The sequence below is a fragment of the Hyla sarda genome, chromosome 9 (assembly GCF_029499605.1).
Source record: "Hyla sarda isolate aHylSar1 chromosome 9, aHylSar1.hap1, whole genome shotgun sequence".
Lineage (NCBI taxonomy): Eukaryota > Metazoa > Chordata > Amphibia > Anura > Hylidae > Hyla > Hyla sarda.
The window spans coordinates 81,867,291-82,011,469 of NC_079197.1; the positions used below are offsets into that span (position 1 = coordinate 81,867,291).

A 144,179-nucleotide genomic window follows, 5' to 3' on the forward strand; every position below is an offset into this window, starting at 1 on the left:
ACCCCTTAAGGACAATGGACGTACTCCTATGCCCCCGTTTCCGAGTCCTTAAGGACCGAGGACGTAGGAGTACGTCCTGTCCATTCCCGGCCCCCCGCAGCCAGCTGGAGCAGAGCCGGTGCCCGATACCTGCTGATATCGATCAGCAGGCATTGCGGCCTATCGCTCAGGGGGGTCATGATGACCCCCCATGTCGGCGATGGCCGCAGATCGCTGAACAATTCAGCCCAGCGATCTGCGGCGGATTCCGGGTCAATCGGGTCTACAGTGACCCGGTGACCTGGAATTACTGGCTGATCTCTCCGTCTCTGGCCCCGATCAGCCATAGTCAGCAGGAGTGAGGTGGCCACCTCACGATCGCCCTGATTCGTCGGCCGGCTTACCGGCCGACCAATCAGGGCACCTGCTGCAGGTGTCACTCCCGCAACCCGCTTCGCCCCTCTTCCGGAGGACGTGATCGGGTGCGGGAAGAGGACCCCGGCAGCTGGGGACCCCGATCCCCGGCATCCCTGTTGGGATCCGGGCCCCAGGAGTGGTGGCGGCGGTGAGGAACTGACGTGCAGCGGCGGCGGCATGGATCAGCAGTTGGATGTGAGTGACAGCCTCCTGCTGTTGCTTAGCAACAGCTCCAAGCATGCAAAAAGGGCATGCTGGGAGCTGTAGTTATGCAACAGCAGGAGGCAGACCACCACAACTCCCAGCATTCCCTTATGGGCATGCTGGGACTTATAGTTTTGCAACAGCTGGAGGCACATTGGAAATGATAAATAATGATTTTGTGGACTGGCAACTAATTGGGCAACATCTGTAATTATGCCATTGGGAGAAGACAGTATAGGGCAGACATTTGGGCTAAGGGAAATACATAAGGGAGAAAAATTTAAATATTTAGAAGTATATCTTTCAAGCAAAATAGGGAATTACCACCAGATAAATATATTGGAATTGATTGCCGAGATGGAAAGGAAAGCGAATATATGGAATGACTTAAATTTATCCAAAGCAGAAAAAATTATATTAATTAAGACAGTGCTGTTACCAAAAATGTTGTATTTGTTTGGATCTTTGGTGTGAGACAAAATTGTTTAAAATAATTATCTCAATCTTTAATTCATTGATATGGGGCAGGAAAAGAACAACAATTAAATTGAAATACTTAAAGGGGTACTACCGTGGGAATTTTTTTTTTATAAATCAACTGGTGCCGGAAAGTTAAACAGATTTGCAAATTACTTCTATTTAAAAATCTTAATCCTCCCAGTACTTTTTAGGGGCTATATACCACAGAGGAAATGATTATCTTTTTTAGATTTCTCTGATGTCATGACCACAGTGCTCTCTACTGACCTCTGCTGTCCATTTTAAGAACTGTCCAGAACAGGAGAAAATCGTCATAGCAAACATATGCTGCTCCGGACAATATCTAAAATAGACAGCAGAGGTCAGCAGAGAGCACTGTGGTCATGACATCAGAGAAATCTAAAAAGATAAGCATTTCATCTGTAGTATATAGCCCCTAAAAAGTACTGGAAGGATTAAGATTTTAAATAGAAGTAATTTACAAATCTGTTTAACTTTCTGCCACCAGTTGATTTAAAAAAAAAAAAAAGTTTTCCACGGTAGTACCCCTTTAAGCCAAACGAAGGAGAATGGGGGACTGGATTTCCCAGACATATATAGGTATTTCTTGGTGGGACAAATGTATTTCCTGATAGAATTTGCTTTCTTCGATTTCCTGTTATCTAATAACGGAGGAAAGCCTATGGATATCTTTCAGTTGCTGGAATCAGGGAAGCTTGAGGAGGGGAATTGGAGGAACATTTTGATGGTCAAAAGTCTGATCAAAACATGGAAGTTGTTTAGGAAAGAACTGGAGATGAAAGGTATTATGGATGAGGCACTCCTGCTGGATAACTTAAACATACAAGGAATGAGTGAACTGGGAAGTTTGAGTTCATGTAGGGTTAAGGGAGGTGTGAGGATAAAGGATGTTTGGGAGAAGGGTAAATTTAAGACTTGGACAGTATTAAAAGAAGAATTTAAATTAAAGGAGGGTGGCTGGTTGGAATATAATAATATTAGGGGAGTTTTCCTTGAATTTATAAGCAGAGGAGGGGCCCTATAGTCAACATATTCTGAGATATTGGTTAAAATAATGAGAGGGAAAATTCAAAAAAGACACATTTCATATGTCTACAAAACTTTGGTTAGGTTAACCCCTTGAGGACGCAGCTCATTTTCACCTTAAGGACACTGCCCATTTTTGCAAATCTGACCACTGTCACTTTATGCATTTATAACTCTGGGATGCTTTTACCTTTCATTCTGATTCCAAGAATACATTTTCGCGAAATATTCTACTTTAACATAGTGGTAAATTTTCGTCATAATTTGCATTCTTTTAGGTGAAAAATCCAAAAATTTCATGAAAATTTTGAATATTTTGCATTTTTCTAACTTTGAAACTCTCTGCTTGTAAGGAAAATGGATATTCCAAATAAATTATATATTAGTTCACAAATACAATATGTCTACTTTATGTTGACATCATAAAGTTGACAGGTTTTTACTTTTTGAAGACATTAGAGGACTTCAAAGTGTAGCAGCAATTTTTAAAATTTTCCCGAAAATTTCAAAATCTGAATTTTTCAGGGACCAGTTAAGTTTGAATTGGATTTGAGGAGCCTTTCTGTGAGAAATACCCCATGAATACCCCAAGAATAGAAGCAAAGTGGAGGAGAAAAATAAAAATCAGCATTTTTTACACTAACATGTAGACCCATATTTTTTATTTTTACAAGGGGTAAAAGGAGAGAAAAAAAATGTGTAACCCAATTTCTCTCGAGTATGGAAATATCTCATATGTGGATGTAAAGTGTTTTGTGGGCGCACTAAAGGGCTCAGAAGAGAAGGAGCGACAATGGGATTTTGAAAAGCAAATTATGCTGAAATGGTTTTTGCGGGGCATGTCACATTTAGGAAGCCCCTATGGTGCCTGAAAAGCAAAAAACACCCCACATGGCATACTATTTAGGAAACTACACCCCTCAAGGAACTTAACAGGTGGTACAGTGAGCCTTAACACCCCACAGGTGTTTGACGAATTTTCAATAAAGTTGGACATGAAAATGAAAAAAAATAAAAAATTTCACTAAAATGCTGATTTTACCCCAAATTTTTCATTTTCACAAGGGGAAATAGGTGAAAATGTCCCCCAAAATTTGAAACCCCATTTCTCTCTAGTAAGGAAATACCTCATATGTGGATGTAAAGTGATCTGCGGGTGCACTAGAGGGCTCAGAAGTGAAGGAGCGACATTGGGCTTTTAGAAAGCAAATTTTGCTGAAATGTTTTTTGGGGGCATGTCTCATTTAGGAAGCCCCATGGTGCCAGAACAGAGAAAAACACCCAACATCGCCAACTATTTAGGAAACTACAACCCTCAAGGCACGTAACAAGGGGTGCAGTGAACATTTACACCCCACTGGTGTTTGACAGATCTTTGTAACAGTGGGCTGTCCAAATGAAAAATAAAATTTTTCATTTTCACGGACCACTGTTCCAAACATCTGTCAGACGCCTGTGGGGTGTAAACGCTCACTGTACCCCTTATTACATTCCGTGAGGGGGTAGTTTCCGAAATGGGGTCACATGTGGGTGTTTAATTGTTTGCGTTTATCTCAGAACCGCTGTAACCAGCAGCCACCCCTATGCAAATCACCAGTTTAGGCCTCAAATGTATATAGTGCGCTCTCACTCCTAAGCCTTGTTGTGTGCCCGTAGAGAAATTTACGGCCACATATGGGGTATTTACGTACCTGGGAGAAAGTGTGTTATATATTTTGGGGGTCTTTTTTTCAATTTACCTCTTATGAAAATGAAAAGTATGGGGCAACACCAGCATGTTAGTGTAAAAAATAAAAAAAACTTACACTAACATGCTGGTGTAGACCCCCAATTTTACCTTTTCATAAAGGGTAAAAGGAGAAAAAGCCACCAAAAATTTGTTAGGCAAGTAAGGAGATACCCCATGTGTGGTCCTAAACTGTTGCCTTGAAATACGACAGGGCTCCGAAGGGAAAGAGCGCAATGCACATTTGAGGCTTAAATTAGGGATTTTCACAGGGGTGAAAGAGGCATGGACTCAAGGGACAGGGACATAATACTCCCCCTTTATAAAGCATTGGTACGGCCTCACCTGGAATATGCTGTTCAGTTTTGGGCACCTGTCCATAAAAGGGACACTGCGGAGTTGGAAAGGGTGCAGAGACGCGCGACTAAACTAATATGGGGCATGGAACATCTTAGCTATGAGGAGCGATTAAAGGAGTTACAATTGTTTAGTCTTGAGAAGAGACGTTTAAGGGGGGATATGATAAACGTATATAAGTATATTAATGGCCCATACAAAAAATATGGAGAAAAACTGTTCCAGGTTAAACCCCCCCAAAGGACGAGGGGACACTCCCTCCGTCTGGAGAAGAAAAAGTTTAGTCTCAAGGGGCGACACGCCTTCTTTACCGTGAGGACTGTGAAGTTATGGAACGGTCTACCTCAGGAACTGGTCACAGTAGGAACAATTAACAGCTTTAAAACAGGATTAGATACATTTATGGAACAAAATAACATTAATGCTTATGAAGAAATATAAAATCCCATCCCTTCCCCAATATCGCGCCACACCCCTACCCCTTAATTCCCTGGTTGAACTTGATGGACATATGTCTTTTTTCGACCGTACTAACTATGTAACTATGTGTACCCAGATGCAAGCGTTACACTTGCCTCCTCCACCAAAAATACTGTACGTCAGTTTTCCTCAAACAGGGTGCCTCCAGCTGTTGCAAAACTCCCAACATGTCTGGACAGTCAATGGCTCTCCGCCAATACTGGGAGTTGTTATTTTGCAACAGCTGGAGGCTCTGTATTGGAAAAACTGACATACAAGACGTTTTTAATTATTATTGGGGGGGGGGGCACAAGGTAAGGGTGTAGTGTATATATAGTGTTTTATTCTTTATTATGTGTTAGTGTAGTGTACTGTAGTGCAGGGGCGTCCATGGTCGCGTCCATGGGCAGGGGCCAGTGTGACCATAATTACGGTTTACACCTGTTCCACTGTTCCTGCACCTCCCACACACCCCTGCCGCATCTTTGTTGCCCTAGTGCCTGAGAGAAAGCGTTATTTAGTCTTGCCTTGCAGTGTTTCTGACCTTTATTCTGTGACCTGACCTTCCTCCTGTGCAGCCTGCCTACTGACTTCCTTCTTCGATCCTGACTATGCACCTGTGCTGCCTGCCCTGACCTTCTGCTATCCTGGCCACAAATTGCCATATCCTTCCTGTGCCTCGAAACTCCTCAGCCGTCTGTGTGGTCGAGTCGTGCCAAGGGTAGCTACTTGGGTGCTGCCTGCCGCAGCAAGACCCTCTCACTTTGCAGCCGGACCTGGTCCGTATCTACGGGACCAAAATGTGCCTACCGGAGTCACCATTTGACTCCGGTCGGCTCATTGAAATGCACTAGATACAGGCCAGGTCCGGCTGGGATAGGGGAGCCCCCCGGTTTTCGCTCCCCCAAACGGGATCCAGCAGCCATACAGTGAAATCGTAGTGTGAACCCACCCTATCTATGAGACTCTTTTTTTAATTTAGGGAAAAGAGGGGTTAAGATCACGACAATTTGTGGCAGTTTTTTTCCCATAGCTCTTTTCCAAACTATTAGTTTGTTCTTGTATTTCCCACTAGGTGCTTTCTTTTCAGAACAGTCGAGCAGAAATGTTGATGTAAGCTTTGTTTATTGAGTCTTTGTGAGGCTTCCAACAGTTGCAATGGAACATATTTCTAAATGAATTTGTATTGTTCTCTTGGGTGATGGGATTAGTCAAAATGTGTTTTCTCATGTTTCCACCACATCAACACAAACATCTTTCAGTGTCCCTCAGGGCTCTTCGGCTGCATACTCAAGGTGGATTCCATTGGTGTGTAATGGCATAATATATTGCAAAGGTTCTCTGGTCCAAATAAGTCATATTTGGGAATTTAAGATTGTTTGATTGTGTTTTACCACAAGCCAAATGAGCTTGCAGTGGAGACTTTTTTTGGAAAAGAATCAGAAAACTGTGGACAGAAAAAACCCAATAAATGAGTGAGGATGTTAAGCCTCTTTAACTTGCCATAAGTGAGAACAATTAAGGGAGAATCCCATCTGTTCTCTGAGGCTACTCTTTAAAGAATTACATTTTTCCTTTGTAAGTCACATTGACCATAAATGAATGTCTTATAAATTTTGCCATGTAATAAGTCATGGATGCTTCTGAAATGCGTAAATCTGCCTTCTCATACTGTTTCCCAACATGGAAAATTGCCACGTCATATATCAACCATGTAATATTATGACTTGCAGATGAAGAAGAAGGTTAATGATTCAGTGAGGGGAAAAACACAGGACTCCAGAACAATAAATAATGACAGCACAAATATGCGGTAAACAGGGGATTGGCACTTCATTTCAGAGAAACTCCAGTATGAAATCACACCCCAAGCCCTAACATAACCCACTTTATGACAGTGTCCTTCTATTATACCCCAGCCATCTTCTAAACACTGGTAGCTACATATCCCTTGTCCAGATATCACAAAGGAATATAGGCAAGATCAACTTACAATAGTTTTTTCAAAGTTTTCAAAATCAGGTTTATTAAATATATGTCCCAAAAAACTAAAAAGTATAGTATATGTTAATACTCTCTGGTATCCTCATAACTGCAACACATAAGCAATTAAGGCAATAAAAGAAGCACTCTGGCTACCTTTCCTATAGTGCAGTATAGGCTATTAGTAAAGGGAATTGCTGGTGACATAATTGCATTGCAATCCTTACACTAAGAGTACAGTTACCTTTATCTAGCATCTCTAAATGGGTGCAATAATTGAAAACATTTTTAAATTGCCAGTTCAAGGAGTCAAAGGTGGACTGAGGTGCTAAGGTACCCCAGGATGCAATGCCTCTTCCTGCCCTATTCCTTTGTGATGAACAGCCCTGGCAGAATTCTGTGCATGCACCATGCATCCGCACATGTAGTAAGCTTACAAGCTCTGGTGACAGCTTCACAGACTCATTATGCATGTTCATTGTTCCATAGTTAATAAGATTGAAAAAAGACCAGATCCATCAACCTATAACTCTACTGTGTTGATCCAAAGGAAGTCAAAGAATCAATGACAGTAAGACCACAGGTGCTCAGTCTTTCCCTTGCTTTTCACTGTCATTGGCGGTGTACTCTCTGAGAGGGATATGATTGTTTCCAGGAAGCATAAGGTAAATGCTGATATAATAAGGTAGTTCACAAAAAGTCTTACACAGGAGAAACTGAACTTCTGTCTACTCAGGAGAGGATGCTTTGGACTGAAGCAATACAGGGGATGGCAAAACCAGTTGCCATTAAGAAAGGCTACAAAAGGTATGAATGCAACTGAGCTGGGATGAAACAAATTACATGGCCGGGGAGTTAGCTTAATAAGGGAATGAGTGATTTGAAGTTTGAAGCAACAGGGTTCTTCAGTATGGAAAAAATGAACAGGACATGATGATCTCATATATATATATATATATATATATATATATATATATATATATACACAAGAAAAAAGAGGGGAGAGAGCCGGCACTGTAAAAAAGACTTATAGTCATAAGTGGGTGCTCAGCTCCAACAGGTTTAAACTCCAAAACCTTCTTCCAGTACAATCCAAAAAAGGGAAGCAGCACTTCAAAATACAGAAAATTGGTGTCTTTATTCACCCATCAAGTATAATGCGACGTTTCAGCCTCACCACAAGGCCTTTTGCTTGAGAAATTGCTTGAGAAAGGCCTCATGGTGAGGCTGAAACGTTGCATTATACTTGATTAAAGACACCAATTTTCTGTATTTTGGAGTGCCGCTTCCCTCTTTTGGATTATATATATATATATATATATATATATATATATATATATTAGCTGAGTACCTGGCGTTGCCCCGTTTTCCCTTCCTAATCCTTGTTTGGGAGGAAAATCAACAAAGGAGGAAGCTTTTGACTTCATATCCCGTCCTCATATATTGTTGTCATATCCCAACCCTATATCCCATCCTCATATCTCAACCTCATATCCCGTCCTTATATCCCGTCATCATATTTCAACCTCATATCCTGACCTCCTATCTCATCCTCATATCTCAACCTCATATCCCGTCCTCATATCCCGACATCCTCTCTCGACCTCATATCCCGTCCACATATCCTGACCTCATATCTTGACCTCTTATCCCGATCTCATATACCGTCCTCATATCCTGACCTCCTATCTCGACCTCATTTCCTGTCCTCATATCCCGACCTCTTATCCCGACCTCATATCTCGACCTCCTATCCTGACCTCCTATCCCATCCTCATATTCTGTCCTCATATTCCGTCCTCATATCTCAACCTCATATACTGTCCTCATATCCCGTCCTCATATCCCGACCTCCTATATTGACCTCATTTCCTGTCCTCCTATCTCGACCTCATATCCGGTGCTCTTATTCCGACCTCATATCCCGACCTCATGTCCTGACTTCATATCCTGTCCTCATATCCCGTCCTTATGTCCCATCCTCATATCCTGTGCTCAGGTGGAACTGATTTGTGATGAAGATATTGTAAGCTGAAAATAGAAGGGGACATGGCTTGCAAGCAGGATTGACACATTTACCAGGAGATGCAGAGCGGAGCTTGTAGAGTAAGGTACTGAAAGTCCCATATACTTATATATACATATACCTGCATGGGACTTGAAACAAAAACCCATCTTTTATATAAGGGTGTAGGTAAAGGTTAATTTAACTATTATATCTTTTTATATGACATATAAGTAATTTGTGTACCAGGTATTATTGAAATATCTCCAGCCGTACGGAAGTTATGTGGGAACATACATTTCCCATTGATTTGCATGGGACTTTAAACAAAAGCCCCAACTCTCAGAAATGGGGGTAGTTAAGGGTTAAATTAACTATCCTATATTTTAACTGGACATATAAGTAACATGTGACCAAGTATTATCGAAATATCTCCAGCCGTTTGGAAGTTATGCAGTAACATATATACCCTATAGACTTGTATGGGGCTTTAAACATAAACCCCGCCCCTGGCAAATAGGGGTGAGTAAGGGTTAAATCACCTATCCTATGTTTGTTGTTGACATATAAGTAACATATGTGCCAGGTTTCATGTTAATATCTTTAGCCGTACTGGAACATACACACACACACACTCACATATTCGGGGACATGTATCATTATTTGTGTATGGTAGAAGCAGTTTACCCCTTTTGCCGAATTCTAAATTATGTGCAGATGTGCTAAATTTATCAATCAAGCGCAATGAGTTTCATAAATTGCGGGCAAATATAGTAATCTCCTCAATCCACTCTTTGAAAAATGGAAGCTAGGATTTAGAGCATCTTGCCACGTGCAGTCCAAGATGGCTTAAAAATATGGTCATTGCGCAAGATTTCTGCGGGTAAATAAAATGTACGCAGTTAATAAATAATAAATAATAGTTAATAATATGTCAATCCAAGGTACAATGAAACCTACACATCTGGAAGAAATGTGCCACCAGAATGTACGCAAAAAAAGATGCATAAAAACAGCTTGTGAAAAATTTTGCGCAAAAAATGTAAACACAAAATGGGTAAAATCTTTGATACATGTCCCCCATAGAGATTTATATATATATATATAGATATATTTGGACAGTTTAATATTTTTGGAACTAGGCCTCTAACTAGGGATGTCCCAATACCATTTTTTAAGACCAAGTACGAGTACAGATACTTTAATTCCAGTACTCGCCGATACCAAGTATGAGTACCGTATTTTTCGTCCTATAGGAAGCACCGGCGTATAAGACGCACCCTATTTTTAGGTGCAAAATCTAAAAAATTAAAGATTTTGAACCCAATAGTGGTCTTCAACCTGCGGACCTCCAGATGTTGCAAAACTATAACTCCCAGCATGCCCGGACAGCCATTGGCTGTCCGGGCATGCTGGGAGTTGTAGTTTTGCAACATCTGGAGGTCCACAGATTGAAGACCACTGCATAGGATTTAATACTCACGTGTCCCCGCCCCGCCGCTCCGGACCAGTCACCGCTGCCCTGGATGTTGCTCCATCGCTGTCGCCGTGTCCCCGTTGCTCCAGAACGTCTCTGCTGCCGGCCGGGTATCCTCGCTCTCCGTCGCCGCCATCACGTCGTTACGCACGCCGACGCACGTACGCGGAAGGAGAGCGCCGGCCATACAGGGGATCCCTGAACGGAGAAGACACCGAGGAGGCAGGTAAGGTCCCTCCAGGTGTCCTGTAAGCACTAACCCGGCTATTCAGTCGGGCTGTTCGGGACTGCCACGGTGAAATTGCGGCGGTCCCGAACAGCCCGACTGAACAGCCGGGTTAGTGTCACTTTCCCTTCAGACGCGGTGGTCAGCTTTGATCACCGCGTCTGAAGGGTTAATACAGGGCATCACCGCGATTGGTGATGTCCTGTATTAGCAGCGGGTCCCGGCCGTTGATGGCCGCAGGGACCACCGCGATAGGGGTGTATTCGCCGTATAAGATGCACCGACTTTTCCCCCCTGCGTCTTATACGGCGAAAAATACGGTACTTATATTTTAAAGGGAATCTGACCCCAGGGTGACGCGGTTTCTGGCGCTGTTTACCGTATGATATGTGGGTTCCTTGTTGTGTGCAATGGAGGCGGCTGCTGTAGTATGAGCCAAGATTTCTCTCTTCTCCATTGGGCAAAACAGGAAATTTGCATTGGCGGTGAGACCGATGTACACATGGTGAGCAGCGGTAGAAACCGGGTCACCTGCACTATCTACCGATAAATTGAAGTCAGTGCAGGTGACTGCTGTAAGATTGCCTTTAATAGTAGGTAGTATCCCCTTGCAGACATTAGCAGCAGCCCCCCTGCAGTCATTAGTAGCAGCCCCCCTGTAGACAGCAGCCCCCCCTTTAGACTGCAGCCCCCCCCCCCTTGTAGACATTAGTAGTAGCCCCCCTTTAGACAGCGGGCCCCCATTTAAACAGAAGCAGGCCTCACCTTTAGACAGCAGCAGGCTCCCCCCCCCCCAATGTTTAGACAGCAGCAGGGCCCCCATTTAGACAGCAGCAGGGCCCCCTGTTTAGACAGCAGCTGGGCCCCCCCTTTAGATAGCAGCAGCCCCCCCCTTTAGACAGCAGCAGGGCCACCCCCATTTAAACAGCAGCAGGGGCCCCCGTTTAGACAGCAGCAGGGCCCCCCCTTTAGACAGCAGCAGGGCCCCCCATTTAGACAGCAGCAGGGCCCCCCTTTAGAAAGCAGCAGGGCCCCCCCTGTTTAGAGAGCAGCTGGGCCCCCTTTAGACAGCAGCAGGGTCCCCCCCTTTAGACAGCAGCAGGGCCCCCCATTTAGACAGCAGCAGGGCCCCCCATTTACACAGCAGCAGGGCCCCTCTTTAGACAGCAGCAGGGCCCCCCGTTTAGACAGCAGCAGGGCCCCATGTTTAGACAGCAATGGGGCCACCCCAGTTTAGACAGCAGCAGCCCCCCCCCCCCCCAGTTTAGACAGCATCGGGCCCTCCCCTCCCCCGTTTAGACAGCAGCAGGACCCCCCCTGTTTAGACAGCAGCAGGGCCCCCCTTTAGACAGTAGCAGCCCCCCCCCCCCCTGTGAACAGAAGTTTACTCCAACACCCCCCCCCCCCCCCCTGTAGACAGCAGGTCCCCCTGTAGACATTAGTAGTAGCCCCCTCCTTGCAGACAGCTCACCTGGAGGAGCATGTGACATAAACTTCACTCTGCTTACTCTGTAGCGTTACGCTGGGTGCAGGGGAGGAGGTGGAGTGACGTGAGTGTCACATGCTCCTCCATGGAACACTATAATGCGGACGGGAGGATGGGAGAACGGGGCAGCAGAGCGGCAGCAGGTTTCAGACATGGTATCGGAGACATTAAACGAGTCCCCGATACCATGCAAATGGATAGTATAGGCCCCGATACCAATACTAGTATCAGTATCGGGACATCCCTACCTCTAACCATGACAGGGGGTCTCTTTTGTGTTTACAGGAAATAAAGTTTTACAATCATTGTACATCACAGACGGATTATAGGTAGGGCTTAGAGGACCAGCACCTTTTAACAATTATTCTCTATGTATGGATTCAAGATCAGGTCCAATATACATAGAACGTGATTCAAAAACGATAGTATAAAATTGTAGCTTTGGGATGCATAACCCCACATTTATTAACATGAAAATACACACTATCTATCCAAATTTTATCTATTCATTATAAATGCTCAAAGTGTTTTCCTTTGGTGACATGGTAGATGTCTACGTGGTAATCCAGGTCTGTCCAGACACCTGCCAGCATATCCTTGGCTATGGACTCCACTATTTCAGTGAGATGTTTTAGGCTTCTCAGATCCTGGGATCAACAGTTGCAGGGTGTTACATCTGGTGATCACAGAGGCCAGTGCAACATTGGTGAACTGGTGTTTTGGGCATTCCTGATCCAATGCCAGGTATCAGCGAACATTAAAATTGAAATGTGGACATACACCATCCTGCTGATAGACATATTTGTGGTCGTGGCTCGAAGAGCCGTGAATGAATAACCTAAAGGAGAAAACATGATTAGGAGGACTTACCGACCTAACCTTGAATTCCTATGGAACCTGGAACATAAGAAGACGTAAGGAAACAGTGGTTGAAGTGTGCCCAAAGTACCGCGACCGTGGGTACGCCTATAGAGGGCATACCCTAATATGATTTGCTTTCATGGGTTTATGATAGTGTATGTCTCGAAAGAAGGAAAAAGGGGAGGGTAGGGTGGGTGTTGCCAACGATACACACGCCCCTACCTGTGAGAGAGGTGTGGTTTTATACCCCACGCCACTCCCACAAATGCAGCCAATTAGGCTTTCAACTTGTGGTCGTGGCTCAAAGAGCCGTGAATGAATAACCTAAAGGAGAAAACATGATTAGGAGGACTTACCGACCTAACCTTGAATTCCTATGGAATCTGGAACATAAGAAGACGTAAGGAAACAGCGGTTGAAGTGTGCCCAAAGTACCGCGACCGTGTTTACGCCTATGGAGGGCAAAAAGTCAGAAATAGGGTGCAGCTTGTTTTTATTTAGTTTACAGAGCCAGTATCTTAAATACATTTGCCATTTCCATTGACGGGTCGGGCACATAACGGTCAAAGCAAGCAGAACTCCAACGACCCAGCTTCTTGATCCCGTGAGCTGGAACGTTTTGTCTAGAAGCAGCCGAGGCCGCGCCAATTCTGAATGAGTGCCCTGTGATGCCTGCAGAGTCTTTACCCAACATGGTGATGAGTGACCGGACGTGTTTGATGAACTGTGATGACGTTAAAGCCTGGCCATCAAGAGGTAGAAGAGGACCGTCCGCCGCTCGCCCCGACAACATGGCCAGTAAGGCCGATAGGGCAGCTACCGGGCACCAACGATGTGACGTGGGAAAGTAGCGGACGGACGCTCCCCACCTGCAGGTTTTGGTGGCCAGCAGAGAGAGGGTGAAACCTGAGCCACTAGGCGACAGCTGGCCCAGGGTCAGGCCCGGTGATCTGTGCCCGAGACGCGTGAACTCACCGGGCCTGAGAAAGCCATAGAAAGCGAGGTGAATGGCCGCTTTGATGATTAGGTGGTAACCGAACGGGTGAGTGTCTAGCAGGGTGCACATGGCCCTGAAGAGGTCCCCGGTGACCGGTGCGCGGGAAGGTGACCTGTGAAGTGAAGAAAGTGACACACCTCTGAGAGCAGCCTTGATGGGACGTGCGGAAAGCAGTGACGGTGCGTTAGGGTGGAACAAGGACCTGTGGTGCTGAAGACCCGTGAGGTGCAGTTTGATGGTATTGTGGGACAAGTGTAAAGAGGAGTGGCAAAAACCAATGAACGCTAGGGAAGAATGCACTGAGATTGTGGCAGGCAGACCTAAGTTGTGCATGAAGGTAGTGAAAGACGCCAGAGCAGAATCGTAAGCCCGAATCGTGCTGGGTGCTAAGGAACCTCGGATTAGAGTGATAGCCACTGCTGAGTAGGTGGCTAGGCCGTCAGTTGCTGGAGCGGGGGGACCGTGATTTGTTTGATCTGCTCCTGGTAGTACCTGAAAGAACAGCCTCAGGTTAGCTCGGGACAAGGCATCAGCTGCAACATTTAACCTGCCCTCAATATGTTCGACTGAGAAGTGGAAGTTGTGCTCGAGTGCTAGCAACACGAACTTCCTGAAGAAGCGCATGATGTGGGGGGACTTAGAGCGCCCTTTGTTTAGTATATCGACCGTGGCCGTGTTGTCGCATATGAAGCGAACAGTCGTGTTACTCCAAGACAGTCCCCACACTGCAGCGGCCGCTACAATGGGATATATCTCGAACAGTGCAGAGGTTTCTTTGAAACCGGGAATGTTGCCGATCTCTGGAGGCCAAGGACCTGCCAGCCACTGATTCTCGTGTATAGCTGCGAACCCGAGTGCAGAAGCATCGGACCGCACAGTGGGGTACAGTTCTGATGCTCCAGGAGTAAAGAAAGACACCCCATTCCATTTGTCTAAAAACTGGTCCCACATAAGTAGATCTGCCATGGCTTCATTGTCAATGTGAATAGTCTGCCTCTGGCCAGAGACTGAGGGAAGAAGGTCCAGGAGCCTGGAAATGAATGCTCTCCCCTGAGGGATAATCCTCATGGCGAAAGCCATCATTCCAAGGAGGCTTTGAAGCTCGACCCTGGAGACCATACGACACCTGGGAGAGGCTGTGTAGTTGCTCCCGGATTCTGGCCAGTTTGTCCTGTGGTAGTCTCGCTTGCATGTTCCCGGTATCCAGGATGATACCCTAGAAGACAAGCTGGGTGGAGGGACACTCTGTTTTGTGTGGAGCGACAGGGACGCCAATCTCTTTGAACAAAGCCAGCAGTTAGAAAAGGTTACTTGGAGTATGTTTGGGGTGTTCAAGCAGCAAGAAATCGTCCAAGTAATGTATGGTGTGTTGGCAGTTGGTGACGTTTTGGAGTGCCCAGTGAAGGGCTGTGGCCAACTGATTAAAAAGCCACGGGCAACTCTTTGCGCCAAAAGTGAGTTTGGTGGCGAAGAAATATTTGTTTAGCCATTTAACGCCATGCCACTGCCAGAGGTCTGGCCTAATAGGGAGTAATTTAAAAGCATCGGTTATGTCTGCTTTTGACAACCAGGCGTTCCTCCCTAACTGCAGGATGATTTGTATGGCCTGGTCAATGGATGAATACTTCATTGAGAATTCCTCTGACGGAATTAAAGCATTGATGCTGGGTATGACAGACGAATAAGGAGTGGAGAGATCGTATATTAACCTCTTTTTATTATTGAACTTCCCGGTAGCGAGCCCCAGCGGGCTGACTCTCCAAGTGCAGAAAGGAGGCGTGTCAAAAGGACCGATCATGAATCCTTTTTCCAGCTCTGACATGATCAGACTGGACACCGCCTCTGTGTCAGCGAGGGCTGACACCAAATTGGGGAGGGCGACCAAGCCTGTGTGGAATCTGTCACAGAACCCAGCCACCAACCAACTGACCCAGTTGGGATCAGGGTGACAGGCGAGGACCCCGGCCAGGACCTGCACCTGGACCACGCCTAGTCACGCCTGAGAGCCCTTCTGGGAGCAGATTGAGCTGGGGTGAGCTCTGTAACAGGTGAGACATATGTGTAGGAGTCTGCAGTTGCTGTATTGACAGGAGGAGAGATTGAAGTTGTTGCAGATCGGGGATTTGCCCAGGAACCTCACCGGCCTGCCCAGCCTGTCTAGAGCGCCTGAGTTCCTCTGAGGAGCAGAGGCGTGGGGGCTGGGGCCCCTGCTGGAGCTAGGCTCCCCTGGGTCGCTGCTCCTAGGACACCAGTTGGCTGAGTGGGAGGTGAGTCCGCACACAGCGCAGGACGGAGCTTTCATGCCTGCGAAGTGATCGCAATAGATTTCCGTATTAACGACCCCCCAGTTAGTTGTATAGTTGAATTCGGCATAAGCTGCCGCTGCTTTGGCCGAGAGAGATTTGTGGTAATCATAAAAAGTAGTGCACCCGTATTTATGAGCCATCTGGATAACTCTGTGCAGATACAGGTCTAACTCAACCCTGCGGCTAGGGCTGACTGAGCAGATGACGTCCCTAAAGAGGCCGAATGCAAGGACGAATTCAGTGACGTTCATGGACCTGTTGAGTCTGGCGTCCTTGCTTTTGAATGTCACCGCCAGCTCACCACAGGCGACCGTCTTGGTGTCCTTGATGTCTGTCGTAGCGATCAGGAGGGACGCAAGGTTGACATCCTTGCCCTCTAGGATCTTTTTTTTAATGGGCGCCGGGATGAGATGCGCCGGGGTGATATTGGGTGGGAGTTGTGGCGTACCTGTAGGCGTAGCCTGTGAGGTAGAAGCCGTGGGAGCTGCCGTAGTGGGAGCAGATTCGCTACTCTTGGAGGTGTCCATACGGTCCAGTCTGGCCTGGAAGCCAGCGACTAACGCTAGGACGTCTGCCATCATAGTATGAAGCTGGGACAGCGAGGCGCTTGACGCCTGAGCCTGGACAGCTTCCTGACTGCCCCTGGGGGCTTGGTCGGCAGTGAGCAGGTTGAATTTGCAACTAACTCAACTTCACCTAGCTACTAGACACGGGAACTGACCTGCTGCTGTCCTGAGCTGTAGGGACAACGCGAGAGCCTTGGTGGCACGACCTGATACAGCTGTGAATATTATATGAGACAATTAGCATGGTGTACTGAGTAACAACTAGAGGGTGTGGGTGGCGAAGAGAGTAATTACTGTAGTGACTATGTGTATGCCGTTTGCGCTGAAGAAGAGTCAGAAACGGCACACGCAGAGGACCCCGCTGAAGACGTGTCAGACAAAAGGTGATCCTCCGCCTAGTTTAATGACATGTTGCGCTGAATGAGTCAGGTACAACATGAGTGCCATGCCCCGACTGAAGCCGAGAGCCGAGTGGCAGGTGTGTGTGAGGACGCGCGTGGCTGTGACGGAATGTCAGTAGCAACGTCATGCATGACATCGGGGAGTATTCCCGTGGATGTCAGAAACGGGGTTCACGGGACGTGAGTTTGTGAGTTTGCACGTGTGTATGTGTATATAATATGTATTTCCCCCCCCCCCCCCCTCCTTTTTTTTTTTTTTTTTTTTTTTTTTGTACCTCGAGCTGCAAGCTGAGAGGAAAACGTTTAGAAGGGAACCTAATCACCGACCACCAACTAGACAAACCTGAGGGGGGGGGGGAGAGAAATCACAGAAATGACATTTTGGAAGCATAGTAGATAGTGCGGTCTCCAGTAGCGACTGTGAAAATTACAAGTGGTACAGTGTGAGTATGCAATTCTCTCCCTGCCTTGAGCTGAAGGGAGCCACTGGTGAGGTCTGGTAGCCATGGGAACTGAGCAACAACGTGGAAAATGCATGAGTTGTGGGCCCGTTGCTACGGAGACCATGGAGACTGGTGTTTTGAGTGGGCGTGAAGCCCTGCGCTCACTGAACTCACTGAGGCCCTGTGCAGGTGGCCCAGGCGAGAAGCGGCACCCTGGATTTTTTATGTGCTGCCCCAGGAGAGCGCATGCATGCCTTTTACCCTCTTGTTTTATAGTCTTTACAAGTCCTGTCTCCCAGGGGAGAACCTCATATGCAACAATACCCTAGAAAAAAAAAAAAAACTCCTCCCCTTTATGTACAATATACATATATATTTTTTTTCCCCGGGCCCGGCAACGAACACCTGCCACCGCCAGGCCTGGAGACCGGGCTGCTCCCTGACTTCCCCTCCCCCGTGTAGTGTGTAGCCGCGGGGGGGGGGGGGGGGTCAGGCAGGGAGGTTTAGGGGGAGAATCGGCCTGCAGTGGCGCCGGTGGCGCATGCCCCGCCCACCGTGACCCCGGAGCCCCGCCCCTCCCGTCTCCCATGTCTAGGAAACGCCGGGAGACCCGAGAGGGGAAGGAGCACGAGGCCCGGCGGGACGGATACACCGATCGGCGCCCGTGCCGGCCTCCCCTCGGTGAGTGACACGAGGCGGCACCGGGGGAGTGACGCCATCCGCCGGCGCCGCGAAACCCCGCCCCCCCAGCCACGCCGCTGACCGGGCCAGTGAGCGGCGTGAGGGAACGGAGCAGCGGGATCAGCACGAGGACGCCTCCCCGCCCCGGGCCGGAGGCGCCACCAGGCCGAAGGAGAACCAGGTAGGGGCGGAGCCCTGCTGTTGACCGGGGAAACCCAGACTCCCGGGAGCGGCAGCAAAGCCGGCGGGAGGGCCCGGGAACGCGGCCCTGGCGAGGAGAGCCGTGCCCTGCTCCAGGACAATGTAGACAGGGAGCAGTGGGGTTGAATAAAGAGGACACATAGAGGCCGGGAACCGGCGCTTACCTTGAAAAACCTCCTAGAGGACGGGGGATAGGACCGACACAGAAACCACCAACTAACTCTCCAGGAACGTGAGACCTAATACAGTAGCCTACAAGAGAACTACTGCCAATGATACACACGCCCCTACCTGTGGGAGAGGTGTGGTTTTATACCCCACGCCACTCCCACAAATGCAGCCAATTAGGCTTTCAACATGTTTCACAGATCTTAATTTGTCAGCCATTTCTTATTTTTGGCAACAAAAATACAGGACTGTAGACTTTTAAATTACTACAAAAGTAGAAACTGTCCATTTATTATTAATGTTATTTCAACTATAGGCCTCTATCCATTATCTTATTAAAGAGGTCATGAAATGGTTCATTTTATAATTTATCCTGTTGCCATCTCTTCCCATGTAAGGCGATTTACATGCACCTGGCCATCTTAAAGGGGTATTCCGGGATTTTTTTTTAATTGACTATGCTACAGGCTGTAAAGTTAGTGTAGTTCATAATATAGTGTCTGTACCTGTGTGTGATGGTTTTCTCACATTTCTTCTGTGATTTTCACCCCACTATTTATTTTTACCAGCATACAAAATGACTGCTGTCTCGGATTTTTCCCAGCTTGCAATGCGGTAGAGACCTGACTCAATAGACAGCTGATGACAGGGAGCGTGTCTGCTTCAATGGGTGGAGGGATCAATCTGCAACTAATGCAACAGCTGTAGGCACCCTGATTGAAGACCACAGGTCTGCAGCTCATTTATGTTTCAATTGGTGGGGTAGCTGATGTGTGGGAGGGAGGAAAATTGTATCATGGGATTTGTAGGCAAACAAGAAAACTGAAAACAGGAAATACAAGTTCACAGAAAGCTAGCCACAGTGTTATGGTAATCTCACAGCATAGCCATTTAGCCCAAGACAAGCGCAGATCCTTCCTAAGCATGTCCATTACTGTCTGCCAGGTACGTACTAAAATCACCTTATGGTGGATAACCTCTTTAATGAAGTGAAAGAAAACGTGATTGATTGGACTGGCCCACCTTCTAGCATTGCAGCATGGTCCAGTCTTACTTCCAACATTAGACAAGGGTCACTTGGGCAATCTGGTCTGCAGCAATACAGCCCTATAAACAGCAGACTGCAATTCACTGTGTGTTCTGGTGCCTTTCTATCTTATCAAATATTCACAATTTTAGCAAATCATGCCACAGTAGCGCTTTTGTGGGGTCAAACCAGATGGGCTAGCCTTTGTAATCACTGCATACTGCTAACAGCCCATAAGAATGGAGTCTTGGAGTGACCCAGTCATCTACCCCTCACATAATAACCCTTGCTAAAGTTACCAAGATAATTATTCTTGCCAACACATCAACTCCAAGAGCTGACTGTTCCCTTCTGCCCATGTATAATGTATATGTATCCCATAATAGAGCCTAAATAAACTATAAAAAAAAGAGGTCTCAAAGCATAAAATACAAGGTCTCACATAGCCTAAAGCTGTAAAAATCCTTCTGGTCCTCATACCAGAACTTGTTAGATCCTTATCCCTGAAGGGTTAAAAATCATATTCCTAAAATGGAAATTAGTTGTATACCAATTTTTCTCATTTGGATGGATTGCCATACCTAGGGCTTCTCCTTTCCTCTATGCAGCCATAAAAACTGTGAAAACGCCCATCTGGGCAAACCTACAGCTGAGATTTCTACACGGGAAAACACTGTCACTGCTTTAAACATGAGTGCCAGTGTTTGTTGGCATTGTTATCATACAAGAATGCAATCAATATGGTTGAGAGTCTCTGTGGCAAATTAAGGTTCCCAGCAATCAATCTCTGAGACCAATTATTCCTTCCAGACAGGGATGCCAGGCATTACTAGGACTTTTCCGGGCAACCATCATGATCAAAAAGGAAAATAAATTCATTAATTGTCTCCACTCTCTTCATAGCTCTTAACATCTCTACTATGAAACACATACGAGAGAATATGGGCAACACCTCATTAAGGGGTACTCCGGTGGAAATATAACATTTGAAAATCAACTGGTGCCAGAAAGTACTTATCAAAATAATCGAAAATACTTATCAGATGCTGTATGTTCCACAGGAAGTTGTATTTCTTTCTGGAGTTCTTTTCAGTCTGATCACAGTGCTCTCTGCTGACACCTCAGTCTGTATCAGGAACTGTCCAGAGTACAAGCAAATCTCCACAGAAAACCTCTCCTGCTTTGGACAGTTCCTGATACGGACAGAGGTGTCAGCAGACAGCACTGTGGTCAGACAGAAAAGAACAACTCAACTTCCTCTGGAGCATACAGCAGCTGATAAGTACTGGAAGGATTAAGATTTTTATATAGAAGTAATTTACAAATCTGTTTAAATTTCTGGCACCAGTTGATTTGAAAAAAAAACTTGTTTTCCACCAGAGAACCCCTTTAACCTTTAACCTCTTAACCGCATCATAGCTGGTCGGTCCCAGCACCTAGCAATGGCCTGGACCCATGGCTAATACAGGACATCACCGATCGTGGTGATACCCAGTATTAACCCTTTAGACGCAGCGATCAAAGTTGATCGCAGCATCTAAAATGAAAAGAAATGCTTCCCGGAAACTTAGTCGGGCTGATCGGGATCACCGCGGTTTTATCGATCAGCTGAGGACACGCAAGGAGGGTCCCTACCTTCCTCCTCGGCCTCCGATCGTCGCTCGATTGCTCCATGCCTGAGATCCAGACTGAAGCAATGGAGTGTTGATAACACTGATCAATGCTATGCTATGGCATAGCATTGATGAATATATGTAATCAGAAGATTGCATGTTTAAGCCTCCTATGGGGGCTATAAATGTGGGGAAAAAAATAGTGGAAAAAAAAAGTTCATGAATGTGATTTAACCCTTTCCCTAATAAAAGTTTAAATCACCCCATTTAATAAAAATAAGTAAACAAAAATAAATATAAACATATATGGTATTGCCGCGTGCATCAATGTCCAAACTATAAAAATATAATGTTAATTAAACTGCACTTTCAACCGTGTACACGTAAAAAATTCCAAAGTCCAAAATTGAGTATTTTTGGTCACTTTGTATACCATAAGAAATTCATAAAAAGCAATCAAAATGTCCCATCAAAACAAAAATGGTACCGATAAAAACTTCAGATCATGGTGCAAGACATTAGCTCTAAAACCACCCTGTATGCGGAAAAATGAAAAAGTTATAGGGGTCAGAATAGGACATTTTTAAACATTCAAATTTTTGTGCAAACAGTTATAATTTTCACCAGAAGTAAAACTAAATCAAACCTATATAAGTTGGGTATCATTATAATCATATGGACCTAGAGAATAAAGATTATGTGGCATTTTTACCGAAAAGTGCACTGCATAGAAACGGAAGCCCCCAACATTTACAAAATGGTGTTTTTTTTTTCAATTTTGTCTAAAAAAAAAAAAAAAAAAAAAAAAAAAAATATATATATATATATATATATATATATACACAATATACACATACATATATATTTTTTTTGTGGACCTTCTGCTGTGTGCAATGTGTGTGTGTGTGTGGAGGGGGGGTGATAGGTAAATTCTGTGGAATATTTTAGTAAAGTTCTGTGAAATATATTAGCTCTAATTTAACCCCTTCCAACCTATGAGGTCCATCTGGATGTTCTAAACAGCACCCATGTAATGCAATCAATCCCCGGGTGTAGCTCAGTGTCATTGTCATGGCAGCCCAAGACCTTCCACTCTGCGCAGAAATACGCTGTCTCAATAGAGGGTAAATCATTTCCGTGCGAAATTCGCAAAAACAATGTTCAGTGTTTCTGTGGATGCCGAAATCAGGATTTCCACCACAGATGTGCAAATTTCACAGTGTGCACCGTGCAGCAGAATCCCATTGAAATCATTGGGAATGATAAGCCCCATCACAAAGTCTGTCAGTTATGAACAATGGGGAGATTTATCAAAATCTGTGAAGAGGAAAAGTTGCCCATAGCAACCAATCAGATTGCTTCTTCTCAGAGTGTTTTAAAAAAAAAAATAAAAGAAGTGATCTGATTGGTTGCTATGAGCAAATGAGCTACTTTTTCTCAGCACAGGGTCTGATAAATCTCCTCCATTAATGTTTTTGACTGCATCCTAGAAGTATGTCTACACCCTGTTCCAAATTATTATGAAAATTCTATTTAAGTGTCACAAAGATTAAATAGTTTGTTTGTCAGTGTAACTCATGGATGGCATTGTGTCTCAGGGCTCTTTTGATCAGTGAAAACAATCTCAGACCCCTGTGATAATTAGATTGCCAGGTGAGCTTAATTTAAGGAAAAACTACTAAAGGTGGGTGTTCCACATTATTAAGCAGAGCACCATTTTACAGCAATATGGGGAAGAAATAGGATCTCTCTGCTGCGAAAAGAGTGAAATAGTTCAATGCCTTGGACAAGGTATGAAAACATTAGATATTTCACAAAAACTTAAGCATGATAATCGCACTATTAAGAGATTAGTGGCTGATTCAGAGCCCATACGGGTTTGTGCAGATAAAGGTACATTAAGGGTACGTTCACACGAGCGGATTTTCGCAGCAGATTTCGCGGCGCCGCTGAAGGACCCTCTGTATTCTGCCTTCACATGCGCCTACTCGTAGCTAGTCACAATACGCCGCTATGTGCAGACATCCCGGCCGCTCCCCCTGCTCTATGAGCTAGGCCGAGAGCTGCCGCGAAGTGCGAGTACATCGCGAGCACATCACACTGTCCGCTCGTAGCGGCGTATTGCCGCTCCGCATAGGCACATGTAAAGGCAGAATACAGAGGGTCCTTCAGCGGGGGATCTGCAGCCTAAAATCCGCTCGTGTGAACATACCCTAAGGAAGATTTCTGCCAGATCCATGCATCGGATCAAGAGAGCAGCTGCAAAAATATCATTACATAGCAGCAAACACATATTTGAAGCTGTTGATGTCTCTGGAGTCCCACGGAAATCAAGGTGTAGAGTTCTCCAGAATCTTGCAACTGTGCATAAACCTTCTATTCAGCCACCACTATCCAATGCTCACAAGCAGAAATGGCTGCATTGGGCAGAAAAATACATGAAGACTCATTTTCAAACAGTCCTGTTCACTGAGTGCCGTGCAACCCTGGATGGTCCAGATGGATGGAGTAGTGGATGGTTGCTGGATGGCCACCCTGTTCCAACAAGGCTATGACGTCAGCAAGACGGTGGTGGAGTCATGTTTTGGGCCAGAATCATGGGTAGAGAGCTGGTTGGCCCCTTTTAGGGTCCCCGAAGGTGCAAAGATGACCTCTGGAAAGTATGTGGAGTTTCTGACTGACCACTTTCGGTTAAAAGGAGAGAAAGTCATGGTGTGGCCTCCATCCTCCCCTGACCTCAATCCTACTGAGATCCTTTGGAGCATCCTCCAGCAAAAGATCTATGAGGGTGGGAGGCAGTTTACATCCAAACAGCAGCTTTGGGAGGCTATTCTGACATCTTGCAAAAAAATTCAAGCAGAAACTGTCCAAAAACTCAAGTTCAAGTTTAATGGATGCAAGACTTTTATCATAGGACCCCAAATAAGGGGTCCTATGATAAAATGTAACGTGACCTGTTAAAATGTTTAAAAAGTTTAAATGTTGTTAAATGGGGACTCTCATTAAAGGGGTACTCCCCTGGAAAACATTTCTTTTTTTTTTAATCAACTGGTGCTAGAATGTTAAACAGATTTGTAAATGACTTCTATTTAAAAATCTTAACCCTTCCAGTAATTATAAGCAACTGTATGTTCCAGAGGAAGTTCTAAATGTTTTATTTGTGTTTAAAAAAGCTGCCACTAGGTGTCTCCCTACTTGTCCAGAGCACATTTTCCCACATCTTTTGCACAGACTTTGGACTCCTGCTGGCCTGGCAGAAGTCTAAAAGCAGGAAATGCTGAGGGGAGTGTGTGCAGCGTTATCCAATCAGAGCTCACCTCACACACTGAACTGCTCTGGGCTGTGTGTAGCAGAGTGAGGGAAGTTCTCCCCTGTATAGCTTCAGATGTCACGCCTGCTGGGTTATGCCCCTTCCCAGTCTATGAACCTGACTGAGACTGACTCTATCAAGGTATAAAACTAAAAAATAATAAAAATAAAGGCAATGGTTGGTTTATCATGATGGGGGCAATGAACAGGGAGGATTATAAAATTTTACAAGATCATGAGATATACTCTTTAAAAGTTTGAAATAGCTTATGATTTCAGTAAATATGCTGCAAACACAACAAATGACAATTTTCAGTTCTTTACAACCTATAAAGTGTTTTGAAACTTACTTTGTGTAATAATTTGGAACAGTGCATTGTAAGTTTTTTATGTTTAAAAAAAAAATTATCATTAGGAGGTTTGTTCAATAAAATTTTAATTGTACTCTTAACCCGTCCCAGACACAGGGCTTACAGGTACACCCACAAAGTGACACACCACAAAGAGGCTACAATATGGCAGCCCGCAGTACACATTTTATTAATTAATAACATTAACACCTTAACGACCAAGGACGTATATTTATGTCCTTGGCCAGCTCCCGCGATATAACGCAGGGTCACGCGGTGACCCCGCGTCATATCGGGTTGGTCCCGGCATCAGATACATCTGATGTATCTTATGCCGGGACCCAGGGCTAATAGCGCGTGGCAGCGATCGCGGTGCCGCGCGCTATTAACCCTTTAGACGCGGCGTTCAAAGTTGAACACTGCGTCTAACGAAAGTGAAAGCTGCCCGGCTGCTTAGCGGGGCTGATCGGGACTACCGCAGAGAAAATGCGGTGTCCCGATCAGCTGGGACACGAGCGGAGGTCCTCTTACCTGCCTCCGGTCTGTCCCCTTGGCGATTGATTGCTCCAAGCCTGAGATTCAGGCTTGAGCAATCGACCGCCGATAACGCTGATCATTGCAAAGCTATGGCTTTGCAGTGAACAGTGCTGGCAATCAGTGTGTGCAGTGTTATAGGTCCCTATGGGAGCTATAACACTGCAAAAAAAGTGTAAAAAAAAAAAGTTTATAAATGTGATTTAACCCTTTCCTTAATAAAAGTTCAAATCACCCCCTTTTCCCATAAAAAAAAACACCATGTAAATAAAAATAAATATAAACATATGTGGTATCACCGCATGCGTAAATTTCCGAACTATAAAAATATATAATTAATTAAACTGCACGGTCAATGGCGTACGCGCAAAAAAATTCCAAATTCCAAAATAACGTATTTTTGGTCGCTTTTTATATCATGAAAAAATTAATGAAAAGCGACCAAAAAGTCCGATCAATACAAAAATGGTACCGATAAAAACTTCAGATCACAACGCAAAATATTTGCCCTCATACCGCCCCATATGCAGAAAAATAAAAAAGTTATATGGAAAAAATTTGCAACAGTTGCATATAAATGAGCCTGCAAGGGCCCAAAATTCCCGGTATAAATATATCAAAAATCAACTCGAAATACCTAATTCTCGATGCTGAGCGAGGGAAAAACCTTATAAAACATAACTTTTAATATAGTACTCTAAAATGCACCACACCTTGTGATAAAGAATAAGTGCCCAAATTACAAAGCAACACAGAAAGCAGTTACCACATGTTATGTGGATTTACAATCAAGGAGAAGCATAACTATTGCCAAATGTCACCCAACGCTTTTCTGCCACTACGTGGCTTCCTCAGGGGAAATGTATACAATATGCAATAGATAGTAATACTGCTATATAACAGAATATCAATAGAGTATAAAACAAACGGTATAGTTTGATTCATAGGGAAACACCCGATACATAGTGTATATCCCTTAATTATTTTAGCTCAACCAATAGGGAAACACCCGATACATAGTGTATATCCCTATTGCCATGGTGTGGCTATCATAACAGGAGGTAAAATCATCCTTCAGGGCAACCTGTAAGTAAAACATAAACATAGAAAAAGGTTTCAATGTGCCATCCGAATTCCATAGTTACTGGCCATTTATAGTATCAATATAAATACCTAGAGAAAAGACACATATTCACAGTTTCCAAGTGTTTGCCCGGATACCTATAATAAAGATACAGGGTCCCAATCAATATGGGAGATGCTAGTACCTGCAATACAAACAGTGCGCATCGCACCAGCTATCATACTCACACTCCTGTAGCCACACGTCCGGTTTATGGTTCTCAAATGAGCGCGCTAAACCCGCGTTGGCGGGGAGCCGTCTGTCTCTGACGGCTGCTTAGCGCTCACTGAGACCATGCCGGCGTCTGTCGTCATATCCTGTTTCCGGCCGGCGCCGCGTCATTACGCAACGCCCTCTCTGACGACTACAGAGGGCGTTGCTGAATCTGACAGCGGCGTCCGTAGTAACGGAAGCAGTGTGTATTTAAAGGGCAATTCGCTTGTTTATAAATGAAGAAATAGTTAAAAGGGCCTGGCTAAGTGTTAATATGCACTACAGGGGATAAAGATATGATAATATGAATAGAGCAATTAATTAGGTAATGATTATTTTGCATATGATAAGAAGGTTTATGAGGAGAGGGGGGGAAAAGTAATCCATAAAAACGGGGGTGCAGCATGAGATACCCATTGCTTAGTGAGACAGGTACTGGGTCCCTAAAGGTAAGTTACGCTAAACCCACTCGTTCTCATTAAGGATATATACTTTCCCCACACTCCACATATAAGCAACCATATATATATAATATAATATATATAGTGTGTAAAAGAAATGCTCAATTTGGAGGAGATCTAAAAATAAATGCTATCACAGGGTCAGGACCCAAGGAGGACGACCATTTTCACTATGTTAATCTGAAAGGACCAGGTTATATAAAGAAACTAGTGGTTTCCTTAAATAGAAAGCTCTCCCACCCCCTATTTTTTGTTGGGGGGGATGCCCTAATAAATGGTGTTGGGGTAGTTGATGTGGCCCTGAGGAACCTGATCTGGCCCTGTTCTAGCTGTAGCCCCTATCCCTAGGCAGAATTGTCGCCCTTAAAAGGACGGTCCCGCTCTCGTACCTCCTACTTGGCCTAGTCAATATCCCTAGATAATTCTATCTTGGTGATGCTAACTCAAGAGGCTCACTAAGGCCTCCTCTAACTACCTAGCCATAATCACCAATTGGGGGGGGGGGGGGAGAGCAGTATTCATAGGAAACATGCATAACTGAGTTGGTCGTCCAGGCCTTCTGGGGCCATAGTTCCCAGTTCATAAATCCATCTACACTCTTTACGTAGCAACATCTGATCAAAGTTTCCTCCTCTTAAAGGTGGTTTTACTTTTTCAAGTCCAAAAAATTGTATGTTATATTGACAATCCCTGTGGCATTGGTTCATGTGACGGGCCAGAGAAGTATCACGATCATGTCTAACATCCCCCATATGCTCAAGAATACGTTTCTTGAATTCTCGGAAGGTCTTGCCTATGTATTTTTTAGAACAGGGACACACTGCCATGTAAATAATGAGGAGGAAACTTTGATCAGATGTTGCTACGTAAAGAGTGTAGATGGATTTATGAACTGGGAACTATGGCCCCAGAAGGCCTGAACGACCAACTCAGTTATGCATGTTTCCTATGAATACTGCTCTCCCCCCCCCCCCCAATTGGTGATTATGGCTAGGTAGTTAGAGGAGGCCTTAGTGAGCCTCTTGAGTTAGCATCACCAAGATAGAATTATCTAGGGATATTGACTAGGCCAAGTAGGAGGTACGAGAGCGGGACCGTCCTTTTAAGGGCGACAATTCTGCCTAGGGATAGGGGCTACAGCTAGAACAGGGCCAGATCAGGTTCCTCAGGGCCACATCAACTACCCCAACACCATTTATTAGGGCATCCCCCCCAACAAAAAATAGGGGGTGGGAGAGCTTTCTATTTAAGGAAACCACTAGTTTCTTTATATAACCTGGTCCTTTCAGATTAACATAGTGAAAATGGTCGTCCTCCTTGGGTCCTGACCCTCTGATAGCATTTCTTTTTAGATCTCCTCCAAATTGAGCATTTCTTTTACACACTATATATATTATATTATATATATGGTTGCTTATATGTGGAGTGTGGGGAAAGTATATATCCTTAATGAGAACGAGTGGGTTTAGCGTAACTTACCTTTAGGGACCCAGTACCTGTCTCACTAAGCAATGGGTATCTCATGCTGCACCCCCGTTTTTATGGATTACTTTTCCCCCCCTCTCCTCATAAACCTTCTTATCATATGCAAAATAATCATTACCTAATTAATTGCTCTATTCATATTATCATATCTTTATCCCCTGTAGTGCATATTAACACTTAGCCAGGCCCTTTTAACTATATCTTCATTTATAAACAAGCGAATTGCCCTTTAAATACACACTGCTTCCGTTACTACGGACGCCGCTGTCAGATTCAGCAACGCCCTCTGTAGTCGTCAGAGAGGGCGTTGCGTAATGACGCGGCGCCGGCCGGAAACAGGATATGACGACAGACGCCGGCATGGTCTCAGTGAGCGCTAAGCAGCCGTCAGAGACAGACGGCTCCCCGCCAACGCGGGTTTAGCGCGCTCATCTGAGAACCATAAACCGGACGTGTGGCTACAGGAGTGTGAGTATGATAGCTGGTGCGATGCGCACTGTTTGTATTGCAGGTACTAGCATCTCCCATATTGATTGGGACCCTGTATCTTTATTATAGGTATCCGGGCAAACACTTGGAAACTGTGAATATGTGTCTTTTCTCTAGGTATTTATATTGATACTATAAATGGCCAGTAACTATGGAATTCGGATGGCACATTGAAACCTTTTTCTATGTTTATGTTTTACTTACAGGTTGCCCTGAAGGATGATTTTACCTCCTGTTATGATAGCCACACGATGGCAATAGGGATATACACTATGTATCGGGTGTTTCCCTATTGGTTGAGCTAAAATAATTAAGGGATATACACTATGTATCGGGTGTTTCCCTATGAATCAAACTATACCGTTTGTTTTATACTCTATTGATATTCTGTTATATAGCAGTATTACTATCTATTGCATATTGTATACATTTCCCCTGAGGAAGCCACGTAGTGGCAGAAACGCGTTGAGTGACATTTGGCAATAGTTATGCTTCTCCTTGATTGTAAATCCACATAACATGTGGTAACTGCTTTCTGTGTTGCTTTGTAATTTGGGCACTTATTCTTTATCACAAGGTGTGGTGCATTTTAGAGTACTATATTAAAAGTTATGTTTTATAAGGTTTTTCCCTCGCTCAGCATCGAGAATTAGGTATTTCGAGTTGATTTTTGATAAAAAAGTTATATGGGTCAGAAGATGACAATTTTAAACATATAAATTTTTCTGCATGTAGTTATGATTTTTTACAGAAGTACAACAAAATCAAACCTATATAAGTTGGGGTTCATTTTAATCGTATGGACCTGCAGAATAAAGATAAGGTTTAATTTTTACCAAAAAATGTACTGCGTAGAAACGGAAGCTCCCAAAATTTACAAAATGGTGCTTTTTCTTCAATTTCGTCGCACAATTATTTTTTTTCCGTTTCGCCATAGATTTTTGGGTAAAATGACTGATGTCTCTGCAAAGTAGAATTGGTGTCGCAAAAAAATAAGCCATCATATGGATTTTTAGGTGCAAAATTAAAAGGGTTATGATTATTAAAAGGTGAGGAGGAAAAAAATGAAAGTGTAAAAACGGAAAAACCCGTGGTCCTTAAGGGGTTAAAATGACATTGTCCTAAAACTAAACACATAAATGAAATTAGTTATCTTGATAGATCAATTTTATTTATAAAAAAAATTAAATGGTGACACATTCCCTCTGTACGCCCTGGACGTTTCCGTTCACTGCTGGTAACTGGCAGTGAACAGAACAGGATGCCTGTTGAAATCATTCAGCAGGCATCTCGAGCAAACCCCAGGGGTCCTGACAATTCAGATCGGCGATTAGCGGTGATTCCGGGTCAATCGGATCTCTGGTGACCCAGAAAAAAAGGGTGAAAGGTGCTGTCCGAGACAGCACCTATCACCTTTTACCAGCAGGAGTGAGGTGGCACGGGTGCCATCTCACGATCATGTGATCGGTTGGTCGGGACGACCAACCAATCACTATCCTGCTGGGCGGTGATCAGGGCGTGATCACAGGTGTTCGGGCGGCGATCGGGGCCTTCCTTACCTGTCCAGAGGCAGGCGGAGGCAGCAGGATACAGCAGGGTGGCGGAGGCAGCAGGATATAGCAGGAGGTGAGGCCTGTTCACCTCCTACTGTTGCTTAGCAACAACTCCCAGCATGCATAGCCAAAGGGAATCCTGGGAGTTGTGGTTATGCAACAGCTGGAGGCACAACTACAACTCCCAGCATGCCCTTTGGCTGTCTGTGCATGCTGGTAGTTATAGTTATGCAACAGCTGGAGGCACATTTTTTTTTTCAATGAAAAAGTGTGCCTCCAGCTGTTGCATAACTACAACTCCCAGCATGCACGGACAGCCAAAGGGCATGCTGGGAGTTGCAGTAGTGTGCCTCCAGCTGTTGCATAAATACAACTGCCAGCATCCCCTTTGGCTGTCAGTGCATGCTTATAGTTGTAGCTATGCAACAGCTGAAGGCACACTGGTTGCAAAACACTGAGAGTTTGTTACCTAACTCAGTGTTTCGCAACCAGCATGCCTCCAGCTGTTGCAAACTACAACTCTCAGCATTCAATGAAAGACCGAACATTCTGGTAGTTGTAGTTTTACAACAGCTAGAGGCACACTGGTTGCGAAACATTGAATTAGGTGACAAACTCTTAGTGTTTTGCAACCAGTGTGCCTTCAGCTGTTGCATAACTAAAACTCCCAGCATGCACAGAAAGCCAAAGGGCATGCTGGCAGTTGTAGTTTTGCAACAGCTGGAGGTTTGCCCCCCCCCCCCCTTCCCAATGTAAATGTACAGGGTACATTCACATGGGCGGGGGTTTACAGTGAGTTTCCCGCTACAAGTTTGAGATGTGGCAAATTGTCTGCTGCAGCTCAAACTCCCAGCGGGAAACTCGCTGTGAACCCCTGCCCATGTGAATGTACCCTAAAAACACTACATATACACACCCTTACACAGTTACACCCCCCACCCCACCCAATAAAAATGAAAAACTTCTCCTATGGCACTGTTTCCAAAATGGAAAGTTAAAGTTGGTCGTGAAAATGTAAAAAAATTATTTTCTCAAAAATGCTGGTTAGCCCAAATTTTTCATTTAATAAGGGGTAATAGGAAAAAAGCCCCCCAAAATTTGTAAGACCATTTCTTCTGAGTAAGGGTATACCCCATATGTGGATTTAAAGTGCTCTGCGGGCGCATTACAGGGTTCAGAAGAGAAGAAGCACCATTGGGCTTTTGGAGAGAGAATTTGGCTGGAATTGAAGACCATGTGTGTATACAAAGCCCCCATGGTGCCAGAACATGTGACCCCATTTTGGAAACTACACCCCTCACGAAATGTAACAAGTGGTGCAGTGAGCATTAACACCCCACAGATGTCTGACAGATTTTTTGAACAGTGGTCCATGAAAATGAAAAATGTAATTTTTAATTTGCAAAGCTCACTGTTCCAAAGGTCTTTCAAATGCCAGTGGGGTGTAAATGCTCACTGCACCCCTTATTACATTCTGTGATGGGTGTAGTTTCTGAAATAGGGTCACATGTAGCGGGGTCCACTGTCCTGGTAGCACAGGGGCTTTGTAAACGCACATGGCCCCCAACTTCCATTCCAACCAAATTCTTTCTACAAAAGCCCAATGGCGCTCCTTTTCTTCTGAGCCCTCCTCAGGGGAAATACCAGCATTTTAGTGAAAAAAAATAAAATTTTTCATTTTCACGTCTAACTTTATCAAAAATGTTATGTTCCTTGAGGGGTGTAGTTTCCAAACAGTGTGCCATGTGTTTTTTTTTTTTTGCTTCTCTGGCACCATAGGGGCTTCCTAAATGCGACATGCCCCTCAAAAACCGTTCTAGAAAAATTTGCTTTCAAAAAGCCAAATGTGTCTCCTTCTCTTCTGGGCATTGTAGTGCCCCGCAGAGCACTTTACGTCTACACATGGGGTATTTCCATGCTCAGAAGAAATGGGGTTACAAATTTTTGGAAGGCTTTTTCTCCTATTACCTCTTAAGGTAAAAAAAAAATTCATTTACACATCCGAATTTAACGAAAAGTCATCAAACACCTGTGGGGTGTTAAGGCTCACTGTATCCCCTGTTACGTGCCTTGAGGGGAGGGGTGTAGTTTCCAAAATAGTATGCCATTTTTTTTATTTTATTTTTGCTGTTCTGGCACCATAGGGGCTCTCCAAAATCCCATTGTTGCTCCTTCCATTCTGAGCCCTCTACTGCACCCGCAGAACACTTACTCGAGAGAAATTTGGTTACAAATATTGCGGGGCTTTTTCTCCTATTACCACTTGTAAAATTTCAAAAAAATGGGTCTACAAGAACATGCAAATGTAAAAAAATGAAGATTTTGAATTTTTTCCTTCACTTTGCTGCTATTCCTTGTCAGGATCCGGACTGGTATGCGGAGAGGACACGGGTGGTGGACTGTCAGGATCCGGGCTGGTATGCGGAGAGGACACGGGTGGTGGATCCTCTGTGTCAGTGAGGTGATGGCGTGGGCCGTACCAGGGGAACGGAATCTAAGGGGTTACTGGTTTTCACCAGAGCCCGCCTTAAAGTGGGATGGACTTGCAGCGGCAGGTAACCCCCAGGTCCTTCCACCCGATAGCGACTCAACCTCACTGATGGCTGAGACAGGCGCGGTACACAAGGATAAGTCAAGAGCAAGGTTGGACGTAGCAGAAGGTCTGGGCAGGCAGCAACGTTTCGTAGTAAGGGGCAACGGCAAGGGTCTGGGTACAAAGGCAATGGAACACACAGAAACGCTTTCTCAGGGCACAAGGCAACAAGATCCGGCAGGGACAGGAAGGGGAAGTGGATTTATAAAGTGTAGGGAGTGTAGGAACTAATTGGGCCAGGCACCAATTAATGGTGCACTGGCCCTTTAAATCTGAGAGACCCGGCGCGCGCACGCCCTAGAGAGCGGGGCCGCGCGCCGGAAATGAGCAGGAGGACGGGGCAGGTGAGAGACACGGGGCGCGATCCGAGAGCGGGCACGTCCCGCACCTCGGATCGCGTCCCCTCTGGGAACATGGAAGCTGCGCTCACGGAACATGGAGGAACATGGAGGCACGCCGCGAGCGCTCCGGGGAAGCAGCGGGACCCGGAGCGCTCGGCGTGACATTCCTGTGAAACACCAAAAGGGTTAACAAACTTTCTTAATGTCATTTTGAATACTTTGAGGGGTGCAGTTTTTATAATGGGGTCATTTATGGGGTATTTCTAATGAAGGCCCTCAAATCCACTTCAAACTGAACTGGTCCCTGAAAAATTCCGATTTTTAAAATTTTGGAAAAAATTGGAAAATTGCTGCTAAACTTTGAAGCCCTCTGATGTCTTCAAAAAGTAAAAACATGTAAACTTTATTGCCAACATAAATTAGACATATTGTATATGTGAATAAATATATCATTTATTTGGTATATCCATTTTCCTTACAATCCATTTTCATGAAATTTTTGCATTTTTCACCAAGAACTGATGAAAGCACTGAAGTATCAACAAAAATTTACCACTGTTTTAAAGTAGAATATGTCACGAAAAAAAGTCTCGGAATCAAATTCATAAGTAAAGGCATCCCAGAGTTATTAATGCTTAAAGTGACAGTGGTCAGATGTGCAAAAAATGCTCTGGTCCTTAAAGGGGTATTCCGGTGGTTAAGATTTTTGGCTATATTGCATCTTCTTTTAAAGTTCATGTTTTTTGCAATTGACATGTATTATATGTTTGTGTAGCATGTGTCTTTTTTTCTCACCTGTTTGTGGGCCAGGAAGTTCTGTAGTTGTGTTGGATCTCTTACTGTTGTCCAGAGGTTAGGGTTAGACTGTGGACAAGATGTCATGGCTTTTTTTCTCTCTGTTCTTTCAGAACTGCATGACAGAGATAGGCCACGCCCCTTCATCTCCCCTTCCTGGAGAATGCAGGTGTGCATGAGAGCAAGAAGCTCCTACACAGCTCCTCCTCTCCCCTCCCCCTGCTTTGTCTTCTGAGGACGCAGGTCTGCACTGAAAGAAGACAGAGAAGATAAGTGTTATCTGAAGTGGAGGATGACAAGGTGCACGGGCTGGTGATGTATAGACTGCTGGGGAATAAATCTTGGACTGGGGATGATTTCTATGTGTGAAGGGGGGGGGGGGGGAGACTCCTGAATGAAACATGCTGGGAGTTGTAGTCCCTGTTATGTGTGTGTGTGCTAGAGCTCTGTGTTCCAAAAAGAAAAGAATTTCCTCTGTAGTATTCAGCAGCTAATAAGTACTGGAAGGATTAAGATTTTTAAATAAAAGTAATTTACAAATCTGTTTAACTTTCTGGCACCAGTTTATTTAAAAAAGTAAAAAGAGTACCCCTTTAATTTGTGTTCACACGTTCAGGTTTTTAATTGCAATTATTACAAAGCCAAAAATTGATTTTGAAAAGAGGAAAAATCATCGTTTTTCTTTTATAGGTGTTCTCCTTTTATCATCTGTTCCTGGTTTTGTACTCAATAATTGCAATTGAAAACCTGAACATGTACACACACCCTGATGTCTCTCATTTATTTAATAGGCATCCTTGTTACAGAATACCTTACATAATTGTCACTGCTAGTAGTGATATGTCAAGAAAAACTTGCAGTTTTACTATAAAAATATCAAATTGCTAATAACTATGGAGTTTGCCATAGATACAAATTTTCTTGCTATACCCATTTGTCCGTAGACTTTCTCCCTTTTGTCTAGGTCCATACGGTTACAAGGATAAAAAATTTATATAGGATTTATTTTATTTTATTTTACTACTTAAAAATGTTTTTTTAACTACATGCACCAAAATTAGTATGCTGAAAATTGTCATCTTCTGGCCCCTATAACTCTTTTATTTTTCTGCATACGGGGCTATATGAGGGCTCATATTTTGCACTGTGGTCTGTAGCTTTTATTGATACAATTTTAGTTTGATAGGACTTTTTGATTGCTTTTTATTTTTTATGGTATATTTTTTTTATGTGTGCAACTATGCAATTTAATTAACCTTATATTTTAATAGTTTGAACATTTACACACACGGCGGAACCACATGTTTATATTTTATTACATTATTTTATTTTAGAAAAGGGGATGATTCAAACTTTCATTAGGGAAGGGGTCATTCACTTTTATTACCCTAACTCTTTTTTTTTTTTACACTTTTTTTTTTTTTATCTTGCGATTTTATACCCTGCTCAATGCTGAGCTTCGGCTCAGCATTGATCAGTGTTATCGGTGTTCTGCTGCTCTGGATGCTGCTGGGACAATGAGGAGGTAGGTAAGGGGCCTCCTGCTGTCCACTCCGCTGATCGGGGCCCACGATTTCGCCGCTGATGTCCTGATCAGCTCCACTGAGCTACCGGCAAGTGTTAGATCCGGCAAGTGTTAGATGCCACAATCAACTTGGTTAATGTCCGGCATTAACCAAGAATCCTGGCTGCTCATAGCACCCAGGACCTACCGGGTCTGAAGTGCACTCAGCATGCTTCAAATTTTGGTAACGGGACCTTGGTCCTTAAGTACCAGGACGCAAGGGCGTAACTGTACATCCTTCGTCCTTCGGTAACAATAACAAAAAAAAAATAACAACAAAAAACAACATTTGAGATGTACAGGGACATATCAAAATTAGATTTGCCAGGTGGGTGTCCTAGAGCTGAGACCCCATCAATCAATAAGCTGAATTCTCAGATGAGTTCTGTGTGCTCCTTGGTCTCATGTACACACCCATTGAAAACTAAGAACCCATACCAGAAACAAAGAGACACAATGCTGAACTGATCAAGTCTGCCCCCTGGTTATTGGTGGTCTTAGCACCCAGACCCCCATAGATCAAAACTTATGACTTGTCTAACTAAAATATTACCATAATCCTTAAACCACCCTAGACAAATAAAATATAAGTTTGAATGCCTAAATGATAGTGGTAGGCCACAGAGGATAAAACATATTCACCCACTAGAAAAATTCAAACAGCTGAACATCCTGCAGCCCAATTGCTAGTTGTAGGGCTCACTTTTGCTGACCTGTGCTGCCCTCTAGAGGATTTTTAATGAAATATAAACCAACTGAAACTAAATTACAGATTTGTTTTTTTATGTATAGATGGCTGTAATTGTGAAATGTGTACTTACACTCCCAGTACATACTGTTGTAAAGTGTATAATTATATGGGAAAAGTGTAGCTCTGTATAGACTACCGCTCTGTTGTATGGAGGAGCCAAGAACAGTAGCTTTGTTCTACTGTATTGTCTCTGTGTGCATGAGAACCTCTACACATATACTAAGGACACAAATACTAAGGCCAGGGCTACACTGTATTTAGAAAAAGAAAGAAAAGCGCTCCATAGTGTAACACAATAGAGGAAGGGTAAGAATGATAAGAGATGGGGGCGTAGCTTGGGTGCCGACTGTGATGGCCGCATAACACAGGAGCTCCTGAGCACAGCAATGTTTAACAGCGACATACGGCGCACTAAGATCCAGATATCGCCCTGATTTTACTACAAGAATGTACCTGACAATCCCTAGCACTGATGGCGGCAAGGAAGAGAAGAACGAGGGTCACAGGGAGACCAAGGAAATTAACAGACTTCTTTTACACGCCAAGCGGCAGGGCTTATAAAGATGGTGCAGCTTCCTCCCTGCAGAGTTTGCTGTGCAGCAACGTTCAGCGCCTACCTCAGGAGACGGAACACCTCCCTCCCAGGGCCCGAAGCAACTCTCTCCCCTCTCAGGAAGCAAGGGAAGAGGAGGATGCCGATGCTCCTATCCCCAGCACCGCTGGAGCCCGTTTGCCATTATCTCAGGTGCGTGTCTCAGCCCCAGCATCCCCTGCCTCCTCGTCTCATGGTAGCCGAGCTAGACTGAGACTTCATCTGCCATCTCCTACACAGACAGTCGCAAACTCGGTCCTGCATGAAAGGCCACCTGATTCTCCTGACCCCTTTACAGATCTCTCTACTTCAGAAGCTCCGGTGACGGAGACTACATTAAAAACAATGCTCCAGGTGCTGAATAAATCTATTCACAGCAACATTATCCACATTATACAACCTCTTCAGGCTTCAGTGACTGCATTAGAGGGAAGAGTAGACCACGCTGAAACTAAAATGGCAGAGCTGACAGGGTCTCATAATTCCCTCATAGATGTCCACTATGAATTAGAAGTGCAAAATTTGCGGATGAAAATTGCGGACATTGAGGACCGCTCCCGCAGGAACAACCGCAAATTAAGGGGGGTGCCAGTGGAGGTTCAAACAAAAGACCTCGATCCATATATCCAAGACCTGATTAAATCTATGGTTCCAGAATGCTCTCCAAGGGACCTTCTAATTGATAGGGCCCACAGGGTCCCCAAGCCGAACCATTTACCAGACAATATCCCAAGGGATGTCCTGGCACGTATTCATTTTTATCATATCAAAGATGCGCTAATGAATCATGCCAGAAAAAAAGGAGACCCTTCCAGCCAAATTCTATGAGGTGTCTATTTATGTTGACCTCTCAGTTGTTACTTTACACACCAGACGGAGTCTTCTCCCAGTAACTCAAGCTTTAAGGGATGCTGGGATTTCCTACAAATAGGGCTACCCAACGCATCTGATTGTCTCCTATCAAGATGCCACACATGTCATCCGTTTGCCTGAAGAGGCGTTACTTTGAAATGGGATATCCATATTGTAGACTCACAGCAACGCTCTCATGGTCATGTTCAACCTGCTTGGCAAAGTGTGGGATCTTCCCACAGAGGGCACCGTAGATCGCCCTAATCTTCATTGGGCTCAGCCTGCTGTAATTGTGGCATGATGCGTGCCATCTTTCCGGTTGGCCTTCGAGGAACTGTCCTTCCCCCACACATGGACGTCAACATGGCAACGTCCAATTTCTTTGTGCTGTTAGCTCCCGCTTGTTTTTGGAGCTATTCTTTTGTTGTTTTTTGTTCTCTTCTTTGTGTCTGTCTCGATTGTCTGTGTTCTTTTCCAGGTGTGTAGTGGCTGATGCGAGATCCAACTATGGCTGTTCTACAGAAATGTCACCGCCATTTTGTTAAGAGACAATCATCACTCCTCATGTTCTGGACTCTTCAATGGGCTTAAAGGTCTTATCTATTAACTGTAATGGGTTGAATGCACCTCAGAAAAGGGCCTTTCTTTGGGGAGAGGCGAGAAAGGCGAAATGTGATATTTTTTTGCGCTCAGGAAACGCATTTATTGCAGAAAAGTTCGAAGTTCGTCTTTTCCAGTTTTGAGATTCTTTAATAAGCTGTGTAGGTTGGTTAATAAATGTAAAAAAAAGGTCTTAGACCTCAGCTTGACTCCTCCTCTACCAGCAGGCATCAGCATGTGTCTCTCTCGGCAGCCTTCCATAGGGAGGAATTTCACTATGCATGGCGTGTGACACACGCATCCGAACGTAATTTTACTTATTACTCCCCAACTCATAAAACATACTCCTGGATAGACCTTTTTATTGTAAACAGAGATCTTTTCAATAAATTAAAATCCACCTCTATTTTAGACTTCACATGGTCAGACCATGCTCCAATCCTATTGGAACTACATGATACCGATACCTGCCCCCCGACATACATATGGAGAAGCAACACATTTCTCATGCATCACCCTCAATATGGTGAGGAACTGGAGAGAGACCTGGCATCTTATTTTTCGCTTAATGTCACACCTGACGTAGCAACTACCACAATATCGAACGCTCATAAAGCGTTCATACGTGGATCTTTCATAAAACTGGGCCATGTCCTTTAAAAGAAACAAACTGCTCACCTAAATGACCTACTACAAAAACAGCATTTGTTGGAAAGGAGTAATATCGCAAATCCCTCCTCACAGTTAGCTGCTGACCTGATGAAGACATTAGAGAGGCTTTATTAACATCATATGCAAAAACATTGGTGAGGACCAAGTCAAAATATTACGCATCAGATAATAGATCCGGGAAACTTCTCGCCCGAATACCGTACCTCCACCCTGATTATCACCCTACCCAAACCGGGCAAGTCTATGGATGTCCCTAGCAACTTCAGGCCCATATCTTGCTCAATATTGATTTAAAAATCTATGCCAAATTACTGGCTATTAGATTGGCCAAGATCTTACCCCATTTGGTTAACATAGACCAGGTGGGTTTTGTCCAACAACGCCAAGCGTTCGACAACACTAGGAGAGTTTTAAACCTGCTACATGTGGTTGAACGACAGGGCCTTCCATCTTTGTTTCTATCATTAGATGCAGAGAAGGCGTTTGACCGTATTAACTGGACGCTCTAACCCAGAGAGCTCCTTACAGAGGGCATTGGATATACTAGAGGGCTTTGGCAAATTATCTTACTACAAATTGAACATACAAAAATCTCAAGTTCTTCCTATTCACATTCCTCAAGAACTACACTCACATTTGTCCACCATTTACAAATTAGATTGGCAAGATGCCATCACATACTTGGGGATTAAAGTGACGTGCTCTTGCTCCTTGCTATACAAATACAACTATGTTCCCTTTGTTCATAATTTACAGCAAGATTTAGAAAAGATGGGTCGCTTCGAGATCTCCTGTTTTGGCAGAATTGCGGCCTTCAAAATGTTAGTATTGCCGAAACTCATATCTCTATAGGACGCTCCCTATGAGCATACCGCGGTCCTTTTTTAAACAGGTGCAGTCAATACTGTTAGAATATATATGGGGCAGTAGGGGAAGTAGAGTGGCTTCTACATTACTAATGAGAGGGAAAGATAAAGGGGGATTAGACTTCCCAGACCTCAGCAGATACTACCACGCCACATTGATAGCCCAATTAAAAGCCTTTTGGTCAGGGAGCTTGGACAGACCATGGGTCCACCTGGAGTGTGCTCTAGGCAGAGTATCGTGACCGAAGACTATTTTATTTCTCTCTATGTGGCATCTGGATCCCGACACTGAGATATCACCGCTCACTAGGGCGGGCCTTCGCAGTTGGTCACTAGCAAATTTTTTTAGTATACACCAACAACCACATTTCCCCACACACGCTCCTCTAGAAATAGTGACTCGGGGTATTCCTAACCTATCCCTGCAGGTGTGGGAAGAGAAGGGAATTCTTAAGGTCTCGCAATTATACGATGGGAGTCGTATGCATCCATTTTCCACGCTAAGCACTAAATATGCTCTACCCTCCTCCGATTTTTATAAATACTTGCAAACTCGACATTTCCTGCAGTCATGAGAATCTGGGGAGTGGCGCTTTTCTACAGAGCTGCTTAGACTTTTAAATACTAATCTAAAGGGATTGAAACCTATTTATCAATTGCTAGATGTGGAGCCCCTACCTTATGACAAAAACCCCTACGCAAGGTGGTCTAAAGAGCTAGTAAGATGTCCCGGTACAGTATTGCATACCGTACCTAGTGTAGAGGTCCCCAAAGTCAGAGTAACTGCGTTCAGGTAGGGTTCCTCAGGTGGGAAAGCCCCCTAGTCGCCTCTCCTCAAGTCTCTCTCTAATAATAATATATATGTATATATTTAATAATTATATATATGTTATAGTTATGTATAGTGCTTACCTTGTTCAGCGTCGCAGGACCTTCGGTCATGTGACCATGCTAATGCCCTCTCTGGTATGTTGGAGGACCTTTGGAGGTCCTTGGGTCACGTGTTACCCACAAATCTTTGTAATGGGGATTGACATCAGTATGGACCAATTAGCATTAGTCCAGCCCCTGCCCATATAAGGGAGCTGCGTCCAATTGTCACTCTCTTGGGTTGCTGCTCTCGTGGATGATGGACTAACAGGACGGTGCTATGCAACTTTCAAAGACACGCTAGGCCTCAAAAACCTGCCGGCCTCAGCTGAACCAAAACCGCAAGTTCAAATCTAAATCCCAGCTAATGCTAGCGTGACTACTGGACCACAACTAAACCCCTATATCCAGTGGAATAACGCACAGTACTAAAAGACTCTAAATGCTAAAGTCCCAACCTTTGTCAATCTCCAAGGAAAGCCGTTGTTATGCTGAGAGGCTGTTATGTTATTGAAGCTTGCAGAAAACCTTCAGTAAAAGTTAATACTGTTTCAGAAAACTCTCCGGTTGTGGACAATCTATTCTTATTGTCTGCCTCCCTATCGCTCTTGGGAAGGGTGGCGGTAGGAAATGCATTATTAAGGAGCCCTCAACCTGACATCACGAATAGCAAGGGTTAACAAGCACCCTTTAATTACTGCACAGCTACACTTCCCATACCCTACACCCCCCCAGGCTATCACACTAGCAACTGAGATCACACCTGAGGAGTGGGTGAGAGGGGCTAAGTGGACGCATAGTACCCTGAGGTCGGTGACACAAATAGAGGCAGCTGTTAAAACCAGATTCTGCTGGTACTACCCTCCCAGTCGGCTACACGCTATGTATCCTAATGTTTCTCCTGGATTTTGGAGGAATTGCGGCCATAGGGGTACAATATCACACATTTTATGGTTCTGTCCAATATTGAGGGCTTACTGGCAAAGAGTTGAATAAATACTCCGCACCCGTTGATGACAATCCTGACACCTAAACTAGCATTATTATTAGTAGGCATTTCTGATTTTCCAACGGAATACAGACCACAACTATGTTGTCACGATTCTGCTAGCTGGATGTGGATCCTCTGTGTCAGCGAGGGATTGTCGTGGACCGTGTCGGTGGACCGGTTCTAAGATGCTACTGGTATTCACCAGAGCCCGCCGCAAAGCGGTATGGTCTTGCTGCGTCGGTAGCAACCAGGTCGTATCCACCGGCAACGGCTCAACCTCGCTGACTGCTGAGAAGGCGTGGGACAGAAGGACTAGGCAGAGGCAAGGTCAGACGTAGCAGAAGGTCGGGGCAGGCGGCAAGGTTTGTAGTCAATGTGGATAGCAGAAGATCTGGAACACAGGCTTTGGACAACACTAAACGCTTTCACTGGCACAAGGCAACAAGATCCGGCAAGGAAGTGCAGGGGAAGTGAGGTAATATAGCCAGGGAGCAGGTGGAAGCTAATTAGGCTAATTGGGCCAGGCACCAATCATTGGTGCACTGGCCCTTTAAAGCTTAGAGAGCTGGCGCGCGCGCGCCCTAAGGAGCGGAGCCGCGCGTGCCAGGACATGACAGCCGGGGGCCGGGACAGGTAAGTGACTTGGGATGTGATTCGCGAGCGGGCACGTCCCGCTATGCGAATCGCATCCCCGCCGGCAATGTCAGTGCAGGGCTCCTGGTCAGCGGGTCTGACCGGGGCGCTGCAGAGAGAGGAACGCCGCGAGCGCTCCGGGGAGGAGCAGGGACCCGGAGCGCTCGGCGTAACATATGTAAAATACTTATTGTCTCTAAATTGGTGATAACAAGACATTGGAAGTCGCCGCTGACCCCACCAGTAGAAGAAATTATAAATACGGTAAATACTGCCTGTAAATATGAACATATAATTGCTATGCAAGAAGGGACTTCACATTCCAAGGTTACTAATATATGGAGATATTGGACCGAATCTATGTATTTTAGATCTTAGATGGTGTGACAACACCTAGGGTCAAGTTTTGGTTTATCGCGGAAACAGTTGATGTTGTTCTGTGTAATTGTGCATCGGAATTGCTGCTAACCTGGAATCTGTTTGTTGTTGTATGTGTACCTGTTCTCTGTTGATTTTGGTGTACGTACTGAGTCTCCTTGGAGACTTAATTTGTAAAGTTGTAAATGGTTATGTTGAAAAAATGTTCAATAAAAAGATTTAAACAAAGAATGATCAGAGACCAAGTGCCGCTTATCCTGTTTGGTGGTGTACAGTCATACACAACAATAATGTGTGCGTAATGCTTAATCAACAACGATCCCGTCTGTAGCCTCCAGCCTCCGAACAACAGATTATCAGAACCGGCTTCAATAGACCAACAGCAAGATTACAATGGCACTGACCGGAACAAACGACACAACCAGAACGGTGAATAGAAAGTTCTATTTACCAGGATGCAACACCATTGTAATCTTGTCAATGGTCTATTGAAGCCGGTTCTGATAATCCAGGGTTACACTGTGACTTCTTGTTGTGTTACGAATTGAATTTTAACTATTGAGCTACAGCTGTGGTTCAAGGAAACATTCAACTGAATGCAATCTAAGGCTATGTTCACACAGAGGAATTTCCAGAGGAATTCCACAGAAATATTCCACTTGGAAATTCCACTGCAGCAGATTACCATTGATTTAAATAAATGGAATAGAAAAGTAATGGGCCTATTCCCAAAAAGTTGGAAGTATACAGTTGTCCAAAATGCCTTGGTATACTAAATAATTAAGATTTCTCATCACTGGAACTAAGGGGCCTAGGCTAACCCCTGAAAAACAACCCCATTCTATTATCCCACCTCCACCAAACTTTAATATCCTGGTATTCGCTAAATGCCACAGAGCCTTGGCCTCTTTTATACCATATGCACTCCAGCGTGACCTGTTGTGGTGTCCATTTGGTAGCTGACTTGGAGTGTTTCAACTTCCCAGTAATTTTACTCACAGTTGACCTTTAAAGACCTAGAAGGGAAGACATTTTGTGAACTGACATATTGCAACAATGGCATCATATAACAGTATCATTAGTATTCATTGAGCTCTTTAGAACAATCCATTTCAAAACATTTATAAAGGCAGACTACATTAGTAGATTATTGAATTTAATTACACATGGGCATAAATTACTAAATAAAACACCTGCATTGAATGATAAAGATGTTGCGCCCCAATACGCTTGTCCATATAGTGTAGGCTCCCACCAATATACACCCTCTTTCAAATAAACTGTTGCTCATGCTTCCCCTATAAACTGCAGTTTATGGCGCTCTTCCACACAAAGACTGCTACTTAGGGTCACCTCAAACTTCTGTCCATGAGCCCTCATCCACACATACTGCTAATTAGACCCCCTTGCTACTACAACTGTTGCCCTCTTTACCTCCCCTTCTCTTGATTGCAGCAATACAGGAAGGTACTGGAACTATAGTATGGGCATGGCAAAAAAAAATTACATTTATGCATTTTTAAAACGAGTTTGCCACAACTTTGCCCTAGCTGGTTGTGGGCTACTAGAGAAACCACCAGCTCCTGGAGGGACAGTCTGAGCCTCTCAGAAAAAGTCATGTTAGAATGCTGTCTATACAGATTAAAGGTGAAGATTGAGTCAATACCTCAGTGTGCTTGTTGTGCATAAACTTATCCCATGGAAAAAAAATGACCAATTCTCCTGCTGGGTAACACTGTGCAGGCTTGCATGGGGGGAGGATGGGAGGGGATGCTTCGTATTGTTGTTCACTTACGGACATCTCAGAGGCCTTCATGTAATCTCGCTATTGTTGTCCTGTGCCTTATATACCTTCTTTGACGTACTCTTCGAATTGTGAACCTTCAGATTGGCTACTCTTCACGATGCTGTTATATACTTTTATATTTCCCTTGATGTTTTTTTTATTTATGATGATTTATTTTGTTTTGTTTGAAAAAAGGTCAATAAAAAAATATATATATAAAAAGAGAGAATCTGACAGCTGGATCACCCGCACTAAACCCAATATACTGGGTTATAGTGCGGGTGAATAGCTGTAAAATGAAGGGTTATTTGGTGCCTTCTGTGCAGACTTATGTATGTTAACAGTTTCATTTTGCATTCCAGCACGCATTGGAGGTGGGCAGCTGGCTCCCCGAGCACCCCTGTCTCATCTATACTCCGCCCACAGCCCGCGCCTGTCTTGAATATTTAAATTCTTCACTCTTATGTCACTAGGATGTGAGAGCATGTGGGGGGAGGTGAGCGCTCTGAGAGTGCAGGTGTAGCGATGCTTCAGTGGTGCATAAAGAGATGCACTGTCACACCTTTGTGGGAGTTTGCCTAAAGCAACAACATTTTAGCACAAAGCAACAATGCTGCAACCTATCTAGCATGTTACAATACAGGGGTGTTACCCAGAGATGTAGCCAGCTCCTTTGCGCCCAAGGCAAGCCCAGAAAAAAAAGAAGTTTAAAAAGTGGTTCTGGAGTATAATATAGGCTATAACTCAGATGTACACAGTGACCCCCGCCAGTAGAATAGTTAGTACAGCTCTGGAGTATAATACAGGATATAACTCAGGATCAGTACAGGATAAGTAATGTAATGTATGTAGAATAGTGAGTGCAGGTCTGGAGTATAATACAGGATATAACTCAGGATCAGTAATGTAATGTATGTACACAGTGACCACACCAGCAGAATAGTGAGTGCAGTTTTGGAATATAATACACAATATAACTCAGGATTAGTAAAGGATAAGTAATGTAATGTGACCTTGCATTCACTGAAATAGTGAGATTTTGTTCAATGGGTGGCACCCATTGGGAAAAATCTATCCATTGGAGTAAATGCAAGGTCTCATTACATTAATTTCCATGGAAGCAGCAGGCCACTTACCTAGTCTCCTAAGGAAACTAGTAAGGAGACTAATGTGATGCTCTTATATCAGTGGCAGCTCTGGACTACAATTAAATATAACTTAGGATAGTGACTACAGCCCTGGGAGTATAATACAGAATGAGGATGTAACCAAGCGCCACACTTTTGCTCAGGAAGAGGATTGCACCCGGGGACCAAGGCAGGGCACAGCAGGAGCGCTGGAGGTGAGTACAGGTCCACTGTAGCAAAATTGCAGTGTCCTGTTCAGTTCAGACGGCGAGCGAACGGTCCCTTCCTGCCTCCGGTTTATCCGATCAGCCCCTAAATGTAATTAAGCCCCTTCCCTAATAAAAGTTTTGATCACCCCTGTGATGGACCGACCAAAGACCTCTCAGTGGCCCCCTCCACAAAAAGCGACTTCTCCTTCCAGACAACAAGCCCCAGCATACCACAGTCAATATCCCTAGGCAGAATTAGAGAATATTGCATACCCTTATCCAAAGAACCATTATTGAAAGAGCTTTATTGATAGTTCAGTCATTACAAGTCATACAATAAATTACAATCACACAAAGCATGACAGTACAATACACAGCAAAAATCTGTGATTAAGGTGGGGGCGTGGGCTACGGGGCGGGTCTGGGGGCATGGGGGAGTGGGCGACTGTGGGGTGGGGAGGGAGCGGATCACAGGGCCGACACTACTGGGACACATCTTCAGGGGGACATGGGGAAGGAGAGGGGTCTTCACTCCTCTTCTTCATCGACGGCCAGGCTGTCCAAGATGGAATAGTCTCTGAGCAGTCTCCGGATGAACCTGCGGTAGTTCCGGACGGACATGTTCTCCCTGTTGATCATGAGGCGGTTCCTGGCAAGCCACACAGCTACCTTAAAACAGTTCATAAGGTGCCAGGCCTCCTGGATGGTCCCTACATCGTGGGTCCCAGGGAACAGACCGTAAAGCACCGAATGGTACGTTAGGCAGTTCCTGGGTACAGAGACTCTAGGTTAATGTTCCAGGGCGTCCAACAGACCCTGCGTAAAGGGGCACTGCCAAAACATGTGCAAAGATGTTTCCTCCACAAAGGGGCACCGGGGGCAGTACCGGGTTCTGCACATGTCACGGGCATGCATGAATGACCTAAGAAACAGTCCTCCCTTAACCCCTTAACGACGCAGGACGTATATTTACGTCCTGCGCCGGCTCCCGCGATATGAATCAGGATTGCGCCGCGATCCCGCATCATATCGCGTCGGTCCCGGCGCTCATCAATGGCCGGGACCCGCGGCTAATACCACACATCGCCGATCGCGGCGATGTGCGGTATTAACCCTTTAGAAGCGGTGGTCAAAGCTGACCGCCGCTTCTAAAGTGAAAGTGAAAGTGACCCGGCTGCTCAGTCAGGCTGTTCGGGACCGCCACGTTGAAATCGCGGCATCCCGAACAGCTGACCGGACACCGGGAGGGCCCTTACCTGCCTCCTCGGTGTCCGATCGACGAATGACTGCTCTGTGCCCGAGATCCAGGCAGGAGCAGTCAAGCGCCGATAACACTGATCACAGGCGTGTTAATACACACCTGTGATCAGGATGAGAGATCAGTGTGTGCAGTGTTATAGGTCCCTATGGGACCTATAACACTGCAAAAAAAAAAGTAAAAAAAAAAGTGTTAATAAAGGTCATTTAACCCCTTCCCTAATAAAAGTTTGAATCACCCCCCTTTTCCCATAAAAAAAAAAACAGTGTAAAAAAAAAAATAAATAAACCTATGTGGTATCGCCGCGTGCGTAAATGTCCGAACTATAAAAATATATCATTAATTAAACCGCATGGTCAATGGCGTACGCGCAAAAAAATTCCAAAGTCCAAAAAAGCGTATTTTGTTCACTTTTTATACCATTAAAAAATGAATAAAAAGTGATCAAAAAGTCTGATCAAAACAAAAATCATACCGATAAAAACTTCAGATCACGGTGCAAAAAATTAGTCCTCATACCGCCCTGTACGTGGAAAAATAAAAAAGTTATAGGGGTCAGAAGATGACATTTTTAAACGTATAACTTTTCCTGCATGTAGTTATGATTTTTTCCAGAAGTGCGACAAAATCAAACCTATATAAGTAGGGTATCATTTTAACCGTATGGACCTACAGAATAACGATAAGGTGTTAATTTTACCGAAATATGCACTGCGTAGAAACGGAAGCCCGTTGATTTTTTTTTCCATTTTGCCGTGCATTTTTGGGTAAAATGACTAATGTCACTGCAAAGTAGAATTGGCGACTCAAAAAATAAGCCATAATATGGATTTTTAGGTGGAAAATTGAAAAGGTTATGATTTTTAAAAGGTAAGGAGGAAAAAACGAAAGTGCAAAAACGGAAAAACCCTGAGTCCTTAAGGGGTTAATGGCCATCCATGACAAGTCCTTATCTCCATTGGTAAGCCACTTTGAACCCACATTGGTAAACACAGTCTCTGCCATGGCCGGAACGAGCTCCAACAAGTCCTTAGCTTGGATGAGCTTGTCGATGGTCTTTGGCTTCCACAGATCAGGCTTCAGTCCCTCCAGCTGGTGCTCCCTCACAAACCGGACAACATCCCCATAGAACCAGGGAGTGTTCCAGTTGTAAGAGATGGAGCTGTCCCACTTGTCCAGAGGGACAAGAGAAACAAGTGCGACATGGACCTGCCCGCTGAGATGACTCTTTTCTACAAGAGTCTACTGCATGCTGACACATGCAAAGGAAGCCCGAAGCAAAGTGGGGATATCAGGCATTCCCTTCCCACCCTTGCGGGGCTCCTTACTTATCAGTCTGCTTGACTCTGTCCATTTTGCTCCAGATTAAGTGAAACACGGTACGGGTGATGGCCTTGCAAATGGTGGCATGGGGAGGCCAGGCCTGTGCAGTGTATTGGAGCACAGGCAAAACTTCACTGCACAAGACCAGTGTTTTGCCCTCCATCGAAAGCTTTCTGGAGCTTCACAGTCTGATCTTAGAGTTCATTTTTGCCAGTCAGTCTTGCCAAGACTTAAGTGCTGCTTCCTAGACCAGACTCCCAAGATTTGGATGAAGTCTGGTTTAACAGTAAAGAGGTAGGGGGTGGAAGAAGCCAGGTGCCATTCCCAGAAGAGTTGACTCTTCAGGCAGTTGACTTTTGCCCCCAAAGATTTGCCGAAGTCCTCGCAGGTCTGGACAAGTGCAGTCACCGAATGCCGGTCAGCGAAGAACACGGTCACGTCGCCCATGTAGAGCGAGCACTTGACCTTGTAGCTATCTGGTCCTGGTGCAGTGATCCCTCTGATCGCTCCATTCTGCCAGATAGACTCAGCGAAGAGCTTTATAACACAAACAAAAAGAAGAGGTGAAAGAGGGCAGCCTTGTCTGACCCCTGAAAGAATTGGGAAGGGGTCAATCTTCCAGCCGTTCACCAACATCGTGCTGCAAATATCAAAATACATGAGATTCACAAAAGAGTAAAACATCTTCCCCAGACCCAGCCTGCGCAAAGCCCTGCCCATGAAAACGTGGGTGACACGGTCAAATGCCTCGGTCCTGGATGTAATGGACCGTGTCTCTTACAAGGGCAAGGCTATCGGCGATCCCGCGATCGGGGATGCCACAGGTCTGGTCCAGATGGACGATCAGCCCAGATTTCAGCCTGTTGGCTAGCACCTTGGCGAGGATCTTGTAGTCCACGTTCAGGAGAGAGATGGGACGCCAATTTTTCATGTCACATCTCTCCCTCTTCCAAGATATGGAAACAAGAAATGCTGTTCTCTCCCTCTTCCGCTTATACAAGATCGTGATCATCCCTTCTCTCAACGACTAAGGCATTCTGCCCCCCACCATCTCCTCGTACACCTCCAACCGGTCTGGACAGATCAGGTCCCCCAGTGCTACATAGAGCTCGGCCGGGAGACCATCACTGCCCCGGGTTCTGACGGGCATAAAGGATTTAGTGGCAGAGAGAAGCTCCCTTGCAGGGATTGTCCATAGTCACGGCACCTGCGGGATCAACAACGTTAGTGATACCTGACAGTAACCTCTCGGCGGCTTTGGGGTCGGATGACTTTGGGGCATAGAGATTGCTGTAGAAGTCTGAGATGACCCCCATCACCTCCTCCTTGCCCCTCCTCATGTGTACGGTCTCATCTTGCAGTTCAGTCAGGGGCATGTGGCCAGCAAGAATTACACTTCTCACCCTTTTCCAGGTTCTCCACCTTGAATGAAAGACAATTTGCTTGGATTCATCCTCAAAGTGCCTTTTCGGTCTCCTCCAGCTCCTCCCTGACTCACCGGTAATTCTGTTTTCACAAGCCATGATAGCACCACCTGAAAGAGAGAAACTCCACCCATAGGGACAGGAAACCTTTGAGAATAAAAGGAAGCCCTCTCCTCTCCATCCTCAGTGAGTTGCAAAGACCTAGAAGAGCCTTCCTACTTCGTTAGTAATAACAGTCATAATCATAATTGAACAAAGAAATATATACATTTTAATATGCTACACCCAAGTGATCTAAGCACCCATGAAAAAGGAACTATTTAGAAAAACAAAAGGGTGGGAATGAAGCGGTGCTGTCATGGCTCGTGAAAACAGAATTACCGGTGAGTAATTACCAGCTTTTCCCATCGCCATGACAGCACCATCTGAGAGAATACCAGAGACCAAGATTAGGGTGGGATAACAGTTTGGAGAACCTTACGACCAAATGATAAATCAGAACAGTTCTCCATGTCCAACCTATAGTGGCGAAAAAAAGTGTGGAGAGACGACCAGGTGGCTGCCTTACAGATTTGGTCTATCAAGGCTCCTCCCCTCTCGGCTCCTCCCCTCTTGGACAAAAAGTCTATTTGATATCCTAAAATCTTTAGTTCTTTCCAAATAAGAAAGAGCACATCTCCTGACATCCAGCATATGAAGAAGATTTTTCCCTGTCATTTTACAGATTGCTACAAAATGAGGGTAAGTTTATCTCCCGGGATAAATGAAAACTAGATACCATTTTTTGGCAAAAACGCTGGGTCAGTCCTGAAAACTATGAAAAATTTGCTATTTCACCTACTCTACGAGCAGAGGTAACAGCTATCAGGAGAGCAGTCTTCAAAGTCAGGTTTCTGATAGCAATAGAAGAAACTGGCTCAAAGGGTTCACCACATAACGGGGGAGATTTATCAAAACCTGTCCAGAGGAAAAGTTGCTGAGTTGCCCATACCAACCAATCAGATCGCTTCTTTCATTATTGAAAAGGCCTCTGCAAAATGAAAGAAGCGATCTGATTGGTTGCTATGGGCAACTGGGCTTTTCCTCTGGACAGGTTTTAATAAATCTTCCCCAACATGTTGAGAACTAAAGTTAAATCCCAAGGAGGAGTTTTAGGTTTTTTTTTTTAATCTGGAGTCTTTTGGTTGCCTTAAAGAATCTTATAATCCATGGATGACTAGCTATAGACTGAGTGAACAAAGATCCTAGGGCTGATTCTTGTACTTTGAGAGTAGCTAACTTAAGTCCTTTTTCTAAACCTTTATGAAGAAAATCCAGGATTGATGCAATATTGGGTTTGTCAAAGTCCACCAGGGATGGTTTTACAAAATTTAAGTAAGCCTTCCAGATCTTGAAGTAGATTGCAGAGGTCACAGGCTTCCTAATTGATTGTAATGTTGAGATGACTGAGTCAGATAACCCTTTGTTTCTCAGAATTACCCTTTCAAATTCCATGCAGTTAGGTGCAGACTGTGAGTATCTGGATGGAATATAGGACCCTGAAACAAAAGATCCGGCTGTTCCGGTAAGACCCAGGGGTCTGTTAATGACATCACCCAAAGGCAGAAGAACCATGCCCTGCGGGGCCAGAATGGAGCTATGAGAATAACCCTCGCCCTGTCTTCCTGAATCTTTTTTTAGAACTCTTGGTATTAATGCTAGTGGAGGGAATGCATAGCTCAGACTCCACTTTCAATACTGGGACAGTGCATATACTCAGTGGCGTACTAAGGGGGGGGGCGGGGAGGCGGCCCACCCCGGGTGCCACTCACAAGGGGGGTGCCAGGGGTGGACTGACCCACCGCCACCGCCGCCACTACTGAGGATCCGGGACACTCGTCCCAGATCCCCAGCAGACAGCGGTGCCTTCTCCTGTATGCGCGATACACGCACATACAGGAGAAGGCGTCCCCTCTGTGTGAGCCGCATCTGCAGCTCTGCAGGTGGGATATCAGGTGAGCATCATTTTTTTTTTTTTATCAACTCTACATATACCTATTGGGAAGGGGAGGGGTTACTCTACATATACCTATGGGGAAGAGGGGGGGGTGTAGTGGCATATACATGTGGGAAAGAGGGGGGTGTAACTGCATATACCTATGGGGAAGAGGGGGGGTGTAGCTGCATATACATGTGGGAAAGAGGGGGGTGTAACTGCATATACACCTATGGGAAAGGGGGGGTGTAACTGCATATACACCTATGGGAAAGGGGGGGGTGTAACTGCATATACCTATGGGAAAGGGGGGTGTAGCTGCTTATACCTATGGGAAAGAGGGGAGGGGAAGGTAACTCTGCCTATACCAATGGGGAAGAGGGGGGGGGGAATCTGCCTTTAAGTATGGGAAAAAAGGGGTTTAACTCTGACTATACCTATGGTAAACGGGGGAGGGGTTTTTTAACTCTTCCTATACCTACGGGGAAAGGGGGTGGGGGGACTCTGCTGCCTATACCTAAGGAGAAAGGGGGGTTAACTCTGTTCCTATACCTATTGGGAAAGGGGTTTAACTCTGCTGCCTATACTTACAGGGAAGGGGGGCTACCTAACTTTATACCTGGATGCCTAACTACTTACCTACATATCCAGCTACCTAACTATGTACATACCTGGCCTTCATGCATGGCTGCCTAACTACCTAGCTAGCTACCTACCTACCTAACTTGTCACCTACCTACATATCTGGCTTCATGATCTACCTACCTAGTTACCTATTTACCTGGCTACCTACCTACCTACCTACCTGCCCGTTTACTGTGCAGGACACCAAGGAGGGCATTATTACAGTTTGTGGGCCTATAGATGGAAAGATTGTGTAGAGGAGTGGAGGGCACTGGAAAAATGCAGAGTCTGACATGTTTTTCCTGCAGATGTTAAGAGATCCACATGGCGGTCTTAGGCTGGGTTCACACCACGTTTTTCAAATACGGTAACCGTATACGGTTTTCCACAAAAAAACGTATCCGACCGTATTCGAAACCGTATGCATAGAGAATGCATTGTAAACCGTATTCCAAATGTTGTGTATGGTTGCATCCGTTTTGCCTCGGATACGGTTTTGCTGATTTTTCAACCGTAGGCAAAAACGCTGTCGACCACGTTTTTGCCTCCGGTTGGAAAATCGTATGCGAACCGTATGCGGTTCTTTTAACATTGTTGTCTATGAGGACCGTACACAGAATTTCAGAATACGGTTGCACACGGTTTTTCTAATCCGTTTTTGGAGTTGACACATGCGCAGATTGGAATTTCAATAGAACAATAGTAACTTTATTAAATTGCTGGAAAACTAATTCCAACAAAATAGCAAAACCGTTGGCAAAAACTGATGCAAACGGATAGAACCGTACGGGGAAAAACCGTATACGTTTTAATTTGGAGTCATACGGTTGTATATGGTTGCATACGGTTGATGCCATACGTTTTTTAGCGGAAAACCGTATACGGTAACCGTATTTGAAAAACGTGGTGTGAACCCAGCCTTATCCGGATGGAGAAGAAACGGAAAGCGGACGCCGCTGATCAGAAAATACGTAATTGTGAGTCCCAAAATGTAACTGTAATCGCTTATATGGTATATGCATCCTGTGTATAGCTGATATCTACCGCCATATGGTTCTGTATATAATCAATTATATGGTATACACATCCTGTGTACAACTGATATCTACTGCCATATGGTCCTGTATATAATCACTTATATTGTATACAGATCCTTTATAGTATACTGCTCTGTGTATGGTGGTTTTATTCAGTACAGTATGGCGGCATTATCCAATTATTGTGTGGTGGTATATATTTACTCCTTGTATACCAGTATTATTGGTCATGGAAATTTACCTACGTTAAAGTGTTTCTTATATATATAAATTTTAGTTTATTGTGTGTGGGATTTAGGTGGAATAGGGGGCGTGGCAGAAGATTGACGATCTGCAGAGCCTAGTAGGGGCCCTTGCTTTTTTTTGGTCCGTGGGCCCCGAGTGTTGTCGATCCTCTCCTGGGAGGGGGTGTAATTAAGGGGGCGAAAGGGTTTGGGGGGGGGGGCAAATGCTCTAGGTACGCCCCTGCATATACTGCTGTAGGGTTCTCTGAGGGGGACAGGGAGTGAAACTGCTTTACTTGGCCATTCTCTCTGGTGGCAAACAGATCTATCTGAAGATCGCCCCAAAGTACACAAATTTTCCTGAATATGTCCTTGTTTAGGTGCCACTCTCCCTGATGGAGACAATGTCTGCTCAGACAGTCTGCCCTGGTGTTTAGAGAGCCCTTTAGATGAACCGCTGATATTGACGCTAGGTTTTTTTCTGAATAGGAGAGGACATGGGAAGAGAGAGACATCAGATGAGGGCTCTTAGTTGTGCCCTGTCTACTTATAAGTGCCACAATAGTTTAATTTTCTGAAGGAATTTTTACATTTTTCTGAGAGATAGTGTGTCCAATTGTATGCAGAGCACGAAGGACTGCCAATAATTCTTTATAATTAGAAGACTCATACCGAAGTAAACTTTTGTTCCGGCAGTTTAACTCTTACAGCCAATATTACATGCTGTGGATGCCCGCCAGCAGTCACAATAATGAGCTCCCTGCTGCAGCTGGGTAGCTTTGTGTGTCCGCTTATAGTGGCGGATTTCCCTCCGGCAGTCATGAGCAGACACACTGAGCTACTCAGCCGCAGCAGTGATCTTGCCCTTGTGACTGCCGGGGCATTTGGGGTTTGAAATATGCTGCGGATGCACTTTATGTGACCCTACACTTCGTCCTGTTCATACTGCGTTCCAGCAGTATGTTAGAGGTATCCGTCAGCATCACGTCAAAAAAACTGATGCTGACGTATACTCTGTAGCAGCTCCATTCATTTCTGAATGAGACTGCTACAGTATGCATTGACATCCCTTTTTTGACATGACAACGGACACCTATACTGCAGAAATGCAGTATGAATAGGGACTATCACCCAACTTCACCCCCCACCCCCCTCCCCCAACAAAATAAACCATTTTTTAAAAGATTTTTTTTATTTATTTTTAACACCCAGTGATGGATACATTTGCCATGAGTGGGTGCTTATTCCCACAACATGACGGATATATCCATCAGGAACTTTAACTGTCAAAGACAGCCGCAACTCACTGCTAGCCGACCAAGGACCGATCAGAGCGGTCCCTGGTCCAGCCAATACACTTGTAGGGGTGTGGTATTGTCCAACAGGGCACAACTAAAATTTCAGGAGCCTGGGCTAGGTGGAAATCCATGGCCCAGAGTCCCCCAAAATCGAATGGCACTGTGGTCAGAGAAGAAGCAGGGGACTATACTGCTCTCGAAGTAAAGATGAAGTCTATCCGAGAACGGAGCGAGCCATCGGGGCGGTTCCACGTATAGTTTATGGAGCCGTTCCCAATGGACCCAACAACGTCCTGCAAAGATGCCTCTGTCACCATCTCGATCATCAGCTTGGACATCATGTCAAGATTGGCGGATGTGCCAGAACTGCGCCATACCACCTCAATGGGGCAGTTGAAGTCACCACCCAACACTACTGCCCTAGTGGTGGCAAGCTGAGCCCACAGGGTCTGGAGAACCTCCAGTCTGACATTCTTCTCAAGGGAGGCATACACATTGATGAGCCGCACGGGCTCACCCTCCCAAGAACCACCTGCGACAAGAAGTCTGCCACAGACGAGCTCCTGGATGGAATCAAGTGCAAAGTTTCCTCCCCTGATCAGGATGGCCACCCCCACAGATCTACAGTCACCCCCACCAGACCAGTAGGAAGGGCCGTGAGACCACTGCCTGGCCAGATGGTTGTAAGACCTAGAAGAGGACAAAGCACATTCCTGCAGCATGTAAATATCACACCTCACAGACAGTAAGCACAGTCTGAAATCTAAACCTATCTCTAATACTCCTCACATTAATGCTAAAGATGTTAAGATCAGCCATGGGAATAAAAAAGAAAAGTTAGTTCAGATACTAGCTACCACTCCGGTCAGGCGGTTCCCCTTCTCTGGTGCCTGGGACGGGTCAGAGGAGAGATGGGCCGGGCCAGGGATGGGGTGGTGGTTTTTGCCTTCTTACCCTCCTTGGTCTGTATGGCCTTTTGTGCTGCTGGCTCTGGAGCTGGGGCTGGCTTCGGTGCTTTCCCTGCCACAGATGCCCATGTTCTCTCCCTCTGGGGGCAGTCCTTCTAGCTGTGGGCTGCCAGTTCTCAGAGGTTGCAAGTCTTGCTCTTCAGGCAATTCTTCGTCGTGTGACCTGTCACTCGGCAAAACCTGCAGGCATCTTCCTCTCAGTCCTTACTCTCGCGGCCCTTCTTGACACATCTCTTGCAGGTCTCTGGCATGTCCAGGTAGAAAATAAGTCCTGTGGAGTTGCCCAAGGAGAATGTCGGTGGCAGGTGTTGTAATCCGTCTGCAGAGTAAAGGTCCTTGTTTAGTCTGACAACCACAGACCACTTGCAGGTCCAGAATCAGAGGGAGTTCAGGATGTGAGTGGGCTCCTTCACCACGGTGCAGAAGCGCCTCAGGAACATTGGGATGTCCTTGCCGGGGGTGTGTGGGTTCCGAATTGAGACCGTCACCCGCCTCTCCTCTCTTTGGATAGGGCAGTTGCCCACAAAGCTAGAGAAAGTCTCCCAGTATCTTCTACAGGTGCTGATGGTGGTGAAGGTAATGTGGAAGATCCCACACATGAATGTTGCTATCAACACCAAAAGATTAGACCATATTGGACAAGGAAAACATGAAGCCACATTGCGAAAAACGCATTTGGGGTAGGAGGTAAGAGGCATTGCTCTGTAGGGTACATGATCTTCCTTTGTTACTTAATTTCTGAAGTCCTTTTGATACTGAGCAACATTTAAGTGGTTATTACCCTTTTTTCATGTTCGTGTTATAGTATCAGTGCACACATTTGTGGAAATACCTGCTGCTAGTTTTTGTATAACTTATCATCCATTAGGCACAGATGTAGTAAATGGCCCTTTATAATCCTTTATAGGAGCAATATTTTATTATATCTAATTGATGCCTCTACCCTCCACTCATCTGCCTGAGCTCTGTTGTTGTACCATTATGTGTTTTTTATATGTCTTTTTAAAATTTATTGTAATTCAATAAAATGTATACTTTTTTCTATATCATTGTTTTCCTTGTCCAATATGGTCTAATCTTTTGGTGTTGAGTGTTGTGGGTGACCATGTGACAATGTACCTCAGATGGCCTTTAAATAGTTACATAGTTAGCACGGTCGAAAAAAGACAAATGTCCATCAAGTTCAACCAGGGAATTGAAGGGTAGGGGTGTGGCGCGATATTGGGGAAGAGATGGGATTTTATATTTCTTCATAAGCATTAATGTTATTTTGTTCCAGGAATGTATCTAATCCTGTTTTAAAGCTGTTAATTTTTACTGCTGTGACCAGTTCCTGAGGTAGACTGTTCCATAAGTTCACAGTTCTCATGGTAAAGAAGGCCCCTTGAGACTAAACTTTTTCTTCTCCAGACGGAGGGAGTGCCCCCTCGTCCTTTGGGGGGGTTTAACCTGAAACAGTTTTTCTCCATATTTTTTGTATAGGCCATTAATATACTTATATACGTTTATCATATCCCCCCTTAAACGTCTCTTCTCAAGACTAAACAATTGTAACTCCTTTAATCGCTCCTCATAGCTAAGATGTTCCATGCCCCAAATTAGTTTAGTCGCACGTCTCTGCACCCTTTCCAGCTCCACAGTGTCCCTTTTATGGACAGGTGACCAAAACTGAACAGCATATTCCAGGTGACGCCGTACCAATGCTTTAGAAAGGGGGAGTATTATGTCCCTGTCCCTTGAGTCCATGCCTCTTTTGATACATGACAATATCCTGCTGGCTTTGGAAGCAGCAGCCTGACATTGCATGCTATTCTGTAGTCTGTGATCTACAAGTACACCCAGATCCTTCTCTACCAGTGACTCTGCCAGTTTAATCCCCCCCTAAGACATACGACGCATGCATTGGGTAATACATTGGGTAATTCGTGAATGTTGCTATGTCAAGGGTTTCCGCTGAGGAGAAGCCTTGTTTCACAAGCATCTTCTTGCAGAACACGTCGTGGGACATGTCCAGCACCCTTCCATCCACTGGCTTGAGCTTCTGGGCAACAGTCTGCCTTATCCAGGGCTGGAGCTTCTTGATTGGGGGTTCTGCTGTCCTTCTGCCTTGCTGAGGTGGAGGTTGAAGATGGCTGGGTTTGGGGCTAGGCCTCCAAGCTTTGCCCTGCAGCTTCCTTCTGGGTCGACTTGCTGGTTGAGGCCATGGCTTCTTCCAGCAGGCTATTTTCTTCTTTTGGAGAGTCTTCACAAAGTCTTCTTTCCCGGGTGAGAGGAGCTATGCAAATCCGTTTCAGGTGGAAGGAGCTATGCAAATCTTCTCCAGAGGAGCAGAGCTTCTCCGAGAAGATTCTGCGCCACTTTCATCTTCGCCGAAGTTCCGGAATTCACCGCCAATTCACTTCTTTGAAGGTCTTCATCGGCTTCTTCCAGAGCTGGAGTCTTCAAGATCTTCTCCTTCTTCCGATGTTCCGAGGCAGTACCAAGAGAAGATCTTTAGGTGGTATGCTCTTGAGAATTGTGGTTCTAATAAGAATGAAAAGTACTGTAATCGTACTATGCAAAATCTCTATCATGTGCTGGGAGTTCTTCAGACCTTGGTGATCCTGGTATATCCCCTGCCAGGTAAGTTTTTTATATACCTGAACAATGGACATCTATCTAAAATGCCCTCTGAGCTGGACAAGTCCACCATAGCAAAATTCCGGTGTCCTGATCAGTTCAAATGGCGAGCAGAGGGTCCCTTCCTGCCTTTGGTTTATCCGATCAGCCCTTAAATGTAATTAAGCGTCTTCCCTAATAAAAGTTTTGATCACCCCTTTGATGGACTGGCCAGGGACCTCTCAGTGTACCCCTCCGCCAGAGCAACTTCTCCTTCCAAATGACAAGCCCCAGCATACCACATGCATTATCCCTAGGCAGAACTAGAGAATATCGCATCCCCTTATCCAAAGAACCAGGCAACACCAGTCTTAAAGGGGTACTCCGGTTAAAGCCTTTTTTCTTTTAAATCAACTGGTGGCAGAAAGTCAAACATATTTGTAAATTACTTCTATTAAAAAATCTTAATCCTTCCTGTACTTATTAGCTGCTGAATACTACAGAAGAAATTCTTTTCTTTTTGGAATGCTCTCTGATGACATCACGAGCACAGTTCTCTCTGCTGACATTATAATAATAATAATAATGCTTTATTTATTGTTGTCCTTAGTGGGATTTGAACCCAAGTCCCCAGCACTGCAAGGCAGCAATGCTAACCACTGAGCCACCATGCTGCCCTTAGCATATGTCTGCTATGCATGGTTGCTAAAATGGACAGAGATGTCAGCAGAGAGCACTGTGCTCGTGATGTCATCAGTGTTCCAAAAAGAAAGGAATTTCCTCTGTAGCATTCAGCAGCTAATAAGTACTGGAAGGATTAAGATTTTTTAATAGAAGTAATTTACAAATATGTTTAACTTTCTGCCACCAGTTGATTTAAAAGAAAAAAGGTTTTCACCGGAGTACCCCTTTAAGGTATAAAATCAATCTCTCTTTATTGAGGAACAAGTGACTTCTTTTATAGGAAGGACGTCACAGAGGGAAGGGGCAGTAAAGACAATACAGGTGACAGTAAGTCTGGAAGATCCAATAAAGGCAATTAGCTCTCCCTATAAAGTGCTTTGTGCAGAATGTGGACCGTGTGCAAAATGTGGACTGTGTGCAGAATGTGTCATGAAAACAGCAAATAAAGGTATTTTAATAAGATATCCAACAAGGAGCTTTATGTCATATACTAACATATAGTTCAAAAGGTTTAAAAAAGACCAGAGTCCATCAAATTCAACCTATATCCCTAATGAGTCCCTACTGAGTTGATCCAGAGTTTGGCAAAAAACCCTCATACTAGAAATAAAAATTCCTTCTTGACTCCAATATGCCAATCAGAATAGATCGCTGGATCAACGTTCCGTCCCTATAAATCTATTATACATAACCTGTAATGTTGTTACTCTCCAAAAATGCATCCAGGCCCCTTTTGAACTCTTTTACCGAGTTCACCATGATCACCTCCTCTGGGAGAGAATTCCACAGTCTCACTGCTCTTACAGTAAAGAACCCCCGTCTGTGCTGGTGTAGAAACCTTCTTTCCTCTATATGTAGAGGATGCCCCCTTGTTATAGATACAGTCCTGGGTATAAATAGATCATGGGAAAGATCTCTGTACTGTCCCCTGATATATTTATACATAGTTATTAGGTCTCCCCTAAGCCTTCTTTTTTCTAAACTAATTAACCCTAATTCTGATAATCTTTCTGGGTACTGTAGTCCTCCCATTCCCCGTATTACTCTTGTTGCATGTCTTTGAACCCTCTCCAGCTCCACTATATCTTTCTTGTACACTGGTGCCCAGACTGTACACAGTATTCCATGTGTGGTCTGACTAGTGATTTGTACAGTGGTAGAATTATTTCCTTGCCGTGGGCATCTATGCCCCTATTGATGCACCCCATGATTTTATTAGCCTTGGCAGCAGCTGCCCGACACTGGTCACTACAGTTAAATTTACTATTAACTAAGAATCCCAAGTCCTTTTCCATGTCAGTCGTCCCAAGTGTTCTCCCATTTAATAGATAATCTCAGCCCGGATTTTTCCTCCCCATGTGCATTACCTTACATTTATCAGTGTTGAACCTCATCTGCCACTTCCCAGCCCAAACTTTCAACCTATCCAGATCCATTTGTAACAGTGCACTGTCCTCCATAGTGTTTACCGCTTTACAGAGTTTAGTATCATCTGCAAAGATTGCTACTTTACTATTCAACCCCTCTACAAGGTCATTAATAAATATATTAAATAGAACAGGACCCAAGACTGACCCCTTTGGTACCCCACTAGTAACAGTCACCCAATCAGAATAAGTACCATTAACCCCTTAAGGACCAAGGACGTACCGGTACGTCCTTGGTCCTGCTCTTCTGATATAACGCGGGGTTACACAGTAACCCCGCGTCATATCATGGCGGGCCCGGCGTCATAGTGAAGCCGGGACCCGCCTCTAATAGCGCGCAGCGCCGATCGCGGCACGCTATTAACCCTTTAGCCGCGCGCTCAAAGCTGAGCCGCGCGGCTAAAAGTGAAAGTGAAAGTTCCCGGCTAGCTCAGTCGGGCTGTTCGGGATAGCCGCGGCTAATCGCGGCATCCCGAACAGCTGACAGGACAGCGGGAGGGCCCCTTCCTGCCTCCTCGCTGTCCGATCGCCGAATGACTGCTCAGTGCCTGAGATCCAGGCATGAGCAGTCATGCGGCAGAATCGTTGATCACTGGTTTCTTATGAGAAACCAGTGATCAACATAGAAGATCAGTGTGTGCAGTGTTATAGGTCCCTATGGGACCTATAACACTGCAAAAAAAAAGTGAGAAAAAAAAAGTGAATAAAGATCATTTAACTCCTCCCCTATTAAAAGTTTGAATCACCCCCCTTTTCCAATAAAAAAAAAAACACAGTGTAAATAAAAATAAAAATAAACATATGTGGTATCACCGCGTGCGGAAATGTCCGAGTTATAAAAATATATAATTAATTAAACCGCTCGGTCAATGGCGTGCGCGCAAAAAAATTCCAAAGTCCAAAATAGTGCATTTTTGGTCACTTTTTATATCATTTAAAAATGAATAAAAAGATCAATGATCAATAAGTCCTATCAATGCAAAAATGGTACCGTTAGAAACTTCAGATCACGGCGCAAAAAATGAGCACTCATACCGCCCCATACACGGAAAAATAAAAAAGTTATAGGGGTCAGAAGATGACAATTTTAAACGTATTAATTTTCCTGCATGTAGTTATGATTTTTTCCAGAAGTCCGACAAAATCAAACCTATATAAGTAGGGTATCATTTTAATCGTATGGACCTACAGAATACATATCAGGTGTCATTTTTACCGAAAAATGTACTACGTAGAAACGGAAGCCCCCAAAAGTTACAAAACAGCGGGTTTTTTTCAATTTTGTCGCACAATGATTTTTTTTCCCGCTTCACCATAGATTTTTGGGCAAAATGACTGACGTCATTACAAAGTAGAATTGGTGGCGCAAAAAATAAGCCATCATATGGATTTTCAGGTGTAAATTTGAAAGAGTTATGATTTTTTAAAGGCAAGGAGCAAAAAACGAAAATGCAAAAACGGAAAAACCTCCGGTCCTTAAGGGGTTAATAACCACCCTCTGTTTCCTATCACTGAGACAGTTACTTACCCACATGCACACATTCTCCCCCAGCCCCATCCTTCTCATTTTATGCACCAACCTTTTATGTCACTGGACAACATTAACTGAGGCGCACAAACTGTGAAAATAGTGATGTCCTAAAGTCCATCAAAGTCCAGGTCTTACCGCCACTGAAGCTGGTCCGAGTTCCGCTCAGTCAGTCTTCCATAGTCCATAGTCCTCTGGGAGCCTAGGCAACAATAGCGAAGGGGTAGGGTGACTCTAGGAACTGTCACAGCCCCCTTTTTACCATTTTTTAAATAAAATGTAAACAAAAATAAACATATGTGGTGTCGCCACATGCCTATATGCCCCAAATATTAAAATATAACTTTAATTAAATAAACTGCATGGTCAATGCTGTAAATATTCAAAAAAATGCCAAAGTCCAGAATTGATGATTTTTGGTCAGTTTATATACCACAAAAATGGTAAAGCTAAAAACTACAGATCATGGCACAAAAAGTGAGCGCTCATACATCCCTGTATGTGGAAAAATAAAATAGTGATAGAGGTCAGAAAAGGACAATATTAGACATACTGATTTTCATATAAAAAGTTATAATTTTTAAAACGTAGTAAAATAGAACAAAACCTATATAAATTGGGTATCGTTGTAATCATGTGGACCTATAGAATAAAGATAAGATGTTATATATTTTTTTTACCAAAAAGTTCACTGCGTAGAAAGGGAAGCCCCCAAAACTTAAAAAATTGCTTTATTTTTTATTTTTATATCGCCCTTCAAATATTTTTCTTTTTCAGATTTTATATTTTGTGGTATAATGAGTGGTTTCATAACAAAGTTCAATTGGTGGCACAAAAAAACTTTTTCTTTCATTATGCCCGGGCTGCCAGCATCTAAAACAACAAACGGCACTCACCTGCGCAGCTTCCTTGGTGCCCCAGTATCACCGCTCCAGTCCTTCACTGCTGTCTTCTTCCTGGTTGCCCCTGGTCAACATGTCACAGCTAATCGCTGGCCGCAGTGATGTCCCGCCAAGTTTGGTGATAAGTTGAGCGACAATGTGATGCATTGAGCCTCGGCACCAGGAAGAAGATTACTACCAGGGCTCAATGCATCAAACTACCGCTCAGCCTATTGCCGGCTGAGCTGCAGTTTGATGCACTGATCATGGGCAACCGGGAAGAAGACAGCAGTGGAGGACTGGAGTGGTGATGCCGGGACACCAAAAGAGTGATGCCAGGTAACTCCAGTTTGTTGTTATATATCGTATCAGCCAGGGCATAATGGCTAAAAAAAGATCTGGATGACACATCAAATTTAAGGGGTTATGCCCTAAGTGGTAGTGCAGGTTAGGAATATGTATCCCCCAATCCCCCCCAATTAAACTTCTATCCCCTATTTTTTGAATAAGGGATATATTTTCCTAACCCGAAGTACACGTAGGAAGGTGGGAGGGGTGGTTAGGTATGTGGGGAGGTAGATGGGGGGGGGAGATAGGTAGGTGGGGGGCATTTCGGTGGGGGTGTTACCTATATGGTGGCAGGCACTGGCAGGTGTTATTGGGGTAGGTAGGTGGGGGGGGAGGTAGGCAGGTGGGGGGGCGTAGGTAGGTGTGGGGCAGGACGGTGGGGGGTTACCTATATGGTGGCAGGCACTCACGGTTTATTGGGGCAGGCAGGTGGGGGTTACCTATATGGTGGCAGGCACTGGCAGGTGTTATTGGGGTAGGCAGGAGGGGGGAGGTAGGTAGGTGGGGGGCAGGCCAGTGGGGGTTACCTTTATGGTGGCACTGGAGGAGACCTGGCAGTATAGGCAGACAGGCGGGGGGTAAAGGAACAGGATGGTGCGTCCAATGAGGCAGACTGACGCGGGTGCATGTGTATCTTCCGCACGCTCCTCTCTGCCGGCCTGTTGGGACGACGTCAAACATCATCACTGACGTGATGACTCGCTCTACTTCAAGGCAGCCACTGCGGTACTCTTGGGCCACATGCCCCAGGCAGGCTGTCTGTGAGGTAACAAAAAGAGCAAACACGTCTTCCCCCCTTTACAGAGACTGGAGCAACTGCGCCTGAGGCAACCTGCACAACGCTGCGGCCGCCTGCAAGATAATTAAGGGGAAAAAAAAAGCACATCTGCATCTGTGCCCCTATTACATAGGCTGCAGCTGTGCCTGAGTCACCTTATGGCAGCTACCACTCTGGTGTTACCACTGCCAGCAGTAGCATTGGTGATATCGTCAGAAGCCGCAGGCAACGGACTAACTTATGGGGGTCTCCTTCTGGATGCCCTCATAGATAGTGATGTCTCAGAGCAACTGATGAAACCTAGGTGAGGAAGGGGACCTTTGCATGTTGTATCCCATGAAGTATGCACGCAAAATATTGGACTGTAGCTAGTGCAGAAGTACAGCCTTACACCAATTCCTAAATTACCTTAGACAAGTGTTTTCTGAGTACTGTGATGGAAAAGCCAGGGCAGAAACCCTGTAAGCCTCTGAGCCAGCACATTCACATGGAGTCTAGTACTGTTACAAGTTAAGTCCCTATCCTTCTAGTAAAGTTTCAAGTCTTTAGTTTCATCCTGTAAGTGCAGGGAAGAAAAAAACTGACCAAGTGTATGAAGAACTGTTTACTAGTGTGTTCTTTCTGTATTGGATTTGCAGAAGTTATTATTTATAAATTCTGTTTTTTGAGCTATTCATTTCCTGGGGGACTTGATTCAATGAAGTTGTGGTTAGTGGGAACTGTCATCTAATTATAGGGCTGCTCCATTCCTGCCACCTGACACTACAACCCACATCATTCACTGCAATCACAACCTTACTTTTAGCATCACAAACCTGACAACCTACCAGCTAAGTATCCATCACCTCATCATCACCATCCCGCCATCCCACACCCCCATAACAGTGCGCACCTGCTACGAATGGCTCTATAATAATGTACCTACATAGTGCCTCCCTAACAATATGCGCAAGTTATCGAAGCCTCTATAATAGTGTGCTTACCTAGTCTGCTCATAACAATGTTTATGTCTCCTTAATACTAAACTTACACAGTGCCCTCTTACATTGTGTGCCAGTTACCGATACATAGTATTTCCATAATAGTGTGTGCCAGATACCAATGCCTTCATGATAGTATGCCTAGTGTCCATATTACAGTGCGTGCCAACAACTGATTCCTCTATATTAATGTGCTTACATAGGGCCCCCATAACAGTGTGCACCGGGTACCAATGTTTCCATGATAGTGTGCTTACATGGGTCTCATGGTAGTATGTGCCAGCGACTTATGTCTCCATGATAGTGTGCTTACATCAAGCATGTCAAACTCAAAGGCTAACATGGGCCAAAAGAAAAGAATTACATTTATGTGGGCCGCATCCAAAAAAGGACGTAGTAATGCCGGCCCTTGAATTCTGGGAGCGTGACGTGAGCGAAAGTCAATATGAGGCCCCCACATTAGGTGCAGTATAGTTCCTCCACATTAGGTTGGCAGTATAGTCCCCCCACATTAGGTGCAGTATAGTTCCCCCACATTAGGTGCAGTATAGTTCCCCCCACATTAGGTGCAGTATAGTTCCCCGACATTAGGTGCAGTATAGTTCCCCCCACATTAGGTGCAGTATAGTTCCTCCACATTAGGTTGGCATTATAGTCCCCCCCACATTAGGTGCAGTATAGTTCCCCCACATTAGGTGCAGTATAGTTCCCCCCATATTAGGTGCAGTATAGTTCCCCCACATCAGGTGCAGTATAATTCCCCACATTAGGTTGGCAGTATAGTTCCCCCCCACATTAGGTTGGCAGTATAGTTCCCCCCATTAGGTTGGCAGTATAGTTCCCCCCATTAGGTTATCAATATAGTTCCCCCACATTAGGTGCAGTATAGTTCCCCCACATTAGGTGCAGTATAGTTCCCCCACATTAGGTGCAGTATAGTTCCCCCACATTAGGTGCAGTATAGTTCCGCCGCATTAGGTGCAGTATAGTTCCCCACATTAGGTGCAGTATGGTTCCCCCACATTAGGTGCCATATAGTTCCCCCACATTAGGTGCAGTATAGTTCCCCCACATTAGGTGCAGTATAGTTCCCCCACATTAGGTGCAGTATAGTTCCCCCACATTAGGTGCAGTATAGTTCCCCCCCATTAGGTGCAGTATAGTTCCCCACATTAGGTGCATTATAGTTCCCCCACATTAGGTACAGTATGTTCCCCCACAGACATACAGCCTCCAGCCATATACAGTATATGGCTGGAGGCTGTATGCCTGTGTACTGCCCCACTTCAGTGCTCTGACCACCTCTCCTCCAGTCCGGTCATAGCAATAGGTCCCGGGACCGGAGGAGCGGTGGTCTGAGCACCAAAGCTGATGTGCCACTGGCCACTTACCATGCTGGCCAACACGCGTTTTCCACCTCCATGTTCCGCTCCTCCGCGTCTCCGTTGCTATGGGCGCACGCACGGGATGTCAGTGATGTCCCGGCGTGTGCTATCTCCCGGCGGTCCCTGTGTTTTTAAACTTAACGCTGGGCCGCTGAGAGTTGACGGGACACAGGGATGTCCTCAATAGTGATGGGGGAATCCGCCACTGCAGGGCAAGCACCGGCTCTGCTCGGACCGCAAAAATATTCATTTTGCGCCGCATGTTTGACACCCATGGCTTACATAGTACCCCCATAATGGTATGTGTTAGCTACTGATGCCTCCATGATAGTGTGCTTACATAGTTCCCCCATAATGGTATGTGCTAGGCTAGGGCTGGGCGGCATGACCAAATGTGTGTTTCACGGTATTTTTGTAACTTTCGGCGGTTCCACGGTATATAACGGTATTTCCTCCTCCCCCCCTCAAAATTAATTATCAGCCCAGCGCTGCACTGTTCTGCCCCCCCCCCCCCCCCCAATTAATTATCAGCCCAGCACTGCCCCCATCGGGGTAAATACTCACATGTCACCCGCTAGCGCTTTCCTCCTCGTGCTGTTTGTTGCGGCCACCGGCGCTGACACAAGGTAAACAAAATAAACTAACGCATGTTCCGACGTCGGCCTTACGCTGGGGACGGGAACGTCGGACAGCCGTCAGCCTATCACCGGCCACAGCGATGTTCCGCCTCGGCCGCTGATAGGCTGAACCCACTGTCATGTAAGAAGCTCTGGACGGCTTCTTACATGACAGTGGGCTCAGCCTATCAGCGGCCGAGGCGGAACATCGCTGCGGCCGGTGATAGGCTGACGGCTGTCCGACGTTCCATTCCCTAGGAAGCGGATGAGGCCGGTACCAACGGGAGGTAAGATAAAGTTTATTTTGTTTATTTTTTGCAGCCCGGGCATAGGGATACCACACAATACAGAGCAGTGGTCTTCAACCTGCCGACCTCCAGATGTTGCAAAATGGATGCTGACAGTTGTAGTTTTGCAACATCTGGAGGTCCGCAGGTTGAAAACCACTGGTATAGAGTGTCAGCTGCTGAAACAAACAGGAGGATAGGGGCAGCGCTGGGCTGATAATTAATTGGGGGGCAGAACAGCGCTCGCGGGTCACATATGATTAGTTCCCCGATGTGGGGACAGCGCAGCGCTGGGCTGATTCATTCATTCCCGTAGGGGAGGGGCCAAAATGTCGGTATTCGGTATGAACCCGTATACTGCCCAGCCCTAGTGCTAGCTACCGATGCCTCCATGACAGTGTGCTTACATGGTACCTTGCTAATTGTGTGCCAACTACCAATGTCTCCATGACAGTGTGCTTACATAGTGCCCCCATAATAATGTGTGGCAGTTACTGAGGTCACCATATTAGTGTGCTTGCCCAGGGTAACCACACACTAGAATAATTTGCTATGAAAAAAATCCACAACAAATCTGCACAAAAATCAGTGTGAATTTTGGTGTGGATATTGTTGCAGATATGACCTTCACCATTGATTTTAAGGGAAAAACTCTCAACAAATCTGCAATATAAATTGACATGCTTTACATTTTAATATCTGCACCACAGGTCAGTATATACCAGGACAATTTCAGCTGTGTGTAAATGAGATTTCAGTAACCACATTTACCTTGCTGGTGATTTGATCTGCAGCAGATAGGGCTGCCACCTTTCCTGCAAAAAAAAAAAAAAATAATATATATATATATATATATATATATATATATATATATATATATACTGGCCATGCTAATTTGCATAATTCATTATATATGCGTAACATCACAGGATACACACATGGGGGAAATTTTTCCTATTCTGACCCCTATAACTTTTATTATTTCCCATTATATGGGACTGTATAAGGGCTGATTTTTTTACGTCCCCATTCTGTAGTTTTTACCAGTACCATTTTCGTTTTGGTGGGACTTTTTGGTCCCTTTTTTATTTTTTTTTAACCCCTTAACGACGCAGGACGTATATTTACGTCCTGTGCCGGCTCCCGCGATATGAAGCATCATATCGCGTCGGTCCCGGCGCTCATCAACGGCCGGGACTCGCGGCTAATACCACACATCGCCGATCGCGGCGATGTGCGGTATTAACCCTTTAGAAGCGGCGGTCAAAGCTGACCGCCGCTTCTAAAGTGAAAGTGACCCGGCTGCTCAGTCGGGCTGTTCGGGACCGCTGCGATTTCACCAGCTTGCAGGACACCGGGAGGGCCCTTACCTGCCTCCTCGGTGTCCGAACGGCGAATGACTGCTCCGTGCCTGAGATCCAGGCAGGAGCAGTCAAGCAACGCTAACACTGATCACACTAAAACAGTGTAAAAAAAAAATAAACATATGTGGTATCGCCGCATGCGTAAATGTCCGAACTATAAAAATATATCATTAATTAAACCACACGGTCAATGGCGTACGCGCAAAAAAATTCCAAAGTCGAAAAAAAGCGCATTTTGGTTCACTTTTTATACCATTAAAAAATGAATAAAAAGTGATCAAAAAGTCTGATCAAAATAAAAATCATACCGATAAAAACAGCGCAAAAAATTAGCCCTCATACCGCCCTGTACGGGGAAAAATAAAAAAGTTATAGGGGTCAGAAGATGACATTTTTAAACGTATACATTTTCCTGCATGTAGTTATGATTTTTTCCAGAAGTGCGACAAAATCAAACCTATATAAGTAGGGGATCATTTTAACCGTATGGACCTACAGAATAATGATAAGGTGTAATTTTTACCGAGATATGCACTGCGTAGAAACGGAAGCCCCCAAAAGTTACAAAATGGCGTTTTTTCTTCGATTTTGCCGTTTCGCCGTGCATTTTTGGGTAAAATGACTAATGTCACTGCAAAGTAGAATTGGTGACGCAAAAAATAAGCCATAATATGGATTTTTAGGTGGAAAATTGAAAGGGTTATGATTTTTAAAAGGTAAGGAGGAAAAAACGAAAGTGCAAAAACGGAAAAACCCTGAGTCCTTAAGGGGTTAAATAAAATCGGGAGTTGCAGTTAGTAACTACCACTCCCAGCATGCCCTGATACAGCTTGTAGCTCAGCAGCTGAGCCAAATGAAAAAACTACAACCCCCAGCATGTTGGACTATATAGTAGTATATAGTATAGGTCAGTGTTTCACAACCAAGGGTGCCTCGCGCTGTTGCAAAACTACAACTCCCAGCATGCCCGGACAGCCGTTGGCTGTCCGGGCATGCTGGGAGTTGCAGTTTTGCAACAGCTGGAGGCGCTCTGGTTAGGAAACACTGGTATAGTATATGGTGGATTGGTTGGATAAATTATAAAAATACCGGCAGGGTGGCCAAAATACCGGCTGTGCCAGTAAAACACTGGTCTGTGGGGGAAAAAGTGCAGTAAATCAGTCTAGTGTACATTTACCCTAAACATCCAGTGGAAGCGGTTCTCAGAGCTGGCAGATAGGAGGTGTGAACCATGGTGGCCAAATCTTCCTGATCACAGCCACATATCTGAGCACAATAACCTGATGGGGAGGGAGACATAGGAAAAGCTTCATAGAAACCGCATCACACATGACTCTCTGTGACTCTCTACATTGTAAACGCCGGAGAAGCCAAAAATGCGCACACAACGTAAACATCCACCAGGTGGCGCTAAAATGCATTTTCCAAGAATGACGATTTCGCGTCCTCTCATATTAATCGAATGTCGATCTGGAAGACTGGTAGTGACGAGCGCCGATCGCGTAGAGCAGGATGCAGACTGGCTGCAGGATGGCCCTGTCCAGAGGGCTGCGGTGCTGCCAGCGGGTCTTTTCATGGGTGCCGGTCGTCATCATCTGGTCCGTGGTGCTGTGGTCCTACTACGCCTACGTGTGGGAGCTGTGTCTGGGTGAGTGATGTCCCTCCGCTCCCGGGGGAGGAAGTATCCGCTCTGCCGTGCTCCCGCCATAGAGAACGCCCTGGCCGGGCTGCTCCCCGATCTCTGGATATTGGACTTCTTGTTAGATCTCTGCTACCTGGTCATGTCTATAGCCAGTATATAAGGATGGAGGCTGCACACGGGGGGATGGGTGACATCCTGGATGTACAGTCAGGATACACTGGACATATTGCACCAAATTCACCTTTTTTTTGGAAACAAACTGTTTCCTGGAGGAATCGTCTTCAATGAGGGAACACGGCTCTCGGATGTCTGTAGTGTAGGGTTCCCTCATACAGGTGGAGACTGGTGCTAATGTACACATCAATGTACAGATGCAGGGACTCTTGTCTTTGACAGGTGTTCCTGCTCCAGCGATTTAAAAAAAAGATGCAGATGGAGTGGTCTGTAATTAAAGTAACATTAGTGGTAACTAGCCAGTGACTGAAAATCAAAGTAAAACCAGGCTGACAAGTCTAGAACTACAAGTGCCACAAACCTCAGAATGGCATATCGTACGAAAACCTCTGTAGTGTAAGGGTCCGATAACGCTAATCATATCTGTCGGCATCCTGGCGAAAATGGGATGCTGATGTATACTGTTCCTAGGAGCAGCGGACCCCATTCACTTCTGTGGCCGAACGCAGTCACCCCTAGTGACTCTGTTCGGGACGTAGCCGCTATTTTAAACGGGCTAATAATGGGCGCTGTCACACTATCGAAATAGCACAGACGGCCAGAAAGATGTCACTAGGAAATGGAGCACTTTCAAATCCAAATTTAGATCTTAATTCAAAATGAGTCTGACTGTCAGATTCACAGAAGTGGACCCAAATCGACTGCTGGGAGATTTGTTTTATTAGAGTTTAACCCTTTAAAGACTCAAGGTTTTTCCAGTTTTCGCACTTTCATTTTTTCCTCCTCACCTTATAAAAATCCTAATGCTTTCAGTTTTCCACCTACAGATCTATATGTTTTATGCGCTACCAATTTTACTTTGTAATGACATCAGTCATTTCACCACAAACTCTATGGCGAAACAAAAAAACATTATTTGTGGGACAAAATTGAAAAAAAAATACACTTTTGTCATTTTTAGCAGCTTCCGTTTCTATGCAGAGCACTTTTCGGTAAAAATGACTCCTTATATTTATTCTGTTGGTCTATATTGTTTCAAGGATACATAATTTATATAGGTTTTATTTTATTTTACTACTTAAAAAAATTATAACTACATGCACCAAAATTTGTATGTTAAAAATTGTCATCCTCTGACCCCTATAACTTTTTGATTTTTCCACATACGGGGCTATATGACAATTAATTTTTAGTGCAGTGGTCTGTAGTTTTTATCGGTACCATTTTTTGATCGTTTTTTATAAAAAAAAAATTTAGGGTATACAAAATCACCCAAAATACTGCAGTTAGGACTTTGGAATTTTTTACGTATACATTATTGACCGTGGGGTGTAATTAATATAATTTAATGGTTCGGACATTTACACTCGCAGCGATACCACATGTTTGTTTCTTCTTGTTTACATTTTTTATTTTATGGGAAAATTTACATTTATTAACTTTTTTTTTTTTTTTTTTACACAATTTTTTTAGTCCTTACATGCAATCTTCTGATTGCATACACTGCTCAATGCTATTCTGTAGCATAGCATTGATCAGTGTTATCTGAGCTCGATTGCTCCAGGCTTCTAAGGCTGCCTGGAGCATCGCAGAAGAGATCGAACAGCGAGGAGGCAGGTAAGGGCCCTCCTGCTGTCCACTCAGCTGATTGGGAAACCGCGGTTTCACCGCGTTGATCCCGATCAGCCCGACTGAGCTGCCGGCAATGGTTTTTTTTGTTAGTTTTTTCCCCATTTTAGACTCGGCGATCAAAGTTGATGAAGGTTAATGCTGGCATTAGACACTGGTCCCAGCAGTTCATAGCCGCTGGGACCACCCAGCTATGACGTGGGGTCAGCCTGTGAACCTGCATCATAGCAGGGGAGCGGGCAAAGGGCTTAACAGGTTAAAGGGGTACTCTGGTGGAAAACACTTTTTTAAATTCAACTGGTGCCAGAAAGTAGTACAGATTTATATATTACTTCTATTTAAAAATCTTAATCCTTCCAGTACTTATCAGCTGCTGTATGCTCCACAGGAAGTTCTTTTATTTTCTGTCTGACCACAGTGCTCTCTGCTGACACCTCTGTCTGTCTCAGGAACTGTCAAGAAAGAACCTCCTGTGGAGCATACAGCAGCTGACAGGTACTGGAAGGATTAAGATTATTAAATAGAAGTAATTTACAAATCTGTTTACTTTCTGGTACCAGTTGATTAAAAAAAAAATATATATATATATTCTACTGGAGTACCCCCTTTAAGAACTGAAGCTCCCATTTGTGGTGTGTTTCCCTTCGGAAAAAGCCAATGCATCCTGTTTGGTTTCCATGTAGTGTAGCAATGTGTTTTTTACTTACTAGGATGATTTCTGTTAGAAAAACTAAATGCAACCACAAGAGAAGCAAAACCTATAAAAATAAATCACCTGATCAGTGGTGGCACAGGTGACATGTTCGCTTACACACTTTACATACAGTCATGGCCGAAAATGTTGGCACCCCTGAAATTTTTCAAGAAAATGTAATTATTTCTCACAGAAAAGGATTTTAGTAACACATGTTTTGCTATAAACATGTTTATTCCCTTTGTGTGTATTGGAACTAAACTAAAAAAGGAGGAAAAAAAGCAAATTGGACATAATGTCACACCAAACTCCAAAAATGGGCTGGACAAAATTATTGGCTCCCTTAACTTAATATTTGGTTGCTCACCCTTTGGAAAAAATAACTGAAATCAGTCGCTTCCTATAACCATCAATAAGCTTCTTACACCTCTCAGCCGGAATGTTAGACCACTCTTCCTTTGCAAACTGCTCCAGGTCTCTCTTATTGGAAAGCGCCTTTTCCCAACAGCAATTTTAAGATCTCTCCACAGGTGTTCAATGGGATTTAGATCTGGACTCATTGTTGGCCATTTCAGAACTCTCCAGCGCTTTGTTGTCATCCATTTCTGGGGGCTTTTTGACATATGTAAGAGAAGAATGTAGCGGCGGCACTCACTGAAGTATTCAGGGTTTCTTTATTTGAGGAAACGAAAGTGACAGCTGGAGCGATCCACAAATCAGAGCAACACTGTGTTTCACTCCGGCTGTCACTTTAGTTTCCTCAAATAAAGAAACCCTGCATACTTCAGTGAGTGCCGATGCTACATTCTTCTCTTATATAGATTGCATCCAGTCTCTTAGCGAGCACCACTGTACGGGGCATTTGGAGGATAGCATCTTAGTGTGAAGTGTTCAGAGTTGTGGATTCCCAGATTTGTGCCAGGAATTGTGTGGTGCTCATCATTTCCTTGATTTCCTCCATATATCACTTTTTGACGTATGTTTGGGGTAATTGTCCTGCTGGAAGACCCAAGATCTCGGACACAAACCCAGCTTTCTGACACTGGGCTGTACAGTGCGACCCAAAATCTGTTGGTAATCCTCAGATTTCATGATGCCTTGCACACATTCAAGGCATCCAGTGCCAGAGGCAGCAAAACAACCCCAAAACATAATTGAACCTCCACCATATTTTACTGTAGGTACTGTGTTCTTTTCTTTGTAGGCCTCATTCTGTTTTAGGTAAACAGTAGAATGATGTGCTTTATCAAAAAGCTCTATCTTGGTCTCATCTGTCCACAAAATGTTTTCCCAGAACGATTTTGGCTTATTCAAGTTCATTTTGGCAAAATGTAGTCTTGCTTTTTTATGTCTCTGTGTCAGTAGTGGGGTCCTCCTGGGTCTCCTGCCATAGCGCTTCATTTCATTTAAATGTCGATGGATAGTACGCGCTGACACTGATGCTCCCTGAGCCTGCAGGACAGCTTGAATATCTTTGGAACTTGTTTGGGGCTGCTTATCAACCATCCAGACTATCCCGCGTTCACACCTTCCATCAATTTTTCTCTTCCATCCACGCCCAGGGAGATTAGCTACAGGGCCATGGGTTGCAAACTTCTTGATAATGTTGCGCACTGTCGACAACACAAATCTAGATCTCTGGAGATGGACTTGTATCCTTGAGATTGTAGATATTTTCCCACAATTTTGGTTCTGAAGTTCTCAGACAGTTTTCTCCTCTTTCTGTTGTCCATGCTTAGTGTGGCACACACAGACACACAATGCAAAGAACAAGTGAACTTCTCTCCTTTTTATCTGCTTTTCAGGTGCGACTTTTATATTGCCCACACCTGTAACTTGCCCCAGGTGAGATTAAAGGAGCATCACATGCTTGAAACAATCTTATTTTTCCACAATTTTGAAAGGGTGCCAATAATTTTGTCCAGCCCATTTTTGGAGTTTGGTGTGACATTATGTCCAATTTGCTTTTTTTCCTCCTTTTTTTTGGTTTAGTTCCAACACACACAAAGGTAATAAACATGTGTATAGCAAAACATGTGTTACTGCAATCTGTGAGAAGTACTTCATTTTCTAGAAAAATTTTAGTGCCAACATTTACGGCCCTGACTGTATGTACCAGCTTTAGTGGCTCCCTGATGTAGCATATAATGACGGGACCCCTAAATGTTGGGGGGGGGGGGGTTTAAAATAGATTCCCAGGCTATCTGTTATTAAAAAATAACAAAGCACAGATATACACGCTTTCCACAATCCCCTGCTTCAAATAGTAATGCCACTCCTGGTCTCCGTTGCTCTCCTCTTCTTTGTGCTGGGGCCCAATATGTCAATTGCCGATCACTGACCACAGCGGTGTCCTGCCTTAGCCAGTGGTTGTCTGAAAGGCAATTGAGGTATTAGGGCCCACAGCACCTGGAAGAAGAAACTGCAGACCTGGAACAGCATTACCGGAGGGAACGGAGGAGTGCAGGAGGTATGTACAGATTTATTGATTTTTATAACAGATAATACCCCCCCCCCCCCCAATTAACGTACGATGTTGATTTATTTATTGTTGTTTTTCATCTCTGATGTATTCATATATTGTTTTTGTGTCTTTTTATTTTTTATAGTGACTGTACAAAATACTTTGGAAAAAGGTAAGAGAACCTGTAATACCTGTTCTTGGCTCATGAGGGCATAGTCCAGTGCTGTATTATATTACGGCAGTGTTTCCCAACCAGTGTGCCTCCAGCTGTTGCAAAACTGCAACTCCCAGCCTGCCCTGACAGCCTTTGGCTGTTCGGGCATGCTGGAAGTTGTAGGTTTGCAACAGCTGGAGGTGCACTGGTTGGGAAACACTGTATTATGGTATGATGTGATGTGACCATCAGGGCAGAATGTGAACCCCCTGCCCACATGCTGAATTTGTCGCAATTATGAGACCAGCTTTTTGCACATCAGCTTTATCATTTAAGTGCATCTATTTTGTGTACACGGCACATGTAAAGAGTTACATCTGTGTATGTATATAATATATATATATATATATATATATATATATGTGTATATGTAAAACTCAATGGGGGAGATTTATCAACAACAGTGCAAAGGAAAAGTTGCCCATAGCAACCAATCAGATTGCTTCTTTCATTTTGCAGAGGCCTTGTTAAGAATGAAAGAAGCGATCTGATTGGTTGCTATGGGCAACTTGGCAACCTTTCCTTTGCACTGGTTTTGATAAATCTCCCCCCTAGTGACTTTTATACCTCTGGTGGATTTGGGACTTTCTTGTCACTTGCTTTATTACAAAAATGAATAGTGACCTGTGCCTAAATAATACTGAGATCTGAACCGTTCCTAAACTGAGCAGCTTGTTTTCATAGTTGAGGAAATAAAGCAAAAGAGAGAAAAAGGATCACTGTATAGAAGTGCACACCCAGCAAAAGCATAATCAAATATATTTTTATTGTACAAAAACCACACATGACATCACTGTATGATATAGACAAGGACATCTAAAAAGACCCATAGGGGAACAAAGCACAACACGGGGAGGGGCTGTGAACCCCTAACCCCATGTCCTGTCCTGCAACTGAAGGTAAATAACAACAATGCTGCTTCTCAGGGTGCACAGTGCTCATGTAGATATAAAACAACAATGACCAAGAGCATAAGAATAATAATACAAGAATACATATAAATATGAATATAAATAATGAGGTAGCAAACCACGGATGGAGAAGCAGCTAAGTATGGCAATGCAGGACGGGACAGCCGAACCCCACGTGTTCCGTCACTCCAAGGTGACTTCCTCAGGGATGATGATGGATACAATAGAACATGTAAGAGTAAATTGGGTTAACTCGATAGAAAGAAATCATGAATCATCTAAGATGTAATAGTTCAAAGTAAAATCTGCTGTAATATGGTGATGTTCTGTGTTCTTCTATTTGGCAGCGGCCTACCTGCTCGTCTTTCATGTAGTTTTCCTGCTTTTTGCTTGGACGTATTCTAAAGCAATTTTCACCCTTCCAAAGCAGCCAACAAAAAAGGTAAGGCTCTCCCTGTATGATCTGCTGCTTTTATCTGGTTAATCCCAATTCACTTGTTAGAAATGTAGAGTTATCTTATTCATGCTAAGTGCTTAAAGTCTTAGTATCATATGGAAAAAAAGAGTGCTGAGACCCCCAACCAATACTAGAACAGCTTGGGAGAAGCACTCAGCTAAGCTCTTCTCTCTTGGTTTTCCAAAGAATCCATCTCCTGCACAGAGTAGACAACAAGGAGAGAAGCTCTTGGCTTTTCCCCACTCTTTCTAGCCATCAGTAGGGTGTAAGACCTGGTTGACCAAAACTTCAAACTTGTCAAAAGTTTTTTTTAAATGATAGTAACCCTTTAAAACCTTCTCCTTACTAGTCTAAGCAGTTGGGATAGTAAGAAACAAGGAAAGGGAAATGCTCCCAGTGGCTGCATTTAGCAGAATACAGGAGGCCTTTATATAAAAGGGGGGAGCCCTGTGATATTCTGTTAGCTCCCTTGGTTGACCTTCTACTTAACACTACCCCTATCCCCTCTCTTTTATCAGCTGCACTTTTGTTCTGTTGACCCCTTCCCCCTCCGTGAGCGAATACAAAGCATTTTAAGCAAGTCATTTGGCTTATAGTATATATTTGGCAATTTCTGTACATATTTCTTATAAGGGTCACCAAGTAATGTATTCTGTGCTTTGGTAGTGGTGCAACAGGGAGTTACAACAACAAAAGAACTTTAAGATGATGTTGATCATGAGCCACATAGTGTGTTACATCTGCAGCCATTTATCTGAATGGGCACCATGTTATACTACATTGTGGATACCGTGGTGTAATATAATGTGGCAACTTCCTCCTGCAAGATCAGCTGGTTGCTGCATTAAATTCTATTTTTAAAAGAAAATCCCGTTCTACATCGTAACATTCTTTACCAATGTGTGTGACTGGGGTTTTTAGAAATGCCATCCATTTATGTGTAAAATTGACTGCATTGCTTCTGTGCATTAAATAATACAAGCTAGGCTGCATGTATGACCCTGCCCTAATGTAATGATAAGAATGTAGGAAGTGAATGTATAACATAATTGTTGTAATAAAACGCAGCTGAACAAGCAAACACTATGTAACGCTAATGTGTCCATCAGAATCCAATAACAAGATTATTATAGGCAGCTATTATTGTTGCTCATAAACAAACTCCATTACCTTAGTGCCCTGTGTGTCATTGACATTGTATCTGTATATGTGAATAGGATTTTAAAAGTCACAGATACCAAAACTGTATGGTGTGAATAGGCCCAGAGCGTTTTACCTACTGTGTATATAACCTTGTTTTAAGTTTCTCCTGCCCTATGCGGAGAAGGAGCGTTATGACATTGAGGAACGTCCGGAGGTTCAGCGACAGATCCTAGCTGAGTTTGCAAAGAAGTTGCCGGTTTATACCCGTACAGGAAGTGGAGGTTAGTATACAATCCATGGTGTAGACCGGCCTTATGAATTATGGTTACTTTTTATTCCCTGCCTGTAAATTGAAGATGCCTTTTTTTCCAGAACACTCTACTTTTATGATGATTTTATTGATTTGAAAACCTTTTAGCTCAGATCTGAAAATCTTTAAAAGTTATTCACCGTCATTGTTGTGAGATAAAAAATAACGAATAGTTACGAGGCATCTAAACTGCGGACCAGAGTTGATAAATAGCCCAATCCTTTCAATATTAGCTGTTTGATAACACACATGTTTAGCTTTCATGTTGACATTCGCCTCTTACATGACATGTTTTAAAAAATATATGTATAAAAGTGTAATTATGGCCTCCACTTGGGTGGTTTCAGGTGGTTTTCACTGGATGGAATAGTGCAGACCTCTGTGCTATTCTATAAGCCAGAACACTGTATTTGAAAACAAAAAAAACTAAAAAAAACATGGGAATCTATGCATGATGCATACCACAAAGTGGGCCCTTGACGTTTTCCCCCTCCAGACGTCACAAAAAATGTAATGCAAAAAGAGTCTTTCTGAGAAAACGGTATTGAAGGCCAAAATCAAATCTTAAAAGGTTTGCCCATGATTAAATATGGCATCCCAGCAACCTCTTGCCTGTTCGCTGCAACCAGAGATGGTTGGATGGAAAGCCAAGAACAGCAGAGCCTATTTGTGTATCTTGCCATTAATGGGAGTTGTGTCAATGGAATAGCATCGGGAACTATGCAATTTGCGTCACTCTGGGAGTTAAAAATGTAGGAATCTGTTATGTCTCAAATATAGTGTCTGTAGAGCAACATGCTGGGAGTTGTAGTTTTGCAACAGCTGGAGATGCTCCATTTGGAGAACATTGTTACGTCATAGGATGACCTAATATAACCTCTGTAGGTAGAATGAGGAAGAGCCTAAATGTCCGACAATAACTTATCATCTTGTCTTTTAGCAATACGTTTTTGTGACCGATGCCAGGTGGTAAAGCCTGATCGGTGCCATCATTGCTCAGTCTGTGGAATGTAAGTAAAACATTTATTATGACCTATATTTTTTATTAGCTTCCCTTTTAGTTTGTTATTTATAGTACTTTTATATGAGACTATAGAAAGATTTAAAAGTGTGAGATGTCTTCCATAGACACACCTATGTATAAACCGATCTCAGGTCTATACTGCTACAGTTTTCTGATTTTTTATTTTTGCCTACTCCAATGTCAAAATTTTTCTTAATTATTCTATCCAATGCCATTGTATCAGTGGACTATTTTGCACTTTACAAGTCACCTATTTCTAAATTTCCAACAAGATTTTCCAGTGATTTATTTTTTTTTTGTTGTTGTCATATAGACTGTCTAGATATAACTCAAATGGTACCTGTCACCATCAATGACATTTAGTATATTCTAGATTAGCCTATTTAAATTACTTTTCTAATATACTTCTTAATAAAAATTTGTAACTTTGTGTTAAATCACCCCCTAAAAGTTTGGCCACCAGGGGTCTTCTTTCTGGTGTCCTCCCTGCAGTCCTGCAAGCAGATTGTCTCCTGCAGCAGCCTGGAAGAGACAAAAGTCTGAACTGCGGGTGAGACCTCAGCTCGTATAGAGCCAAAGGCTGTCCAGGCATGCTGGTAGTAGTACCCTGGTTGGGAAACACTGTTGTAGTGTAGTCATGATGCTTTCAATGCATAGTGCTAAATATTGTGCTAAACCTGGGGGGGGGGGGGGGGGGGCGTGCGGCCTCAGCCAGTTACAACTCATCGCTCTGAGCTGTGTGTTCAGAGTGGGCAGGGCTTCAGATGATGTCACATCTGCTGGGGAATGCCCCTTCTCAGTCTGTGATGCTCATTAAGACTGACCAGAATATACAGCACAATATCAAGGTAGAAAACTAATAAATAATGCCTTTATATATAATAAATACCACCACATGCCTTTATTTGTATCATGATGGGGGCAGTGAACTGGGAGGATTGAAAAAAATGTATCAAGATCATGGCAGGTACTCTTTAAAGGGTTATCCAACATAAGGTGACTTTAGTAGATGTGTCATACCGTAATGAACATGCTTAAAGGGGTACTCCACTGCCCCAGCGTCCGGAACATTTTGTTCCGAATGCTTGGAGCTGGCGGCGGAGGTCCACGCCCCTCATTACATCACACGATGCCTCCTCAATGCAAGTCTATGGGAGGCATCTGCCACGCCCCCTCCCATAGACTTGCATTGAGGGGGCGTGGGGTGACATCACGAGGAGCGTGGCCGTGACGTCACGACCCCTGCCGCCGCTCCAAGTGTTCGGAACAAACGCTGGGTGCTGCACAGACATCGCAGGGTATAAGATGTCTAGGGGCAGAGTACCCCTTTAATAAAAATATGTGCTTGTGTTGGTGGTAAATCGCCGTGTCCTGTGTCATGCTGCTGGTTTGTTTTTGGGAACTGGCTACTTCCGGTTTCCATGGCCTCCCTCAGACTACAATCTCCAGGATCCTTTGTTTCAAGATGGGAGTTGACTCATTTCCCACACATTGGATGCCCCACCCATTGCAGCACAGCCACCTACCTTGCCCAAATCTTTCTGACGCACAAGCTGTGGATCTGCAGGATAACTAATGCACGCACATGTGCTCCAGTAACATTATTGGGGGATGGCTTCACACACAACAGACGAAGCAGCCAAGCCCCCTTTCAGAGTTGTGAGGTGTTGTCTCAGGCCGCACAGAAAGCTGGGAAAGACAACACTCTTTTGTTAGGCTACAAATAAATTAACTTCCGGGAAAAAGAAAAACAAAGAAATTCGAAAGCAGCCACCAAACACGATATTAGTAACTAGACTTACTTTGCTGCCCCTGTCTGTCTCACATTCAAAGAATCAGAAATCGTGGAATACCCCTTTAAAATGTCTTCCACAGGACCATCATAACAGTGACTGTGAAAGAGGGACCTGCAACAGGAAAAGAGCAAGAAATTTACTAAACTGGTGTCACACTGTACAGTCCTTGACAAAAGTTTTAACACTGATACCATTTTTTTTACACAGTTTGCTGCTTCAGTGAGTTTATGCACAGACTTAGATTGGGATTTATTATCGTGAAACCCACACTTTTTATCTTGGGTTGTGAAACCTTAGTGCATGGCCATAAAATCAGAATAAACCCACAGACCCAACAATTTGCATTAGGGTTTGAGAAAATGGAGCATGTCCTCTGTTAGATTTACAAAATCATCAGCCAACGGACAACTCAATGTACAAAATGTTAAATCTTTATTGATATCAAAGAAAAAAAGATATTAAAATACAATATTTAAAAAAAGAGACAAGCAGCAACTGATAATGGAAGTTTCTGATTGACTCAAAAGAACAAAACCATAATGTACAAATGGCATGTAAAATAAGCTATACCGCTAAGGGTGTAAGCCTCAGACTAGTAGATAGGTTGCAGGTTACAGAAGCAAGTAATATGACTATAAAATGCTATTGTCAAACTTTTATAGAACACAAAACATGAGTACACCAAAATTACCCACCTGTATGCACAGAGAGCCACAGGAGCGACTGCACCTACATCTGTTACGGAACAGCATCCTTCTTCCAGAAAAGGGTTAGAAGAGGACAATTATTATTCTACGAATTTTAGATCAAAATAAAACCAACATGAGTTGGGTCGTCTTGTAATAATATGGACCTAAATAATAAAGATGATGTGTAATTGTTCCCGAAAAGTGCACTGCCTAGAAACTGAAGGCCCCAAAATTTATAAACTGGCTTTTTTTTTTTTTTTGCCTCTAACTTCTACTAACGCCCCTCCTGCCCTTATAAAAAAATTTCCAGCTTTAAAGAGCTCTCTATCATACCTTTCTCCTTGCTCACATTGTATGAGCTACCGGCAGAAGAAAGTGGGCGTTCCCCAGCAGGTGCAAAGTCACTGAAGCCTGTGAGAGCTGTGCCTTGCCATGCCCGCACGCACTTCCTGAGTTTGGTCTCCTGCCAGGCCGGGAGGAGACCAAACTTACTACCGTACTTGCAGGAGGGAACAGAACAGAGCCACCTAGTGGCCGTTTTTTCAATTACAATAAAAACATATAAAGTTTGAGAATTTTAACAGCAAGTAAATAGCAAAGTGTCCTATAATTGCATAAGGAACAATATATTAAAAGTTTAGTTTGACGACAGGCACTCTTTAAGGTTTTTACATATTGAGGAACAAAACATTAGAAATGCAAACCCCACACTTAATAAATTCCCTTTCAATATTTACAGTGTTAATCCTTCTTTTTCAAGAGTTCTGCAGTTTGTCCCGACATGCTGGACATCGGCTTCTGAGCAAAATCCTGACTAATGTTAACCTATTGTTGTCTAATGGATTGGAGTTTATCACAATTTCTCTGTTTTTGTTTGCCCCTACACTTGTGAGGATTAACCACAAGTTCTCAATGGGATTGAGATCAGGGGAGTTTCCTGGCCATGGACCCAGAGCTTCAATGTTTTGTGTACTTTTGCCTTGTGACACAGTCATGTGTTTCATTGTACCTACAGCTTTTTGTTTTTGGCAGTAAGTTTGACTTTTTTGTCTTTTAACCTTATCACAGGTGTGTCTTGAAAATGGATCATCATTGCCCCTGGTATGTGTCATTCATTCCTTTTAATATCTACATTATTATTATTACAACCTACACACCTCCGGGTTTCCGGGACTGGGGATGTGATGTCACGCCACGCCCCCTCCATTCATGTCTATGGGAGGGGGCGTGACGGCAGCCACGCCCCCTCCCATAGACATGAATGGAGGGGGCGTGGCGAGACGTCGCCAGTCTGGAAACCCGGAGGTTTCCGAAACTGGAGTTTCAGCACCCGCATAGAATGAAGGTGCTGCAGGTTGGTCGCGGGGGGTCTCAGCAGCGGGCCCCCCGCGATCAGACATTTTATCCCCTATCCTTTGGATAGGGGATAAAATGTTTTTGCCCGGAATACCCCTTTAAGTTTTGTTATGGAAACTTGCTATCTATAGTGCTTGGAAACCTGATATACTTGGCTGTAAAACAGACTTGCTGTAAAACCTACTAAGGAATGAGCATTCCGGAGCAGGTTATTAGGATATTTTAGGCACAGGTATATTTATATGTGCTAGTAAGCTTGTGCAGTGACAAAAATGACAATAATTTGGTTAAATGCATGTGGTTTTTGACCCCGCAGTGTACCGTCAGCTCTGGGGAATTTATCCAATGTCTATTAAAGATAATTGTAATCATCAATGGCATATTCTTGTTTATAAGCCAATGAATCAAAGCTGTTTTATTTGTTTAATTCTCTAAGAGGCAGTCCACAGTTTATGGGACCCAGTGTGGCAATAAAAAGTTGGGGCTACATGCTTACCATACAGTAAGAAGCAGCTTGCAATTATGCATCATGAAGTGACTTAAAGGATGACTGTCATGCTGCCCCATCTGTCACAACGTCCACTATCAAACACAGTCCCTGAATCAAATCAATAACTTACAGAGGTCTAAAGTGCAGATTTTTTTTTTCTCTTCACATTAAGGAAGAAAACACAATTGGACTTAATCATAAATAGTGGGCCCTGGCTGAATATGCCACTGCTAGGACCGCTCGGAAATGCGGAACCTGCACAGTCAGCAATGCATTTCCAAGCAGATTCCACTGAAAGAATTGACAGGTCTGAAATCAGGCTGAAATCAGGATTTCCGTGGCAGATTTTTCCACCGTGGAAATTCTGCAGTGAAAGCAATGGGAGTCTGTTGCAGCAGAATTTTCAAATGGAATTTTTCTGTGGGATTCCACTTGGAAATGCAGTTGTGTGAACATGGTCCAAGTCATATCCACAGTCATATTTACGATGCTGGGGCATTGCCATTTTGAATGCTGGGTGGGCTTAGAAGAACCAGCATTTGGCTCCCTTGGCCTCTTGTTCTAGGGCACTCCTTGACAGTCTTCTTTAAATTCACTCCTTGACAGTCTTCTCAAACAATTCAAAGTGAATTATATAAATATGATTTTGTCATACTGTGTTTGAATAGAAAGTCTATATTCTTTACCATTTGGCACCTACTTTATCATTTTGTTGCAATAACCGCTGAAAGTCTTTGGGGTATGTCTCTTCCAGCTTTGCATACCTGTCTGTGAACAGCAATTTTCAAGTCTTGCCATAGATTCTCAGTTGGCATCATTACTGGGCTTTAACTTGGCCATTTTAGGACATTGACATGCTTTGATCTTAAAGGGGTATTCCAGGAAAAACTTTTTTTTAATATATCAACTGGCTCCAGAAAGTTAAACAGATTTGTAAATTACTTCTATTAAAAAATCTTAATCCTTTCAGTACTTATGACCTTCTGAAGTTAAGGTTGTTCTTTTCTCTCTGTGCTCTCTGATGACACGTGTCTCGGGAAACGCCCAGTTTAGAAGCAAATCCCCATAGCAAACCTCTTCTAAACTGGGCGTTTCCCGAGACAGGTGTCATCAGAGAGGACTTAGCCAGAAAAGAACAACCTTAACTTCAGAAGCTCATAAGTACTGAAAGGATTAAGATGTTTTAATAGAAGTCATTTACAAATCTGTTTTACTTTCTGGAGCCAGTTGATATATAAAAAAAAGTTTTTTCCTGGAAATACCCTTTTAACCAGTTTATTTTCGCTCTAGCCGTATGTTTAGTGACCTTTAGAGAAAAACAATGAAGGAAGTTGCCCTGTGGAATGCCACAGTCCCTTTTTGCTTTACTAGACAGTGCTTTGCTCTTGTGCTGTTCCACCAGAGGTGTGCGGAGGGGAAGGTGGTCCTGTATTGGTAAGGGAATTGAGTCTCCCTCAAGTGCAGACTCCCCTTCATTCCGGGTCCTCTGTGTACTTGCCCTCATTCATTAAAGAGAAACTAACAGGCTGTTCACCCGCACTATACCCAATATACTGGGTTACAGTGCGGCTGAACGACTCTTAATAGAGGGATTACCTACATTAACAAGTGTAGTACTGGAAGAGTTATGTCCCTTTATTCTTCTACTCCTATTGTGCTGACGAGGAGCCGCTTGCCAAGCTCGCCTGCCTCCTCTATTTTGCCTGCCTGTCCTGTCCCAGTGATAAAGATGCAAATTGTGAGGAAGCTATTCTATGAGCGCAGTGCAGGCACCACTGCCTTCCAGGTGTAGCGAGGCAGAGAGCAAAGCGTTCACCCCCACACACAGGCTCTCACGTCCTAGTGATGTGAGCGTGAAGATATTAGCATATTTATCATGGGGGCGGGTCAGGCAGTTAATATAGAGGAGGCAAGAATCTCGACAAACCGGCTTCCAACCTCTATTGCGCACAGTAGCGCTATAGTAATAGAAGAATAAAGGGTTATAACTATTAAAGTACTAAACCTATTAATATAAGAAAATCCTCTTTTTAAAGTGATTTACCCGCACTTTAACCCAGTATATTGGGTTTAATGAAGAACAACAGCCTGTTAGTTTCTCTGGTTGAATTGAGGGTTATTTATGTCCGTCCTCTTGTAATACTTGTTACTTTTGTTTTTCAGGGTGAACAACTGCATTGGATTCTCAAACTACAAGTTCTTTCTCTTATTCCTGGCGTATTCCATGCTGTACTGTTCATACATTGCTTCTACTGTTTTCAAATACTTCCTCTTATACTGGACTGTGAGTATTACATATTTATGGATAGGAGATATTCCTATCATTTCTTAGGATAAAATCCCTCATGTCTTCTACAGGTTATAATCCTTGGAATCATTCTTAGATGAGTCATTTTTACAGGAAAACATAAACTATTTTTGTAATTTTCTCACTGGTTTTTACTTGGATTTTTGTTATAGAATATGGCATTAGTTAAATACTGTACTGTCGAGTCTTAAACTTCTCTTTTGTAGGTAAAAAAAACCCATTGAAACCTCCCCCTTGCGTTCTGTTTCAGTGTGATAGAATTGAATTTTAGTTTGGACATGGGGTGCTTGTTTGGCATAAATTCGTTTTTTAGGGCAATGTTCTACTGTATATATATGTACTTTATAGAAGCAAATAATTTCATGCATATGAAATTCTCTAAATTGTTTTGTCTCCACAGACAGAGCTAACAAATAACCGCGCAAAATTCCATGTGCTTTTCCTACTCTTTGTCTCATTAATGTTCTTCATCAGCCTCATGTTTCTTTTTGGATACCATTGCTGGCTTGTGGGACTAAACAGAACCACCCTTGGTAAGTTTCACCCATTATTCAGATGGGTCATTGGACATGCTGGGGGGGGCACTTCGCTAGGCTGCAGTTTTAAAATCCAGGTATTATCTTTTACTCTCTTAAAGGGGTAGTCCAGTGCTGAAAAATGTATACCCTATCCTGAGGATTGGGGATAAGTTACAGATCTTGGGAGGTCCGACTGCTGGGGGCCCCCCGCGATCTCCTGTACGGGGCCCCGACAGCCCGCGGGAAGGGGGCGTGTCGACCACCACACGAAGCGGCGGCTGACACGCCCCCTCACTACAAGCCTATGGCAGAACCGGAGCGATGCCTTCGGCAATCTCCGGCTCTGCCATATCGATGTATTGAGGGGCGTGTTGGCTGCCACTTTGTGCGGAGGTCGACATCCGCTATCTGGCCAGCAAGCCAGGGCCCCGCACAGAGAGATCGCGAGGGGCCCCAGCAGTCGACCCCCCCACGATCTGAAACTTATCCCCTATCCTTAGGAGAGGGGATAAGTTTTTCACCACTGAACTACCCCTTTAAATGTGTATTCCACAAGTAAAAGGGTTTATTCCCTATCCACAGGGGTGGCTATGACCATTTTAAAGAATACCTGTCATATGCTACCAAAAAAAGTTATATATGTTACTTAGTACCTAATTCTCATCATGTACACATCATAATGTATCTGTTGCTCACTTGGTTTGCCATTCTATGCATTGGAGGGAGGCATGTCCTCAACTGGCATTTGCTTTGCAGTTGGGTCTATTCATCCAATCACTGCAGGCTGCACTGTAACCCCCTCCTGTTTGTTTTCATGCTGCAGTCTGATAGTACAGGAGTGAGCACAGAGGAATGCTTGTCCCACCCTCACATACTGGACTTTGGCCATGCCTGTGCTTCAGCTTGGACAAAGAGGAAAGAAGGTTTCACCATTATCACAGACAGAGATTCTTTACTGTAAGAGCAGTGAGACGTTTGGATGTTTTTCTAGAGAGTAATAATATTACAGGTTATGGATACTAGATTTATGGGGATAGAACATTGATTCAGGGATTTATTCTGACTGTCGGGATCGGGAAGGAATTTTTCCTCTGTCATGGGGCAATTGGCATCAGCCTCATGGCGGGGGGGATGCCTTCCTCTGGATCAACACAGTAGGGTTTTAGGTTGAACTTGATGGACTCTTGCCTTTTTTTTTTGACCTTACAAACTGTTACTATGATGCTGCATTTGGAGAGGATTATGTTCTGGATGGTATGGGGACCCCTAGTGGTGGTTTTATTAACCATCATTTCTATAAAAAGGAGAACATTTTATAAAAGTTAAGGCTGAAAATGAAACCCTGTCTTGGTCAATAGTCACATGACATTGCTCATAATACCTCCATTTTATAAGCAAAATCATTTGCCCATTGGCCAATGTGATTTTCATCTGCATGCACTGTCTGCATAATCAATTATGACCTAAAGGCCTGTTCTAACACCAGCCTTCTCTAATTCCACGTTGGAAGTTCTGATACAGAATTTCATACCGGAAAAGGACTGTCAGATTTCTATTGAGATCAATGGGATACTGCTGCAAGCGGAATCCACATTGAATTTTCATATTTAGTAGTGTTAACAGACTCTCTTACTGTTTGCCCTTAAAGGTGTACTCCGTCCCTAGACGTGTTATCCACTATACCAGTGGTCTTCAACCTTCGGACCTCCAGATGTTGCAAAACTACAACTCCCAGCATGCCCGGACAGCCAACGGCTGTCCGGGCATGCTGGGTGTTGTAGTTTTGCAACATCTGGAGGTCCGAAGGTTGAATCCCACGGCCCTATCCAAAGGATAAGGGACAACATGTCTGATGGCAGGGGGGCCGGCTGCTGGGACTTCGCGCGATCTCCAGGCGGGCGCTGTGGTGTTCATGAACACAGAAGCTTGGGGCTTCCATGTTTGTGTCGTCAAGCCACGCCCTCTCCATTCAGGTCTGTGGGAAGAGGACATAAATGGAGGGGGGGCGTGGTGTGACGTCATAGGGGATAAAAAAAAAAAATACATAAAGAAAAAAAATAGACCAGCTCACCGCCCTGTAGAAGTAGCCACTGGAAGGGGTAGTTGGTGGAGGAGCACAGATGCAGGTCAAGCCGTGTAGCCAGTTGCAATAGAATCCAAGAAGGAAAAGGAAAATGAAATCCAGCTCCCCCGGAAAATGTAGAATAACTGTATAAAACAAAAAATGTATTTCATCCTTTAAAAATCAATGAGATGGTGAGAATTAAAAGCATAGATGAAACGCCGACGCGTTTTGAACCATATGGTTCTTAGTCATGGCACATCAAAAAGCCACATCTAAGCTCCTTATATACTGTGTAAGAAATGAGATTCACATGCCTCATAGGGGATAACATTGTCTAGGGCATGGAGTCCCCCTTTAAGGAGACTATTAAGCCACATGCTTCAATAAATTCCCCTTTTTGACTCTCATGTCACCAATCTACACAAATTAGCTAGGCAGAAATTTCCATTCATACAGATGTCTTTGTGAAGCTGGTATGATACAAATGTCACATCTTTGCCTTAAAACTGCAGCTCTAGGACTAGTATTCTAATGGCACGTTGCTGTGGCAACCGGCTCCCGGCCTCCTCCGACTCCCAGGTAATTAGGAGCTTTTATTGCCGGATTATTGCTTCATTAGGAGCAATGTTCTGCGGGGAGAGGCTGAGGTGTCTTCACTGAATGTTCCTGGGTTGTGGCCGACTAGTACTCATCCATTCCTGTGCTGCAGGATTGAGAACAGTATATTCTGTAATCCAATAGGTTACACCTTCTCAAGGACACTGATGAGACAGTAAGTGTAGAAAAATGAAGTGTGGCTTTATCAGGATTCTATTCCTTGCAACACCAAAACCTGTCCAGAGGAAAAATTGCTGAGTTGCCCATAGCAACCAATCAGATTGTTTTTCATTTTGCAGAAACCTTTTTAAAAATGAAAGAAATAGAGATGAGCAAACTTACAGTAAATTCGATTCGTCACGGACTTCTCGGCTCGGCAGTTGATGACTTATCCTGCATAAATTAGTTCAGCTTTCTGGTGCTCCAGTGGGCTGGAAAAGGTGGATATAGTCCTAGGAAAGAGTCTCCTAGGAATGTATCCACCTTTTCCAGCCCACCGGAGCGCCTGAAAGCTGAACTAATTTATGCAGGATAAGTCATCAACTGCCGAGCCGAGAAGTTTGTGATGAATCAAATTTACTGTAAGTTCGCTCATCTCTAGAAAGAAGCAATCTGATAGGTTGCTCTGGGCAACTCAACAACTTTTCCTCTAGACAGGTTTTGATAAATCTCCCCCCTTTATTCTTGAATGCTTACGTTCAATGCAGACCTTGCGTTTGTTCCATCAGTCCTATTAAGGCATAAAATTGCCACCAATGAAAAAAGTAGCTCCCACTCTGGTATAAACACAGAAAGTTTGAATGTAAACCATATAGTGCAAATGTATCTCCTGCAGCAGCTGCCTTCAGTGATTGAGGTGTTGGAAAACCATTTTGTCTCAGAAATTTTTACAGTTAAAAGGGTTATCTGACAAGTTATGAAAAATACACAAGCTGTTGATTCCACTTACCAGTGTGCCCATACACAGCAGTGACATGGTTGTTACACGCTCTCCACAGCACACATTCAGGGGTGTGCAAATTATAAAAAATAAATAAATACTTGTCCAAGGGACTAAAATGGAACACTATCTACTTGTCCTGGTAGACAAAATAATTACAACCAAAATAGTATGTAAATAAGGTCTTTATTAGTTTCTGCACTTTTGTTTTTCCTATAATAGCCATAACTCTTATTTTTCCATCTACAGACTCATATAAGGCTTGTTTTTTGTGGGTCCAGTTATACTTTGTAATGACACCTTTCATTTTTTCATGACTTATTCTCGTATACAAAAAAAAAAAAATATATAAAAAAAAAAAAAATATATATATATATATATATATATATATATATATATATATATATATATATTCACCTTGTGGTCAAGCTTGGGTATTATTTTAAGACTTTAGGTCAGCCTGATTACACTAATACCGAATATGATTATTTTTTTTTTACTTAAAATTTTTTTCTAAATTCCTGAGCCTTATAACATTTCTATTTTTACGTATACTGGGCTGTTTTGAGGGCTCATTTCTTGGGACATAATCTGCTGTATGTATCAGTACCATTTTGCTATTGATCAGACTTTTTTAACACTTTTTACTTCATTTTTTCTGGACTATGATGTTATAAACATATAAAATACAATTCTGTTTTTGTTTTTTTTTCATTAACGTTATTGACCGTACAGGATATAAAATGTTATTTTTTTAATAGTTCGGACAATTACGCACGCGCCAATACCAAATGTTTTTTAAATTATGTTTACATATTTTTTATATGGAAAAAAAGGGGGTGATATGAACTTAATATGAAAGGGGTTAAAGGGGTACTCCCCTGGAAAACATTTTTTTTTAAATCAACTGGTGCCAGAAAATTAAACAGATTTGTAAATTACTTCTTTTTAACAATCTTAATCCTTCAAGTACTTATCAGCTTCTATTTGCTCCAAAGGAAGTTCTTTTCTTTTTGAATTTCCTGTATGTCTGACCACAGTGCTCTCTGTTGACATCTCTGTTCATTTTAGGAACTGTCCAGAGTAGGAGCAAATCCCCATAGCAAACCTCTCCTGCTCCAGACAGTTCCTAAAATGGACAGAGGTGTCAGCAGAGAGCACTGTGGTCAGACTGAAAAGGAAATTCAAAAAGAAAATAACTTCCTGTGGAGCAAATAGAAGCTGATGAGTACTAGAAGGATTAAGATTCCTAGATGGAAGTAATTTACAAATCTGTTTAACTTTCTGACACCAGTTAATAAAAATAAAAAAATTCCAGGGGAGTACCCCTTTAATGGGTGTTTTTCGAAAAACTTTTATTTAAACTTTTTTTTTTATAAATACACTTTATTAGGAGGAATTATTAAATTCCTCATACAGGCCAATGCAGTTCTATTGAACTCCATTGATCTGTGCTCATTTAGTTGAGCCTGCTCAAGGCAGGCACGATCAAATGCAGATCCAAGGGGGCAGCCTTGGAGGCAGAGGTAAGCCCTCCGGCTACCTGGGGGGGGGGGGGGGGGGGGCGGGCGGGCGATCCACCCCACTAGATCACCAGGGATGGTTATAAGATCCCTTTTAGATGCTGATGTCGACTTTGACTGCGGCAATCTAAAGGGTTAATAGCTGGCCGTACCTGGCTATTGGGGGCGGACCCCGGCTAATTAAATCAGCCGGGGGCTGCTGAGTATGAAGCGGGCTTAAGTCAGGAGCTCGCTCCATACACCCTGAGTGCTGGTGTGAGGTACAGGCTTGCGTCCCATGCAAGTCTGCATCTGCTCCTGCACCTCACACCGGCATTATAAAAATAGTTCGGTCCGGTGATGTAAAGTTTTCTACGATTTGTAGAAAAACTGAAAGCGCATGCGCAGCACTCTGCTGACAGCGTAGGGCTAACGTAGGCAGTGTTAGGAGTGTAGTGCTAGCGTAGCCCTGCGCATGCACAGGTGTCCTTACTGCGTTGTGCCAGCGTAGGAAGCAGAAGTCCGTAGAAAACTGTGATCGCATTTACTACTCTGGGCGCATAGATAGCGTAGTGCAGCAGGCAGGGAGTGAGGGAGACAAGCGTAGGGTTAACGTAGTTTAACATCATTGTAGCGTAGCTAGCTTAGATTGTAGCGTGGTTAGCGTAGCTTAGGTATTAAAGTGAAAGGACGTAGGTTAGGTTTTAAAGTAAAGAGACTACAACTCCTAGCATGTCCAGGCAGCCTAAAGATGTCCATGCTGGAAGTTGTAATTTTGCAGGTTTTACAGTGAAGGGACTAAAACTCTCAGCATGCCCAGACAGCCAAAGGCTGGACAGGCAGGATGGGAGTTGTAGTTTTACACATGTATAGAGTAGTTAGTGTAGAGTAGTGTTAATGCAGTTTTACACTAGTGTAGCATAGTTTTTACACAGGTTTAGCATAGTTAGTGTAGTGTAGTGTTAGCGTAGTTTTATACAGGTGTAGTGTAGTTAGCAAGGGTTAGCGTAGTTTTACTGAGTTGTAGTGTTAGTGCAGTTTTTTTTACATCAGTGTAGTGTAGTGTAGTTAGTGTAGGGTTAGTGTAGTTTTACACCAGTGTAGTGTAGTTAGCGTAGCATATGGTTAGCGTAGTTTTACACCAGTGTAGCGTAGTTAGCATAGCGTAGTGTTAGTGCAGTTTTACACAGGTGTAGTGTAATTAGTGTAGCGGAGTTTTACACAGGTATAGAGTAGTTAGCGTAGCTTAGTGTTAGCGCAGTTTTCCACCAGTGTAGTAAAAATGTACTAACCCTTTTTTGTTTGTGTTTTTTCTTCCCTTCTTGTTTTAGATACGTGAATGTGGAGGACTATGACAATGACCTGCAATTTTTTTTTTTTTAAATAAAATGGTTAACCAGGGCTGTGGGAGGAGTGTTTTTCTTAATGTTTTAACGTGTGTATGTTTGTTTGTTTGTTTTTTGAAATTACTTTTTAGGCTTAGTAGTGAAAGCTGTCTTATAGATGGAGTCCATTACTAAGCCGGGGTTCAGCGTTAGCCCCTAAAACAACTATAGCTAACCCCCAATTATTACCCCGATACCCACCGCCACATGGGTACCGAGAAGAGCCAATACCAATAGGCCCAGATTGACAAATGGTGCTCTTTTTATATATATATATATATATATATATATATATATATAAAAAATGTGTGTGGTTCCCCGTCTTTACGTTCTCAGCCAAATACCAACCAAACAGCAACAGCCTGACGTTACCAGGGTGGGCGAGGACCATTGTTACTGGCCCTCCCCAGCCTAAATAATGCCAGTCTGTTATCGCCTAGGCCCAAGAGCACCATATTTGTCAATCTGGGCCTGTTGTATTGGCTCTTCCTGGTACCCCTGTGGTGGTCGGTATCTGGGTAATGATTGGGGGTTAGCGATAGTTGTTTTTGGGGCTAATGCTAAGCTCCGGCTTAGTAATGGACTCCGTCTATAAGATGGCTTCCACTACTAAGCCTGAAAAGTAATATAAAAAAAACACACACACACACACACACAAGTTAAAACATTTCCCCCCCACCCCCCAAAGCCCTCATTAACAATTTAATAAAAAAAATAATAATAATGCAGGTCATTGTCTTAGACCACCGAATCCAACGTAGTCCTCCGCATATACATATCTGAAACGAGAAGAGAAGAAAAACACAAAAAAATGGGTTAGTACATTTTTACTACACTGGCGTAAAACTGTGCTAACACTAAGCTACGCAAACTACTCTATACCTGTGTAAAACTACGCTACACTAACTACACTACACCAGTGTAAAACTATGCTACACTAACTAGGCTACACCTGTGTAAAACTATGCTACACTAACTAGGCTACACCTGTGTAAAACTGCGCGAACACTACGCTATGCTAACTAACTCTACACTGGTGTAAAACTACGCTAACTACACTACACTGGTGTAAAAAAACTGCGTTAAGACTACGCTATGTTAACTACGCTACACCCATATAAAACTATGCTAACACTACTCTACGGTAAGTACACAACACCTGTATAAAACTACGCTAAAACTGTGTAAAAACTATGCTACACTGGTGTAAAACTGTGTTAACACTACTCTACACTAACTACTCTATACCTGTGTAAAACTACAACTCCCATTCTGCCAGGACAGTCTTTAGCTGTCTGGACATGCTGAGAGTTGTAGTCCCTTCACTGTAAAACCTGCAAAATTACAACTTCCAGCATGCCTGTACATCCTTAGGCTGCCTGGGCCTGCTGGGAGTTGTAGTCTATCTACTTTAAAACCTAGGCTATGCTACAATCTAAGCTAGCTACGCTACACTGATGTTAACCTACGCTAACCCAACACTGGTTTTCCTGCCTGCTACACTACGCTAACTACACACCCGAGTCCGTAGTAAACTGTGCATGCGCTCACAGTTTTCTATGGACTTCTGCTTGCTACCCTAGCACTACGCTCCTAGCGCTAGCCCTGCGCGGTAAGGACAACTGCGCATGCGCAGGTCTACGGTAAATCTACACTCCTAATGCTGCCTACGTTAGCCCTGCGGTGTCAGCGGAGTGCTGCGCATGCGCTTTCAGTTTTCTACGGATCGTAGAAAAATTAAAATCACCAGCCCTGCTTGCCTGAATCAGGGCTAAATGTATGAAATATTCACCTGCCTGGCACCCGGAACCACATGTCCTGGGTGTCGGGCGATAGGATTTCCACATCCCTGGACATTACCTATTTCTCCCCAGCAGGGCATCAAATGATGTTGGTCTACCCTGATATTGTTCTGTATCTTTTGCTCAGTCTTTGGAGCGGACAGAGACTGAGTAGAAAATACAGAACACTATCAAGATAGAAAACTAACAAATAATAAAGATAAAGGCAGGGGTGATTTATCATGATGGGGGAGTGAACTGGGAGGATTAAAAAAAGGCTTATGACAGGTACTCTTTTTTTTTTTTTTTTTTTTTAATTCCTTCACCTATTACACGGGAGGGACATTGTCTCCAATTGAGCACTGTAAAGCCCCCCCCCAAATAGCCTCGTCCCACCATACTCCAGACCAGTGGATCGTGTAAGCTCTCAGTGTAGAGCAGGGGGCTGGGTTACTTACATACACACACAGCAGAAAGCTTCACCCCCTTTGTAGAGAGAATTCATGTGATCCTTGTCTCAGCAGAGGGGGGAAGCGCCAAGGAGTGAGGGAGATAAATAGAGACAGAGTGGAAGACTGACTCGGACTCTTACAGCACTTCCTGCATGTAAGTGACTATAGAAAGTGGGAGAACGGCTCAAAAACAGTTAAGCATGTCTATTACAAAAGCAATTTACTATAAAAGAGGGGACAAAAGCAGAGGACTTTTTTTATTAATAGGATAACCCCTTTAAATCCAACCACAAATTCTTCTTTTTTTGTTTTGTATTTACACTTAAAAAATGCTAATACCGTGTCCTCCTCCGTAAGTGTACACAAATGCTTAGTCTTGCTTTTCTTTCTTTTTCACGAGCTGTGCATCTGAAGCTGCAGTGTCTTCTGAGGAGGAGATTGCAGTTGTGCTTACTTGCTTACATATAGTTGCTACTGTGTCCCTAATGTGTTAATCCAGAAAAAGGCAAAACCCCTTATGAGGCCAATGCCAGTTGCCCCATAACTGGCCACTAAAATTTAGTTTACTGTCCACCAATATCTCCAAGTCTTTTTTTGGTAGAAGTTTTACTTAATGTTTTATTATTTAGTACATAATTTGTACATTTTGTTTTTATGGCCCAAGTGCATAACCTTACTTTTATCCACATTGAACTTCATTTGCCAAGTCTATGCCCAAGCCTCCAGCCTCCCCAGATCCCTCTGTAATATTATGTAATCCTCCTTTGTGGTGATTTCCTTACCTACGTTAGTGTCATCTGCAAATATAGAAATATAGAAACAAGGTTATTAATAAACATATAGAAAAGAAGTGGACCCAGTACTGACCCCTGTGGTACCCCACTTGTAACTGTCACCCAACCAGTGTAAGCCCCATTGATACCCTCCCTCTGCTTCCTATCACTGAGCCAGCTGCAAACCCATTTACATATATCCTCCCCTAGTCCCAGCATCCTCATTTTATGTACTAACCTTTTTGTGTTGCACAGTATTACATGCATTAGAAAAGTCCAGATATACAGCATCCACAGCTTCACCTCGATACAATCTATAACTGACCAGCTGATCAGATTAGTCTGACAGGACCAATCCCGCATAAACTCATGCTGGTGCTCCGACATAACCCCAAAGTGTAATTAAATTGTGAATTGCGGTGTTTCTTCCCATTGAAAACAATAGGGTGCTCATTCCACACATTTTGATTATGTATTTTGGCACATATAATGTATAAAATCAAACTGTTACATCACAAACCATACATCAAGTCAAACAGAGGTACTGCGATCCAATTGGTTGCTATGGGCAACTGGTCGACTTTTCCTCTGCATAAGTTTTGATCACTCTCCCCCATGTGTCATCAGTGAGTGTCAGGCCAGCCCTCAGGGTATTCTAGAAGTGCAGGGGCTCTCTCCCTTCTGTTTTGCTGGCACTCTATGCTAAAGTATGCAAATGAGCCCTGGCTCCTGTCAAAGACAAGTGTCCCTGCTCCTTTTAGAGCATTTTACACTGATAACGTAGAATACTCTGTGACAAATGTAGCACGCCACGGATTAAATTGGTGGCAACTATGTACTACTAGAGCTTTTAGGATGTGGCCTTATAGCAAGTTAGTAAAATGTTTACATTTATTTAATGCGATCACATGATTCGCCTATTAAGGGATCATTGCAGTTTTGACACAATTTCCTGAAATTGCAGCAGAAATGCCAGTTATATTGTAGTATTTTTACTCACTATAAAATGGTGTTTTACTGCAATTTTAAAAAAGCACTGCCACAGTGCAATTTTCTGTCTTTTACCAAGAGCTCAATGTAAGTACAATATGTTAACATAGCAGTTGTGAATATGTATGCACATAAGTAGTTGTGTTTGAAGCAGTTTGCTGAATTGGTAAATACAAATGGAGCATAATGCTGTAAAAACACTTCATGCCAGTTCATCTTTCCTGCATCCCTTATATATGCGCACATGTAAGGGAACATTCTTTTTTGTACTTTTGATATATTAAAAGTTAGGACTAAAAGTAATGTCCTTCTCACAGTTGTGTATGTGGTATAGCTGAATTTGCAAATAGATGCATTATTTTTCACCTGACAAATTCAGTTCTGCTCCATGTGTTTCCTACAGATGCAGTCAGCGCCAACTATAGTTTGTCCCAACTATAGCATTATCCCACGTGGGTGTATTTGTATATATGTGCTTGTGGATATAGATATAGATAGATATGTATAATATATATATATATATATCCCCCCACATTAGGTTGTCAGCATAGTTCCCCCCCCCCACATTAGGTTGTCAGCATAGTTCCCCCCCCCCCCCACATTAGGTTGTCAGCATAGTTCCCGCCCACATTAGGTTGTCAGCATTGTCCCCCCCCCCCCCCACATTAGGTTGTCAGTATTGTGTCCCCCCCCCACATTAGGTTGTCAGTACTGTTCCCCTCACATTAGGTTGTCAGCATAGTTCCCCCCTCACATTAGGTTGTCAGCATAGTTCCCCCCCCCCCCCCACACATTAGGTTGTCATCATAGTCCTCACTTCTCCGCTCTGCTGTTGCTATGGGTGCACGGGACGTCAGTGATGTCCCTGTGTGCGCTACCTCCCGACGGCCCCTGCGTTTTTAAAGTTAGAAAGGTAACCGGGACATCCTTGTGTCCCGAAAAGATCTTTCGGGACACAGGGATATCCCGAATGTGACGGGGAAAGTTAATCTCGGCCGGGACACCCGGGGTATGGATAATCCATACCCCGGGCGTCCCGGCTGACTGCAGCACCTGGCGTATAAGACGACCCCCGAATTCTCCACATCTGTTGTTTTAACCCCTGGATATCTTGTGAGATGGAGCTTGTGTGTTTTCTTCTTGTGAGCTCAGAAATGCTTTTGACTTGATAAAAGGGAGGAATCCTGAAAGCTTGCCTTTACAAAATACTGTTTGTCCAGTAAAAAAGGTATTACAAGATACTGCAACATCTTATGATTTTATATATCACCTGCTATGTGTATGGTCTGCAGCTAAATTGAGGCCAAAGGAGGAAAAGTCACATGCTATCATAGGATGGATAGAATGGAGCTGAGAGGGGTGGTGTGGAATAAGAAGGCTGAAGACTTATGGGTAATAGTGTTTATTATTAGCAACGGGGCATGGTTGACCAGAGAATCCTACTTTAAAAAAAACAGTCTCTTCTAGGCGCATTGAGTGGAGTTTATCAAACTGTTTAGACAGCTTTTTTTCATCTAAATTTGTTTAAGGAAAAATTGCAAGCTGGTCCTGTGGGACTTTTTCTGTGATTTAGATCACTTTGTGCTGTGTTCACTAATTTATCATTTGTGAAATTTCGCAAAAAAAAAAAGTCACACAGGCCAGATAGAAGAAATCACAGGGCAATTCAACCCTGCCCAATTTAACTATTTTCAACAGTTCCATGTGACTTTTAATACAATTGTCGAACGGCCTGCCACTGCTCTTTGACATTCATCAACGTCCATGGGTCATTCGATAAATTTGGCGTATGGCCGCCACTTTCCCCAAAACCTTTTTGCTGAAAGTGAACAAGTACAGGTTTGGTAAATGCCCCACATTGAGCATATATTAGTGAACCTCATGTCTTATCACAGAAATGGTGGAGGTCTGATAACTCCCTTTAACCTCTTAACGATAACAGACGTAAATGTACGTCCTGGTGCGGAGGTTCCGATCATCTAAAGTAGGGATCAACCGATATTGATTTTTTTTAGGGCCAATACCGATAATCTGTGACCTTTCAGGCCGATAGCCGATAACTTATACCAATATTCCGATATAAGTTATCGGCTATTTCTCCCTACCAATGGCCCCCCCCCTCCGCCCGGCGGGGCAGAAGCCGTTGCAGATCAATGATTTAAAGCGGGCGCTTTAAATCAATGAACTGCAGCAGCTTTTGCGGGGCCAGAGACCGCCGCCTGCTTCTCTGCCCCATTGCCTCCACCATCCCTGGTTTTATAATTACCTGTTCCCGGGGTCCGCAATACGTCTGGCTCTGGCGGTGTCCTGAGCTGTCACTGTGCACACTGACGGTGACATCGCGTTGAGGACGTCACTCGTCATTGCGCTGCGCACAGCAACAGCGCAGGACGCCGCAGGAGCCAGAAGTAGCGCGGACCCCAGGAACAGGTACTTTTAAAAACGGAGATGGGGGAGGCGATGGGGCAGCGGCGGCGGAGGTATGTGGCCAAAGGATGGGGAGGCAATGGGGCAGCGGCGGCGACGTTATGTGGCCAGAGGATGGGGAGGCAATGGGGCGGTGGCGGTCGTCTCTGGCCGGGTCATTATCGGCAAGGTAATTGCCAATACTGATAATGTCGAAAATCGTGAATATCGGCCAAACCGATAATCGGTCGATCCCTAATCTAAAGGGTAACCAAGCAGTTATATCTTTGTAAAGAATAGCTAAGAATCCTCTACAACTTGAAGAGGTATACTATTCAGTGTGGCTCTCTAATGCCAAAGCCTGTTCCTGTGACCTAATCATCCCTTCATCTAGTTTATATAGTAGATTTTCTTTTGGCATGATTTGAAAAAATAACTCCACTATAAACCGCAATATTCTCATAAAATGGCCTTTATTGCAACAATAAAGTAACAATTGGCCTTTTTTTTTTGCACTTTTGTAGAGGCATTTTCAGCCCCAGTGTTCTCCAGTGGTCCTGATAAGAAAGGCTTCCACTTGGGCATACGAAGGAATCTGGAGCAAGTATTTGGGAAGAGGAAAAAGCTTTGGTTAATTCCTGCTTTCACAAGGTACGTTTGGCTTTATCAATTTCCATTAACTATATAATTAACCCATTGATTCTTCCATCATGTCCCTGCTCATTTCTAAGAGTTTACATCTTCTTCCTTTTTTTTTTTTTTTCCTAAGCATTGGGGATGGACTTTCATTTCCAATGAGAATGGTGTCGGAATCTCAAAACCCTCTTCTGGGCAGAGTGAATCAATGGGATGATGAAGGCTCAGATGAGGAGAACCCAGGTAATTCATTGCCTAATAGAGGAAATGGAGACTCTTCTGAACAGAGGCGTAACTTGTAGCTTCTGGGCCCCATGTGCTAATTATAATACTAGGCTCTTATGGGGCAGATGTGCTTCGGGGCCCCCTTAGGCACCAGGGCCCCAGTACAACTGCTACCTTTGCACCCCCTATAGCTACGCCCCTGCTTCTGAACCTTGTGTTTCTTACATACAGTGGCCCAGATTTATCAAACTGTGTGAGAGAAAAAGTGGAGGGATTTTTCCACAGCAACCAATCACAGCTCCGCTAACGAGCTCTATAAAGTGAAAGTTGAGCTGTGATTGGTTGCTGTGGGAAAATCACTCCACATTTTCTCTCACACAGTTTGATAAATCTGGGCCAGTGTGTATATTTCTCCAGCTGGTTGTATAGTTTGTCTGTGGTTTATTACAAATTGATGTTACTATTGATGTTACAGGGAAGAACAAATTTGTGGATTAGTTAAGGATAGCACAGATATGTACGGTATCTATGTATGGTCAAACTGAAAAGACAGAAAAATATAGGAGCGCGATCCTAGTGCATTATTCAAGATACCAAAATTAATGGAAAGGTGAAGTTCAGTTGTACTCACCAAAGTTGGTTATGCTAAGAGCATAACATCTGATATGGCATGTGATATGAGCGGTCAGCAGCCCTGGAGTACCAGATTCCCATAGGATGTTGGCAAACAGCAGTGGACATTGAAACAGAAAGATTCTCCAGTCCTGGCGCTTCTCCCAATATAGTGCACATCTTGATAAAGAGCTCAGTCTGGCTCATTTGACTAAATCGCAGATCTACGAGATTGTATGGCCGTTCAGACATACGGAGTGGTACTCCCTGGCATCTCTTAGTGATACCTTAGGCCCCCTTCGCTTCTCTGATGACAGGGGATGACTTCCACATGCTTCTTTCCCTTTTGTACTGCACTCGCCTCTTCTGCTGCTACACTAACCTTGTTCTTATTATCCGTGGCTCCCCCCCCCCTTTTTTTTTTTTTGTGGGTGTGTGTGTGAGCTGAATGTGTGAATGAGTGCGAGATGATGCGCTTTGTTTGACGCTTATTGATTTGGCTTCTTGAGGGTTGGGCAAGGTGCTCATCCTAGTCCATAGCGATTGATCTATCGTAGGTTGGTACCATGTTTGTGTATTTTGTATAGTATTTCCATGAATACTTGGAGTCCAGAGTGACCTTCTACTGTTCGCATACCTGCCTTATTGTACCTTTTTATGTTTTTGCTTTTTTTGTAAAATTTGAAAATCCTTTCAATAAAGAGTTTACGTTGCTACCACTGTATGTATGAACAATGAAGAAATAAAGAATACCATTTTATTGGGAGAAGCGTCAGGACTGGAGACTTTTTCTGTTTCATCGATCAATGGTATGATCTATTTTGGGCTACAGCAGTGATTAGAAATGTTGTTTTGTTTAGAAAACCCTTAAGGAAAGTTGAAATCTCCATTGCTTGTTTATTGGTGGTAAGGAATCACACAGCACTCTTTTGAAATCAGTGTGCTTCCTTGTATAGGGTTACACCCTCTGTTATTTCAACATGTCATAGTAGAGCAATTGCAAGGGAGGGTGGTTATCCACGCAAACCCCCCTGAATGCATCATTGCATTTGCTCCCTGCAGTATTATAATGACCAATATTTGCTTTTTAGTTGCTCTTGAGTCATCGCACGTCATCCTAGACATGGACACATAGTCATCTGCAGATGATAAGCTGGGAATTATGAAGATTTGGTAAGTCTCACGTGTCAGTGTTACCTGCTTTCTTTTTCTGTTAGTAGGTAGTTATTGCCCTGTATTTTGTAGCAAATTCCATCAGACATTTTACATGGTTATTCACCCAGAGGAGATTGCTTCAAGTGGAGAATATGGTTCTTCATGGAGGCATTATCCGGCAAAATACAAAGTGCTTACAGATTTGTAGGCATGCCGTGTGGCTTTGCACGACGTTGACCCCTTAATTTGGCTATATCATATGATTATCCAGTAAGAGCCCTTGTGACTTTTTTTATAGAGCATGGTCTTGCAATGTAGGACCCTTACTTATTAGTATAGTGTCAAATATCAATAAACTTTTGATATGTCAGAGAGATGTCAAACGTTTTGATCTGTTGGGGTCTGGGTGTTCAGACCTCTACCAAATGCTAGAACAAACAAAGAGAATTGCCTGGCTACGCCCTTCTCTCTCCATCTAGCTGCATGAAGTGAGCTCTATAGATTTACTACCTGCAACGAGATGGGGAGAGTAAAGCTCAGCTGAGTGCTGCTCCTGGCCGATCAAAACTCGACCTGTCATTATATATGAAAAGTTTTTGTAAGTGAGACTTTAAATCAACCTTAAAATCAGACAAGAAACTGGCCTTTTTAACCATTTCAACTTATGTAAGTGAGCAATAACTTGAATGCAAGGAATAAAGATGTGTTCATTCTTGTATTGCAGGGGCCAGAACACTCGAAATATTGCACATAACATCCCCAGCAGCCCACTGTGGCCCATCCAGACAGCACGGCACAGCTGCAGGACCCCGTCCTTCCTCAGGAATGGTTCAGACTGTGCTCTGCTCTTCATTTTGGGCAGTTGTATGTATTCAGTGGGTGGGGGAAGAGGAACAGGACCATATTTATTAAAACTCTGCGCATTCTTTCTATGCAAGAGGAGGTTTCAGTTCCAGAGTGATAATGTGCTTTAACTTTTTAATATTCTAATTTATTGATAGTCTAGCTATTTTTGGTCTTTATATTTACTTGGAATCTGATGCTGGAAGGGCATTTAATTGTAAATTCTTAAAGCAATGACAGAATCTTAATCTGTGTAAAAATGACATTGGAAACTGTTGGAATCTGCACACAATTTCCAGTATAGATTGGGGAATATTTCATGTGTTTTGTAAATGATATATTTTGCGCACGGTAGAACAATGCTGGGAGAGATCAAAGCCGACTTGGTATCTCATCTGCCTGCTTTGTTCCCTATCTCACTCTAAATCCATTGCAATTCCTGTACCAAAGCATTACCTTTGATGTATCCTGGATCATAGAGTAGAGAAAACGTGCAGTACATGCTCATACAGAAACATTCCTGTATTCCGGTATCCCTTTGTCCAAAAACTCCCATAGGCCACTTGTTTTCAGTGAGGAACTGCAGAATAGTTATCTACAAATAAGTTTTACATACTTTTTCTATGATTGTTATTTCAGAATACTTGATACTTTACCACTTGATTACATTAATACCGGATTAAAGGAAGGTTTCTGCATTATCCTGAATGCACCACAGTTGCCTGGAAATAAATAAACTGTGTTTTATACATAATCCTGCCCGACACAGTACAAACATCATGCCTAGGATGACATCTGTTGGAATGCCTTCATGGCACTTATATGCTTTATTCCTCACTGTTGCTGGGGCTACTGATCCCTACATGTCATGTGCTAAAAAAAAAACAAAATATAAAGGGAACACTAAGATAACACATCCTAGATCTGAATGAATGAACTAATCGTATGAAATACTTTCGTCTTTACATAATTTGTGTGATTTTGTCAGCACATTCAACTATCAATGGAAATCAAATTTATCAACCCATGGAGGTCTGGATATGGAGTCACACTCAAAATCAAAGTGGAAAACTACACTACAGGCTGATCCAACTTTGATGTAATGTCCTTAATACAAGTCAAAATGAGGCTCAGTAGTGTGTGTGGCCTCCACGTGCCCGTATGACATCCCTACAACCCCTGGGCATGCTCCTGATGAGGTGAGGGATGTCCTCCCAGACCTGGACTAAAGCATCCGCCAACTCCTGGACAGTCTGTGGTGCAACGTGGCGTTGGTGGAGGGAGCAAGACATGACGTCCCATATGTGCTCAATCAGATTCAGGCCTGGGGAACGGGCGGGCCAGTCCATAGCATCAATGCCTTCCTCTTGCAGGAACGGTTGATACACTCCAGCCACATGAGGTCTAGCATTGTCTTTCATTAGGAGGAACCCAGGACCACCCGCACCAGCATATGGTCTCACAAGGGGTCTGAGGATCTCATCTCGGTACCTAATGGCAGTCAGGCTACCTCTGGCAAGCACATGGAGGGCTGTGCGGCCCCCCAAAGAAGTGCCACCCCACACCATTACTGACCCACCGCCAAACCGATCATGTTGGAGGATGTTGCAGGCAGCAGAAAGTTCTCCATGGTGTCTCCAGACTCTGTCACATGCTCAGTGTGAACCTGCTTTCATCTGTGAAGAGCACAGGGCGCCAGTGGCGAATTTGCCGATCTTGGTGTTCTCTGGCAAATTCCAAACGTCCTGCACAGTGTTGGGCTGTAAGCACAACCCCCACCTGTGGACGTTGGGCCCTCATACCACCCTCATGGAGTCTGTTTCTGATTGAGTGGACACATTCACATTTGTGGCCTGCTGGAGGTCATTTATGTGGGTTGTAGACTTTGTCTCTTGCTTCCACTAGAGTGAAAGCACCACCAGCATTCAAAAGTGACCAAAACTTCAGCCAGGAAGCATAGGAACTGAGAAGTGGTCTGTGGTCACCACCTGCAGAACCACTCCTTTATTGGGGGTGTCTTGCTAATTGCCTATAATTTCCACCTGTTGTCTGTTCCATATGCACAACAGCATGTGAAATTGATTGTCAATCAGTGTTGCTTCCTGAGTGGACAGTGTGATTTCACGGAAGTGTAATTGACTTGGTGTTACAGTGTGTTGTTTAAGTGTTCTCTTTATTTTTTTGCGCAGTGTATTTTACTGTATGTTCATTTGTTTTCTCATTGACCAGTTTTCTAGTCTACTGCTATGTTCACTTTTTAATATAGGGTCGATAACAGGGAAAAAAGACTCTTGCTGCTTTCCTTTAGTTATTAGAACTGCTAAAGCTGCCCCCTTAAAGGCTATGTTCTGATAGTATTTGGGTTGTTTTATGGCCCGCAAATCTGTATTTGTAACAACTTTACATAGCCATATTTTGGGCTGTAGCTTTTGCTAAGTCCTAAATAAAATAACAAAAAAACAGTCCCTATGTTTCAACTAAACAGAAGCTGACAGTTTCAGATGTTTTTTTTTTGCAAAAGCAATGGCCATTTTTGACCTGCAAAATACAGCCAAAAACTTTTTAAAGTATTTTTTCTAGTTGTGCTCAGGCACATGCTATAAATAAAGAATGTTTACTAGAAGGAAAAGAGAGAGCTGCTAAATAGCTGCTGTGCATATCCTTCTCAGAATTCTCAGTAAAGCCTGGATAGCTTACGGATATGTTCACACGGCGGAATTCCGTGAGCGGAAGTCCGCGAGTGAAATTCCGCACAGTGAATGTTAGCATCTGTGTTAATGGGTCTTCCGTGAGAGGCGGACAATTCGCGGAATTCGGCGGAGATCCAGCCTGGCAGCTGGCGGCGGCGGTAGGACCGCGTGGCACTGCGCAGTCACCATTGATGGCTATGCAGTGCTCGCGGACTTCCGCGCAAAGAATGAACATGTTCTTTCTTTGTGCGTTCCGCACAAAGAAAGAACATGTTCATTCTTTGCGCGGAAGTCAGCGAGCACTGCATAGCAGTCAGTGGTGACTGCGCAGTGCCACGCGGTCCTACCACCGATGCCAGGCTGAATCTCCACTCGCTGAATTCCGCGAATGGAGAGTCAGCTACAAATCCGTAGTGTGAACATACCCTATAAGTCTCCACACATCTTTTATGAAGGTCTTCTTGAGGAGAAACCTTACCCCTTCTCTTTCTGATTTGGCTTATTAAATATCTAGTTGTGCCACCACGCCCCCTCCCATAGACTTGCATTGAGGGGTGGAACATGACATCACGACTCCGGCCCCTGTATCGTGAGTCATCACACACAAAGCAAACTTATCTCTGTGCAGTGCTGACTCGTGGGGCTGCAGGGGAGAGTGCAGGGGTCCCGACCAGCCGGGTCCCCCATGATCAGACATCTTATCCCCTATCCTTTGGATCTGGGATAAGATGTCTAGGGGCGGAGTACTCCTTTTAAGAGAGCACAAACATTGACATGAAGGGAAGCTGGTGATAGAGAACCACTTTACATATCCCTTTTCACTGCCGGTGTCACAGACCTTCACTCTTACTGTAGAATACTTTTAGGGTTGTTTTGTGGAACTCCATGCTTGTTCTCCTTACTCATGGATTGGCTTAGCATGGACTTGGCAGCAGGTCCAGAGCTCCATGATACTGGTAGTAGTGGGGAAGCAAGGAAGCACTTGCCTAAGTACTGTTAAATAAATAAATATATATATATATATATATAGATAATTTCCAGAAACCCCTTTTTTTGAGCTTTAGGTTACGAATGCTCCGTAAGTAAAAAGTGCAAGACCAGTTTGGCCGCATTGCAACTATATTTGGTCCCTACAAAGGAAAAAAAGTTTATAGTGATCTTGTGGCTTCTAGTTTACAGCATAGCCCAAGTCTGAAGTTTATAAAATGCCAGAAGCTGTATGAAAGTTTTGGTACATTTTAAAGACATCAAAGGTTGTGATTGGTGGGGTCCAGATTCTGAGAACCCCACCGCTCCCTACAATGAGGGGACAGAAGCTTTCAACTGTCCGTTATCTGCAAGAGTTCAGAAGGCGCCATGCTTTTCTTTTTATTTGCTTTTATTTAATCATTTTTGCTATTTTCTTCCCCCTGAGGTTTCCGAAATTGCGTCTTAAAAAGCCTTGCATATGCACTTGCTCCACTTTTCAGTATCTTAAAGGGGTACTCCGGTGGAAAACTTTTTTTTTTTTTTATCAACTGGTGCCAGAAAGTTAAACAGATTTGTAAATTACTTTTATAAAAAATTATTAATCCTTCCAGTAGTTATTAGCTGCTGAATACTACAGAGGAAATTCTTTTCTTTTGCGACTTCTTTTCTGTCACAACCACAGTGCTCTCTGCTGACGCCTCTGTCCATTTTAGGAACTGTACAGAGCAGCATAGGTTTACTAGGGGGATTTTTTTCCTGCTCTGGACAGCACTGTGGTCAGACAGAATAGAAATTCAAAAAGAAAATTTCCTCTGTAGTATACAGCAGCTGAAAAGTACTGGAGGAATTAAAAAATTTTTTAATAGAAATAATTTACAAATCTGTTTTAACTTTCTGGCATCAGCTGATTTAAAAAAAAAAAAAAAAAAAGTTTTCCACTGGAGTACCCCTTTAAGCAGGTAAACCTGCTCCATAGTCTCTATAATGAGGAATTGTTATACTCCAAAGTGAAGTTACATGTCATTCATTAATGATTAATTAATACTTGCTCACTGCAGCCAATGGCCTCTCTCTATCGTAGTTGAATGACAATGACAATTACATAACACAACAATTGTATGATTTATGTATAGAAACTTTGTGGTTGATTTTTTTTTTTTTTTCTTGTTTAGAAACTCTGAACCAGTGTTTCCCAACAAGGGTGCCTCCAGCTGTTGCAAACCTACAACTTCCAGCATGCCCGGACAGCCAATGGCTGTCCGGGCATGCTGGGAGTTGTAGTTTTGCAACAGCTGGAGGCACCCTGGTTGGCAAACACTGCTCTGAACTAACACAATAACCATTTTTTTCCATTCACATAGTGTATAAGGCTCTGTTCTTATTACTAGAGATGAGCAAACTTACAGTAAATTCGATTCGTCACAAACTTCTCGGCTCGGCAGTTGATGACTTATCCTGCGTAAATTAGTTCAGCCTTCAGGTGCTCCGGTGGGCTGGAAAAGGTGGATACATTCCTAGGAAAGAGTCTCCTAGGACTGTATCCACCTTTTCCAGCCCACCGGAGCACCGGAAAGCTGAACTAATTTATGCAGGAAAAGTCAACTGCCGAGCCGAGAAGTTCGTGACGAATCGAATTTACTGTAAGTTCGCTCATCTCTACTTATTACTGCTGGTCTTCCTACTGTCACCTTACTGAAATTAAGAATAACAAACTCTACAGTCTAGATCACTGGAACCCACAGACCCATCATAAGCCAATGGGATTTGTTCTTAAACCGTAACCATCTAAGCTGTCATGGTTCTGTTAATAGTGCAAACCATTGTACTATTTTGTGTACTTATATGTGCTCATAATCTGTAATATTTTTTTCTTTTGAGTGACTATGTCCAAGAACAGTGCTGTTTGTGTATATACACCTAGAGCAGAGCTGCCATAGTGTGTACCTAGTACATCTAAGACTCTGCTTACAGCATGTAATGCATATTAAAGGGGTTATCCAAGTTTTATTAACTTTTCACTATCGTGCCTGTGATGGAAAGTTACGTCTTAAGTGCTTTACTTGCCTTTCATACTTGTGATTTCATGATTCCCCCGGTTCAGCATTCCACTGGTATCTGGCAAACTGCACCGTCCCTAATATAGTGAAAAAGATACATTCCAAAATATTACAGCCTTGTCTACATGCCGAGAACCCTTTGTGGCCGAGAGAAGTATTTCTGTATGTTACTATAAAGGATTGCACTTTGTGAGGGACATTGAATGGCATGCACCTATTGCTCATACCTGATGGTGACTCTAGCCTCTTTGCTACCTGTAGTAAACGAAAGAAAGGCGCCTTCCCATATATATGGTAGCACTTTTGTGTACTGTTGACTTTTTGATCGCTTTCTAATATACATTTTTTTTCTGGTACGTAACAAAAAATCAGCAATTTTGGTATTTGGAATTTTTTTTGTTTTGCTTTTTAAGGAGTTGACCGTGCGGGATCAGGAATGTGATTTTTAATATTTTTGACAATTCTGCACATGGCGATACCAAATATGTGTATTTTATTGTGATTAGAATTTTCTTATTGGGAGGGAATTTTTTTTTATTTTTTTTTTATAAGCAATCATTTGATTGCCTATATAGGTCAATGTAATGCATATGCATTACATTAAAGGGGTATTCCAGGAAAAAACTTTTTTTATATATATAAGAACTGGCTCCAGAAAGTTAAACAGATTTGTAAATTACTTCTATTAAAAAATCTTAATCCTTTCAATAATTATCAGCTGCTGAAGTTTAGTTGTTGTTTTCTGTCTGGCAACAGTGCTCTCTGCTGACATCTCTGCTTGTCTCGGGAACTGCACAGTAGAGGTTTGCTATGGGAATTTGCTTCTAAACTGGGCGTTTCCCGAGACAGGTGTCATAAGAGAGAAATTAGACAGAAAAGAACAACTCCACTTCAGAAGCTACTAAGTACTGAAAGGATTAAGATTTTTTAATAGAAGTAATGTACAAATCTGTTTAACTTTCTGGAGCCAGTTCATATATAAAAAAAAAAAGTTTTTTCCTGGATAACCCCTTTAATCTATTAGATCAGTGCTCTATTGGTAAAGCCTTTGGCTGTATCAATGGATTAGTCACAGCAGAACTAGCTTAAGGCATCTGGCTGCCCTGGCAACAATTGGACCACTGGACACCAGGGATGCAGGCCAATTTTTGATCGCTGCATTTAACTAGTTAAATGACCAGCATCTAGGTGATCTCTGATGTTTGTCATTGCTGGCTAGTTTTAGCTGCAGATAGCTGGCACTCTCTGGGTATGGCTCAGACCCACCCGACCCATGCTGTAAATGTACGTCATAACTTTGAGCAGCCCCCCCTAATCGAGTGTCATTATTACAGCAGCGCCCCTGGAAACGGACATACTGAGAACTAACATTCCTGACTAATGTCATTTGAAGCAGTAGACATCATTTGTATGAAAACCACAATATGGTTGCCGCGGTTATATGCAGGATACAGCTGCACTTTATACATATAATGGATATGGGATGTTTGAGAGTCATTTTTCTTATTACGCACTATGTTTCTAAGCAGGACTGGAACTACACTAAGCCTTTTAATGTTTTATACAATGGTTATTTTTATGCTGTTGCAGGGATTTTTTTAAGGGGAAAATTACATTTACTCCCACTTTTTATTTATTTTTTCTTTCTGGATTTGCTGCCTGTCAAATAAATCAATGTGTGTAATTTATAAGTACCATCGTGTTTGGTGTTTTTTCTCATGTTAGCCCTCCTGTTGGTTTATTCAGCATATTAGTAGCACAAAAAAGCTCTATAGCTCAGGCCCAAGGCAACATCTACACCACAGTATATAAAGTGGACCTGTCAACAAGAAAATAGACACATGGCTAGATAGGGCCATACTTTTTTTTTTCTTTTAAATCTCCATATTCCTCTCACTCAGTTATAATAATTTTGTTACTCTGCAAATGAGGCTCAGGTGCCCAGGGAGTGTTCCTCTGTACAGTAAGAGTCCAGTTAAATCCAACTCATCCTCTTTATCAAGAGAACATGGGCTGGACTTACCTGGGTTCTTGCAATGCAGGGGAACAAAAAAATCTTTTATTTGGGCAATGGAGAGGACTATCCGGGGGCATGCTCACAATACTCAGTTAGCCCCCCTCAGAGGACTCTGAAGCAGGTGTTTGAGCAACTTCTTGCCGTCATTCACGAGTGCCACATCTCTTACGAACAAGATTGATGAAATGAAGGTTGACCTTGGCCTTCTCCAGCAGGACTTTCATACTCTGAGATTGAGTTAAACTTGCGGAGTACTGCATCTCTGCACTGGAACATTAACTGGCTTCTTTGGAAAAATCGTCTGACACATTGTTACGAATCCCCTGATGTATATATCCCTGTACTGTTCCACCACTCCATTTCTTTCTTTTCCACATTCTCTGTCCTCCTAGCCTATTCCTCTAATCCATTCCATCTTTTTGTTTGGACCAATTAGTATTGTATTGTACTACCCCCAGCAATCCCTAGCTACTGAAGAAAGGAGGAGAAACACGTCTAGCCGTTCTTTATTCCCCCCTATTACCATGTGAACGTGATTTGGCCGCTCTCAAGACTATTCTACATAAACGCAGATTACCCCCTGTACTGGCCAGTATTCAAACTTAGCGCCTTTTTTCCTGCACTGAGTGCGCTCAGCATCAACCAAGACCAACGCGGATGCCACCCACAATCGCCATGAACGACACAGCGCTCCTGCCCCTGTGATCTCGCCGAGTGAGACGGACTGCCTTACCAGCAGCCGCCTTGTGCGGCTAGAAGTGCCAGAATACAGTGCGAACCAACAGAAGATAGTCCCAGACTGTCGCCCAGCTGGACCCGGTGAGCGGGACATAGTCCCACTGAGCTTTATAGGAACGCAGCACCGTTACCTGAATAGGCTCGGAACATCTACTGAAGATTGAGATTTACACTGCACTATTTGTATAACTGTTTATTTTAGAAGAATTTTAACAATTTTACAATAACAGGAGAATAGAACAGTATGCAATCATAAGAAAAGATAAAGTATAGCAACCATAGATAAATAAAAATTAAGGTAGAAAAATGGGTGGCACAAGTTTAGATATGTAGTTTTGAATACAAATTAAGATAACAATATCTCATGGAAATGAATTATCAGGATTTCTACCAAGATAACATTATATAAAAGTATAGAGGAAAGATCCTTGGTTAGAAATTTCTACTGCAACCTTTTTTTTTACAGGACATCTTGCTCTTTAGGATACTGTGAAAGAAAAAGGATTCATGAACTGTGAGAGTGCCAGAGTCACTATTGAGGGGTTATAAAGAAAAATATATATGGTATATATATATTTTATTATTTTGTGTAGTATATATACCTGTTTAGGTGGAGCCGCAAGGGTCCTGCGACATCAACCCTACTGTAGGTATTTTAACCATGAAAATGTATTTGTCCTTTATACTGAATAACTCATATTGCATTATTTATTCCATCATTGTTTAGTACACCTTTATTGGTCCCCGACATACTATTTTTCTTATTTTTTTCTTCCTTCTTTGTTCTTTTTTCTTTCATATATCCTACTGCCCTTTTTTGGTTTCTTCTTTCCCTTTTTTCCCCCCTTCCTTTTCCTTGCTTTGTTGTTCCCCTTTTCTCTGTTCCTTTGTCATCTTTGACACACTATGGGAGGAGATTTATCATTGCTTTTTAGAGCATTTTTTTGTCTGTTTTGGCGCAGTTCAGGTGCAAGCAGCATATTTAGCAACTTTTATGCATATTGTGATATAGGTAGTTTCACTCTTTTTGCCTACCCCTTTTTCTTTTTGACCATGCAGTGGTCACGTATTTATCATTTGCGACTTTTGTCAAAAGTCGCTATTTTGTGCACAAAGGTCCTTTTTTAGGTGCAAAGCTACACCACCTACCAGTAGGCGTGAGGATCACTTCTACCTTCCACAATTCAACCTTTAACCTCTTGTGGACAGCAGCATCCCACTCCCCTTCTATGACACATGCTCAGGAGCTGAGCGCAGGTCACAGCTGGGTGGTCCTGGTGACTATCTGCCACCAGGACCCATCTCTATTGCCAGACATCACTGATCACGGTGACGCCGGGCTTTAACCCCTTAGACACCGCAATCAAATTTGATTGTAGCATCTAAAATGCATGTAAAAATGTCCCGGCAGCTCTGTGAAAGTAGTAAAAACACCTAACCTGCCAAATTCAGGACCCGGGAAAGTGTCTACTTCCCTCCCTAACAAGTGTCTAGTAAAAGTGTATATGGTAGAGCTTTTCCCACCACAGCAGAGCTGGACAAAATTCATCATCCTGCTGCACCTTCTTGATAAATAAGATGTACGTTAGTCAAACCCACCACCCAAATAAACGTGGGAAAATAGCTCTTCCGTAGACATTACTGCTGCTAATTTTTCTTCTGCATATGCGGTGGACCATGTTTACCATTTGCCTGCAAAGCCTCCTTCTCCGGGTGCCCCACCAAGACCTCTTCTTGCTCAGAGGTTGTCAAGTATTAAATTTAGATTTTTGCAAAAACGGAATCATTCCTGGCCACAAGTTGGTTGTAGTACTGCAGCTCAGTACTAATCACTTTGGTGGAGTGGAGCTGCAATACCAGACACAACCTGTAGGCAGGAGTGGTGCTGTTTTTGCTGCATACTTGTTGCTGCATATTTTCTTTCCCATTGAAGTCAACGGGTAGCAAAATATGCAGCCGATTTTGCTTCCTATTGACTTCATTGGGGTAGGAAAATATGCAGCAAAATACGGCAAGTGGGAACATCGGCAAGGCAGGAACAGACGATTCATCATGAAACTGCAACTGTGGGGCCGTTTGCTGACTTCTCAGCAGTTCCTTAGAAACTTAAAAGCAACATTCTCATTTGTGAAGCATAGACTTCGTGCCCTCAACATCTACTATGCCTGCATGTTGGCACCGGCAACAAGGCCATGTTCTTCACCACTTGTGAAGCTGTGGACTGGCTGGTTCTCAGAGACTGAGATTAAGTTTTTCAAAGACTGCTGTTTACAAATATGTTTTATATACTGTAGATAATAACATAAGTATATCTGTAATATACATTGATTTAAAAAAAAAAAAAAAAAAGTGTATTTTTGGATGAAAAAAATCATGTCTTGTCCCTGCTGCTATTTCCTGTGTGTGTCTGTACAGAAACACCTTTGACTTGGCACTGACTTTTAAATCACACATCCAGACCCGTCGCCTTCAGCTCAAAAACATCTCTAGAATCCGCTCCTTCCTCAACTTTGACTCCACTAAACAACTGGTACATGCCCTCATCATCTCCCGCTTGGACTACTGCAATATCTTCCTCTGCGGCCTTCCGTTAAAAACACTTGCTAAAGCCTGCCATACAATCCCCGAGCCACAGAAGACGCTGAGGCCAATGTAAGCCCTCTGGCAACTTACGGCCACTACACACCAGATATGCGCAGCATTTTACTGTACAAATACTGTACCTAAACAAATAAATGACAGACATTGGCGTGATCATCATTACCAGCAGATGTCAGTTGCTGATAGTAGCGTTCATCTGCGGGTTATTATGTGGGCCTGACTCTCACCTTCACCCATGATGTACACGTATGTCATGGTTCGGAAAGGGGGGGTTTAATATGTATGGGAGATTTTATTGTCATTCTAGACAACCATTAGTCTTCAAGCAAAGCACAGGGGAGAGGGGGTGCGTCACCACAGGTCATAAGTGTGTAAAGTTTTATTTCGGAAGTGGGCTGGATTAATCTTTGGAGGCAAAAGGTTTCGATACCTCAAAGAATACTCCTGTTTTTACCCATCTGCACATTGGGAGAGATTCATCAAAACCTGTCCAGAGGATACATTGCTCAGTTGCCCATAGCAACCAACCAGATCACTTATTTTTTTTAAAAGGCCTCTGCAAAATGAAAGAAGTGATCTGAATGGTTGCTATGGGCAACATTTCCTCTGGACAGGTTTGATAAATCTCCCCCATTGTCTCGCTCACTTATAGGGTGTGTTCACACAAAGTATCCTGCGCAGGATTTTCTACTGTAGATTTCAACGTAAACTAAATGACTGAGCACGGCTTCTAATCGGCAGTTACAAATCCTGCGCATCAAATCTGTGCAGGATACTGTACGTGTGAATAGACCAGTGTTTTCCAACCAGGGTGCCTCCATGTGTTGCAAAACTACAACTCCCAGCATGCCTGGACAGCCTTTGGCTGTCCAGGCATGCTGGGAGTTGTAGTTTTGCAACATCTGGAGGCACCCTGGTTGGGAAACACTTGAATAAACCCATAGAGGGAGATTTATCAAAACCCATGCAGAGGAAAAGTGGTGCCGTTGCCTATAGCAGCCAGATTGGTTCTTCAATTTTTAAAAAGGCTTCTAAAAAAGAAAGACGCAATCTGATTGGTTGCCATGGGCTCCGGCCTCTGGCATGTGCACTCTCTAGCTTGACAAAAAGGCAAAAAAAAGCAGGGGCCTCCAGCTGCTCCAAGATGAAGAAAGTGAAAAATTAATACTTCACATTTATTCCAACATATTAAAATCAGAGGATATCCATGGTGAATAAAAAGATACAAGAAACCGACGCGTTTCGAGCCGACACTGGCTCTTAGTCTGGTAGACTCTGATAGTGTGGTACAATCACCTGAGCAGGTGGAGGCCTTTGCTTATGTGGATTGCACTGATGTCTTGTTGTTGTGGGACACATATACAGAAAAGCCTACCTGTAAGACTGCCTTAAGTCTACAATATCCTACATTAAGAGAACTACTGCTAGATAGGAGCTTTAAGTTGTGAACAAACGTTAAACACCTTAAGTCAATTCCGTTTCTTCCGTTGTGGCACATGCAACAATTGTAAGACCACAAATTTTCCCAGAAAGACACTGAAAGTCCATTCTACATATCGGAATTTTATAATGTAATAGCAAAGGAGTGATATACGTGCTCGAATGCCCATGTAACAAACAATACATTGGTAGAACCAAGAGACATCTGAAGGCAAGGATAGCGGAAAATATCTACATCATCAGGAAAGGATTGATGAACCCAAACACTTCCTGAACCACCACAACAAAGATCCCTCCGCTATAAAGTTTACAGCAATAGAGACAGTCGAGAGAAACTGGAGAGGGGGTGATTACACAGTAATGTCAAGATGGAAACAAGGAAGATTTAGGACTTCGAAAGTGAGGAACCCAAAAGGGTTAAATGCAGGGTTCAAGCTCTTTGGCTTTCTGTGACACCCAGGAGAACTCCGGACCTTAAGGGTACGTTCCCACACGGCGTATTTTGCTGCGTATTTGGTGCTGCGTATTTTCCTACCCATTGACTTCAACAGAGAAAATAAAATACGCAGCAGCAAATACGCTGTGTGGGAATGTACCCTTAGGGTGCGTTCACGCTAATAAGCAAGTTTCCCGCTGCGAGTTACACTACCAGTGATTTAAATGGGTCCGCGGACAGTCCGCAAATCTAACACTATTGCAGACTGTCTGTGGACCCATTCAAATCAATGGTAGCGTAACTTGCAGCAGGTTTCCCATAGCGTGAAACCCGCTGCTAGTAATAGCGCGTGAACGCCATATTATTTCAGAGTTTTACTAGTTTTATATTTTCATCCCGATATCCCTCATACACTTTTATATCTCACATGTCCCTTTTTATATCATATACTTTACTGAGCACTGTATACTACATCTTATACTGCATTTACTAAGCATCCTATATCTCATACTGACCTTTATATTTTTTTCTCATTCAGCTCCACTGCGGGACACAGGAACCGTGGGTACATCTTGCTGACACTAGGCATACAAAAAAAGAAGTCTGCCCCTCCCAGCAGGGTATACCCCACCTCCTGTCTTAGAGACACTCAGTTTTTAGCTTAGTGTCATAGGAGGCAACACGGATGTGGATTGCTCCAGGTCTGGTCTTTATTATTTTTTAGTGTTAGTGTTTAGACTTTTTCTTCTTTTTTATTTTTCTAGGTAGGGGCGGCAGGAGCATGGCGCTGCCTGTTTCCCCACATGCGACTGAAGGGCACGGTACCATAGTGTATGGTCCGTTAACCCTTCCTCGCCACCGGCCAGCACCAGGTTGTACCTTGGGCTTCGGCCCTACAGGTGTGTAAGGCGGCGACTTGGTCTTCGGTGCACACATTCACCAAATTTTACTAAGTGCACACTTCTGCATCCGCTGACGCCTCTTTCGGGCGTAAGGTTTTGCAGGCCGCGGTGGTTCGGCCGTCCGCTTGATTCTGGGTTACATAGTTTTCCCACCCCCGGGGACTGCTTTGGTATGTCCCACGGTTCCTGTGTCCCCCAATGGAGATGAATGAGAAAAGGAGATTTTTTACACTTACCGTAAAATCTTTTTCTCAGACGCTCCATTGGGGGACACAGCTCTCACCCTGTGTTGTTAGTTTTGTTCTGAGAGTCGGTCGCCTGTCCGTTGGTTGTTTCGTTGTTTTTGACAGGGCGCCCTCTGGACTCTGTATTTTTTGGTTCCTCCTATTGCTTTGGGACTAAAACTGAGTGTCTGTAAGACAGGAGGTGGGGGTGCAGACTTCTTTTTTTGGTATGCCTAGTGTCAGCCTCCTAGTGGCAGAAAGATATACCCACGGTTCCTGTGTCCCCCAATGGAGCTTCTGAGAAAAAGATTTTACGGTAAGTGTAAAAAATCTCCTTTTCATTATATCTTATACTGTACTCACTATTCTGTTTTATTTCTTCATTTTATACAATATCACACTACATGATGGTACACCCACCACATACATGTCTTATTTACAGTTTTCTTCTCTTATTTCTTCACTATTTTTATATTCTTATACATTCTATATCTATTCCTATTTTATCTCTTAATTTTTATTCCATTCTGTTTCATCCTTACATCTACATTTATTTAATATCCATATTTAACCCCCTTTACTCCTTAGCCTGCTTTGACCTGAATGACCAAGGCAAATTTTCTAAATCTGACATGCGTCCACTATTTGGTAATAACTTTGGAACGCTTTAAACTTATTAAAGCGATTCTGAGACAGTTTTTTCGTGACATATTGTACTTTACATTAGTGGTAAACTGTGATTGATATATATTTAAAATTTCATTTTTCATTAATTTTTTCTGTAACACAGTGTTTACAAAGAAATACAACTCATGATTCATTCCCCAAAATTCTGATTAGACATGAGCGAACTTACAGTAAATTCGATTCGTCACTAACTTCTCGGCTCGGCAGTTGATGACTTTTCCTGCATAAATTAGTTCAGCTTTCCGGTGCTCCGGTGGGCTGGAAAAGGTCGATACAGTCCTGGGAGACTCTTTCCTAGGAATGTATCCACCTTTTCCAGCCCACTGGAGCACCTGAAGGCTGAACTAATTTACGCAGGAAAAGTCATCAACTGCCGAGCCGAGAAGTTTGAGACGAATCGAATTTACTGTAAGTTCGCTCATCTCTAATTCTGATGTATTTAGAAATGTCCCATATGTGGCCTTTGTGTGCTACGTGTCTCTCACACACCGGCCTCAGACATCAATGCATGCTGTGTGGATTTTGGGGCCTCCTTTTAGTTTAGGTTATTTTTTTGGCATCATACAAAATAGCAGGGGCCTTGGGGTGCAGAAATAGTTTTGGGAGACAAGTTGACGCTTTCATTGGTACCATTCTGGAGTATATGTGACACTTTGATCGTTTTTTTATTTTATTTTTTTATGGGGTGGTATACATAAAAAAAAAAAAAAAAAAAAAAAATCTATTCTGTGGTTGTGCAGCACAGCCGAGCTCAATAAACTGTGACAAACTTCTTTTTTATGTATACCACCCCATAATCTGAATTTAAGAGATGACATCATGGGTTGTATCGTCTTGTACAAAGGAATAGCAGCACGAATGCATACTGACACATTGTTACGAATCCCCTGATGTATATATCCCTGTACTGTTCCACCACTCCATTTCTTTCTTTTCCACATTCTCTGTCCTCCTAGCCTATTCCTCTAATCCATTCCATCTTTTTGTTTTGACCAATTAGTATTGTATTGTACTACCCCCAGCAATCCCTAGCTACTGAAGAAAGGAGGAGCCTCCTGAAACACGTCTAGCCGTTCTTTATTCCCCCTATTACCCTGCGAACGTGACTCGGCCGCTCTAAAGACTATTATACACAAACACAGATTACGCCCTATACTGGCCAGTATTCAACGCAGCACCGTTACCTGAATAGGCTCGGGACATCTACTGAAGATTGAGATTTACACTGCAATATTTGTATAACTGTTTTTTAGAAGAATTTTAAACATTTTACAACAGGAGAATAGAACACATATCCTGAAGTATCCGATCAAAGGAAAAGAAAGTATAACAACCATAGATTAAAAAGGTAGAAAAATCAGTGGAGCAAGTTTAAATATGTAGTTTTGAATACAAATTAGGATAACAAGATCTCACGGAAATTAATTATCAGGATTTCTACCAAGATAACATTATACAAAAGTAAAGAGGAAAGATCCTTGGTTAGAAATTTCTACTGCAAATTTTTTTATTTTTTTTTTACACAGGACATCTTGCTCTTTAGGATACTGTGAACATTGCATATATGGGATCTACTTTTCTCCACAGGAATTTTCCTCACAAGAAAAGAAAAAGGATTCATGAACTGTGAGAGTGCCAGAGTCACTATTGAGGGGTTATAAAGAAAAATATATATGGTGTATATATATATTTGATTAATTGTGTAGTATATATACCTGTTTAGGTGGAGTCGCAAAGGTCCTGCAACATCAACCCTACTGTATGTATTTTAACCATGAAAATGTATTTGTCCTTTATACTGAATAACTCATATTGCATTATTTATTCCATCATTGTTTAGACACCTTTACTGGTCCTTGACTTACTATTTTTCATAATTTTTCTTTTTTTTTTCTTTCATATATCCTACTGCCCTTTTTTGGTTCCTCTTTCCTTTTTTTTTTTTTTTCTTCTTTCTCCTTCCTTGTGCTTTGTTGTTCCCCTTTTCTCTGTTCCTTTGTCATCTCTTACACACTATGGCCCTCATTTACTATTGCAAACCAGACATGTTTTGTCGGGTTGAGCGCCAGAAATTCCGTCTGCGCCAGAATTGAAAAAACCCGACTAACTCTCCATTTTGCTAAGAAAATCCTGAAAAACGGGCGTGGCTGCCAGGAAAAGTGGGCGTGGTCTCCAAAAAGCAGAGTGTTCGACTTTTTCACAAAAACCCAACATATTTACTAAGGTTTCCACATAAAATGTGGTGGATTTTAGTTGAGGAAAACCAGACAGATCAGAGCATGTGTAAAAAAAAAAAAAAAAAGTGTAGGGAAACCTGTGTAAAAAAAAATTGTAGGGAATAAAAACCCACAAAGAAACCTACACTCCACTCTTAGTAAATGAGGGCCTATATCTGACATTCGGTTTATTGTTCCATCCCATAGAGATCAATGGCGGACTGTACCCTTCACCTTATATGATTTATGTAGATACATTTGGTCTAGCTCATGGATACTTGCTTAAGAACTGGGAAATAGGGGCTGGATCCATCCTTATATGCGATTTAGTTCCTGATCCTATTTCCTGCCCTGCAGATGAGGAGGCAGTCTCTCCAAGGGTGTGGTCATGGGCTCAGTGAAAAACAATTACCGGTAATGTATGCTTTTTGCTTATTTTTAATTTACTAAAGACAGATAAATGTTCCCCTATATGTTCAGTAAAGAATAAGCTTCTTTTGGGCCATGAGCCATTCATGAATCCTGAATTCGGCTTTGCAACAAGTGCTGACTAAAGTGTTATCAGCTGCTGTATACTACAGAGGAAGTTCTTTTCTTTTTTGATTTTTCTGTGTCTCCACAGTGCTCTCTGCTGACACCTCTGTCCATGTCAGGAACTGTCCAGAGTACAAGCAAATCCCATTTGAACTAGATTTTTATTGGTATTTCAGTTATATAACAACAATAGGCTTTGGAATAGTTTTGTTATATAAAGTTTGTGAGTGATCGCTTTATATTGGAATACAAAGTCAAAATAAAACTACCGTATATACTCGAGTATAAGCCGACCCGAGTATAAGCCGAGGCCCCTAATTTTAACCCAAAATCCCAGGAAAAGTTATTGACTCGAGTATAAGCCTAGGGTGGGAAATACATCATTCCCCCCCTGTCATCATCCAGACCCCCGTCATTAACATCATCATCATCATCACCGCCGCCTGTCATCATCCAGACCCTCATCATCACCTGTCATCATCCCCTTGTCATCATCCCACACCCCCCCCTTCATCATCCTCTCATCATCCGCCCTCAGTGGTTTTCAACCTGCGGACCTCCAGAGGTTTCAAAACTACAACTCCCAGCAAGCCCGGGCAGCCATCGGCTGTCCGGGCTTGCTGGGAGTTGTAGTTTTGAAACCTCCGGAGGTCCGCAGGTTGAAGACCACTGCGGCCTTCGACATCATCCAGCCCCCTCTCACCCCCTTTAGTTCTGTACAGTACTCGCCTCCGCTCGGCGCTGGTCTGGTGCTGCAGGGCTGTCCGGAGAGGAGGTCGTCCGGTAGGATAGTGGTTCCGGGCTGCTATCTTCACCAGGGGCGCCTCTTCTCCGCGCTTCGGGCACGGAATAGAGGCGTTGCCTGGACGATGACGCAGAAGTACGTTGGTAATGAACGTACCTCTGCTTCGTCGTCAAGGCAACGTGACTATTCTGGGGCCGAGCCCGAAGCGCTTAGAAGAGGCCTCCCCGGTGAAGATAGCAGCCCGGAACCACTATCCCACCGGACGACCTCCTCTCCGGACAGCCCTGCAGCACCGGACCAGCGCCGAGCGGAGGTGAGTACTGTACAGAACTAAAGGGGGTGAGAGGGGGCTGGATGATGTCGAAGGCCGCAGTGGTCTTCAACCTGCGGACCTCCGGAGGTTTCAAAACTACAACTCCCAGCAAGCCCGGACAGCCGATGGCTGCCCAGGCTTGCTGGGAGTTGTAGTTTTGAAACCTCTGGAGGTCCGCAGGTTGAAGACCACTGCGGGTGGAGAGTTCACTCGAGTATAAGCCGAGGGGGGTGTTTTCAGCACGAAAAATCGTGCTGAAAAACTCGGCTTATACTCGAGTATATACGGTAACTAAAATTATAATGTAGTTTTTAACATAAATTAGATTCAGATATCCTGTTCTGAACAATTTGATACGGACAGAGGTGTCAGCAGAGAGCACTGTGGTCGGACAGAAAATTAATTTAAAAAGGAAGAGAACAACCTGTGGAGCATACAGCAGCTGATAAGTACTGGAAGGATTAAGATTTTTTTTATAGAAATAATTTACAAATCTGTTTAACTTTCTGGCACCAGTTTAAAAAAAATAAAAAAAAAAAAGAAGTTTTCCACCAGAGTACCCATTTAATTCTATTGAAATTACATGTGTAAAATAAAGTGACAAAAAAATAAAAAAATAAACTGTGCAGCATTTTCTCATAAATGCAATAGGAAACACATTACAGATGTAATGCAGGTGCATTTACAAGCATAACCAGCGTTTTACACTTCAAACTACACTGAACATAACCTAAGGGGAGAATTTATCAACCACGTATGCCAGTGTTCTGGCGCCAAACCTTCATTTTGTGTGAACATTTTTTACTTTTTATAACTTTACACTACGCTCTACAAGTGTGTGGAGCTTAATAAAAATTAGGGGCCTCATGAGAAGAGGATGTGGTCACATCCACCAGATTTACTAAAAACAGGCATTCGTTTTATTGGAAATGAACTCCAGCTCCTACCTGCCATAGATTTCAGCCAGAAGTGCACAGAGCAGCCACAGATGTGCCAGATTTATAAAAAGGGGTGAATCTGCTAGCTTTAGGTTCGTCAGATTAATTAAAACCATGAGTGAAACACAGGTCTTGGGGAAATGAGCAGAATTCCTTTGAAAACAATGGGAGGCTGTTGCATCAGAATTTCTGAGCAGATTTTTTGTGCTGTGTTCCACTCTGGAATTCTACTATGTGAATGGGCTGTAAATCTGTAAATGTTTACATTTCCTTGACAGTTCACTAAAGGGGAAACTGCGTAATTCAGGACAAGGCACGGTCTTTGTAACCTGTAAAACCTGTTTCCTTGTAGCATACATTTCTAGGTTTAGGATTTATTTTTATTTCACTGAAGAAAAGAAAAATCTACTACCCAGTAGTCATATCACCAAATTTATTGTTCAGTTTTTCCGTTAATACAAATAAATAAATAGTATTTGATGCCCTTGAACTCCTCAGCACACGGGTAAAAGCGGATTTGGAATGGAATGTGCATTGAACACAAGGTGGGTAAGCAATGGACACCAAGTAAAAACACCATTCAGGTTCTGTGGTTGATGGCCAAGCTTGAAAAATCATGTACAGTAAAAAGATTGCATACTTTAGTGCCCCATCCAAGCAGTAGGTGGCAAGGCACTGAATATTGGCCAGAACACTGCAAGACTGAGGCAATAGTCATTCGATATACCCCCCTTGCATCAGGAGGATCCATATGGTCAGTCTGTACCAAAATACTTCTGTCCAAAGTGTGTTGGAGCGACTGGGTGGACCTCAGTGGTTAAAATGGTTATGTCGGGAAACTCCTGGATTATGGAGATGGCACCTGTAAAACAATTACACAGGGTACAGTACAACGGTCCATCAGATGACTCTGACATGTATTTCTATCCTTGTAGATTATCCACCATAGTGCTGCTCACATTAGACAAACCTTTTCTATACCTGAACAAGGAGTCTGATGTGAGATCAGAAACTTACTAGGAAAAAGGGGAAGTTTTATCACAGACAAATCCTATAGGTGTAGGGCTACAGTGTGACGCTACTTATTTGAACTATGTGGCAGTCCACAGGAATACATGGAGTAGCATTCAATCTTGTGGACTGCAGCAGTTACTCATTTGTAAGAGTGTTATTGTCATTTATAAATACTTTTGTATGTTTAGATCATTCTGGGTCTCAGTGTGGAGATGCCCTCTGATCTCTAGCTGTAGTCTTGTGAATCACACAGTAGCCAAGATCTTAAAGGGGAACTCCAGTGGAAAACAAAAGCTTTTCAAATCAACTGGTGCCAGAAAGTTAACAGATATGTAAATTACTTCTATTTAAAAATATGAAGCCTTCCAATACTTATCAGCTGCTGTAGACTGAGAAAGTAGTATAGTTATTTTCAGTCTGACCACAGTGCTCTCTGCTGACACCTCTGTCCGTGTCAGGAACTGTCCAGATTAAAAGCAAATCCCCACAGCAAACCTCTCCTGCTCTGGACAGTTCCTGATATGGACAGAGGTGTCAGCAGAGAGCACTGTGATCAGACTGGAAACCTACATCAATTTCTCTGTAGTATGCAGCAGCTGATAAGTACTGGAAGGATTAATATTTTTAAATAGAAGTTATTTACAAATCTTTTTAACTTTCTGGTTCCAGTTGATTTGAATTTTTTTCCCTCACCGGAGTATCCCTTAAAATGATCATATTTTCAAGCACCTAGATCTAATCTGTGGCATGTGGGAGGGGCTTCAATGGTATACACATTAATTTTCAGCCACATGAAAGTACAGTATGATGCCTCCTGTATACAGACATTGCTGCATCTAAAAAGACAATAAATTAAAAGGAGTACCCTTGGTTTATCACTCCAGCAGATTGCTACAGGTTGAAGCCAAGGTGGCAGCGCTGTTCAAGTTAGGTTGGGTTCACATCACATACGGCAGGGGGGGGGGGGCTAAAACCCTGTGCTCCGTTATGCCTTTCTATGCGCTCCCGTATGTAATTCATTTCAATGAGTCGGCCGAAGTAAAACGTTCAATCGGCTCATTTCTGCCCTCTATGTGTTTTCCCCCGGACCTAAAACTGTGGTCAACTGCGGTTTTAGGTCCGGTTGTAAAAGCGCATACGGCGCAAAATTGAGCCAACCGGACCAAACGTTTCACTCCGGCCGACTCATTGAAATGAATTACATATGGGAGCGCAAGGTTTTAGCTCCCCCCTGCCGTATGCACTCCCGTATGGGAGAAAACGTGATGTGAACCAGCCCTTAGTGTGTCCCAATGACAAACTGAAATGACAGCACGAGATGCAGAGAGGTAAACAGACCATCAGGATTGGAACTGTTATGTGTAGTGATCCTATCTGTACATCACATACCAAGCCTAAGGCTTCAAACAGGGTCTATACAAACCAACAGGAGCTGCCAAAGACTATCACGGCGTAGAGCAAGAGGACAATAGGTCCCAGCAAGCAGTCCGCTTTTTTCTAGGATGCAACAATTGCCAGAGATTGGTCCGTTAAATGCAGAAATGCAATGAAGAGACCTTTAATGGGGAAATGTCACATGGCATACCCCATGGCAGCCTCTAGTCTTTATTCCAGGTACACCATCCGCTCGGCCTTACATTACAAAGCATTAGCCATTTCTCCAAAGTGTTCCAGGAGACATTTTACAGCAGGCCAGGCCGCACATGCTCGTCCCACTATGAGCAGGCTGTGTGGCCTAAACATGCTACAATGGCCTGCAGCTTCTCCGGACCGGTCACCAATTGAGCACAACTCGGACATCTTTAGTCTGCAAAGGGAGCTGCCAGCAGGGGTTCTTAATGATTTAAATGCCCAAGTGCATTCAGCATGGCAGAACATTCCTCAGACAACCACTAATAACCCTATTTTTTTTATTTATTTTTTTATTAATTTGCATATCAACATATCTAAATATCCTGTGCTTTCCATTATTTCATGACTATCTTCTTGGTTTTACAATTCCAATGTTGAGGAGTGTACCAATGGTCAGTTCCAATGAAATCAGCAGCTTCAGATTTTGTCTTTAAAAGGGGTACTCCAGTGAAAACCTTTTTTCTTTTAAATCAACTGGTGGCAGAAAGATAAACATATTTGTAAATTACTTCTATTAAAAAATATTAATCCTTCCAGTACTTATTAGCTGCTGCATGCTACAGAGGAAATTCCTTTCTTTTGGAACACTGATGACATCACGAGCACAGTGCTCTCTGCTGACATCTGTCCATTTTAGCAACTGTGCATAGCAGATGTATGCTAGGGGCAGCCTGGTGGCTCAGTGGTTAGCACTGGTGCCTTGCAGTGCTGGGGACTTGGGTTCAAATCCCACTAAGGACAACAAGAAATAAAGCATATTATAATAACGTCAGCAGAGAGAACTGTGCTCGTGATGTCATCAGAGAGCATTCCAAAAAGAAAAGAATTTCCTCTGTAGTATTCAGCAGCTAATAAGTACAGGAAGGATTAAGATTTTTTAATAGAAGTAATTTACAAAAATGTTTAACTTTCTGCCACCAGTTGATTTAAAAGAAAAAAGGTTTTCACCGGAGTACCCCTTTAATGTAGTGTTTTTCCAACCAGTGTGCCTCCAGCTGTTGCAGCACTACAATTCCCAGCATGTCCGGACAGCCAACGGCTGTCCGGGCATGCTGGGAATTGTAGTTCTGCAACAGCTGGAAGCACAATGGTTGGAAAACACTGATCTAATGTGAATGGGGGTCTTTATCAGTGGCTTTTATAGCCAGGCTTATCTCACTTGCAGCGCCCACAACGGGCACTAAGAGGAAATCAGGGACACCCCCCAGGAAGAGGAAGACCAACATCCCTTTTCTTCCCCCTCTTCCTTGTGTGTTTTGCCTCTCAATAAACCTTTGGGTCTGTGATTTCCCCTTTGCACCACCTTATTTCACAACCCCCTTGGCCCATCACTGTCTGTAATGCTGTATTGTTTATCTTTGTTTTATTATTTGTGCAAAAATACCAGTGTAGTGTGTGGTATGATGTATAGTGTAGGGACACCTGTGCTGTATGATGTACTGTTGTGCTGTCTATGCTAATTGTATTTATTTATTGTGTGCAGTTTCATAGACTGTCTCGCAGATCATCATGTGTGTGTAATTGTTTATTTTTATAAAAATAAAAAATAAACTGAGGAAATATATCTACTATCTACCTCAATATTAACATTCCTAGAGTAAAATATAATGGAAAAAAAATTATCTAATTAGATACAATGGCTAAGCAGACTCACCATGTGGAGTGGAGAACAGACTGAGCAGTATGATACATGCCGGTTGGACGCCATGTTCAATAAGAACTTTTACAGCTTCAATAACAGTATTTCCAGTGCCTATAATAAATGATGTGGTTAGAAGAGATTGGTTGCAGTGCTTGTGAGTTATATTATACATACAATATGCAATATAAGCTATCAACAATAATATCTCCACATACATGTTGAGATATAGAAAAGAAAAGCCCCAATCATTCTATTCCAACCTATTGTTCCACAAGGTTACAAAATTTCCCTAAGAAAAACTTATTAAAACAGAGTGATAGATGCTATGTGGTCTCCATCACCCATAGGCTATAATGGCATTTAAAGAATACCTCTCATGATCTTGTTAAATTTTATAATCCTCCCAGTTCACTGCCCCCATCAGTATAAACTACTCCATCTTTAATTTTTTATATTTTCCAATTTTCTACCTTGATATTGCTCTGTATTTTCTGCTCAGTCTTAGTCAGGTTCATAGACTGGGAAGGGGCATTACCCATCAGGCTGTGACATCATGTGGAGCCATACATGGGAGAACTTCCTCACTCTGCTACAACACAGTCCATAGTAGTTCAGTGTGAGAAGAGCTATGATTGGCTAAGGCTGCAACCCCCCCTGATTTTGGACTTTTGCCAGGCCAACAGGAGTCCAAAGTCTGTGCAAGAGATGGGGGGGGGGGGGGAAATGTGCTCTGGACAAGGAGGGAGACACCTAGTGGCAGCTTTAACCACTTAGGAACCCAGACCCTGATACTTAAGAACCCAAGGCGTAGCTGGGCGGGGACCGGTCCCGGTTGCCTGCTGAAATCATTCAGCAGGCACCCTGTGCAAACCCCTGGGGAAAGTCCCCCCCATGTTGGCGATCTGTGGCGAATCCGGGTCATACTGGTCTCCTGTGACCTGGAAAATAAGGGAGATCGAGGCTGTCCAAGACACCCAGAATCCCCCTGAAGGGATAGGAGTAAGGAGTAAGGGGTGCCACCCCTCCTATCCCTGCTATTGCTCGGTCAGAAGCGACCGACCAATAGCAGATCGGGTGCGGGGGGTTAAAGTTCGGTTCCCCTGTTCTGCCCACCCACAATAGTCCGGCCAGAATGGGGGAACTGTGCGGTGGTTTATAAACAGTGGCCCTCTAAATCTTGCAAAACTACAACTCCCAGCATGCACGAACAGCAAACGGCTGTCTCGCCATGCTGGGAGGTACACAACTACATCTCCCAGCATGCCCTTCAGCCATCAGTACATGCTGGGAGTTGTAGTTTTGTAACAGCTGGAGGCAAGCTGTACAGGGAACATTCACACAGGCGCGTTTACAGCGAGTTTCCTGCTTCAAGTTTGAGCTACGGCAAATTTTCTACCGCATCGCAAACTCCTAGCGGGACACTCACCGTAAACCCGCCCATGTGAATGTACCCTAAAAACACTACACTATCACATAAAATGTAATTTTTCATTTGCACAGCCCACTGTTCCAAAGATTTGTAAAACGCCAGTGGGGTGTAAATGCTCACTGCACCCCTTATTAAATTCTGTGAGGGGTGTAGTTTCCAAAATGGGGTCACATGTGGGGAGGTCCACTGTTCTAGCATCACGTGGGGCTTTGTAAACGCACAAGGCCCCCCGACTTCTATACCAACCAAATTTTGTCTCCAAAAGCTCAATGGCGCTCCTTCTCTGAGCATTGTAGTGCGCCAGCAGTGCACTTGACGTACACATATATGGGGTATTTCCATACTCAGAAGAAATGGGGTTACAAATTTGGGGGGGCATTTTCTCCTATTACCCCTTGTAAAAATGTAAGTTTTGGGGGGGGGAAAAAAACTGCATTTTAGTGAAATTTTTTTTTTCTCATTTACACATCCGACTTTAACGAAAAGTGGTCAAACACCTGAGGGTTGTCTTATCTGATTATCAATAAAGATTTATATTTATTCATAATACTGTGTCAGTTTGGTGCATCTCTATAGGTTCTCTAGTATTTTTTTGGGCACCGAACAGTGGTCTATACCTTGTTTGTTTTTGGCCTCAATTTATTGGTTTATATAAACACCTGAGGGGTGTTAAGGCTCACTGTACCCCTTGTTACCTTCCTTATGGGATGTAGTTTCCATGTGTTTTTTTTTTTTTTCCCTTTGCTCTGTTCTGGCACCATAGGGGCTTCCTAAATGTGACATGCTCCCCAAAAACCATTTCTGAAAAACTCACTCTCCAAAATCCCATTGTCGCTCCTTCAATTCTGAGTCCTCTAGTGCACCCGCCAAACACTTGACATACACATGAGGTATTTCCTTACTCAAGAGAAATTGTTGATTTCTCTCCTTTTACCCCTTGTAAAAATTCAAAAACTGGGTCTACAAACTTTGAAGCCCTCTGATGTCTTCCAAAAGTAAAAACATGTCAACTTTATGATGCAAACAAAGTAGACATACTGTATATGGGAATCAATACATAATTTATTTGGGATGTCCATTTTCCTTATAAGCAGAGAGCTTCAAGAGTTCCAAATTTTGGAATTTTTCACCAAGAAATGATGCAAGTATCGACGAAAATTTACCACTAACAAAGTAGAATGTGTTAGGGATCGACCGATTATCGGTTTGGCCGATAATCACGATTTTGGGCATTATCGGTATCAGCAATTACCTTGCCGATAATGCCCCCCCCACCGCGACCACCCCCTCACGACCCGCCCCACCGCACCGCCCTGGCCCCATTGCCTCCCCCATCCCCGGTTTTATAATTACCTGTTCCCAGGGTCCACGCTACTTCTGGCTCCTGCTGCGGCCTGCGTTACGCTGTACGCAATGACGAGTGACGTGACACGACGTGACTTCACTGTCAGTGCGCACAGTGACAGATCAGGAGGATGCCACCGGAGCCAGATGTAGAGTGGACCCCAGGCCCCGGTAGTTATAATACCGGGGATGGGGGAGGCAATGGGGCAGGGCCGGTGCAGTGGGGGGGTGCGACGCGGTGATAGGACTCAGGACCCCCGGACAGGCAGGGGGAGAGAAGCGGGTGGCGGTGTCCGTCTATGGCACCGCAAAGTCGCTGCAGTTCACTGATTTAAAGCGCCCGCTTTAAATCAATGATCTGCAGCAGTGTTGCGGGGGGATAAATAGCCGATAACTTATACAGATATTCCGGTATAAGCTATCGGCCCTAAAAAAAAAAAAAAAAAAAAAAAAAAAAAAAAAAACAAAAACGATATCAGTCGATCCCTAAAATATGTCACGAAAAACAATCTTGGAATCAGAATGAAAAGTAAAAGCATCCCAGAGTTATTAATGCTTAAAGTGACAGTGGTCAGATATGCAAAAAAAAAAAAAATGCTGGGGTCTCTAAGGTGAAAATGGGCTGGGTCCTTAAGGGGTTAAACACAACACTAAAAAAAATTTAAACAAAGCACATTGCTAATATTTTTATTTACTATAAAAGGGAGTGCAATACAACAAACTAGTTTTAATGTGAGTGCCCATTTAAATGGTACTCCGGGGAACTAAACCCATAGCCCATCCTTTCCCCCCTCATCAACCTATTTAATGCTATTTGCATTAGCTATATAGGAGCAGTTTCCTTTCTTGGGTTGTCACTTATGACATGCGTGAAGTGAGGGAATTACATCATCCAGCCATCCATCAAAATCAGTCTCTGAAAGCAGCCCCACCCTCCTGAGAGACACAGGCTATGTGGTTACTGTCCTGCACTAATGAGTCATGCTCTCTTTAGTGTGGAGAACTAGGAAGTGTGTGCAACCTCAGCCAATCAGACACTAAGCCTCTCTGCTGCTCAGAGTAGGAGGGTGGGGGCAGCTTTCAGAGAGTGAGCTGATTGGCAGAGCAGAGCTGCAATGGTTTCTGGGAGATGTAGGCAAGGAGAGAGAGGGAAGGATGGCAAAGAGCATAAGCCAGAGAAGACAACAGGGGCCACATGAGCCATGCATATCAGGCAGGATGGTTTACAGGGAACATATCCAGGTAGTGTGATTGCTTTGGAGATTTCATACTATAATTATATATACACATACACTTCCCTGCAGTACCCCTTTAACACAGATGTCATGAGTAGAGATGAGCGAACTTACAGTAAATTCGATTAGTCACAAACTTCTCGGCTCGGCAGTTGATGACTTTTCCTGCGTAAATTAGTTCAGCCTTCAGGTGCTCCGGTGGGCTGGAAAAGGTGGATACATTCCTTGGAAAGAGTCTCCTAGGACTGTATCCACCTTTTCCAGCCCACCGGAGCACATGAAAGCTGAACTAATTTATGGAGGATAAGTCAGCAACTGCCGAGCCGAGAAGTTCGTGACGAATCGAATTTGCTGTAAGTTCGCTCATCTCTAGTCATGAGCTTTGCAAAAAAAAAAAAAAAAAAAAAAAAAAAAAAAATCTAATATTATATATATATATATATATATATATATATATATATATATATATATATATATATATATATATATATATATATATATACATACATACACACATATACATACATACACACCATATTTATCGGCGTATAACACGCACTTTTAAAACTTAAAGCAAAGTCTGCCTGCGTGTTATACGCCGATAAATCTTCTGGTCACTAATTTAAAGCGGCCGTCGCAGCGTCTGCTTGTTCAGTATTAACAGCACGGCCGCGGCCACTATAAATCAGTGACCACTGTCACTTGTTTTCTCCCGCACTATCCACAGGTACTGGTGTGGTGGATAGTGCGGGAGAGGCTGAGCCCTACCTTGTCTCGATCGGCGCTACCTTTTAATCAGCGTCTCCCGCACTATCCACCAGTACCTGTGGATAGTGCGGGAGAAAACAAGTGAGTTTTACTTTTCATTTTCTCTCCCTCCCCATCCCTCATCATTCCGCCTTTCCTGCTTTTTATAGTTTTGTTTATTTTCCTTACCTGTCTGTACTTCGGCAAGTCAGGTCAGGTGGAGGGTCTTGCGGCAGTGAAGCAGATGAGTGGCATCCTCTGCCGGCTTCTCTGTGCGGCATCACTCACGCCGCCGAAAAGTGACATCCTTGATGCCGCACAGAGAAGCCGGGAGAGGACGTAACTCATCTGCTTCACTGACCCCGCAAGACAGCCGAAGTGCAGACAAGTAAGGAAAGGGGAAGAGTGGTCTTCAACCTGCAGACCTCCAGATGTTGCAAGACTACAACTCCCAGCATGCCCGGACAGCAGTTGGCTGTCCGGGCATGCTGGGAGTTGTAGTTTTGCAACATCTGGAGGTCCGTAGGTTGAAGACCACTGGATGCCATAGGAGGAACATGATGGTGGGGGAGGCACTAAATGCTTAATGTCTGTATGGCTAGTGGTGGTCTATGACAGGGGGAAATGATGAGACATGGGGGGATGATGAGACATGGAGGGTGGCGATGAGAGGGGTAAATGTGGCACAGGGACTGATAAAAGGGAAGGAATGATGTGGCACTGGAGGGGACGGGACCAAACTGAGGTGCAGAAGAAAACAAAGTTGGGGGGATGATGTGGCATTTAGTCCAAGTCATTTATTTTACATTTTATTTTTTTTTTACTTAAAATGTTGTTGTTAAAATGGGGGTGCGTGTTATACGCCGATAAATACAGTATATATGTGTTAAATAGATGCCATTATAGTTTATGGGTAACAAGTGCCACTACAGTGATCCCTCAACTTACAATGGCCTCAACATACAATAGTTTCAACAAACAATGGTCTTTTCTGGATCATTGTAACTTGAAACCAGACTCAACATACAATGCTATAGACAGTCCAGATCTGCGAAACGCGTCAATGGCCGGAAGAACTGACGAATTAAAATGGGTATTCACTGGTAAAACACCTGTATTACTGAAGTGTATGCAATGAATTCCTGTCTGGTAGCGCCCCCTACAGTACAGGGAGGTATTACAAGTTCTGTACTATTTACCTGAGCCACGGTTAGCTCCTCCTATTTTTGGTTGACATTTTGATGGCTTCAGAACCAAAAACCAGGTTTCCATAAAGTTATGGTCTCAACATACAATAGTTGTTCTGGAACCAATTAATATTGTAACTTGAGGGACCACTGTATTATGCATCTGTAGAGCATGTATGTAATTTAAAAAGCTCATGATAGATACTTGAAAATGATTTTTTGAATATAAGCCATGCAGTGGATCAATCCCCAATAGGCCATCATATAAAAGAAAAATGTTGTGTTTAGGAAACCCTGTGCCTCATCAGATAGAGGAAGCCAATAATGCATAAAGCATCAGCACAGATTCCTTGGGACAGGCGCAGCATCCCTGCTCCTTTTTCTACCACTCCCTACACTAGTAGAGTAGGGAGATATTGAAAGTATGCATGGGAGCACATTTTGCAAAGTGCACTACACTGATGGTATTTTGCTACACATGTAGTACACAAACTAGTTAGTGCTGGTTAGGTCTGTAAACTGAATGTAAGCAGAAGTTCCTTCTTGATCCAAATATTGCATTCAGAATAAATCCTTGTAACAACCAGTTACCAATAATGTGGTACACTTGTGAAACTTTCTTTGCCAGAGAGTTCCGTAGCCTTACAGTAAGAAGGAAGAAAAAAGGGAAAAGCTTATGTCAGTGTAGAAACCTTCTTTCCACTAGGCCAGCAGTCTCCAACCAGTGGCTCTCCTCTACAACTCCCAGAATGCCCAGATAGTAAGCAGCTGGAAAGTGTAGTTTTACATCAGCTGAAAAGCTACAGATTGGAGACCAATGCCCTCGATATAGTAGATTCCTCTGATATAGCAACAGGCCTAGGTATAAGAGATCATGGGACAAATCTCACCTCCAAGATCTCTTTTCAAACTAACTTCAATTTTGAAAGTCTCAGTCCATGTATTACTCTGGTCGCCCATCAGAGCAGGAGCAAGTTCTCTGTCTTTATAGTACACTGATGCCCAAAACATGCCACCTGTGGGCAAAGAAATTACCATCTGCTTTTCTTCTTTGGTTGTACTATGTTGTGTCCGATCACCCCGAAATTGTGTATTGCCCTGTGATTCATCTGTGGAAGCCATCAATCTGCCCATGCTAGTAGAGAACCATCATCCATCGGAAGTCTAAGTGCCAACAGTCTCTGTTAACCAAAACACATGACCAAACAAATACTAGATAGATCATTTATATGCAGTAAAGTCACTTACTTAGTATTGGATACATCAACAAGACCTTCCTCCTATAAATGTCTGGTGGAAATTTAGCGTAGTAAACTTTGGCACGTTGTGTTTCTTCATCACTTTGGATCAATATCTTTCCAATTCTGATTGAGCGGCAGCAATCACGTAGACCTTGTTCCATGGCCTCACCTGAAAATAAATAAAAATAAACCAACACCAGGATCAACAATGAGCTTTCTCAATACTATTGGGTTTGTTAGACAACCAGAAGTTTCACAAAACACTATTTTAATTGTTCTTTTGTACAACCTTTAAGTCAAACTGTAGCGATTTTTTTTGGTTCTTTTAACCCCTTAAGGACACAGCCCATTTTCACCTCTAGGACGCAGTCCTTTTTTGCACATCTGCTTAAAACTTAATAACTCTGGAATGCTTTTACTTATCAATCTGATTCCGAGATTGTTTTTTCGTGACATATTCTACTTTAACATATTGGTAACTTGCATCCTTTCTTGGTGAAAAATCCCAAAATTTGATGAAAAAATTTAAAATTTTGCATTTTTCTAACTTTGAAGCTCTCTGCTTGTAAGGAAAATGGATATTCCAAATATTTTTTTTTTTTGGATTCACATATACAATATGTCTACTTTATATTTTCATCATAAAATTGACAAGTGTTTACTTTTGGAAGACACCAGAGGGCTTCAAAGTTCAGCAGCAATTTTACAATTTTTCACAAAATTTTCAAACTTGCTATTTTTCATGGACCAGTTCAGGTTTGAAGTGGATTTGAAGGGTCTTCATATTAGAAATACCCCATAAATGACCCCATTACAAAAACTGCACCCCCCAAAGTATTCAAAATGACATTCAGTAAGTGTTTTAACCCTTTAGGTGTTTCACAGGAAAAGCAGCAAAGTGAAGGAGAAAATTCAAAATCTTCATTTTTTACACTTGCATGTTCTTGTAGACCCAATTTTTGAATTTTTACAAGGGGTAAAAGGATAAACTTATATTTGTATTTGTAGCCCAATTTCTCTAGAGTAAGCACATACCTCATATGTCTATGTAAATTGTTCGGCGGGCGCAGTAGAGGGCTCAGAAGCGAAGGAGCGACAAGGGGGTTTTGGAGAGTACATTTTTCTGAAATGGTTTTTTGGGGGCATGTTGCATTTAGGAAGCCCCTATGGTGCCAAAACAGCAAAAAAAAAAAAAAAAAAAAAACATGGCATACCATTTTGGAAACTAGACCCCTTGAGGAACGTAACAAGGAATTAAGTGAGCCTTAATACCCCACAGGTGTTTCATGACTTTTGCATATGTAAAAAAATAAAATAAAAAATGTTCTCACTAAAATGTGTTTCCCCCCCAAATTTCACATTTTTGCAAGGGTTAATAGCAGAAAATACCCCCCAAAATTTGTAACCCCATCTCTTCTGAGTATGGAGGTACCCCATAAGTTGACCTGAAGTGCATTACGGGCGAACTACAATGCTCAGAAGAGAAGGAGTCATATTTGGCTTTTTGAGAGCAAATTTTGGCTTTTTGAGAGCAAATTTTGGCTTTTTGAGAGCATGTCGCATTTAGGAAGCCCCTATGGTGCCAGGACAGCAAAAAAAAAAAAAAAAAAAAAAAAAGGCATGGCATACTATTTTGGAAACTAGACCCCTCGGGGAACGTAACAAGGGGTTAAGTGAACCTTAATACCCCACAGGTGTTTCACGACTTTTGCATATGTAAAAAAAAATTATTTTTTTTACCAAAAATGCTTGGTTTAGCAAAAATTTTACATTTTTAAAAAAGGTAATAGCGGAAAATACCCCCCAAAATTTGAAGCCCAATTTCTCCCGATTCAGAAAACACCCAATATGGGGATGAAAAGTGCTCTGCTGGCGCACTACAGGTCTCAGAAGAGAAGGAGTCACATTTGGCTTTTTTGGAAGCAAATTTTGCTCTGGGGGCACGCCGCATTTAGGAAGCACCTATGGTGCCAGGACAGAAAAAAAACACATGGCATACCATTTTGGAAACTAGACCCCTTGGGGAACGTAACAAGGGGTAAAGTGAACCTTAATACCCCACAGGTGTTTCACGACTTTTGCATATGTAAAAAAAAATATTTTTTTTTTACACTAAAATGCTTGTTTTCCCCCAAATTTTACATTTTTACAAGGGATAATAGCAATTTACAATACCCCCCAAAATTTGTAACTCCATCTCTTCTGAGTATGGAAATACCCAATAAGTGGACGTGAAGTGCACTGGGGGCGAACTACAATGCTCAGAAGAGAAGGAGCATCATTGAGCTTTTGGAGAGAGAATTTGGCCATGTGCATTTCCAAAGCCCCCCCGTGGTGCCAGAACAGTGGACCCCCCCCCACATGTGACCCCATTTTTAAAACTACACCCCTCACGGAAGGTAATAAGGTGTGCAGGGAGAATTTACACCCCACTGGCATTTGACGGATCTTTGGAACAGTGGGCTGTGCAAATTAAAAATTTTATTTTTCATTTTCACAGACCCCTGTTTCAAAGATCTGTCAGACACCTGTGGGGTGTAATTGCTCACTGTACCCCTTGTTACATTCCGTGAGGGGTGTAGTTTCCAAAATGGGGTCACATGTGGGTATTTATTGTTTTGCACTTCTGTCAGAACCGCTGTAAAATCAGCCACCCCTGTGCAAATCACCAATTTAGACCTCAAATTTACATGGTGCACTCTCCCTTCTGAGTCTTGTTGTGCGTCCCCAGAACACTTTGCGCCCACATATGGGGTATCTCCGTCCTCAGGAGAAATTGCGTTACAAATTTTGGAGGCTTTTTTCTTTTACCGCTTGTGAAATTTTAAAGTATGGGGGAACACCAGTATGTTAGTGTACAAAAATGTTTTTTTTTTTTTTTTTTTTTTTTTTACACTAACATGCTGGTGTAGACCCCAACTTTACCTTTTCATAAGGGGTAAAAGGAGAAAAAGCCCCCCAAAATTTGTTAGGCAATTTCTCCCGAGTACGGCGATACCCCATATGTGGCCCTAAACTGTTGCCTTGAAATACGACAGGGCTCCAAAGTGAGAGCGCCATGCGCATTTGAGGCCTAAATTAGGGATTTGCATAGGGGTGGACAGAGGGGTATTCTACACCAGTGATTCTCAAACAGGGTGCCTCCAGCTGTTGCTAAACTCCCAGCATGCTTGGACAGTCAATGGCTGTCCGGAAATGCTGGGAGTTTTTGTTTTGCAACAGCTGGAGGCTCCGTTTTGGAAACACTGCTGTAGGATACGTTTTTCATTTTTATTGGGGGGGAGGCAGTGTACGTGTGTATATGTAGTGTTTTACTCTTTATTTTATGTTAGTGTAGTGTAGTGTTTTTAGGTTACATTCACACTGACGGCGGATTACACTGAGTCTCCCGCTAGGAGTTTGAGCTGCGGCTGCTGCAGCTCAAACTTGAAGCAGGGAACTCACTGTAATCCGCCGCCAGTGTGAATGTAACCTGTACATTCACATGGGAGGGGGGGGGGGGGGGGGCAAAACTATAACTCCCAGCATGCACTGACAGAACGTGCATGCTGGGAGTTGTAGTTTTGCAACAGCTGGAGGCACACTGGTTGGAAAATACTGAGTTAGGTAATAGAACCTATTACCTGACTCGGTATTTCCCAACCAGTGTGCCTCCAGCTGTTGCAGAACTACAACTCTCAGCATGTACTGATTGCCAAAGGGAATGCTGGGAGATGTAGTTATGCAAGATTTAGAGGGGTTCAGTATGGAGATCACTGACAGTGGTCTCTAAACTGTGGCCCTCCAGATGTTGTAAAACTACAAATCTCAGCATGCTAAGACAGCAAACTGCTGTCTGGGCATGCTGGGAGTTGTAGTTTTGTAACATCTGGAGGGCTACAGTTTAGAGACCACTGTCAGTGATCTCCAGCCTGAACCCCTCTAAATCTTGCAAAACTACAACTCCCAGCATGCCAACACAGTAAACAGTTGTCAAGGCATGGTGGGAGTTGTAGTTTTGCAACATCTGGAGGGCGACAGTTTAGAGACCACTCTCTAAACTGTCGCCCTGCAGATGTTGCTAGGCAACAGACCCCGGACACGCGGCGTCATACTCACCACCACCGCCGCCATGATCACAGCCGCCGCCGGGTAAGTGATCGCCGCTGCCGCCGCTGCTACTACACGGTTCCCCCCGCTGTGCCCGGACACCGATGGGTGGGCATAGCGGGGGGAACCCAACTTTAACCCCCCCCGCCCCCAGTCTGCTATTGGTCGGTCGCTCGGCCGATCAATAGCAGGGATAGGAGGGGTGGCAACCCTGCCACCTCACTCCTATCTCTTCAAGGGGGATCGAGGGTGTCTTGGACACCCCCGATCCCCCTTATTTTATCGTGGAGCCGCCGTTGATGGGCAGGGGGAGAGCGCTCCCCCTGCAAACACCATAGATGCCGTGATCAGAACTGATCACGGCATTATGGGGTTAATGCTGCCGGGACCGGCGCGATCGCGGCCCCGGCAGCTGCGGTCGGACTCCGGCTGTGATTGACAGCTGAGTCCCACCCGCGATCTCCTGCGCTGCCCGCGGCAGAGCAGGAGATCGCTTGGACGTATGCATACGTCCATTTGCACGAACGTGTAATTCGCCTGGACGTATGCATACGTCCAATAGCGGGAAGGGGTTAAAGGGTAACTCATTAAAACTATTTTTGCTATTGCACTCCTTATGGTGAATCAAAAATATTTCTAATATACTTGTTTTAACAAAAAAAAAAAATTAAGTTTTCTATGTTTTATTTGTGCTTCAAATAGGTCAAGAACATGTTTTCCCATATCTCATAGGCTCACTTTTTTTTTCTGGCAGTTTTTGGAATACTGCCACTGACTGCAGTTTGAGCCAAAGCCAGAAATGTATTCAAAATGAATAGGACATATAAAGGAAGAACTTACACTTTTCCTCCCTTATGGATCCACTTCTGACTTTGGCTAAAAAACTGCAGTGGCAGTTTTCCAAAAACTTGGCGTGTTCAGCCTCATCCAATCATAGCTCCTCTTACACTTAACTGCCATATGCTGTTGGTCGACCACATTTTTGCCTGCGTTCGGGAAACCTCATACGGCTGAAAACGCAGCCGACTGGAGGCTGCGGTTCACTCCGATCGGCTCATAGACATGCATTAAATACGGTTCCCCTATACGGCTGATTGCGGGCGCCGCGATTAAGCCCCACCCCCCTCCTCCCAGCCGTATACGGGAACAGTAAGTACAAAACGTGGTGTGAAACCACCCTAAGGGAAACCTTGTATTTAATAATCTGCAGATCCCCATTTAGCTGATAACCCCTCCAACCAAAATATTTCCGGTAGCTGCAGATAACATGTTCACCAAGTTGAGAGAGAATTGTAGACCATAAAACCCTACAAATGCATTTCCATTCATTTATATTTCTGAGATCACTTGCGTACACAGCCTTTTCCCGGTCATAGTATCTTGCGAGGGTTAAGGTCAGGACTCCTAAACACTAATTTTTTCTCTCATAAGTTATTTGGTTGAGTGTTTGGTGATGCAACAAGGGAATAACTCAAAGATCTGCAATTTTCGGTCATGGACTGCTGCCCTTACATTCTGGTGTACAATATTTTGGTGCACCACTGAATTCATTGTTCCCTCAATGATTGCCAGGCCCTGAAGCTGCAAAGTAGACCCAAGCCATGCTTCTTCCTTCACCATGCACAGTCTCATTGAGGGTTTGAAGTTAGCAATACAACGTTATTGCCTCAAACACTGCTTGTTCATTTGTTCTAAAGTCTGACTTTTGTTTTAATCTGTCCATAGCACATTTTCCCAGAAGCATTGTGGAACATGAAGGGTTGTCTCGGGCACATTAACCCCTTAAGGACGCAGGACGTAAATGTACGTCCTGGTGAGGTGGTACTTAACGCACCAGGACGTACATTTACGTCCTGTGCATAACCGCGGGCATCGGAGCGATGCCCGTGTCATGCGCGGCTGATCCCGGCTGCTGATCGCAGCCAGGGACCCGCCGGCAATGGCCGACGCCCGCGATCTCGCGGGCGTCCGCCATTAACCCCTCAGGTGCCGGGATCAATACAGATCCCGGCATCTGCGGCAGTTCGCGATTTAAATGAACGATCGGATCGCCCGCAGCGCTGCTGCGGGGATCCGATCATTCAGAACGCCGGACGGAGGTCCCCTCTCCTTCCTCCGTCCGGCTCCCGGCGTCTCCTGCTCTGGTCTGTGATCGAGCAGACCAGAGCAGAAGATGACCGAAAACACTGATCTGTTCTATGTCCTATACATAGAACAGATCAGTATTAGCAATCATGGTATTGCTATGAATAGTCCCCTATGGGGACTATTCAAGTGTAAAAAAAAAAAAAATGTAAAAGTAAAAGTAAAAAAAAAGTTAAAAATCCCCTCCCCCAATAAAAAAGTAAAACGTCCGTTTTTTCCTATTTTACCCCCAAAAAGCGTAAAAAACATTTTTTATAGACATATTTGGTATCGCCGCGTGCGTAAATGTCCGAACTATTAAAATAAAATATTAATGATCCCGTACGGTGAACGGCGTGAACGAAAAAAAAAAAAGTCCAAAATTCCTACTTTAATACATTTTATTAAAAAAAATTATAAAAAATGTATTAAAAGTTTTTTATATGCAAATGTGGTATAAAAAAAAAGTACAGATCATGGCGCAAAAAATGAGCCCCCATACCGCCACTTATACGGAAAAATAAAAAAGTTAGAGGTCATCAAAATAAAGGGATTATAAACGTACTAATTTGGTTAAAAAGTTTGTGATTTTTTTTTAAGCGCAACAATAATATAAAAATATATAATAATGGGTATCATTTTAATCGTATTGACCCTCAGAATAAAGAACACACATCATTTTTACCATAAATTGTACGGCGTGAAAACAAAACCTTCCAAAATTAGCAAAATTGCGTTTTTCGTTTTAATTTCCCCACAAAAATAGTGTTTTTTGGTTGCGCCATACATTTTATGATATAATGAGTGATGTCATTACAAAGGACAACTGGTCGCGCAAAAAACAAGCCCTCATACTAGTCTGTGGATGAAAATATAAAAGAGTTATGATTTTTAGAAGGCGAGGAGGAAAAAATGAAAACGTAAAAATTTAATTGTCTGAGTCCTTAAGGCCAAAATGGGCTGAGTCCTTAAGGGGTTAAAGCCACAATGGTTATTTAGTAATAGCAGCTGTTATCTTATTGGTGTCCTTTCATGAACACCATTTTTGAGGAATGTTTTTCTTATAGCTCAGAATTTTCTGAATACTTTTGTTGCCTTTTACAGTTTCATGTGTCTAACTTATCTTCCGGGGTCTTCTAAAGGTCGTTTACATTAAGACATTGTCGACACTAGAGATGAGCGAACTTACAGTAAATTCAATTCATCACGAACTTCTCGGCTCGGCAGCTGATGACTTTTCCTGCATAAATTAGTTCAGCTTTCAGGTGCTCCGATGGGCTGGAAAAGGTGGATACAGTCCTAGGAGACTCTTTCCTAGGACTGTATCCACCGTTTCCAGCCCACCGGAGCACCTGGAGGCTAAACTAATTTACGCAGGATAAGTAATCAACTGCCGAGCCGAGATGTTCGTGACGAATCGAATTTACTGTAAGTTCGCTCATCTCTAGTCGACACCAACAAAATTTTTCTTAAGAACAGATTTGCCAGTGATCAGGCTTTGTACAGCTTTATTTAATCTCATCTAACTGAAGCACCTTTTTGGTTTACTTAATTTATCAATCTGCCTAAGAAATAAAATATATATCAACCAATCACAGGTCAGCGTTTAGGTTACCAGAGCTTGTTAAGATATGAAAGCCGAGCTGTGATTGGTTGGTATGGGAAAAATCTCTCCAGTTTCTCTCACTGTTTGATAAATCAGGACCAATGTGCTCAAGAAAAGACATGAACAGTACAAGTGTTTAGTGTTATATGTTTATCTTGGGTTTGTCAAAACAACATTTTATTGGTAAACAATCCAATTATAAAAAAAAAAAAAAAAAAAATTAATAATAATTATACAAAAAAAAAAAGGGAGGAGTGCTCGCTGTGCGGTATCGGTGGTGATAACAGAACAATGTGAACAGGTGTGGTGCTTGCTCACCTGCTGGGGTTGTGCAAGAGAGGCCCAACGCTTAGAGGAGCATGGACAAAGGAGACTGCAGTGACTTCCCACGCTGACTAGCAGACGTGATATTACTGGAGACGGGGAGAGAAGACTGGAAGTGAAAGCTGGATCGCGCTGTCAAAGAGGAGATAGGTACAAACTTGTACGGTAAGGTGCTTTATTCTTCAAAACATGCAACGCATTTCAAAACCATAGTTTTTTTCATTGAAACGCGTTGCAGGTTTTGAAAAATAAAGCACCTTACCGTACAGGTTTGTACCTATCTCCTCTGTGACCGCGCGATCCAGCTTCCACTTCCAGTCTTCTCTCCCCATCTCCAATTATTAAAATTAAGAACCCTCTATAGCAGTGGTCTTCAACCTGCGGACCTCCAGATGTTGCAAAACTACAACTCCCAGCATGCCCGGACAGCCGTTGGCTGTCCGGGCATGCTGGGAGTTGTAGTTTTGCAACATCTGGAGGTCCGCAGGTTGAAGACCACTGCTGTAGAGGGTACAGCAGATTGTGAAATAGAACACGCTTCTTTATTAGAGAGAAATGCAAAGTAACAGGACCATACAATTTTACTGGCCCCATCTAATGCTTTGGTCTCTCTCTAGTAAAAATTAACATTTCATTTGTAGCTCCCATCTATAGCAGCGTGTCACTAAGGAATGTACAATATAAATCTGTTATCCACATGGGGTACCATCCATTCAGGTATATAGTTTACTTCAGAATGACACATTTTTCTCACCTTAAAGGGGTACTCCGGTGAAAAACTATTTAACGATTTTTAAAATCAATTGGTGCCAGGAAATTAAACAGATTTGTAAATTACTTCTATTCAAATAATCTCAATTTGTCCAGTACTTATCAGCTGCTGTATGCTCCGGAAAACGTTCTTTTCTTTTTTAATGCATTTTCTTTCAGCCACAGTGCCCTCTGCTGACACCTATGTCCATGTCAGGAACTGTCCAGAACAGGAGCAAATCCCCATAGCAAACCTATCCTGCTCCCGACAGTTCCTGACATGGACAGAGGTGTCAGCAGAGAGCACTGTGGTCAGACAAAAAAGAACCACTCAACTTCCTCTGTAGCATACAGCAGCTGATAAGTACTGGAAGAATTAAGATTTTTAAATAGAAGTAATTTACAAATCTGTTTAACTTTCTGGCACCAGTTGATTTAGAATAAAATGTTTTCCAGTGGAGTACCCCTTTAATAGTACCCCACCTGAACAGGAGAGTATTTGATAATATAGATGAGCAGCCTCTATGTAAATACTTACCACTTCTCATAATGCTGACTCCACAGTTCCCTTTCTCAAACTTTACTCCCTCATATTTGTAACCTATGAAACAAAAATATTGTTTATTTAGTGTTTGTTGACAGTCTTTTTGTTGACTTTTTTCACATAATTTTTATAGAATATGGCTGGAAAAAGTTTACTCCGATGCGTACAATATCAGTTGCTGATAACAGCCAGGTATGGAGAAGGGCCAGCTCCTGAACATGCTACAGGCATCCTTAAAGGGCTAGACCTCTTATCCTCCATCAAAAGGATAAGGGATAAGATGTCTGATCGCGGGGGTCCCGCTGCTGGGAACCCCTGCGATCTCTCT

The 144,179-nt window shown here is 43.4% G+C and overlaps 2 protein-coding genes and 1 long non-coding RNA gene across 6 annotated transcripts in view; 1 reads left to right on the forward strand and 2 right to left on the reverse strand.

The window, feature by feature from the left end:
- Nucleotides 1–43,979: 43,979 nt before the first annotated feature.
- On the reverse strand, nucleotides 43,980–70,570 carry LOC130290843 (uncharacterized). 2 transcript variants are annotated; one of them, XR_008847716.1, is made up of 4 exons: nucleotides 70,433–70,570; nucleotides 68,663–68,706; nucleotides 62,754–62,817; nucleotides 43,980–44,141 (listed from the first exon to the last, which is right to left on the reverse strand). It is a non-coding gene; the product is annotated as an uncharacterized LOC130290843 (long non-coding RNA). The 2 variants fall into 2 exon arrangements; XR_008847715.1 differs by lacking the exon at nucleotides 62,754–62,817.
- Nucleotides 70,571–70,658: 88 nt separating this feature from the next.
- On the forward strand, nucleotides 70,659–106,342 carry ZDHHC15 (zinc finger DHHC-type palmitoyltransferase 15). Its single transcript, XM_056538967.1, has 12 exons — nucleotides 70,659–70,903; nucleotides 76,004–76,030; nucleotides 77,331–77,425; nucleotides 78,744–78,864; nucleotides 79,834–79,903; nucleotides 83,471–83,503; nucleotides 86,412–86,532; nucleotides 86,957–87,089; nucleotides 100,490–100,616; nucleotides 100,735–100,844; nucleotides 102,530–102,611; nucleotides 103,318–106,342. Exons 1-11 carry the CDS (start codon nucleotides 70,768–70,770, stop codon nucleotides 102,571–102,573), a joined length of 1,017 nt encoding a protein of 338 aa, XP_056394942.1. The 5' UTR covers nucleotides 70,659–70,767; the 3' UTR covers nucleotides 102,574–102,611; nucleotides 103,318–106,342.
- A 16,994-nt stretch (nucleotides 106,343–123,336) lies between these two features.
- UPRT (uracil phosphoribosyltransferase homolog) overlaps nucleotides 123,337–144,179 on the reverse strand; it is a 44,847-nt gene continuing 24,004 nt past the window's right edge. For 2 of the 3 annotated variants that reach the window (XM_056538299.1, XM_056538298.1), the window contains 4 exons: nucleotides 143,846–143,908; nucleotides 134,422–134,583; nucleotides 127,244–127,342; nucleotides 123,337–123,805 (listed from right to left, as the gene is read on the reverse strand). In XM_056538299.1, the coding sequence (XP_056394274.1) occupies nucleotides 123,699–123,805; nucleotides 127,244–127,342; nucleotides 134,422–134,583; nucleotides 143,846–143,908 (431 nt within the window). In that variant the 3' untranslated portion in view covers nucleotides 123,337–123,698. The remainder of the gene's footprint in view (nucleotides 123,806–127,243; nucleotides 127,343–134,421; nucleotides 134,584–143,845; nucleotides 143,909–144,179) is intronic. The other variant, XM_056538297.1, reaches the window with a different exon arrangement.

Excerpts from the sequence above, each read along its gene's own strand:
- ZDHHC15 (XM_056538967.1), top strand. The coding sequence starts at position 70,768 with ATGCAGACTGGCTGCAGGATGGCCCTGTCCAGAGGGCTGCGGTGCTGC. Across the intron at positions 70,904-76,003 it reads CGTGTGGGAGCTGTGTCTGG|TGACTGTACAAAATACTTTG; the intron begins GTGAGTGATGTC and ends TATTTTTTATAG. Across the intron at positions 87,090-100,489 it reads ACTAAACAGAACCACCCTTG|AGGCATTTTCAGCCCCAGTG; the intron begins GTAAGTTTCACC and ends GCACTTTTGTAG.